The 132,756-nt window shown below is 46.5% G+C and overlaps 2 protein-coding genes across 2 annotated transcripts in view; both read right to left on the bottom strand.

Moving 5' to 3' along the window:
• LOC110506445 (immunoglobulin superfamily DCC subclass member 3) overlaps positions 1–20,455 on the bottom strand; it is a 121,171-nt gene extending 100,716 nt beyond the window's left edge. Inside the window, exons 1-2 of the mRNA XM_021586057.3 lie at positions 20,077–20,455; positions 9,075–9,380 (exon numbers count right to left, since the gene is read on the bottom strand). Of these exons, the coding sequence (XP_021441732.3) occupies positions 9,075–9,380; positions 20,077–20,140 (370 nt within the window). The 5' untranslated portion in view covers positions 20,141–20,455. The remainder of the gene's footprint in view (positions 1–9,074; positions 9,381–20,076) is intronic.
• A 9,914-nt stretch (positions 20,456–30,369) lies between these two features.
• On the bottom strand, positions 30,370–120,350 carry LOC110506447 (immunoglobulin superfamily DCC subclass member 4). Its single transcript, XM_036963662.2, has 20 exons — positions 119,733–120,350; positions 97,942–98,262; positions 91,693–91,834; positions 87,847–87,980; positions 84,873–85,010; positions 83,916–84,068; positions 66,772–67,182; positions 66,388–66,552; positions 65,814–65,951; positions 65,325–65,498; positions 63,445–63,681; positions 63,155–63,256; positions 62,850–63,033; positions 40,510–40,637; positions 39,327–39,497; positions 39,072–39,206; positions 37,980–38,082; positions 33,550–33,787; positions 33,314–33,442; positions 30,370–32,662 (listed from the first exon to the last, which is right to left on the bottom strand). Exons 1-20 carry the CDS (start codon positions 119,806–119,808, stop codon positions 31,976–31,978), a joined length of 3,966 nt encoding a protein of 1,321 aa, XP_036819557.2. The 5' UTR covers positions 119,809–120,350; the 3' UTR covers positions 30,370–31,975.
• Between the last annotated feature and the right edge of the window lie 12,406 nt (positions 120,351–132,756).

A 132,756-nucleotide genomic window follows, 5' to 3' on the forward strand; every position in this document is an offset into this window, starting at 1 on the left:
CCTTCCTTATAGCTACTTCACTTTCACACTTCCTGTAACACAATCCTCTGCACCAAGTATTTAGACAACCCCCCAAAAGCGCAATACAGGAACAGTTGAGAGCGGTAGAGGCATCTAACAGAAATGGAAACATTCAGAGGCTGATAACATAACATCATCGTAGCATTTTTTCACTTCCCATCAACACTTCTTCCCTGCTCTCTACTGGCTGGATATATGTGGACAGACAGAGAGGCCATGATGGTGTACACTGAGATTATCAATGTGTAGTTCAAACTCTGAAAGGGAGGAAGGTGTGAGAGACAACTCCCCTCCTTCACCTCTCCCTCCTCCCTGGGAGGAAATAAGAGCACAGCTGTTTCACTTTTGCCACATCTCTTCTTATGTCTCCTCCAGTGAGTGAGCCAGGGTTGATGCCTACTGCGCTTCATCCAATAATTTATATATACACTAGATGACTGAAGATACCGCGCATCCATCTTGGCACTGCCCCACCGTTGTAAATAATATTTTGGAAGCTATCGAAATTCATTCATTAATGTCTACATTTGTTTTTGCCAAGTTTATTCTATTACGAACATCTTAATGCATACTTTTAAATTATATTATGTGAGCTAAACACAAACATTTTCCTTAAGTAAGTATAATTTTGAGAGATGTAATGTTACTGTCCTTACTACAACAACATAAATACTTAAATACATGTAATTTTGTCCTTGAAACATTAATTGAAATACTGTAGAATTGAATTCATTCCTGTTGAGGACCGCTCTACTGGGGAGTACCAATATGGCCGACCGGTGGCGTCAAGGCCCCTCAATGGCCAATACATAGCATCAGCAATCCAGGGATTATATACATCATTGGCTCCATCTAGCAGGGAATCCCTCCAGTCCATCACAGTCTTTTACTAAAGAATAAAATACAAACAAACAAAGGCTCCTACTGGATGATATATAAAAATAAAAAAAAGAACTAGACCCACTGCTTTTGAAGAAGGAAATTGATTTTTTTTTGCTTCATGTGATAACAATACCCAGTGTGGATTGTTCAAGCCCCTCATGATGTGTAATGATTCATAGATCAAACTCCATATCTAGCAGGGCATCTGTACGTGCTGCTATCAAAGGGACATTGATTCTGGTTTGTAAGCCCAGAAGCATTTCATGTCTGTGACAGTGCACCCAGGAGCACACAGAGACCTTTACTGACACGAGGCAAAAGACATGAGAGGATCATGCTTTAACCACCATTTCCCCAAACAACAATAGACATGACCACGCTTTGATGGGCAACATGGGACGTTGGGGCTGTGAATTCCTGCGGAGCCAATTTGTCCGTTCTCTAGCTGGGCATTTCCATTGAAAAGGACCCATTAGCACCAACATATGAAGCTTTTAGGAGCATATCAAATTGGGTGTCAAATGACAGCTAAGAGTCTATATTTGTGGGGAATAAAGGCATAGATACATTTTCCAACAATTTTCCATCTTAAAAAGTTTGGCATAAGTCATGCATTTTATTTGTGGATAAACAGAGGGAAAAGGGGTCTTAGAAAACACCCACCAGAAAAAGTCTTAAAAGGTATCAGAAATACATCAAAACCCAATAATGATGATGTAAAGACCCCTGCAAACTAATATCAACACTTATATTTAGTTTTGGAGAAATTATTTTCCTTCTGTAAGTTTAAGAAATATTGCCTTGTGCCTTGTAATTCCTTTACCAAAAACCCACATATCTTCACGCTTTAAGATATTTTCAAATGTCTCTACCTAATGAGAGAGGATAATGAAATCTTACAGAAGTAACAAGTAAAGGTAGACCTATCAATTAGTTAGTGTTTTTACTGATATCAATTTTGTTAATGAATTATTGAGTGATTAAAACTCGTTATTCCATTATCAAATCAGTTATGGAATTACTGCAAATGAATTGGCTACAATGGGAAATCCTAATAGTCACAAACCACAGTTGGGTCACATGCTACTGTCCTCCCTTCCACTGGCATACTGTTATGTTCAGCTCATAACTGTTTTCTTTGTGTTTCTGTTGTCTGGTGGTCAAACCAAGAGTGTTAAAACAGTCTGAGTCTGGACAACTCCTACCTCTCTCTCTCTCTCTTTCTGCCTCTCTCTCTCTCACTCTCCAGTTAATGTCACCTCTGCAAGCTCTTACTGACACCTACCCGTGAGCCCCTCTCTTTCCATTTCCTGTAACCAGCATCCTCCCCCACTGAGCACTGACCAACACTGGACGTCCATGGATGTTGAAACGTAGTTGAAACGTAGTTGAAACGCGGTCAGTTCACCCATGGCCTTGATGTTAACGTCCACAGATGGACGGCACTGGACCAAATCTTAACCTATCATAGACGTATATTTCACAAGTTTGGATAGTACAGTACAGTGAGTAGAGCACAGTAGAGTACAGTCCAATACAATACAGTAGTACAGTACAATACAGTACAGTGAAGAAAAGTATAGTACGGTAGAGTAGAGTATATTGTACTGTACTCTACTGTACAGAACTATACTATACTTTACTGAACTCTACTACACTCTACTTTACTCTACTGAACTATACTATACTTTACTGTACTGAACTACTATACTGATCTCTACTGTACTCAACTGAACTCCACTCTATCCTACTCTACTCTGCTATTGTACTGTACTTTACTCTACTGTGCTCCAAACTTGTGAAAACATGAAGAGAATGACATTGATATCCATAATAATGCATTTCTGTGTAGTACAGATCAGGGATCCATGATGTAATTCCGTTACCATAATTCCGTTACTATAATTCCGTTACTATAATTCCGTTACTATAATTCCGTTACTATAATTCCGTTACCATAATTCCGTTACTATAATTCCGTTACTATAATTCCGTTACTATAATTCCGTTACTATAATTCCGTTACCATAATTCCGGTACCGGGTGTAAATCCACTTTACTTACTGTAGTTCAATAACCAAAATATATATTTTTAACTCAATGTGTCCTGTCATAGCTGACTTCTCATTCTTTCTGCAGACATCTTTTAATCTTCATTCAGAGCAGATATTTAACAGAGTTTTAAGAAAACGTGGTCGCATAAAAACCTGAGGGAGATTTTACAGTAATTATGTTACCAAAGCTTGCATCTACACTGTTCTTCCACTAAATTAGTTTTTGTGTACATTTTTCCAGTGGAAATTGTTAAAAAATAGTCCTTGTGCATAGAGTTGTATGGTTTGTTAAACTTTGTCAAAGCGTTACCATGGAATTCCGTTACCGTGGAATTGCCCAGCTGTTCTTTTTCACTATGATTGCTTCCTCCTGTCCTGAAGCCTGGTGTCCTGCAGGCTCAGGTAACCAAGTAAATATTCATTAAGGAGAAGGCCCTGCCCTTAGCTTCTCTTTGTCACTCAACAAAGACATCAATTCCCTGAGTCCAGCATCGGCACGCACACACACACGGTTACTATCATATGGTAGGCATGTCAGGACTCCACGGTTCAACATTCCCAGCAGATAAATATCACATGCTTCATTAGAATGGGGCCCTTTCTCAACACCCCCTCCTTAGGGGTCAAAGGCCATAATGTCAGAATGTGACCTCCAGACAATCAGTAATCCTTAAACTGATCAATATGAGTCACAGGGCAGGGGTCAACCATTTAAGTGACCCTGAAGAACAAAAGAGAAGGAAGCCCAGAAGAGAAGAGAACACACTATTATCTTTCAGGAGCAGCCAGTGGTGGAAAAAGCCTTACCACCCGAAGCAATGAGCTTCAACTTGAAGTTGTCTGCACATAACATTACATCCTAGTACATCCTGTAATCAGAGATCTGTGCTGGCCAGGTGTCTACATGAGTAGATTCATTGTGTGACACATGCATTGTATCACTGTATATGAAATGTTGTTCGTAATACCAGCTCTACAGCTGAGCTCTACAGCTGACAAGACAAGACCTAATATTAGCCATCCCCCTCAGCAGTGAATATTCTAATTGGCCCAGGTTTGACCAGGGGTAGGCTGTCATTGTAAATAAGAATTAGTTCTTAACTGACTTGCCCGGTTAAATAAAGGTCAAATAAAAAATAATACTCCTCGGGTGCTGAGCTGTCAGTCAAATCGGGGGACCGATTTTCATTTCACCCCCCCGGTTGTACATCCACTCCACCCTCAGACCACTAAATCATAAATAAGAAGTCATGGAATAGTCAATTCCAGGATTTTCCCTCATGTAAAAGCAGGGAGGTGCTGAAACGGTAACTATGGGCTGACTTTTGAGAGAAAGCCTCCCTAAGGAGGTTTTAAAAGGTTTCTTGTGTCTGGCGGCGCCACAGCGCAGGGATGACTTTTTCCCGTGGCCTGCGAGATGCAGGCCCTCCCCGTCACCACTTAGCCACCTCGGTCCCATTGAGCGGCGAGGCTGCATGGACACAACAGCACAGCAGTGAGCTGTCTCCTTCCTGGCCTGTGTTACACACAGGGCAGGAATCTAAGCCCTCTGCCAGCCTTTGTCTGTCAGTGTGTAACTCGACGCAGCACAGAAGAGCTTTCAGAAACGCTTAACTGTACAGTATCACAAAGGTGCTGCTTTGATTGCTCCCCACGACCTCTGCAAGGAGAGGATGCCTGTGCATTTGAGTTACTATATTGTAGGCAAGTGTGTGTGTGTGTGTGTGTGTGTGTGTGTGTGTGTGTAAGCACAAAGGGTTTTTAAAAGAATACTGCACATTCAACTGACCCATTGTTCTCCAATGTAAGGCAGCGACATATGCCGTTTTTTTTCTTCCACAGAAACACATGGGTTTGTCTATTGTTCTCCAGCACTGCACAGCAATGGAGTGCTGGAGCACACCACATCATCATTAACAAACATATGAAGGTACAGAGTTCAACACAAAGGGTCCTCCATTAGCCGTTAAAGGACAAAGGCTGCTGCACAAGCTTGGAGACCACATCAATTACTGTGGCTGCCTTGCTTAAGACACCACCGACCCTCTGCTCTATGGTCACTTCACTGTTCAGTTAAAACGACCCAAAGCCTCATGAAGCAAGGAGGCAAGACCTTCTGAAAATAACAAGCGCCACATAACATAACACATTCACTTTGAGACTAACTCCAGTGGAGGCTGCTGAGGGGAGGACGGCTCATAATAATGGCTGGAATAGAGTCAGCGGAATGGTATCAAATACATCAAAAACATGGTTTCCATGTGGTTGAGACTAGAGGTCGACCGACTAATCGGAATAGCCGACTAATTAGGTTCCGATTTCAAGTTTTCATAACAATTGGTAATCTGCATTTTTGGACACCGATCATGGCCGATTACATTGCACTCCACGAGGAGACCGGGCAGGCTGACTACCTGTTATGCGAGTGCAGCAAGGAGCCAAGGTAAGGTGCTAGCTAGCATTAAACATATCTTATAAAAAACAATCAATCTTAACATAATCACAGGTTAACTACACATGGTTGATGATATTACTAGTTTATCTAGCTTGTCCTGTGTTGCATATAATCGATGCGGTGCCTGTTAATTTATCATTGAATCACAGCCTACTTCATCAAACGGGTGATTTAACAAGCGCGAAAAAGCACTGTCGTTGCACCAATGTGTACCTAACCATAAACATTAACGCCTTTCTTAAAATCAATACACAAGTATATATTTTTAAACCTGCGAATTTAGTTAATATTGCCTGCTAACATGAATTTCTTTTAACTAGGGAAATTGTGTCACTTCTCTTGCGTTCTGTGCAACAGAGTCAGGGTATATGCAGCAGTTTGGGCCGTCTGGCTCGTTGCAAACTGTGTGAAGACCAACTTCGCCAAACGGGGGATGACTTAACAAAAGCGCATTTGCGAAAAAAGCACAATCGTTGCACGAATGTACCTAACCATAAACATCAACCCCTTTCTTAAAATCAATACACAGAGGTATACTTTTTTAAACCTGCATATTTAGTTAAAAGAAATCCAGGTTAGCAGGCAATATTAAACTAGGGAAATTGTGTCACTTCTCTTGCGTTCATTGCACGCAGAGTCAGGGTATATGCAACAGTTTGGGCAGCCTGGCTCGTTGCGAACTAATTTGCCAGAATTTTACGTAATTATGACATAACATTGAAGGTTGTGCAATGTAACAGGAATATTTAGATTTATGGATGCCACCTGTTAGATAAAATACGGAATGGTTCCGTATTTCACTGAAAGAATAAATGTTTTGTTTTCGAAATTATAGTTTCTGGATTTTACCATATTAACGACCCAAGGCTCGTATTTCTGTGTGTTATTATGTTATAATTAAGTCTAGGATTTGATATTCGATAGAGCAGTCTGACTGAGCGGTGGTGGGCAGCAGCAGGCTCGTAAGCATTCATTCAAACAGCACTTTCGTGCGTTTGCCAGCAGCTCTTCCCTGTGCTTCAAGCATTGAGCTATTTATGATTTCAAGCCTATCAACTCCGAGATTAGGCTGGTGTAACCGATGTGAAATGGCTAGCTGGTTAGCGGGGTGTGCGCTAATAGTGTTTCAATCGGTGACGTAACTCGCTCTGAGACCTTGAAGTAGTTGTTTCCCTTGCTCTGCAAGGGACACGGCTTTGGTGGAGCGATGGGTAACGATGCTTCGAGGGTGGCTGTTGTTGATGTGTTCCTGGTTCGAGCCCAGATAGGGGCGAGGAGAGGGACAGAAGCTATACTGTTACACTGGCAATACTAAAGTGCCTATAAGAACATCCAATAGTCAAAGGTATATGAAATACAAACAGTATAGAGAGAAATATTCCTATAATAACTACAACCTAAAACTTCTTACCTGAGAATATTGAAGACTCATGTTAAAAGGTACCACCAGCTTTCATATGTTCTCATGTTCTGAGCAAGGAACTTAAACGTTAGCTTTTTTACATGGCACATATTGCACTTTTACTTTCTTCTCCAACACTTTTTTTTGTATTATTTAAACCAAATTTAACATGTTTCATTATATATTTGAGGCTAAATTGATTTTATTGATGTATTATATTAAGTTAAAATAAAAGTGTTCATTCAGTAATTGTTGTAATTGTCAATATTACAAATAAATAAATAGGAAATTGGAAAAAAATCGGCTGATTAATCGGTATCGGCTTTTTTGGTCCTCCCATAATCGGTATCGGCGTTGAAAAATCATAATCGGTCGACCTCTAGTTGAGACCACTCCATTGACTCCATACCAGCCATTATTATGAGCCAGTCCTCCCCTCAGCAGCCTCTACTGGAATAAATACAAGCAGTTTGCTTGTAAGCAGGAATTAGGATAGAATTATGGTCAGATTTGCCAAATGGAGGGCGAGGGAGAGCATTGTATGCATCTCTGTGTGTGGGGTAAGGTGGTCTAGAGTTTTTTTTTCTCTGGTTGCACATTTAACATGCTGATTTGAGTTTCCGTGCATTAAAGTGCCCGGCCTCTAGGAGCGCCGCCTCTGGATGAGCGTTTTCCTCTTTGCTTATGGCCATGGTTGCAATGCTTAGCATTTGACGTGAAACTCAAGTCAATCCAAAAAAATACCTTTGTTGCTAGAGCGGAGCCTAGAAAATTAATCTTGGTACCAGCAACCAGCAACAGGGCGATCAGAAACACTTTGAGATTACAGCAGGCACAAGAACGCAGTGTGAACGTCACGTATAAAGGCTTGCTAATAGTAAATTACAGAGAAGAGTACAGATTATGACATTTTACTAGGGACAACACTAAGGGAGGGCAAAATCCAAAATGCTAATGTATCTGTGTAAATAAGGCAAACCATCAAATCCATCTCCCTGGCTCCCTAAGTCGCTCATATTAGGCTCATCCAAACATAATGTGGCTCCAATATTAAAGCTTGGTAAATACAGTAGCCTGTTGGTTACTCTGACTGTATAGCCACGTATCCAGCAGCGGTCGGCTACATGAGAGACATTCTGTAGACATGGGTTGACGAACCCAATGTCAGATTTCACCACCTTCCAACAATAGTGATGCCAAAAAGTTCTGCAGATTTAAACTTAAACCTACATATTATTTAGTTATTGTATTCATATTCATTGTATTAATTGAGTCAAACTTCCTAGCAATCAACAAATACCTCTCCTATTACCAATGTTGGAAATGGCTAATTATGCTTTTCAATAACAGTGTAATAACATGGTACTACCATGGCAGTAATAACCCCGTAGCAAGGTTATTAAAGGAACACCTAGTAAAACTGACTATCCTACCGATCCTCGACTTCGGCGATGTCATCTACAAAATAGCTTCCAATACTCTACTCAGCAAACTGGATGCAGTTTATCACATTGCCATCCGTACTGTTAGTGAAGCACCTTATACCACCCACCACTGCGACCTGTATGCTCTAGTCGGCTGGCCCTCGCTACATATTAGTCGCCAGACCTACTGGCTCCAGGTCATCTACAAGGCCATGCTAGGTAAAGCTCCGCCTTATCTCAGTTCACTGGTCACGATGGCAACACCCACAGGTAGCACGCGCTCCAGCAGGTTTATCTCACTGATCATCCCTAAAGCCAACACCTCATTTGGCCACCTCTTTACAGTTCTCTGTTGCCTGTGACTGGAACAAATGGCAAAAATCACTGAAGTTGGAGACTTTTATCTCCCTCACCAACTTTAAACATCTGCTATCTGAGCAGCTAACCAATCGCTGCAGCTGTACATAGTCCATCGGTAAATAGCCCACCCAATTTACCTACCTCATCCCCATACTGTTTTTATTTATTTACTTTTCTGCTCTTTTGCCCACCAGTATCTCTACCTGCACATGACCATCTGATCATTTATCACTCGTGTTAATCTGCTAAATTGTAATTATTCGCCTACCTTCTCATGCCTTTTGCACACAATGTATATAGACTCTTTATTTTTTTTCTACTGTGTTATTGACTTACTGTTTATTGTTTACTCCATGTGTAACTCTGTTGTTGTCTGTTCACACTGCTATGCTTTATCTTGGTCAGGTCACAGTTGTAAATGAGAACTTGTTCTCAGCTAGCCTACCTGGTTAAATAAAGGTGAAATAAAAACTTACTGGCGGCCTGCACCCTGGCCCTGCGGCTCACCACCAGACCAAAGGAGTTCTGGCCCACGCACTCATAATCCCCTTCATCAGTTGAGCCGTCAGACTTGGTCCTCTGGAAGCGTCCAATCAGCAGAGTGCCGTTGTGGAACATGGTGTAGTATTGGTCAACCACCAGGAAGACTCCGTTCCGCCTCCACTGCGTGGTGATTGGTGGGATGCCGTCCACCTGACAGTGCAGCATGAGGGGCTGTTCCTGCACCGCGATGATGTCACTGGGCTCCAGCGTGAAGGAGAGCTCTGCTCCCGATGTCACACCTACACAAATAGCAGAGAAATACATACGTTACACCTACACAGCTACACAGAAAATACACACAGCGCTCATGAGCAAACAGCCTTAGCAAGCTAGGTTAGAGTTTGGTCTCGAGAGAATTCCTTCATTCACACTCACTAGCAAGAACATGTTTTTCAGCACAGTGACAATGAACGATCCACACCTACAAGCACAAGAGAATAGACAGGTGAATAGACAGGTGAATGTAGAAACAACAGACTGGTCCATCCTTTCTAAACACAGAGCAACCATGGAGTTGTGGTTGCAGATAGTGATGTGTGCTATAGAATAAAAAAGCACAATAACTGTACACAGTGATTACTGTGCATGCCACTGTCTGCCAGCTTCCAGTCCCATAATAAACCACCTTGATGTGCTGTTGACAATCCGCCTACCTATTGCCTTTGAGACATGATGCACTCAATACTGTCTCGTTCTGCTCTCGCAACAAACAGAACACACCGCTGGCTAGTGATGGAGGAAAAACATCGATACAGAAAAACTACTCAACTGTCATACTTGTGTAAAAGTAAAGATACTTTAAAAGAAAATGACTTAAGTAGAAGTGAAATACTACTCAAGTAAAAAGGCAAAAAGTACTTTGGTTTATACTTAAGTATCAAAAGTAAAATGATAACTCGTAAAACGGCACAATTTTATTTTTTAAATGTATTTACGGATAGTCAGGGGAACACTCCAACACTCAGACATCATTTACAAACAAAGCATTTGTGTTTAGTGAGTCTGCCAGATCAGAGGTAGTAGGGATGACCAGGGATATTCTCTTGAAAAGTGTGTGAATTTTCCTGTCCTGCTAAGCATTCAAAATGTAACAAGTACTTTTGGGTGTCAGAGAAAATGTATGGAATAAAAAGTACATTATTTTCTTTAGGAATGTTGTGTGAAGGTTTTCCAAAAAATAAATAGTAAAGTACAGATAGCCCCCAAGAAACCACTTAAGTAGTACTTTCAAGTATTTTGACTTAAGTACTTTACACCACTGCATATCAGGATATATTGTTGATATATCGTATCGTTTGACAATATCGCAATATTATTATTCCGCTAAATGGCTTCACCTGCACAAAAACTACAGTATTTTTCCTTCATAGCTTGTTCTCCATCATCTTTTTAAATAGGGAGGCAATTTTGTTTTCAGCACTTTTATTTCCATGACTGATCCAAACGTGTTTTCTCATGGCTCTCTCTTGTCCCCCTGCAGCAGACATATGGTGAGCAATATGTTTGGAACATCGAATCGCAATAAAATCACAATAGATATCATGAGAATCGTGAGAATTGCAATACATATTGTATCGGAATATAAGTATTGTGACAACATCATATTGTGAGGTCCCTGGTAATTCCCAGCCCTATTGCTGGGCCACATTGATGTTTCCTTACTCTGTTATCACCTGCAGGGCCAATCATCAACACCAAGAGCAAAGTGTCAGTGATGATGTGATTGTTACTTTGAAATCTGCTTCTTCTGCCATGGATAAAATGGAATTCAGAAGGTGTTTGTAGGCTGTTAAGGCCCTGAAGGCCGCTGGCACAGAGTGGCAGTAATACACATTCATTTAGGTCAGCAACTCAAACGACTGCATTTTGAATGGCTTGAATACAGGTTTGCTCAGATCAATAGTGGAATGCAACAGAGAGAGGGTTTCGAAATGTCTGCTTTTCAGAGACACGAGCAATGCCTTTTGAGGGCAGATAGAAAAAGAGGCTAAAGATTATGGCCAAGGTCACTGGTGTTGTGTTTTCATCATTTTATCTGCTGCACTCATTTCATCTTTGTCTTACAGTAACATAACTGGATTCTTTCCTCTTCCCCTGACCTGGTGACATATGAGAGAGAGAGAGCTGATTGAGGACTCTCCATCTAGTGTCCATCTACACTGAACAAAAATATAAATGCAACGTGAAAAGTGTTGGTCCCATGACATGGTTCCTGAGCTGAAATAAAATACATTTTCCATATGTACAAAATGCTTATTTCTCTCAAATGTTGTGCACAAATGTGTTTACATCCCTGTTAGTTAGCATTTCTCAGTTTCTCTGATTAAACAGCATGATCAGCATGATCATTACACAGGGGCATCTTGTGCTGGGGACAATAAAAGGCCACTCTAAAATGTGCAGTTTTGTCACACAACACAATGCCACAGTTTTGATGGGGTGTGCAGTTGGCATGCAGAAATGTCCACCAGTGCTGGTGCCACCAGTGCTGTTGGAGAATTTAATGTTAATTTCTCTACCATAAGCCGCATCCAACGTTGTTTTAGAGAATTTGGCAGTATGTCCAACCGCAGACCACGTGTATGGCGTTGTGTGGGTGTGCGGTTTGCTGATAACAACGTTGTGAACAGTGTGCCCTATCGATGGCAATTTGAATGCACAAAAATACTGTGACGAGATCCTGAGGCCCATTAAAAGTGCCATGAAAGTCAAGCTTAGCGGAGTCTTCTGCACCTCCGTGCTCTCAGTATCAGGTTTCAGCTGCTGAAGGACTAAGCACTAACAGTCCCTGCCTCGGACCCAGGAATCTGGGCGGGAGGGGCTGTACAGGGGTCAGCAGAGAGGACCTCCGACGTCATCCCTCAAATCCCATCCCAGGGATACTCCCCTTTAAGTGCAGACAAGGAATGCATTGACATGCTCTCCTTTCTAACCCGTTTCCCTCCCTCCCTCTCTCTGCGAGGTAAGTAAAGCTGCTACGAGACCAAAGAGACATCAGCGCTACTGCCGCTGAAAAACAAAGGGGTGGTGAAATATTTAACCCCTTGCTGGCCGTGCTGCCCGCACAGAGCGCTCTGCTCCGCTGCCCCAACAAAGCCTAAGCGTTCCACACACACAGGAAGCCAGCGCAGTCAGCACAGCTACCAGTACATGAACAGCAAACGAAGAGGACGCGGGTACAGAGGCAATCAGTCACGCTTCCTGTTATGGGCAAAACAATGTTGGAAGCTAAAACACCCATTAGACACTAAAACGCTTCTGGACACAAATAAAGAGGATACAAAAGTGTTACATTATACATATTCTTAGGAGACAGAGGGGCTCTGTTTCTGACCCCTGGATATAGAAGGGATGTTCATGCCAAGCTTTCAAAACTGTCACAGGGCATTAATAGATGTTATCCAGCATCAGAAACCCAGATAAAGTCTCAATGCAAGTAGTATTTCGTCGCCCGTAGTAACATCAACAAACTGAATCTGTGTTATTATCATGTCAGGGATTTCAAGAGCAGCAGAACATGGCTTTATTAAGGTATTTCACAGAGATGAGCCATTCATGACTGCATTGCAGTGTGTCCTTTTAAGCTGAACAGGAAGCTGATGAATTCAATGAATGAGTTGATTTTTAAATGAATAAAGCATGGAGAGAGAGCAGAGTCCTGCAGGTTTTCAAATGATAGCTTTGACTGATTGGCTCATCAATGTCATCAGATAGACTCTGAGGTCTGTGGACTCTCACAAAGCACTGATGACTGCCTCCAAGACATTAAAGATTAATGTCCACATGGAACATTCATGACTGCTTCCAACACGGTCTTTGTAATCAACATGTATGAAAAAAAAGGAGAAGAGGAGAGGTGTAATAACAGACGGGTAAGAAGAGAGAGAGAGGGGAGAGAGAGAAACAGAGAGAGGTGGACAGCATTGCCAGCACATGAGCACAACAGAAGCACTGAGCAGCGAGCTAAGATATAGAGGGGTCAGGGTTATGGATGAGGAGGGGAGGGATGGCTGGCTGGCTGGCCATGCGTGTGTTGTGTGCCGTGCTGCTGGGTGCTGTGCTATGCTGTGTGGAATAGGAGAAGAGTGGCCAGCACAGCTGTAGATGCCAGAGGTCAGAGCAGAGCCACACTGTCAAAGAGAGAGAGAAAGAGGCACACACAGTCAGGCAGACCCCTCCTCTTAATGCTCCCTTTAACAAGGGAAAGGGGACCCTGGGGTTTGGGATTACCACCGTGGGAGACCAGAAGCCTGCCAGGCTGAGAGAGACAACTGCTGGCTAAGTGTGGCTCGCGCTCGGGCTTACTACTGGCATTCAATAAAACCCACCGTGCTACTGTACGAAGAACTGGAGGGAGGGAGGCATCCACAGCCTCACAAACAAACTGCTGCAATTGGCTAAATAATAACCAAGCTCTTATCAACATGGTTAGTGATCAAGCGGTCAAAGCTGCATCACAGCACATTCTGTTGCGGAGCAAAAACACAAAAACACACAAAAACACATAAAAAGCATAAAATGTAGGGAGTAAAAAGTACATGATTTTCTTTAGGAATGTAGTGAAATAAAAGTACAAGTTGTCAAAAATCTAAATAGTAAAGTAAAGTACAGATACCCCCCAAAAATACTTCAGTAGTACTTTAAAGTATTTTTACATAAGGATTTTACACCACCGGTTGGCAGAATAGGCACATGTACAGGTAACTGCCAAAATAATGGAAACACTTGAGTAAATGAGGGATACAAGGTATATTAGAAGAAAGAAAGCTGGTGTTTCCACACAGGTGTGGTTCCTGAGTTAATTAAGATATTAACATCCCAACATGCTTAGGGCCATGAAGAATAGTGTCACATCCCTCCAATAGAGTTCCAAACACTAGTAAAATCTATACCAAGGTGAATTGAATCTGTTCTGGCTCGTGGTGGCCAAACAGCCTATTAAGACACTTTATGTTGGTGTTTCCTTTATTTTGGCAGTTACCTGTATATAGCTTCATTTACATATTTTAATACAATATTTCAGAAAATGTGTAATAAAAATAATCTCATATTTCTGTCTATATATAACTCGTAATGGACATTTTGATATACGTATATATAGATTAAAAAAATATTGTATTCGGTGTAGTGCCTGCCTGGCATTAATTAGACTATGGAGTATACTATCAAGGCTACCTGTAATTATGTAGTTCTGAGGTAGAATGGCTTCTGTTGACAAAAAATGTGTCATGCTAGATGTCGATCAAGAAATTAGACTCATTTTAGTTTCATTCTCTGTAACATCCATAATGGTGTTTTTTCCTCTCTAAAGTAATAACAGAAATTACAATAACATTATGGTTTTTGTGTTCAGCCAAGTCTTTCCTTCGAAATGGCTATCTCTGACAGCAGCCAATCAGACTCTGTAACATCCACAACAGTCATTTTCCTGTCTAAAGTTTTAAAAAACTATCTCTGACAGCAGCCAATCAGACTCTGTAACATCCACAACAGTCATTTTCCTGTCTAAAGTTTTAAAAAACTATCTCTGACAGCAGCCAATCAGACTCTGTAACATCCACAACAGTCATTTTCCTGTCTAAAGTTTTAAAAAACTATCTCTGACAGCAGCCAATCAGACTCTGTAACATCCACAACAGTCATTTTCCTGTCTAAAGTTTTAAAAAACTATCTCTGACAGCAGCCAATCAGACTCTGTAACATCCACAACAGTCATTTTCCTGTCTAAAGTTTTAAAAAACTATCTCTGACAGCAGCCAATCAGACTCTGTAACATCCACAACAGTCATTTTCCTGTCTAAAGTTTTAAAAAACTATCTCTGACAGCAGCCAATCAGACTCTGTAACATCCACAACAGTCATTTTCCTGTCTAAAGTTTTAAAAAACTATCTCTGACAGCAGCCAATCAGACTCTGTAACATCCACAACAGTCATTTTCCTGTCTAAAGTTTTAAAAAACTATCTCTGACAGCAGCCAATCAGACTCTGTAACATCCACAACAGTCATTTTCCTGTCTAAAGTTTAAAAAACTATCGCTGACACCAGCAAATCGTGGAGGTAAAAGTCACACACCTCCACACCTCTGCTATTTTTACAGCACTTTGCCGTGGGAGATCAAAACGTTATCTTTAATTCTTGGGTAGACCCTGTAAGTAAAGACTATATAATTGTACACCTATCCACAAGCATCTACCCATGTCAATTATGAATCATTATGAACCTTCCTTTTGGTCCTCATACTATAAACACACAGACACACACACACACACAGCTGCAACAGGGTGCCCTTCACCTTTCAAAGATCAAAGCAATACGCTGACCCACAGACTTAATCACAACACCAGGAAGATGATATTGAAAAGGAATATCTACTAACAATGGTCCCAATATAAGCTCGAAGAAAATGTACATTTTATACAAATGACAACTGTGTTTGCATTGTGATGATGACTCACCCTGGCCAATGCATTAACTCCCACCTGCTTCAATCAACAATATTCCTATGTCAAGTTCCCTCTAGTCCGGCGGTGATATGTGTCCATAACATTGTCAACACATGGTCATTCCCTATGGGATAGGTGCACCTGAGGTCTCTGTATAGACTACTCATCAGTATCTTTCACCACACGAACACAGAAGAATAACAGTTGTGTGTGCAGGCTATAATTATATTACAGGGTCTCACAAGAATAACACAAGTAAACAACAATAGCATCCTTATAGTGAATGTGACTAACAAAATCATTTGTTTCACGATGCAAATCCAAAAAAACAATAAACGATTTATGCTAATTGGGAGACATTGCTGTTGCTCAGCCAATATGATTTTTTTGTTGCTGTTGTTGCTATTTGTCTTTATTTTGAACAAACATCTAACAGTGCACACCCCTCTGGTCATACCTTGCAGAATGAAAAGAAAATACAGACTGTTCTATTCAAGCTTCACTACAGCTTCTAACCATACACCTTCTTACCTAAGTGGTTTAATGTGGTCTTCCTCATATTGACTGAAACTTTAAACGGCACAAAAAGTGATTCAATCTTTGCAGGATTAGTGAAACAAATCAATTGAAGCTATTTGATTTCTCTCAGATGTGTCGGCTAGAATACATTACAACAACTCCCCTATAACACTCAATAGCCACACACAAAGAACTCAAAGGCCCCAAATTAAAAATGTGTTTACTCCTTCACTCCTCCTTCACTCCTCCTTCCTCACTCCTCCTTCTTTATTCCTTCCTTACTCCTTCACTCCTCCTTCTTTACTCCTTCACTCCTCCTTCTTTACTCCTTCACTCCTCCTTCCTTACTCCTTACTCCTTCCTTACTCCTTCACTCCTCCTTCTTTACTCCTTCACTCCTCCTTCCTTACTCCTTACTCCTTCCTTACTCCTTCACTCCTCCTTCTTTACTCCTTCACTCCTCCTTCCTTACTCCTTCACTCCTCCTTCCTTACTCCTTCACTCCCCCTTCTTTACTCCTTCACTCCTCCTTCCTTACTCCTTCACTCCTCCTTCTTTACTCCTTCACTCCTCCTTCTTTACTCCTTCACTCCTCCTTCTTTACTCCTTCACTCCTCCTTCCTTACTCCTTCACTCCTCCTTCTTTACTCCTTCACTCCTCCTTCCTTACTCCTTCACTCCTCCTTCCTTACTCCTTCACTCCCCCTTCTTTACTCCTTCACTCCTCCTTCCTTACTCCTTCACTCCTCCTTCTTTACTCCTTCACTCCTCCTTTTTTACTCCTTCACTCCTCCTTCCTTACTCCTTCACTCCTCCTTCTTTACTCCTTCACTCCTCCTTCTTTACTCCTTCACTCCTCCTTCTTTACTCTTCACTCCTCCTTCTTTACTCCTTCACTCCTCCTTTACTCCTTCCTTACTCCTTCACTCCTCCTTCCGTACTCCATCCCTCCTCCTTCTTTACTCCTTCACTCCTCCTTCCTTACTCCTTCACTCCTCCTTCTTTACTCCTTCACTCCTCCTTACTTACTCCTTCACTCCTCCTTCACTCCTCCTTCTTTACTCCTTCACTCCTCCTTTTTTACTCCTTCACTCCTCCTTCCTTACTCCTTCACTCCTCCTTCCTTACTCCTTCACTCCTCCTTCTTTACTCCTTCACTCCTCCTTCACCCCTCCTTCCTTACTCCTTCACTCCTCCTTCTTTACCCCTTCACTCCTCCTTCCTTACCCCTTCATTCATCCCTCACTCCTCCTTCATTTACTCCTTCCTTACTCCTTCACTCCTCCTTCCTCACTCCTTCACTCCTCCTTCCTTACTCCTTCACTCCTCCTTCTTTACTCCTTCACTCCTCCTTCTTTATTCCTTCACTCCTCCTTCCTTACTTCTTCACTCCTCCTTCACTCCTCCTTCTTTATTCCTTCACTCCTCCTTCCTTACTCCTTCACTCCTCCTTCCTTACTCCTTCACTCCTCCTTCACTCCTCCTTCTTTACTCCTTCACTCCTCCTTCCTTACTCCTTCACTCCTCCTTCTTTACACCTTCACTCCTCCTTCCTTACTTCTTCACTCCCCCTTACTTACTCCTTCACTACTCCTTCACTCCTCCTTCCTTACTTCCTCACTCCTCCTTCCTTACTTCCTCACACCTCCTTCTTTACTCCTTCACTCCTCCTTCTTTACTCCTTCACTCCTCCTTCCTTACTCCTTCACTCCTCCTTCCTTACTCCTTCACTCCTTCTTTACTCCTTCACTCCTCCTTCCTTACTCCTTCACTCCTCCTTCCTTACTCCTTCACTCCTCCTTCTTTACTCCTTCACTCCTCCTTCCTTACCCCTTCATTCATCCCTCACTCCTCCTTCATTTACTCCTTCACTCCTCCTTCCTCACTCCTTCACTCCTCCTTCCTTACTCCTTCACTCCTCCTTCTTTATTCCTTCACTCCTCCTTCACTCCTCCTTCTTTATTCCTTCACTCCTCCTTCCTTACTCCTTCACTCCTCCTTCCTTACTCCTTCACTCCTCCTTCACTCCTCCTTCTTTACTCCTTCACTCCTCCGCCTTACTCCTTCACTCCTCCTTCTTTACTCCTTCACTCCTCCTTCTTTACTCCTTCACTCCTCCTTCCTTCACTCCTCCTTCTTTACTCATTCACTCCTCCTTCCTTACTCCTTCCTTACTCCTTCCCTCCTCCTTCCTTACTTCTTCCTTTCTCCTTCAGTCCTCCTTCCTTACTCCTTCACTCCTCCTTCCTTACTCCTTCACCCCTCCTTCCTTACTCCTTCACTCCTCCTTCACTCCTCCTTCCTTACTCCTTCACTCCTCTTTTCTCACCCTCCATACTACTGCTCCAGCCTTTACTGGAAATGTGATTACATGGGTGGTGTGTTCCTGTGGGTCTCTATGGCATGATGCTCATCATAAAAGCATCCCTCTATCCGGGTTACATGCTGGGAAATGGGGCCTCGCATTGAGGGACTAAAAACTGTCAATCATACTGAACAAAGGAGCCAAGAACATTTTAAAAAGAAGTTCATCTGTACAAATATTCTCCTCAGCAGGCAATAACTGCTGTCTTTTTTATTCATTCTCACAGCAATAAATTGACTACACAAAGACTCACTCAATTAAAGATATCTCCCCCTATGACAGATGATAAGCGCAGCAGTGTTCAGTGCTCGGATAAAAAAAAAAAAAGGCTAATATGCTCTATGCAGACAAGTGCAAGTATGAACTGTCCAAACAGCACTGCTATTATGTCAAATGTTTAATATTGGGTTGTAGATTAATTACATTTTAGATTAATAACACAAATACCTACCTACACAATATTTAAATGTACTTTTCATAAGCGGCGGGGAAAAGGAGGCAGAGGGATGGCAGAACATATTGGGAATGGCAATAAAATGGAATTTAAAAAGTTATAACATTCCATCAATGCATGAAAGGCTGGTTTGTGTGTATCAATGGTAAGGATTTATAGTGACCACAGCCAAGAAAGAAAGGAAGGAGATATTAGTTTTTCAAGCACTCTTTGGCACAGAGAGTGTATTTGGCACAAACCAACACAACAGGACACACACGCACGCACATGCACACGCACACACCTAAGAACCACATGGACCATAATGGGTATAAACAATTATCATTCTTATTTTTAACACATTAGATTAATAGGATAGCCTACTTAAACATCATAGAATCCCAATCATATAATAACCTATTGTTGTTGTTATTATTATTGTTAGGCCTATTATTAGGCTATTATTATTATTATCAATATCATCATAATTATGATAATAATTAGCCTACCACTTTTTCTTGGTTCAAGTCGTAGGCTACAATGGTAGGAGCCTATCATCATCATCATAATCTGCCTATTTCATTTTCCGGCTCTGAGGTTTTTACACAATTATGCATCAGACCCTATGTGGGTTAACCTATGTGTTTTCTAGGACGTAGGCTGCTGCACGTGGCAACAGTACAATAAAACCATAGGGCGCATGGATTCAAGATTCATTTTTTAAGCAACAACCATGTTGTTATATAGGCTAATGTGAGAATATTTTCAAAGAGTGTCAAACAAGTTCGTGCCAGCTACACATCACCACCGGCTCAAGAGTGAGATCATTGATACAGAAATATCGGGTTCTAAATTCCATTAGCACACATTCACAAAACACACTCACATAATACACATGCTGCATGGAACTCAATTCCCCAAATGAAGATGAACGTTCAAGGAATAAACGCAAGAGAAGAATACGGTCAAGTTCACGTCCTGCCGAGATGCTCCTATAGTTTCGTCCAACCATGTCTGCAGCGGAGACGGTATAGAAATATAGGGCTAGATATTATGCACTATCTTTGGTCTGCAGCACCAGCTTCTGATAGGGGCAAAAGGCGGTTCCGTTCCAAAAAGGTGTTATCCTGCAGAGGTAGTAGTAGCCTAGAAAGGATATCAATAAACACTTACCGGCTAAAGCGTTGAGGAGCAATCCAAAAATGCATGGAACAAGGCAGAGCCTTCTGGTAGCCATTTAATCACTTTGAAATATATTACGATACTAAAAACAACGTGAGGCGATCGGAAGAAAACAGACATACAGCTAGCTCTTCATGTTCATGAACTACAACAATTGGTGGCTCGCAGGGGTAGAACTTGCTTGCGCCATTTTGCACATCTATCAGGAATCTGTCAGCATCTCGTGCTCTCTCCTCTATATCCCAGTGTCGCTGCCTCACACACATATCCACGTTGTAGCTTTTCCCACGAACTACACTTCTCTTCCATCTGTCTCCCCTCCTCCCTCTACTGCATTCGCTAAATCATTTTTTTAGGAGTCTCTACTCTGGGAACAAAAGCGACCAGAACGCTGCACTCTCAAGGCATATATACTATTAAGCTATGTTCAGTTTGCAAGTGGATTTATATTGAAAAAAAAGATACCATAATTTTTACCATTAGACTACTCACTACTGTATCCAAATAATTGATTCCCATCGTTATAGGCTAAGCCAAATGTATAAACATTTGCGAGTTGTAGCCTAACATTAATTTCATGTTTTCTAATCTGTTGTTTTGGCATATAATGCTACTATAATACAAATAATAATACTTAATGTAATGAATAATATTCGAACAATGCTGTTATCTGTTGAGTTATATTACTAGTATTATGAAATATAATAATACATCATGTTAGTCAAGGACAAATAACTGAAACATAAAAGGTGTTAAAATGTGAATTGAAAACAATAATGTCAAAGTGCGCTCACAAATCACCCCTTATGCTGCTCGACATTTCCAGTGATTTATTGTGCATCAATTATTGTGGACCACTTTTGTACCACATTGGGGGAAAAAAGCTGTTACACGGTCGACCAAGAGGAGAGGAGTGACATCTAACGGTGAGGAACAGTGTTGCAATTTATCAGCACAGCATCATTACGTGGAATTCCCCAATAGAAGCGCTGTTACAGCGTTGTTGCCTCCTCTGTTCTGCTGTTATAGGCTACATATTCCCCTCCTTGCTACTCCTGTCATTTGCCAAAGTACAGTGTGTGTGTATTGACTAATTCTAAATCCATTCAGAAAGTTTCCTTAAGATAGGGACAAATAATAGGTAACTGAAATGAGCATAACAAAATTGTAAAAATGTAAGCAAGTCATGATGATCTGCATGTGCGAGGAATGAAGACTGGTGAGTTGTGTTTCTTTCCTCTTATTAACGGGATGCAATTGAAGCAAATATTTTTTCCAAATATCATTATTTCTTTCTCATTACTAAGGCCTCTCTAGCCATTTAAAAAACAACATTTTTTGTTGTTGAATTTTACCCCTTTTTTCTCCCCAATTTCGTGGTGTCCAATTGTGTTTAGTAGCTACTATCTTGTCTCATCGCCACAACTCCCGTACGGGCTCGGGAGAGACGAAGGTTGAAAGTCATCCGACCTCCGATACACAACCCAACCAAGCCGCACTGCTTCTTAACACAGCGCGCATCCATCAATCTCTAGCCATTTTAGACAACATGATCTTGCATTAACACTGCCTCCACACATTGTGTTGTTGTTCTTAAAATTATATATTGTTCCAAGTTTGCACGCACCCCATGTTCCATTACGTTGTCATGGAATATATTAATGCTGCTTCCAACCATATAATTAAGAATTCGAAGAATTGAATAGGATCTCTATGTTTCCAACTACCAATCAGCAACTGCATCGTATATCTGGCTGCATATTAAACGATGAGTTTCCTGAAAGGCAAATGGCAAATGACAGGAGTGGAATGTTAGCTAAAAATACTGATATCTAGACTACAATTACTGTAATTGTAGGCAATCTTAGAAGGTGACATTTCAGAATATGTTGCAAGTAGGCCTAGATTATATGCCTATAGGTAAAGTAGCTTGTAAAGTAACTGTGGTGTACTGCTATATTGCATGAACACCTTTATAGCATACGGTAGGCCTAGCCAATGGTCCAGGAAGGCTCAATCACAATTTGGCATTAAAAATATAAATATGCCTATTCATGGACTGTTTACTCTTTAGGGTAGCTCTGTCCACTTTCATTCATTTCATGATAATATTGTATCCCCATATACCCTAAACACAACAAAAGGCTTTTATGTAGGCATACCAAAGTTGTTATACTACTCCATTATGTCACTATGCATAAGGCAATCCTATTACGCAAACTAAATTGTCATTAGTTATCCTTAGTAATGGACAGGTTTGATTTTCTTAATAGGCCCACCTCTTATGGTGTGATTGCAATCTTGGAGGTTGTAATTTACATCTTATTCCCCCCGCCTCTTGTTCTACGTGCCTGGTGCCTCGGCTTAAGGTAGCCTAATAGAACCAAGTTATACACCTACTGTAAGTCTGCAATATTACCTGACTGTCATCTGGAGGAGAGGATACATGTGACACATGTTCAAAAATAAAGCTTCTGTTTTTTCTCCAAGGTGAACTATAGTAATCACAAAACCACACATACCTCCTAGTAAGTGCTTCAAAGATGAGCTGGGCTACTTTTTATTCTTTAATTGATATATAATTACAGTGTGTGCATAATGTCTCTGCTATTTTAGTGTATGGCCTGTGTTCCACCTAGGTGTAACGAATTGAGAGTTGTGGGAATGTTCATTTTTGGTTTCCCATTGGTTCTGGGAATGAAGCCATACGTTTCCTGACCAGTAAAACCACTTGCTTTATTAATGTTCTGAGAACATAAATGAAAGGTTATTTGAAGGTAATGAAATAATGTTCTGGGAACGTTCTCTAAATGTGGGCATTTAAGGTTATTTTGAGGTTTATGAATAACTTCCTGTTTCAATAAGACTTTTTTATATCACTACTAGCTTAGGTTAACTGTTTTCAACTCCAAGCACAGGTAGGACACATGGAAATTAATTTGTTTAATCATGCAAACACATTTCTTCTTTATTGTGGCACAGCATCAGTGAGATTCTAACCCATGATCTTCTGTTTTCTATCCATGGAATGAATCTACTGCACCACCAGGATGGAGTTAGCATGCCATGTTTTTTATTAACTCATACAAAGCTGTTCGATTTAGTCTATTCAAACAGACCCCATTTCAAAGGAAACATGCACTCCTTAACGTTCTGAGAAACATATGTTTTTTAGAGCGTGGTGAGAGAGTGGTTGTCCTATGGTTATTTTGCATACAACCTTCCCACAACATTTTGTGAAAGGTGCAGGATAGTTGATTGGTTTTGGAACATTCTCAGCACATTTGAGGAACTTGACAAAAAAGTTGTTTTCTTGGTATTTCATTACTTTAACAGAACGTTTCCCTAAAAGTTCAAACGTGGTTACATTTATTTTTGATGATGTTCTATGAACGTTTTCCAACTGGTTTGACATTGTGAATGTTCTCAAATAGTTAAACAATTTTCTTCTGTGGGAATTTCAGTACATCAACATAACATTTCCTACAGGTTTCCTCATGGTTCTATTTAAAGTAAATGTCCTCAGAATGTTCAGAGAACCTTAAAGAAACAACATTCTTCTGTGGGAATTTCAGTACAAAGTTTTCTGCAAGTTTCCTCATGGCTGTATTTAAAGTCATGTTCTCAGAACATTGAGAACTTTCCATAAAAACCAAAAGAAAACAGTGAAGTTGAAAGTTTCTTCTGATGTTTTTTAAAAACCTTTACATTCCGTTCTCACGTCAACAAAACTGTCTCTATCCTCCATCTTGTTAAGTGTGTTCAGGTGTGTTGGCCGCGCCACACCTGATCTTATGTGCTAGCTGGGCACTGACACCGGTTACACAGAGAACAGAGAACCAAGAACAGGCACTGCTCTCCATGTCCATAAGTATCCATACATGGTTGTTCATGGGTGACTGTAATATTAGTGAAACATCAAGAATAAAGATTATCAGGAGGTCAAAGAAGGGTTACAAACAGTCAGACATCTTTGTTCAGTTATCCTCATCTCTTTATTAAGATGTTTTATTTACACAACAGTAGTTTGCTCAGACATCTTGAGTTGCTGTGAGTTTGACAAGTTCACTGATGGTAGCACAGTGTGGATAAACTTCTAAAAAAACAAGATTACTTCTCATCCATGTCCACAACTTTGGCCAGCCATATGTACACAGAGTATACAAAACTTTTGGAACATGAGTTAGACTGACCAGGTGAATCCAGGTGAAAGCTATTATCCCTTATTGATGTCACTTGTTAAATCCACTTCAATCAGTGTTGCTGAAGGGGAGGAGACAGGTTAAAGAATGAATTTTAAGCCTTGAGACAATTGAGACATGGATTGTGTATGTGTGCCATTCAGAGGGTGAATGGGCAAGACAAAAATACTTAAGTGCCTTTGAAAGGGCTATGGTAGTAAGTGTGAGGCGCACTGGTTTGAGTGTGTCAAAAACTGCAATGCTGCTGGGTTTTTCCACACTCAACAGTTTCCTCTGTGTATCAAGAATGGTCCACCAGCCAAAGGGCATCCAGCCGAAAGGGGTGCAACTCAATATTAGGAAGTTGATCCTAATGTTTTGTACACTCAGAGTATACGTTACAGCCATCTCTTAAACTAAAAGGTTTCATCAGGGATTTATCGCTAACACTTGAGTCGACCTTGGCTCCAAACATCCTCCAATTTTTTAAGACCAAGTTAAATTGCACTTCTTGACACTGACCGTCTGAAGTTGCCATGGCCCCAACTCCCATAAGAATGAATTAATAAAACAATGCTGGAATGCATAAAAAGGGGACGACATATTACTGTGCAAAGCCGATGCCAACAGGGAAGGGGCCATGTGTAGTGATGGACAGGTGTGTTAATCAGCGAGGATGGCTGTGAGGGAGAGGTCAGCATCAGAGCACTGCCTGGATGTATGTAATGTAGCACCGGCTCACTCATAGACACCCTCTACAATGCAAGCGCTTTTTCAAGACACATACACATCTGAAGATAATAGAAGTGCTCATTCACAAGAAGTGCTCCAACAACCAGAGTTGATATCGCGAGTGAGTTTGAAGTGAAAGAGGTTGCATACATACGACACAATGAAAACAATGTACTGTAATAAAAGACTGAGTTCTGCTGGTGGAACGAGACCAGGGTCTCTATGATTGGACATTCTGGATAAAGCACAGTTCAGCTGGTTAAGAAGTAGAAGAAGAATGCCCAAATGTGACATCACTGGACAAGGTAGCTCACCACAAAGCACCAGAGGACACAGAGCCAGAATACATTGATTCATTTTTTTTAATACAAAAACTAAAAGCTAAATAAAATATGCCATTTAGCAGAAACTTCTATCCGAATCTGTGTATCAGCATTTGTTTAGTGTTTTTCAGGATTACAAGTGGTGAAGCTTTGTTTGACAACTAATGACATGCTTAAGAGTCGGGTATACTGTACATGCTGGCAAGTCCTCTACAGTTTTATGCAAAGACAGGCCACCTGAGTAGAGAACAGTAAAGACCAGTATTCTACAGAAATGTCTGCACTGAGAGGTAAGACCTGCAGGTAGACGTTCCTCTTCCAACAGTCAATCACCGCTCCACAACTCCACTCTTCTTGGCACTGATATCACACGGGTTTCCCTTCACTACTTTCCCTAACTTCACCCTCCTCCCCTTAGCTCCCTGCCTTCATGCCTCTCCTCACACCCCCCAACCCCTGCCCTGCATCCACTCACCACTCAAGGGCTTATTCTTGGAGTGGAAAATAAATCCACTGCAACAAGTGCTATTTCCAGCTGAGATAAGACAAGACAAGCAGTATTACGTCATCTTCTGCCAGCTTGGCTCCCACAAAAGGATTCTTATAAACATAATTTCCATTATTCATAATGATCTTCATTAAATTAAAAAGTAACCAACAAAAATGAGGTATTCTTGTGATAAAATTTCGATAAAAGAGAGGATCCCGTTATTGAACTAATGTGCATATTTGATCAGATTAGAGCAAGATATTACTACGTTGAGCATCGCATCTGCTTACTCTGGGCAATTACGCTTACAGTAAGGAACACTATGTACTGCAAGATATGTGGTTAGAAGGAAACAGTAAAAACAACCAACTGGACCTCTTCAGTGAGAGCACACATTCTTCATGCCGGAGGCGGTTTTATGTCTTCAACGTTGGCTCTGTTTTCAACAGACCACACAAAGCCGCTGCAATAGGTGCCCCTCGAGTAAGAGTTTGAAACAGAGCTGACATTGACACTACAATGTAACAATGTATGTTAAAAACAGACGCTTCAGTATAAATGTGAGTAAAGAACATGTAACAACTTCTGTAATGTTACAAAGATACAATACATACTGTACGCCTGTGAGATTCAAATGAACTGTAAACGGTCACCTTCTCACAGCTTCACTCAGTCTAAAATAGATATTGGTAGTTATACTGTATACAGTCCTATTAAATCATGCATTGGGTGGACACCTTTCATTCAAATCTGACTAAATAAACCTGAGTGAGTTAGTCAGAGCACAACGATCCATATCCGAAAGGACTTTTGTATCGATAATGACTGGACTAATTGTATAGATTATAGACGGACTGAGAACGTTTTCCTGATGATCATGCTGTAGAGGAGCAAAGTGCTGATCTCTTAGACCAGAAGGATTTGTCTTGAGAGAAAAAAAAGGCAGAACAGGAACATGTAGCATGTGAGACTGAGAATGTATGGGTTGTAAGACGACAACACAAAATGGGCATTATTTTGCTTCGATAAAGTTTGAGCATGCCTGATCCTGAGTGAGGTCTGTTCAAAGTTTAAAACTGGAATGCTTTAGTTATGAGACTCTTCTATATGCCTCTGAGTTCTAGCACCTATCTGGACTAACTGAGTCCTCATTCATCTGACAGACCATAAGACTCAATGTCTTAGGCCACGTTTACAACAGGCCCATTATACCTGTATAGTCTTTGATATGGGCATACTCTAATTTAGACAAAAAGCCTCACATAAAGTATGACGAGATATTCTTGTCCTTGTGTGGAGACAATTTTGAATAAATATTTTGTTAGGGTACACAAAGTATGTATAAGAAATGTAAGCATGCATTATGCTAAATAAAATAAAGATGCTTGTTTAAAAATGCTATAAAGAAAGAAATTAAAACATGAGGGTAACACAACATTTACACCGCCAATGTAAAGTCTACACCACCTCTTACTTTTTTTCATATTTTGTTGCGTTACAAAGTGGGATTGAAGTCAATTTAATTGTATATTTTTTGTCACTGATCTACACAAAATACTCCATAAGGTGAAAGTTTAAAGAACATTCTACACGTTTACAAATTAATAAAAACTGAAATGACTGAAATATAGCTCTTGCACAAGTATTCACCCCTTTGTTTAGGCAAGCCTAAAGTAGTTCAGAAGTACCATTTGGCTGAAGAAATCACATAAGTTACATGGACTCTGTGTGAAATAATAGCGGTTGAACTGATTTTTGAACGACTAACCCTTCCTCTGTCCACCATACATACAACATCTGTAAGGTCCCTCAGTCAACTATTGAATTTTAAGCACAGATTCAACTACAAGACCAGGTATGCTTTTGGAAAGCCTCAAAGAAGGGCAGTGATTGGTAGATGGGTAACAATAACAAACCAGAGATTGAATATCTCTTTAAGCATCGTCAAGTTAATAATAACGCTGTGGGTGATGTATTAAACCACCCAGAGACATCAAAAATGCAGTCGTCCTTCTGAACTGAGCTGCAGGACAGGATGGAAACTGCTTCGGGATGTCATCATGGTGATTTTAAAACAGTTACAGAATTCAATGGCTGTAATGGGAGAAAACAGAGGATGCATCAACAAGATTGTAGTGACTCGACAATAATGACCTAAATGACAGTTAAAAGAGAATACAGATACAGATTACAAATATTCCAAAACATGCATACAGTGCCTTGCGAAAGTATTCGGCCCCCTTGAACTTTGCGACCTTTTGCCACATTTCAGGCTTCAAACATAAAGATATAAAACTATTTTTTTGTGAAGAATCAACAACAAGTGGGACACAATCATGAAGTGGAACGACATTTATTGGATATTTCAAACTTTTTTAACAAATCAAAAACTGAAAAATTGGGCGTGCAAAATTATTCAGCCCCCTTAAGTTGATACTTTGTAGCGCCACCTTTTGCTGCGATTACAGCTGTAAGTCGCTTCGGGTATGTCTCTATCAGTTTTGCACATCGAGAGACTGACATTTTTTCCCATTCCTCCTTGCAAAACAGCTCAAGCTCAGTGAGGTTGGATGGAGAGCATTTGTGAACAGCAGTTTTCAGTTCTTTCCACAGATTCTCGATTGGATTCAGGTCTGGACTTTGACTTGGCCATTCTAACACCTGGATATGTTTATTTTTGAACCATTCCATTGTAGATTTTGCTTTATGTTTTGGATCATTGTCTTGTTGGAAGACAAATCTCCGTCCCAGTCTCAGGTCTTTTGCAGACTCCATCAGGTTTTCTTCCAGAATGGTCCTGTATTTGGCTCCATCCATCTTCCCATCAATTTTAACCATCTTCCCTGTCCCTGCTGAAGAAAAGCAGGCCCAAACCATGATGCTGCCACCACCATGTTTGACAGTGGGGATGGTGTGTTCAGGGTGATGAGCTGTGTTGCTTTTACGCCAAACATAACGTTTTGCATTGTTGCCAAAAAGTTCAATTTTGGTTTCATCTGACCAGAGCACCTTCTTCCACATGTTTGGTGTGTCTCCCAGGTGGCTTGTGGCAAACTTTAAACAACACTTTTTATGGATATCTTTAAGAAATGGCTTTCTTCTTGCCAATCTTCCATAAAGGCCAGATTTGTGCAATATACGACTGATTGTTGTCCTATGGACAGAGTCTCCCACCTCAGCTGTAGATCTCTGCAGTTCATCCAGAGTGATCATGGGCTTCTTGGCTGCATCTCTGATCAGTCTTCTCCTTGTATGAGCTGAAAGTTTAGAGGGACGGCCAGGTCTTGGTAGATTTGCAGTGGTCTGATACTCCTTCCATTTCAATATTATCGCTTGCACAGTGCTCCTTGGGATGTTTAAAGCTTGGGAAATCTTTTTTGTATCCAAATCCGGCTTTAAACTTCTTGACAACAGTATCTCGGACCTGCCTGGTGTGTTCCTTGTTCTTCATGATGCTCTCTGCGCTTTTGACGGACCTCTGAGACTATCACAGTGCAGGTGCATTTATACGGAGACTTGATTACACACAGGTGGATTGTATTTATCATCATTAGTCATTTAGGTCAACATTGGATCATTCAGAGATCCTCACTGAACTTCTGGAGAGAGTTTGCTGCACTGAAAGTAAAAGGGCTGAATAATTTTGCACGCCCAATTTTTCAGTTTTTGATTTGTTAAAAAAGTTTGAAATATCCAATAAATGTCGTTCCACTTCATGATTGTGTCCCACTTGTTGTTGATTCTTCACAAAAAAAGACAGTTTTATATCTTTATGTTTGAAGCCTGAAATGTGGCAAAAGGTCGCAAAGTTCAAGGGGGCCGAATACTTTCGCAAGGCAGGTATGTATGCAGGCAGGTATGTATGCAACAAGGCACTAAAGTAATATTGCAACAACAAAAAAAAAACAGCAAATGAATGCACATTTTGGCCTAAATGCAAAGCATTATGTTTTGGGCAAATCCAACACAACACATCACTGAGTTACTGCCTTCTTATTTTCCAGCATGGTGGTGGCTGCATCATGGTATGGGTATGTTTGACATCGGCAAAGACGGGGGAGTTTTCAGGATGAAAAGAAAAGACGGGGCTAAGCACTGGAAAAATCTTAGAGGAAACCCTGCTTCAGTCTGCTTTACACCAGACACCTGGAGAGGAATTCACCTTTCAGCAGGACAATAACCTAAAACACAAAGCCAAATCTACACTGGTGTTGCTTACCAAGAAGACAGTGCATGTTCCTGAGAACCAAGTTACAGTTTTGACTTAAATCTGTGTGAATTTGTTGGGCAAGACTTGAACATTGCTGTCTCGCCATTATCCCCAACACCTTGACAGAGCTTGAAGAACTGTTTAAAGACTAATGGGAAAATATTGTGCAATCCATATGTGCAAAGCTTTTATGAGACTTACCCAAGAAGACTGAGGTGATTCTAACATGTATTGACTCAGGAGGGTGAATACTTACCTAACAAGTTATATTAAAGTTTGTTTTTTTCATGAATCTTTAAAAAAAAATAGAATTTTTCTTCCACTTTAAAATGACAGAGTATATAAAAATGTCAATTAAATCCATTTTAATTCCACTTTGTAACACAAAAAAATGTGAAAAAAGTTCAAAGGGGTGTAGACTTTACATGTGATATTGTGAAAGACCTCAGGCTGGCGAGAGTCAAAAGTACAAAGAAAGACGGGAAATATGGCTGAAAATAGAAGTGGTTTCTAGGTCTATTTCTCTATGATATTTCCATCCCCCTCACCTGCAGAGGGAGGAGCTTAGACACAGCTGAGAAAGGATGAGTGAGATGGCATCACAAAGGATGAGGCCTCCTGACGGAGCCTTGTTCATATGTAGTAGGTCTAGTAACAAGCTACCATATATTAGGCCTGGTAACTAAAATGCTGCATTATTTACCTAAGTTGAAAAGTGATTTGCGGTAATTGGTAAATTAAAAATGTTGATCTTTTCCGGTCCAAAGTAGATGTGACGACAGTTGGAAACCCAAATCTAATGGAACGACTGATAAAGGGGGAAAAGGGCAATAAACAGATCTGAGACAGGCCGTTATGTACCATACGTGTCATTTCCTGTAGGGAATACGCATCGATGTATACAGAAAGAAGGGGACAGGAAATGATTTCTGAAAGTGGTGAAGGCTATGAATTAAACAGTTAAAAAACAGATTCTAAAAGATGCACCTATCTGCATGACACAATTAAAATCACCAACAAACCGTCCTGTAAAGAAATGAGGTAGTGCTGTTGACTGGGAGCAAAACCAGGAGACCGCTGCTATAAGATGTGTTATTTTGTCATACACCTGCACATCTCATCTAGTCCTCCCCCCCAAAATAATGCTACCTATATCAACTACATGTACTATATGTGGTTCCTTCAAAATGATCTTCAATTGTCTAATTTATTTTCCCTTTTCAACATATTTGTCCTATTTTTATTGAATATAATCATCTATATAAATAAACAGAGGTTAAAAATGCTCCTAAAATATTAGGCACCTGAGACCCCCAAGCTCCATTCAGGGAATGTGTGTGTGGATCCTGAGACAGCAGGAGGTTGGAGAGAGAGAGAGAGACAGGTCTGTGTCTAAATATAAGGCTTCTTTCCTGGTGCTGGGGCAGGCAGCATCCATACAGTGGAACAGCCAATAGGAACAGCTCAGTCATTTGAAAGGAGCCAGAGTGAGAGTGAAAGGGCCACATGGTCACGGTTCTGCTCTATCTTCATCCATGGTGCTGAATCAAGAGCCTCTCCACCACCATCAGCTGACCAAAGGTAGGTCTTGAAGTACCACACGCCCACGCTCATTCTAAGAGTCCAACAGGTCAAGGCTTATGAAAAAAGGAATATCCTGCTTTCTACACTATGATTCCGTCATCGTACGTCTGTAATAGGAGCCTGTAGCAAAGTACAGATTAAGGCCAGACTAACATACTGCTGCTATGCAACAAAATGAATACCCATACATACTAGCACTAAAAAATATATACTGTATATATACACATATAAAACAATTGATTCAAAGTACTGAGCCAGGAAGAAGAAAATCAGATACTGAGGTGCTTTAAAAAACAAAACATTTGATTCATCGTGGATGAGAAAAAGAAAGAAGTCCAGTTGGTCTTTGTGTGGGGGTTTGTTCCTCTTGCTAAGGGCACAGGTAGCTGTGCACTGCTGAGTTAGAGTGGACAAGGCCGGCGCTGACGAAAGGAGAGGGGGCCGGGGGAGGGGGGCAGTGTCTGGAGTCCCCATTCCCCAGGGTCTCCTGCCCTGGCCGCAGGGGCTTGGTGGAGTGGAAGCCGTTGGTGAGCCCCATTTCCGGGTGCCGCCCCACATCTACAGTCAGCTGCGCTGCCACGCCCACCATGCCCCCAACAATGCCCTCTGGCTGCCCATTATGATTGGACACTGGCTCCAGGACAGGGCCGGATGGGACCTTGGGTAGGGGTTGTGTCTGTAGGGACTCCTCCCCTGGTGATAGAAGTTGTGGTGCCTGGGCAGCCTGACTGACTGGCTTCCCTGGGTGTTGTGGCGCCTGGGCAGGCTGTCTGACTGGCTCCTCTAGAAGATGTGGTGCCTGGGCAGGCTGTCTCACTGGCTCCCCTGGATGTTGTGTCCCCTTTGGGTGTAAAGGGGCCTGGGCAGGCTGTCTGACTGGGGAGTAAGCTGCCTCGGACAGTGAAGGCCCCCTGGTGGCCTGAGAGTGCTCTTCCGTGTCACTCTGCGCCTCCTGCTGCTCCTTCTCCAGGTCGTTCAGCTCAGAGTGAACTATGACCTCTGCCTCCACCTGGTTACTACTGCACAGGGAGGAGTCCAGTTGGTCCTCGGGGTTGCCCTGAAACACACCACACACAGTTAGCAGATATTTAATGATTTAATTTCATACAGTCAGCCCATGTAACAGTGGAGTCCTACAAGGCAGTGTGTTTGTACTCCTGTTGTTCTGTATTAACATAGAACTGTAAATGAACTTACACCAGTGGTGTCAATCATAACTGAAAGGCAGCCATAATACAATTATAAACACAGTCATTATTTCTTGCTATGCTATCCAGCTTTCTGAACTGCTTACCATTCTCTAAATGAAATTACTGAGAATGCGACTGAAATGTCACCAGTAAAATAGAGCAGTGGTGGTATGAGGTGTGACTGCAAAATAAACGAGGGATTCATTATAGATTAATTACAGCTTTCCCCTCCTACACTTTTGAAGGGTATGAGAGTGCCTTAACAGTGGCAGAGTAATTCATTTATCAGATGCACGATCAAGCGGCTCATTCAGCTTTCAGCCAGTGTCACATTCTAATTAGCTATACGTCATCCTGACACCTCGTTCACTGTTTCATTACTTCCTGTTCAGCTCTCACACACACCACTCTACCTCTAAACCAGCTCTTACTGCTCTTCTAGACGCATGCTTGCACACACAAACCACTTTCTACCCCATCTACCTCTTATTCTTGTACACACACACGCACACACACACCTTGCCATTCTCTGTGGTGTCCATGTCCAAAGTTCCATTGTTGAGCGTTGGAGAGTCCTCTGTGATGGTATCCCTGTATTTGGAGATCCGGTTGGCCCAGTTACGACTAACTGACCCATTCCAAGCAGCCTGGAGAATGACAAGGTCAGAAGAAAAACACGACTCAACAAGTAATCTTGAAAAGTACTATATTTGTAGTTGTTTCTAGTGTGGTATCTAGTGTCCTGACTACTCACCATGAGCTCAGCTCCTAGGGCATCGTCCCCTATTCCTACATTACCCATGAGGCTGTGCTCCTCAGTGGGCTCTGTGAGGGGCTGGGCGCAGTCATGTTCATGGTCCAGGCTGCCCAGGGGCATCAGGGTCTCTAGCTCATGGCAATCACTGCATTCTGGCACCATGGTGGGCACAGACCGACACCCATGATGGTACTGTGGGGGCAGAGCAGTGGAGTCCAGCCCTTCAGACACCTCTCTGGTTACACAGCACAGAGGAGTGACACAGGTTAAGGATTAGAGTTATGTCACTGCACATGGTTTAACCTCAGAGCACAGTATAAAAACAAGGATGATCATTAACAATTGTGTTTTTTATAGGAAAACGTCTGGATTTTTCCAATTAAGCCCTTTATTGACTTCCCCAGAGTCAGATGAACTCGTGGATACCATTTGTATGTCTCTGCGTCCAGTACAAAGGAAGTTGGAGGTAGTTTCGCGAGCCAATGCTAACTAGCATTAGTGCAATGCCTGGAAGTCTATAGGTATTAGAGGTCGACTGATTAATCGGAATGGCCGATTAATTAGGGACGATTTCAAGTTTTCATAACAATTGGAAATCTGTATTTTCGGATGCAGATTTTGCCGATTTTTTTTACACCTTTATTTAACTAGGCAAGTCAGTTAATAACCTCTTGGGGCTAGGGGGCAGAATTTTCACTGTTGGATAAATAGCGTGCCTAATTTAAACTTCCTGCTACTCATGCCAAGAATATAAGATATGCATATTACTCATATATGTGGATAGAAAACACTGAGGTTTCTAAAACTGTTTGAATCATGTCTGAGTATAACAGAACTTACGTAGCAGGCAAAACCCAGAGGACTAACTGTTCAGAATAAAAAATGTTTCCCCTCTCTGTTCCCTGGGTTGTCATTGCCAAGGGATACTTCATAGGAACCTGTTTTCAGTTCCTACCGCTTCCACTGGATGTCACCAGTCTTTGAAATTTGGTTGAGGTTATTCCTTTGTGCAATGAAGAAGTAGGCCAACTCGGAACTGGGTAACACTTTTGTGAGTTGCGCAAGACTTGAAAAGCAGCGCTGGTTTGTTTTCATTCCTGTATTGAACACAGATTGCTCCGTCTACAATTTGATTGATTATTAAAGTTTAAAAATACCTAAAGTTGTATTACAAAAGTAGTTTGAAATATTTTGGCAAAGTTTATAGGCAACTTTTGAAAAATTTTGTAGTGACGTTGCGTTTTTTGTAAGCTGTTTTTTTCTGGATCAAATGCGCTTTATAAAATGGACATTTTTAATGTATATGGATGGAATTAATCGAACAAAATGACCAATTGTGATGTTTATGGGACATATTGGAGTGCCAACAAAAGAAGCTCGTCAAAGGTAAAGGATGTTTTATATTTTATTTCAGCGTTTTGTGTAGCGCCTGCAGGGTTGAAATATGCTAACTCCTTTGCTTACTGCTGGTGCAGATGGTGCAGATAATAGCTTCTTATGCTTTCGCCGAAAAGCATTTTAAAAATCTGACATGTTGGCTGGATTCACAACGAGTGTAGCTTTAATTGAGTATCTTACATGTGTGATTTAATGAAAGTTAGAATTTTATAGTACTTTATTTGAATCTGGCGCTCTGCATTTTCCCTGGCAATTGGCCAGTTGAGACATTTGCGTCCCGCCTATCCCTAACTAGTTTTAAGAACACATTCTTATTTTCAATGACGGCCTGTGATGGTCTGTGTTTATCTGGTCTCCACGTTGATTGACAGGAATGGGATAGCAAACAAAGCAATGCAATCAAACAGCGAAAGCGGACGTGGGGGACCTGTCCGCCTGCAGCGGGATCAAATAAGAGACATGAACTGCACTAGAGCAGAGCTGCATTGCAATATTGATGCTTTACTGGGGAAACAGTGGACAAAGAGAATACATTTTTTTTATTTTACCTTTATTTAACTAGGCAAGTCAGTTAAGAACAAATTCTTATTTTCAATTATGGCCTAGGAACGGTGGGTTAACTGCCTTGTTCAGGGGCAGAACGACAGATTTTTACTTTGTCAGCTCTGGGATTCAATCTTGCAACCTTACGGTTACTAGTCTAACACTCTAACCACCTGCCTCTCATTGCACTCCACGAGGAGCCTGCCTGTTATGCAAATGCAGTAGAAGCCAAGGTAAGTTGCTAGCTAGCATTAAACTTATCTTATTAAAAACAATCAATCATAATCACTAGTTAACTACAGATGGTTGATGATATTACTAGTTTATCTAGCCTGTCCTGCGTTGCATATAATCGATGCAACGCTGGGGGATGATTTAACAAAAGTGCATTTTGCGAAAAAAGCACAATCGTTGGACGACTGTACCTAACCATAAACACCAATGCCTTTCTTAAAATCAATACACAGAAGTATATATTTTTAAACCTGCATATTTAGCTAAAAAAAATCCAGGTTAGCTGGCAATATTAACCAGGTTAAATTGTGTCACTTCTCTTCTGTTCATTGCACCAGAGTAGTTGTTATGCAACAGTTTGGGCCGCCTGGCTCATTGCGAACTAATTTGCCAGAATATTACGTAAATATGACATAACATTGAAGGTTGTACAATGTAACAAGAATATTTAGACTTAGGGATGCCACCCGTTAGATAAAATACCGAATGGTTCCGTATTTCACTGAAAGACTAAACGTCTTGTTTACGAGATGATAGTTTCCGGATTCGACCATATTTCTGTGTGTTATTATGTTATAATTAAGTCTATGATTTGATAGAGCAGTCTGAGTGAGTGGTGGTAAGCAGCAGCAGGCTCGTAAGCATTCATTCAAACAGCACTTTCGTGTGTTTTGCCAGCAGCTCTTCGCAAGCACAGCGCTTCAAGCCTATTAACTTCCGAGATTAGGCTGGTGTAACCGATGTGAAATGGCTAGCTAGTTAGCGGGGTGCGCGCTAATAGTGTTTCAAACGTCACTCATTTGGGCCGCGGATTTTGTGGAGCAATGCGTAACGCTGCTTCGAGTGTGGCTGTTGTCGATGTGTTCCTGGTTCGAGCCCAGGTAGGGGCGAGGAGAGGGACGGAAGCTATACTATTACACTGGCAATACTAAAGCGCCTATAAGAACATCCAATAGTCAAAGGTATATGAAATACAAATGGTATAGAGAGAAATAGTCCTATAAATACTATAATAACTACAACCTAAAACCTCTTACCTTGGAATATTGAAGTCTCATGTTAAAAGGAACCACCAACTTTCATATGTTCTCATGTTCTGAGCAAGGAACTCAAACGTTAGCTTTTTTACATGGCACATATTGCACTTTTACTTCTCCAACACTTTGTTTTTGCATTATTTAAACCAAATTGAACATGTTTCATTATTTATTTGAGGCTAAATTGATTTTTATTGATGTATTATATTAAGTTAAAATAAGTGTTCATTCAGTATTGTTGTAATTGTCATTATTTCAAATAAACACTTATTTTTATTATTATTATTTATTTTTTTTAATCGGCCGATTAAATCGGCATTGGCTTTTTTTGGTCCTCCAATAATTGGTATCGGCGTTGTATATACTAACATGCTAGCAGATACCATAGACTTCTAGTCATTGTGCTAAAGTGAAATGACCTCTAACTTCCTTCATACTGGACAAAGAGACATGGACATGGTATCCATGAGTTCATCTGCCTCTGGGGAAGTAGATAAAGGAAGGCCTCATTGGGATGTTGGCAAAGTATCCTTTTAAAAACAAATATGAGGAATGCATTGTCATAGACAGTCATTACAACTATAACAGTAGGATGAACAAAATATTGTCACTCCACCTCAAATTGTGATGGCTAGCTGGATTCACTATATATAGTACACACTGGAATTCAAACGAGCTAAATACCAAAACAGACAGTAATAATAGTTGTTCCATATTAATGCAAAATTATTCAAAATTATTCACATCTGAAATGTCAAATGTGCAGCATGAAGACATGGACCCCCCCTGGGTCTCACACAAAAGTCATCCTAATTCTGTAGCTATATAAAACATCTCCAAAACCTCCACTTCTATTTAAATCAGTTTACTGCTCTCCCTGCCAAACCCAATGCAGGCAAACATGACTTTTGTTTCATATTCTTTCCTGCTCATTAACCGCACAGCTTCATAATAGACCAAGAGCAGCAGCCATCTGTGGTGCTCTGTCTTTCAGGACACACTCCCCAACATCTGCCTGTCTGTCTCTCTGCTGCTGCAGCTTCACACACACACACACACACACACACACACACACACACACACACACACACACACACACACCCTTAAATCTTACAATGCCAGTGAAAGCTTAATGATCCTCAAATCCTAGACGTACATACTAAAGTAGACATACTAAAATAGACAGTCATTTGCTTTCAGGTGGCCTCTTCTTACCTGGCCTTGCCGTTGCGGAAGCTGACACACATACAAAGGAGCATGCTGAGCAGCCCCAGACACACACCAACTATGATGCCTGTCACTGCATGGATGTCCAGCTCTATAGAGAACAGAGAACAGCCCAGGAAAGGCATGCAGGAAACGGGGAGAGAAAACAGACGAGATACTGGATGAGTATCTGAACCTGTCAGCACAGGACGCAGTTAGAGAACAGAAGTTAGGTGGGAGGATGAATGATAATATAGTGTATATGCAGTATGATGACAGCCGGATTCCACCGCTCAATCAATTTCAGCGGGCCATGAAGGAACCAATTCACACTTCCAGGGAGGGAGATATTAATTGAGCTTGGGCAATTGCTGTCTATCTGGCAGCAGAGTGGAGAGAGGACAGATGGTGCTCGCTCCGCTCTCGCCCGCCCACAATCACATTGCATTTACTACTCAGCAGGACCAGAATAAACCTGCTACTCGGTCATCTTAGATGGTCTCCCAGAGGAGGATGGACTCCCCTAGCGCCAATGTTGTGACCTTTTTCTTCTGCTCTCGCCTGGCTTGCTTCTAGATGCTCGAGTTTAGCTGTTGTGCTCATTATTCTCTGATGGACAAAGTGTAATTGGGCTACAAATAGATAATGACTGATGGAGGTCTCCTTGAGAAGCCCAATGAAACTGCAGTAGTATTCAACAGTGTGCACATATCCTTCTTTCTTTTTCCCTGCCAAGCCGCCATAGAATGAGCCGCTCTGTCACAGGCCCCTTCACCGTGGTTATAGACAAGGTGTCACCCACAGCTCTTCTGCTTCTCAAAGTCAGATATGAATTTGAGTCACAGAGCTCTCTGGGTGCAGCGTGTGCTGAGGCCACCCCTTTAATATTCACCTCAGAAGGCCAGAGAGTGAGGAGAGATATGACACAGGCTCCCCAAAGTGACAGCCTCCTGCAGGCTTCTCTGCCCCACTGGCAGGGATGGATTAACCACTTTAAAGGACTCTGTGTGAGTGTGTGTGTGTGTGTGTGTGTGTGTTAGGAAATACTTATGTAAGTAATGACACACACACACCATCACAGTAGACAGTAGACCCACTCACCATATTTCCTGGGAGGAGTGTGCACATCCTTCACTGGGGAGTAAGGCCCCACCCCCACCTCAGTGGATGCCCTCATCTTAAAGAAGTATTGTGTCCCACTAGACAGCCCTGCTACCTCAGCACTCATGATAGTCCCTAAGAGGGAGGGAGAGAGAGGGAGAGGGAGGTAAGTGTGTGAGTCATTAACAGTCTCATTTGCATCCACTTATAGAACCCACACAGTTCCTCGCAACAGCCGCAGCTTCAACCACCCACCATCTTGGGAGAGGTTGTTCCACAGGTGCTCAGGCTGGCTGAGGTTGATGGTGTATAGGATCCTGTAGCTGATGATGATGCCATTGGGCTCCACAGGCGGGCGCCAGTTCACCAACACAGAGGAGGAGTCCAAGGCACTGAGCTGCAGCTCCGCTGGGGGGGTGGAGGGTACTGGGGACACAGGGGGTGGGGGGGGAGTCAGTAATCACACCACAGAAATAAAGCACCACAGCGGGCTGGCCACACAGGCTTTGTGTGGCTGGCTGGGACAGGTGTGACACCCCTTGGGACAAGGTGCCCTTGCCACCTGGTCATAAAGTGGGGGCTGAGGGCAGGGACTGGGTCTCAGGTGACAGAGGGTGGTAGTATGGGATCCGGCAGGCAGCTACCCCGGCTGTGTCAAACCAAAGACCCCTACTTCGTTGCCCTGGTAATGAATCCCCTGCTGACTGGCCCCTCCTGGCCATTATTCACAAAGCGTCTCAATGCTGATCTAGGATCAGTTTGACATTTTAGATCATAATGAATAAGACAGAGAGGACTTGAACCTAGAACAGCACTCGTCCCTGGCTCCTCCCTGACACCACTTGGCTGAACTGATTGACGGGCCCTGCCAATTATCTCCCTACGCCCCTAAAGATGAATCCCTTCTCTGTTAACCTGCCTCAATCACACTTGCTCAGTCTCACACATAGACAGTTTTGTATTGCTATCCTTGTGGGGACCAAATAATTGATTCCCATCCAAAATCCCATTTTCTCTAACCCTAAATCTAACCCTAGCCTTAACCCTTGACCTAACCGTAACCCTAACCATAACCCCAAACCTCTAACCCTAAAACTAACCTAACCTTAACTCCTAACCCCTAACCTAATTGTAACCCTAAACCGAACCCCTAAGCCTAAAATAGCATTTTTCGCTGTGGGGGCCGTCAAAATCAACCCACCTGGTCCGTATTTTCCTTGTTTTACTATACTTGTGAGGACTTCTGGTGCCCACAAGGATAGTAAAACAAAAAAACACACATACACCAACAAACTACACACCTCTGTCAGAAACAAAAACACCCACACAGAGGAAGTGAAAGTGAGCGACAGAGCATACTGAACGCAAGCATCCATCTTTATGTTACACTGGATGCACAGATTTGTCCACTACACTGATGAGAACAGGCGAGACTTACTGTCAGTGAGAGTGGACTCCTCCACGGTGGCGCTGAAGGGACCAACCACGTCTCCTCCATTGGACTGCACAGCCAGCTCATAGCGGGTGTAGGGTTTTAGCGCCCCCAAGAGGATCTCCTGAGCAGAGCTGCAAAACACAGTTTGGGAGAGAAAAAAATAATGAAAGAATGAATCACAAATGGGAAAACTTGCACGTCCTTCCTTCCATTCATAACCTGAATATCGATTTAGCCATTCTGGAAGAAATATTACATTTCAACAAAAAGGGCTTCTTTAATGTGATCGAACTTCAGATAATGGAATTTGGAACTTCCATTTTCCTCTAAAATGAGCTGAATCCCTGGTGTAGTAGGAGACCAGGAGATGTGTTGTGTTTGGGGTGGTGGTCCCTGACTGACCTGGTGTAGTAAGAGACCAGGAGATGTGTTGTGTTTGGGGTGGTGGTGGTCCCTGACTGACCTGGTGTAGTAGGAGACCAGGAGATGTGTTGTGTTTGGGGTGGTGGTCCCTGACTGACCTGGTGTAGTAAGAGACCAGGAGATGTGTTGTGTTTGGGGTGGTGGTGGTCCCTGACTGACCTGGTGTAGTAAGAGACCAGGAGATGTGTTGTGTTTGGAATGGTCCCTGACTGACCTGGTGTAGTAGGAGACCAGGAGATGTGTTGTGTTTGGGGTGGTGGTCCCTGACTGACCTGGTGTAGTAAGAGACCAGGAGATGTGTTGTGTTGGGGGTGGTGGTGGTCCCTGACTGACCTGGTGTAGTAGGAGACCAGGAGATGTGTTGTGTTTGGGGTGGTGGTGGTCCCTGACTGACCTGGTGTAGTAAGAGACCAGGAGATGTGTTGTGTTGGGGGTGGTGGTGGTCCCTGACTGACCTGGTGTAGTAGGAGACCAGGAGATGTGTTGTGTTTGGGGTGGTGGTGGTCCCTGACTGACCTGGTGTAGTAAGAGACCAGGAGATGTGTTGTGTTTGGGATGGTCCCTGACTGACCTGGTGTAGTAAGAGACCAGGAGATGTGTTGTGTTTGGAATGGTCCCTGACTGACCTGGTGTAGTAAGAGACCAGGAGATGTGTTGTGTTGGGGTGGTGGTGGTCCCTGACTGACCTGGTGTAGTAAGAGACCAGGAGATGTGTTGTGTTTGGGGTGGTCCCTGACTGACCTGGTGTAGTAAGAGACCAGGAGATGTGTTGTGTTGGGGTGGTGGTGGTCCCTGACTGACCTGGTGTAGTAAGAGACCAGGAGATGTGTTGTGTTGGGGTGGTGGTGGTCCCTGACTGACCTGGTGTAGTAGGAGACCAGGAGATGTGTTGTGTTTGGGATGGTCCCTGACTGACCTGGTGTAGTAGGAGACCAGGAGATGTGTTGTGTTTGGGGTGGTCCCTGACTGACCTGGTGTAGTAAGAGACCAGGAGATGTGTTGTGTTTGGGGTGGTCCCTGACTGACCTGGTGTAGTAAGAGACCAGGAGATGTGTTGTGTTTGGGGTGGTGGTCCCTGACTGACCTGGTGTAGTAGGAGACCAGGAGATGTGTTGTGTTTGGGGTGGTGGTCCCTGACTGACCTGGTGTAGTAGGAGACCAGGAGATGTGTTTTGTTTGGGGTGGTGGTCCCTGACTGACCTGGTGTAGTAGGAGACCAGGAGATGTGTTGTGTTGGGGGTGGTCCCTGACTGACCTGGTGTAGTAGGAGACCAGGAGATGTGTTGTGTTTGGGGTGGTCCCTGACTGACCTGGTGTAGTAGGAGACCAGGAGATGTGTTGTGTTTGGGGTGGTGGTGGTCCCTGACTGAGCTGGTGTAGTAAGAGACCAGGAGATGTGGTGTGTTTGGAATGGTCCCTGACTGACCTGGTGTAGTAGGAGACCAGGAGATGTGTTGTGTTTGGGGTGGTGGTGGTCCCTGACTGAGCTGGTGTAGTAAGAGACCAGGAGATGTGGTGTGTTGGGGTGGTGGTGGTCCCTGACTGACCTGGTGTAGTAAGAGACCAGGAGATGTGTTGTGTTGGGGGTGGTGGTGGTCCCTGACTGACCTGGTGTAGTAAGAGACCAGGAGATGTGGTGTGTTTGGGGTGGTGGTGGTCCCTGACTGACCTGGTGTAGTAAGAGACCAGGAGATGTGTTGTGTTTGGGGTGGTGGTCCCTGACTGACCTGGTGTAGTAAGAGACCAGGAGATGTGTTGTGTTGGGGGTGGTGGTGGTCCCTGACTGACCTGGTGTAGTAAGAGACCAGGAGATATGTTGTGTTGGGGGTGGTGGTGGTCCCTGACTGACCTGGTATAGTAGGAGACCAGGAGATGTGTTGTGTTTGGGGTGGTCCCTGACTGACCTGGTATAGTAAGAGACCAGGAGATGTGGTGTGTTGGGGTGGTGGTGGTCCCTGACTGACCTGGTGTAGTAAGAGACCAGGAGATGTGTTGTGTTTGGGGTGGTGGTGGTCCCTGACTGACCTGGTATAGTAAGAGACCAGGAGATGTGGTGTGTTGGGGTGGTGGTGGTCCCTGACTGACCTGGTATAGTAACAGACCAGGAGATGTGGTGTGTTGGGGTGGTGGTGGTCCCTGACTGACCTGGTGTAGTAGGAGACCAGGAGATGTGTTGTGTTTGGGGTGGTGGTGGTCCCTGACTGACCTGGTGTAGTAAGAGACCAGGAGATGTGTTGTGTTTGGGGTGGTGGTGGTCCCTGACTGAGCTGGTGTAGTAAGAGACCAGGAGATGTGGTGTGTTTGGAATGGTCCCTGACTGACCTGGTGTAGTAGGAGACCAGGAAATGTGTTGTGTTTGGGGTGGTGGTGGTCCCTGACTGAGCTGGTGTAGTAAGAGACCAGGAGATGTGGTGTGTTGGGGTGGTGGTGGTCCCTGACTGACCTGGTGTAGTAAGAGACCAGGAGATGTGTTGTGTTGGGGGTGGTGGTGGTCCCTGACTGACCTGGTGTAGTAAGAGACCAGGAGATGTGTTGTGTTGGGGGTGGTGGTGGTCCCTGACTGACCTGGTATAGTAGGAGACCAGGAGATGTGTTGTGTTTGGGGTGGTCCCTGACTGACCTGGTATAGTAAGAGACCAGGAGATGTGGTGTGTTGGGGTGGTGGTGGTCCCTGACTGACCTGGTGTAGAAAGAGACCAGGAGATGTGTTGTGTTTGGGGTGGTGGTGGTCCCTGACTGACCTGGTATAGTAAGAGACCAGGAGATGTGGTGTGTTGGGGTGGTGGTGGTCCCTGACTGACCTGGTATAGTAAGAGACCAGGAGATGTGGTGTGTTGGGGTGGTGGTGGTCCCTGACTGACCTGGTGTAGTAGGAGACCAGGATATGTGTTGTGTTTGGGGTGGTGGTGGTCCCTGACTGACCTGGTGTAGTAAGAGACAAGGAGATGTGTTGTGTTTGGAATGGTCCCTGACTGACCTGGTGTAGTAGGAGACCAGGAGATGTGTTGTGTTTGGAATGGTCCCTGACTGACCTGGTGTAGTAGGAGACCAGCAGATGTGTTGTGTTTGGGGTGGTCCCGGACTGACCTGGTGTAGTAGGAGACCAGGAGATGTGTTGTGTTGGGGTGGTGGTGGTCCCTGACTGACCTGGTGTAGTAAGAGACCAGGAGATGAGTTGTGTTTGGGGTGGTGGTGGTCCCTGACTGACCTGGTGTAGTAGGCGACCAGGAGATGTGTTGTGTTTGGAATGGTCCCTGACTGACCTGGTGTAGTAGGAGACCAGGAGATGTGTTGTGTTTGGAATGGTCCCTGACTGACCTGGTGTATTAGGAGACCAGGAGATGTGTTGTGTTTGGAATGGTCCCTGACTGACCTGGTGTAGTAAGACACCAGGAGATGTGTTGTGTTTGGGGTGGTGGTGGTCCCTGACTGACCTGGTGTAGTAAGAGACCAGGAGATGTGTTGTGTTTTGGGTGGTGGTCCCTGACTGACCTGGTGTAGTAAGAGACCAGGAGATGTGTTGTGTTGGGGGTGGTGGTGGTCCCTGACTGACCTGGTGTAGTAAGAGACCAGGAGATGTGTTGTGTTTTGGGTGGTGGTCCCTGACTGACCTGGTGTAGTAGGAGACCAGGAGATGTGTTGTGTTTGGGGTGGTGGTCCCTGACTGACCTGGTGTAGTAGGAGACCAGGAGATGTGTTTTGTTTGGGGTGGTGGTCCCTGACTGACCTGGTGTAGTAGGAGACCAGGAGATGTGTTGTGTTGGGGGTGGTCCCTGACTGACCTGGTGTAGTAGGAGACCAGGAGATGTGTTGTGTTTGGAATGGTCCCTGACTGACCTGGTGTAGTAAGACACCAGGAGATGTGTTGTGTTTGGGGTGGTGGTGGTCCCTGACTGACCTGGTGTAGTAAGAGACCAGGAGATGTGTTGTGTTTTGGGTGGTGGTCCCTGACTGACCTGGTGTAGTAGGAGACCAGGAGATGTGTTGTGTTTGGGGTGGTGGTCCCTGACTGACCTGGTGTAGTAGGAGACCAGGAGATGTGTTTTGTTTGGGGTGGTGGTCCCTGACTGACCTGGTGTAGTAGGAGACCAGGAGATGTGTTGTGTTGGGGGTGGTCCCTGACTGACCTGGTGTAGTAGGAGACCAGGAGATGTGTTGTGTTTGGGGTGGTCCCTGACTGACCTGGTGTAGTAGGAGACCAGGAGATGTGTTGTGTTTGGGGTGGTGGTGGTCCCTGACTGAGCTGGTGTAGTAAGAGACCAGGAGATGTGGTGTGTTGGGGTGGTGGTGGTCCCTGACTGACCTGGTGTAGTAAGATACCAGGAGATGTGTTGTGTTGGGGGTGGTGGTGGTCCCTGACTGACCTGGTGTAGTAAGAGACCAGGAGATGTGGTGTGTTTGGGGTGGTGGTGGTCCCTGACTGACCTGGTGTAGTAAGAGACCAGGAGATGTGTTGTGTTTGGGGTGGTGGTCCCTGACTGACCTGGTGTAGTAAGAGACCAGGAGATGTGTTGTGTTGGGGGTGGTGGTGGTCCCTGACTGACCTGGTGTAGTAAGAGACCAGGAGATGTGTTGTGTTGGGGGTGGTGGTGGTCCCTGACTGACCTGGTATAGTAGGAGACCAGGAGATGTGTTGTGTTTGGGGTGGTCCCTGACTGACCTGGTATAGTAAGAGACCAGGAGATGTGGTGTGTTGGGGTGGTGGTGGTCCCTGACTGACCTGGTGTAGTAAGAGACCAGGAGATGTGTTGTGTTTGGGGTGGTGGTGGTCCCTGACTGACCTGGTATAGTAAGAGACCAGGAGATGTGGTGTGTTGGGGTGGTGGTGGTCCCTGACTGACCTGGTATAGTAAGAGACCAGGAGATGTGGTGTGTTGGGGTGGTGGTGGTCCCTGACTGACCTGGTGTAGTAGGAGACCAGGAGATGTGTTGTGTTTGGGGTGGTGGTGGTCCCTGACTGACCTGGTGTAGTAAGAGACCAGGAGATGTGTTGTGTTTGGGGTGGTGGTGGTCCCTGACTGAGCTGGTGTAGTAAGAGACCAGGAGATGTGGTGTGTTTGGAATGGTCCCTGACTGACCTGGTGTAGTAGGAGACCAGGAGATGTGTTGTGTTTGGGGTGGTGGTGGTCCCTGACTGAGCTGGTGTAGTAAGAGACCAGGAGATGTGGTGTGTTGGGGTGGTGGTGGTCCCTGACTGACCTGGTGTAGTAAGAGACCAGGAGATGTGTTGTGTTGGGGGTGGTGGTGGTCCCTGACTGACCTGGTGTAGTAAGAGACCAGGAGATGTGTTGTGTTGGGGGTGGTGGTGGTCCCTGACTGACCTGGTATAGTAGGAGACCAGGAGATGTGTTGTGTTTGGGGTGGTCCCTGACTGACCTGGTATAGTAAGAGACCAGGAGATGTGGTGTGTTGGGGTGGTGGTGGTCCCTGACTGACCTGGTGTAGTAAGAGACCAGGAGATGTGTTGTGTTTGGGGTGGTGGTGGTCCCTGACTGACCTGGTATAGTAAGAGACCAAGAGATGTGGTGTGTTGGGGTGGTGGTGGTCCCTGACTGACCTGGTATAGTAAGAGACCAGGAGATGTGGTGTGTTGGGGTGGTGGTGGTCCCTGACTGACCTGGTGTAGTAGGAGACCAGGATATGTGTTGTGTTTGGGGTGGTGGTGGTCCCTGACTGACCTGGTGTAGTAAGAGACAAGGAGATGTGTTGTGTTTGGAATGGTCCCTGACTGACCTGGTGTAGTAGGAGACCAGGAGATGTGTTGTGTTTGGAATGGTCCCTGACTGACCTGGTGTAGTAGGAGACCAGCAGATGTGTTGTGTTTGGGGTGGTCCCGGACTGACCTGGTGTAGTAGGAGACCAGGAGATGTGTTGTGTTGGTGGTGGTCCCTGACTGACCTGGTGTAGTAAGAGACCAGGAGATGAGTTGTGTTTGGGGTGGTGGTGGTCCCTGACTGACCTGGTGAAGTAGGCGACCAGGAGATGTGTTGTGTTTGGAATGGTCCCTGACTGACCTGGTGTAGTAGGAGACCAGGAGATGTGTTGTGTTTGGAATGGTCCCTGACTGACCTGGTGTATTAGGAGACCAGGAGATGTGTTGTGTTTGGAATGGTCCCTGACTGACCTGGTGTAGTAAGACACCAGGAGATGTGTTGTGTTTGGGGTGGTGGTGGTCCCTGACTGACCTGGTGTAGTAAGAGACCAGGAGATGTGTTGTGTTTTGGGTGGTGGTCCCTGACTGACCTGGTGTAGTAAGAGACCAGGAGATGTGTTGTGTTGGGGGTGGTGGTGGTCCCTGACTGACCTGGTGTAGTAGGAGACGAGGAGATGTGTTGTGTTGGGGGTGGTGGTGGTCCCTGACTGACCTGGTGTAGTAAGAGACCAGGAGATGTGTTGTGTTGGGGTGGTGGTGGTCCCTGACTGACCTGGTGTAGTAAGAGACCAGGAGATGTGTTGTGTTTGGAATGGTCCCTGACTGACCTGGTGTAGTAGGAGACCAGGAGATGTGTTGTGTTGGGGGTGGTGGTGGTCCCTGACTGACCTGGTGTAGTAAGAGACCAGGAGATGTGTTGTGTTTGGAATGGTCCCTGACTGACCTGGTGTAGTAGGAGACCAGGAGATGTGTTGTGTTTGGAATGGTCCCTGACTGACCTGGTGTAGTAAGAGACCAGGATATGTGTTTTGTTTGGGGTGGTGGTCCCTGACTGACCTGGTGTAGTAAGAGACCAGGAGATGTGTTGTGTTTGGGGTGGTGGTCCCTGACTGACCTGGTGTAGTAAGAGACCAGGAGATGTGTTGTGTTTGGGGTGGTGGTGGTCCCTGACTGACCTGGTGTAGTAAGAGACCAGGAGATGTGTTGTGTTTGGGGTGGTGGTCCCTGACTGACCTGGTGTAGTAAGAGACCAGGAGATGTGTTGTGTTGGGGGTGGTGTGGTCCCTGACTGACCTGGTGTAGTAGGAGACCAGGAGATGTGTTGTGTTGGGGGTGATGGTGGTCCCTGACTGACCTGGTGTAGTAAGAGACCAGGAGATGTGTTGTGTTTGGGGTGGTCCCTGACTGACCTGGTATAGTAGGAGACCAGGAGATGTGTTGTGTTTGGGGTGGTGGTTGTCCCTGACTGACCTGGTGTAGTAAGAGACCAGGAGATGTGTTGTGTTGGGGTGGTGGTGGTCCCTGACTGAGCTGGTGTAGTAAGAGACCAGGAGATGTGTTGTGTTGGGGGTGATGGTGGTCCCTGACTGACCTGGTGTAGTAAGAGACCAGGAGATGTGTTGTGTTTGGGGTGGTCCCTGACTGACCTGGTATAGTAGGAGACCAGGAGATGTGTTGTGTTTGGGGTGGTGGTGGTCCCTGACTGACCTGGTGTAGTAAGAGACCAGGAGATGTGTTGTGTTGGGGGTGGTGGTGGTCCCTGACTGACCTGGTGTAGTAAGAGACCAGGAGATGTGTTGTGTTTGGGGTGGTGGTGGTCCCTGACTGACCTGGTGTAGTAAGAGACCAGGAGATGTGTTGTGTTTGGGGTGGTGGTGGTCCCTGACTGACCTGGTGTAGTAAGAGACCAGGAGATGTGTTGTGTTGGGGGTGGTGGTGGTCCCTGACTGACCTGGTGTAGTAAGAGACCAGGAGATGTGGTGTGTTTGGGGTGGTGGTGGTCCCTGACTGACCTGGTGTAGTAAGAGACCAGGAGATGTGTTGTGTTTGGGGTGGTGGTCCCTGACTGACCTGGTGTAGTAAGAGACCAGGAGATGTGTTGTGTTGGGGGTGGTGGTGGTCCCTGACTGACCTGGTGTAGTAAGAGACCAGGAGATGTGTTGTGTTGGGGGTGGTGGTGGTCCCTGACTGACCTGGTATAGTAGGAGACCAGGAGATGTGTTGTGTTTGGGGTGGTCCCTGACTGACCTGGTATAGTAAGAGACCAGGAGATGTGGTGTGTTGGGGTGGTGGTGGTCCCTGACTGACCTGGTGTAGTAAGAGACCAGGAGATGTGTTGTGTTTGGGGTGGTGGTGGTCCCTGACTGACCTGGTATAGTAAGAGACCAGGAGATGTGGTGTGTTGGGGTGGTGGTGGTCCCTGACTGACCTGGTATAGTAACAGACCAGGAGATGTGGTGTGTTGGGGTGGTGGTGGTCCCTGACTGACCTGGTGTAGTAGGAGACCAGGAGATGTGTTGTGTTTGGGGTGGTGGTGGTCCCTGACTGACCTGGTGTAGTAAGAGACCAGGAGATGTGTTGTGTTTGGGGTGGTGGTGGTCCCTGACTGAGCTGGTGTAGTAAGAGACCAGGAGATGTGGTGTGTTTGGAATGGTCCCTGACTGACCTGGTGTAGTAGGAGACCAGGAGATGTGTTGTGTTTGGGGTGGTGGTGGTCCCTGACTGAGCTGGTGTAGTAAGAGACCAGGAGATGTGGTGTGTTGGGGTGGTGGTGGTCCCTGACTGACCTGGTGTAGTAAGAGACCAGGAGATGTGTTGTGTTGGGGGTGGTGGTGGTCCCTGACTGACCTGGTGTAGTAAGAGACCAGGAGATGTGTTGTGTTGGGGGTGGTGGTGGTCCCTGACTGACCTGGTATAGTAGGAGACCAGGAGATGTGTTGTGTTTGGGGTGGTCCCTGACTGACCTGGTATAGTAAGAGACCAGGAGATGTGGTGTGTTGGGGTGGTGGTGGTCCCTGACTGACCTGGTGTAGTAAGAGACCAGGAGATGTGTTGTGTTTGGGGTGGTGGTGGTCCCTGACTGACCTGGTATAGTAAGAGACCAGGAGATGTGGTGTGTTGGGGTGGTGGTGGTCCCTGACTGACCTGGTATAGTAAGAGACCAGGAGATGTGGTGTGTTGGGGTGGTGGTGGTCCCTGACTGACCTGGTGTAGTAGGAGACCAGGATATGTGTTGTGTTTGGGGTGGTGGTGGTCCCTGACTGACCTGGTGTAGTAAGAGACAAGGAGATGTGTTGTGTTTGGAATGGTCCCTGACTGACCTGGTGTAGTAGGAGACCAGGAGATGTGTTGTGTTTGGAATGGTCCCTGACTGACCTGGTGTAGTAGGAGACCAGCAGATGTGTTGTGTTTGGGGTGGTCCCGGACTGACCTGGTGTAGTAGGAGACCAGGAGATGTGTTGTGTTGGGGTGGTGGTGGTCCCTGACTGACCTGGTGTAGTAAGAGACCAGGAGATGAGTTGTGTTTGGGGTGGTGGTGGTCCCTGACTGACCTGGTGTAGTAGGCGACCAGGAGATGTGTTGTGTTTGGAATGGTCCCTGACTGACCTGGTGTAGTAGGAGACCAGGAGATGTGGTGTGTTGGGGTGGTGGTGGTCCCTGACTGAGCTGGTGTAGTAAGAGACCAGGAGATGTGTTGTGTTTGGGGTGGTGGTGGTCCCTGACTGACCTGGTATAGTAAGAGACCAGGAGATGTGGTGTGTTGGGGTGGTGGTGGTCCCTGACTGACCTGGTATAGTAACAGACCAGGAGATGTGGTGTGTTGGGGTGGTGGTGGTCCCTGACTGACCTGGTGTAGTAGGAGACCAGGAGATGTGTTGTGTTTGGGGTGGTGGTGGTCCCTGACTGACCTGGTGTAGTAAGAGACCAGGAGATGTGTTGTGTTTGGGGTGGTGGTGGTCCCTGACTGAGCTGGTGTAGTAAGAGACCAGGAGATGTGGTGTGTTTGGAATGGTCCCTGACTGACCTGGTGTAGTAGGAGACCAGGAGATGTGTTGTGTTTGGGGTGGTGGTGGTCCCTGACTGAGCTGGTGTAGTAAGAGACCAGGAGATGTGGTGTGTTGGGGTGGTGGTGGTCCCTGACTGACCTGGTGTAGTAAGAGACCAGGAGATGTGTTGTGTTGGGGGTGGTGGTGGTCCCTGACTGACCTGGTGTAGTAAGAGACCAGGAGATGTGTTGTGTTGGGGGTGGTGGTGGTCCCTGACTGACCTGGTATAGTAGGAGACCAGGAGATGTGTTGTGTTTGGGGTGGTCCCTGACTGACCTGGTATAGTAAGAGACCAGGAGATGTGGTGTGTTGGGGTGGTGGTGGTCCCTGACTGACCTGGTGTAGTAAGAGACCAGGAGATGTGTTGTGTTTGGGGTGGTGGTGGTCCCTGACTGACCTGGTATAGTAAGAGACCAGGAGATGTGGTGTGTTGGGGTGGTGGTGGTCCCTGACTGACCTGGTATAGTAAGAGACCAGGAGATGTGGTGTGTTGGGGTGGTGGTGGTCCCTGACTGACCTGGTGTAGTAGGAGACCAGGATATGTGTTGTGTTTGGGGTGGTGGTGGTCCCTGACTGACCTGGTGTAGTAAGAGACAAGGAGATGTGTTGTGTTTGGAATGGTCCCTGACTGACCTGGTGTAGTAGGAGACCAGGAGATGTGTTGTGTTTGGAATGGTCCCTGACTGACCTGGTGTAGTAGGAGACCAGCAGATGTGTTGTGTTTGGGGTGGTCCCGGACTGACCTGGTGTAGTAGGAGACCAGGAGATGTGTTGTGTTGGGGTGGTGGTGGTCCCTGACTGACCTGGTGTAGTAAGAGACCAGGAGATGAGTTGTGTTTGGGGTGGTGGTGGTCCCTGACTGACCTGGTGTAGTAGGCGACCAGGAGATGTGTTGTGTTTGGAATGGTCCCTGACTGACCTGGTGTAGTAGGAGACCAGGAGATGTGTTGTGTTTGGAATGGTCCCTGACTGACCTGGTGTATTAGGAGACCAGGAGATGTGTTGTGTTTGGAATGGTCCCTGACTGACCTGGTGTAGTAAGACACCAGGAGATGTGTTGTGTTTGGGGTGGTGGTGGTCCCTGACTGACCTGGTGTAGTAAGAGACCAGGAGATGTGTTGTGTTTTGGGTGGTGGTCCCTGACTGACCTGGTGTAGTAAGAGACCAGGAGATGTGTTGTGTTGGGGGTGGTGGTGGTCCCTGACTGACCTGGTGTAGTAAGAGACCAGGAGATGTGTTGTGTTGGGGGTGGTGGTGGTCCCTGACTGACCTGGTATAGTAGGAGACCAGGAGATGTGTTGTGTTTGGGGTGGTCCCTGACTGACCTGGTATAGTAAGAGACCAGGAGATGTGGTGTGTTGGGGTGGTGGTGGTCCCTGACTGACCTGGTGTAGTAAGAGACCAGGAGATGTGTTGTGTTTGGGGTGGTGGTGGTCCCTGACTGACCTGGTATAGTAAGAGACCAGGAGATGTGGTGTGTTGGGGTGGTGGTGGTCCCTGACTGACCTGGTATAGTAAGAGACCAGGAGATGTGGTGTGTTGGGGTGGTGGTGGTCCCTGACTGACCTGGTGTAGTAGGAGACCAGGATATGTGTTGTGTTTGGGGTGGTGGTGGTCCCTGACTGACCTGGTGTAGTAAGAGACAAGGAGATGTGTTGTGTTTGGAATGGTCCCTGACTGACCTGGTGTAGTAGGAGACCAGGAGATGTGTTGTGTTTGGAATGGTCCCTGACTGACCTGGTGTAGTAGGAGACCAGCAGATGTGTTGTGTTTGGGGTGGTCCCGGACTGACCTGGTGTAGTAGGAGACCAGGAGATGTGTTGTGTTGGGGTGGTGGTGGTCCCTGACTGACCTGGTGTAGTAAGAGACCAGGAGATGAGTTGTGTTTGGGGTGGTGGTGGTCCCTGACTGACCTGGTGTAGTAGGCGACCAGGAGATGTGTTGTGTTTGGAATGGTCCCTGACTGACCTGGTGTAGTAGGAGACCAGGAGATGTGTTGTGTTTGGAATGGTCCCTGACTGACCTGGTGTATTAGGAGACCAGGAGATGTGTTGTGTTTGGAATGGTCCCTGACTGACCTGGTGTAGTAAGACACCAGGAGATGTGTTGTGTTTGGGGTGGTGGTGGTCCCTGACTGACCTGGTGTAGTAAGAGACCAGGAGATGTGTTGTGTTTTGGGTGGTGGTCCCTGACTGACCTGGTGTAGTAAGAGACCAGGAGATGTGTTGTGTTGGGGGTGGTGGTGGTCCCTGACTGACCTGGTGTAGTAGGAGACGAGATGTGTTGTGTTGGGGGTGGTGGTGGTCCCTGACTGACCTGGTGTAGTAAGAGACCAGGAGATGTGTTGTGTTGGGGTGGTGGTGGTCCCTGACTGACCTGGTGTAGTAAGAGACCAGGAGATGTGTTGTGTTTGGAATGGTCCCTGACTGACCTGGTGTAGTAGGAGACCAGGAGATGTGTTGTGTTGGGGGTGGTGGTGGTCCCTGACTGACCTGGTGTAGTAAGAGACCAGGAGATGTGTTGTGTTTGGAATGGTCCCTGACTGACCTGGTGTAGTAGGAGACCAGGAGATGTGTTGTGTTTGGAATGGTCCCTGACTGACCTGGTGTATTAGGAGACCAGGAGATGTGTTGTGTTTGGAATGGTCCCTGACTGACCTGGTGTAGTAAGACACCAGGAGATGTGTTGTGTTTGGGGTGGTGGTGGTCCCTGACTGACCTGGTGTAGTAAGAGACCAGGAGATGTGTTGTGTTTTGGGTGGTGGTCCCTGACTGACCTGGTGTAGTAAGAGACCAGGAGATGTGTTGTGTTGGGGGTGGTGGTGGTCCCTGACTGACCTGGTGTAGTAAGAGACCAGGAGATGTGTTGTGTTGGGGGTGGTGGTGGTCCCTGACTGACCTGGTATAGTAGGAGACCAGGAGATGTGTTGTGTTTGGGGTGGTCCCTGACTGACCTGGTATAGTAAGAGACCAGGAGATGTGGTGTGTTGGGGTGGTGGTGGTCCCTGACTGACCTGGTGTAGTAAGAGACCAGGAGATGTGTTGTGTTTGGGGTGGTGGTGGTCCCTGACTGACCTGGTATAGTAAGAGACCAGGAGATGTGGTATGTTGGGGTGGTGGTGGTCCCTGACTGACCTGGTGTAGTAGGAGACCAGGATATGTGTTGTGTTTGGGGTGGTGGTGGTCCCTGACTGACCTGGTGTAGTAAGAGACAAGGAGATGTGTTGTGTTTGGAATGGTCCCTGACTGACCTGGTGTAGTAGGAGACCAGGAGATGTGTTGTGTTTGGAATGGTCCCTGACTGACCTGGTGTAGTAGGAGACCAGCAGATGTGTTGTGTTTGGGGTGGTCCCGGACTGACCTGGTGTAGTAGGAGACCAGGAGATGTGTTGTGTTGGGGTGGTGGTGGTCCCTGACTGACCTGGTGTAGTAAGAGACCAGGAGATGAGTTGTGTTTGGGGTGGTGGTGGTCCCTGACTGACCTGGTGTAGTAGGCGACCAGGAGATGTGTTGTGTTTGGAATGGTCCCTGACTGACCTGGTGTAGTAGGAGACCAGGAGATGTGTTGTGTTTGGAATGGTCCCTGACTGACCTGGTGTATTAGGAGACCAGGAGATGTGTTGTGTTTGGAATGGTCCCTGACTGACCTGGTGTAGTAAGACACCAGGAGATGTGTTGTGTTTGGGGTGGTGGTGGTCCCTGACTGACCTGGTGTAGTAAGAGACCAGGAGATGTGTTGTGTTTTGGGTGGTCCCTGACTGACCTGGTATAGTAAGAGACCAGGAGATGTGGTGTGTTGGGGTGGTGGTGGTCCCTGACTGACCTGGTGTAGTAAGAGACCAGGAGATGTGTTGTGTTTGGGGTGGTGGTGGTCCCTGACTGACCTGGTATAGTAAGAGACCAGGAGATGTGGTGTGTTGGGGTGGTGGTGGTCCCTGACTGACCTGGTGTAGTAGGAGACCAGGATATGTGTTGTGTTTGGGGTGGTGGTGGTCCCTGACTGACCTGGTGTAGTAAGAGACAAGGAGATGTGTTGTGTTTGGAATGGTCCCTGACTGACCTGGTGTAGTAGGAGACCAGGAGATGTGTTGTGTTTGGAATGGTCCCTGACTGACCTGGTGTAGTAGGAGACCAGCAGATGTGTTGTGTTTGGGGTGGTCCCGGACTGACCTGGTGTAGTAGGAGACCAGGAGATGTGTTGTGTTGGGGTGGTGGTGGTCCCTGACTGACCTGGTGTAGTAAGAGACCAGGAGATGAGTTGTGTTTGGGGTGGTGGTGGTCCCTGACTGACCTGGTGTAGTAGGCGACCAGGAGATGTGTTGTGTTTGGAATGGTCCCTGACTGACCTGGTGTAGTAGGAGACCAGGAGATGTGTTGTGTTTGGAATGGTCCCTGACTGACCTGGTGTATTAGGAGACCAGGAGATGTGTTGTGTTTGGAATGGTCCCTGACTGACCTGGTGTAGTAAGACACCAGGAGATGTGTTGTGTTTGGGGTGGTGGTGGTCCCTGACTGACCTGGTGTAGTAAGAGACCAGGAGATGTGTTGTGTTTTGGGTGGTGGTCCCTGACTGACCTGGTGTAGTAAGAGACCAGGAGATGTGTTGTGTTGGGGGTGGTGGTGGTCCCTGACTGACCTGGTGTAGTAGGAGACGAGGAGATGTGTTGTGTTGGGGGTGGTGGTGGTCCCTGACTGACCTGGTGTAGTAAGAGACCAGGAGATGTGTTGTGTTGGGGTGGTGGTGGTCCCTGACTGACCTGGTGTAGTAAGAGACCAGGAGATGTGTTGTGTTTGGAATGGTCCCTGACTGACCTGGTGTAGTAGGAGACGAGGAGATGTGTTGTGTTGGGGGTGGTGGTGGTCCCTGACTGACCTGGTGTAGTAAGAGACAAGGAGATGTGTTGTGTTTGGAATGGTCCCTGACTGACCTGGTGTAGTAGGAGACCAGGAGATGTGTTGTGTTTGGAATGGTCCCTGACTGACCTGGTGTAGTAGGAGACCAGCAGATGTGTTGTGTTTGGGGTGGTCCCGGACTGACCTGGTGTAGTAGGAGACCAGGAGATGTGTTGTGTTGGGGTGGTGGTGGTCCCTGACTGACCTGGTGTAGTAAGAGACCAGGAGATGAGTTGTGTTTGGGGTGGTGGTGGTCCCTGACTGACCTGGTGTAGTAGGCGACCAGGAGATGTGTTGTGTTTGGAATGGTCCCTGACTGACCTGGTGTAGTAGGAGACCAGGAGATGTGTTGTGTTTGGAATGGTCCCTGACTGACCTGGTGTATTAGGAGACCAGGAGATGTGTTGTGTTTGGAATGGTCCCTGACTGACCTGGTGTAGTAAGACACCAGGAGATGTGTTGTGTTTGGGGTGGTGGTGGTCCCTGACTGACCTGGTGTAGTAAGAGACCAGGAGATGTGTTGTGTTTTGGGTGGTGGTCCCTGACTGACCTGGTGTAGTAAGAGACCAGGAGATGTGTTGTGTTGGGGGTGGTGGTGGTCCCTGACTGACCTGGTGTAGTAGGAGACGAGGAGATGTGTTGTGTTGGGGGTGGTGGTGGTCCCTGACTGACCTGGTGTAGTAAGAGACCAGGAGATGTGTTGTGTTGGGGTGGTGGTGGTCCCTGACTGACCTGGTGTAGTAAGAGACCAGGAGATGTGTTGTGTTTGGAATGGTCCCTGACTGACCTGGTGTAGTAGGAGACCAGGAGATGTGTTGTGTTGGGGGTGGTGGTGGTCCCTGACTGACCTGGTGTAGTAAGAGACCAGGAGATGTGTTGTGTTTGGAATGGTCCCTGACTGACCTGGTGTAGTAGGAGACCAGGAGATGTGTTGTGTTTGGAATGGTCCCTGACTGACCTGGTGTAGTAAGAGACCAGGATATGTGTTTTGTTTGGGGTGGTGGTCCCTGACTGACCTGGTGTAGTAGGAGACCAGGAGATGTGTTGTGTTGGGGGTGGTGGTGGTCCCTGACTGACCTGGTGTAGTAAGAGACCAGGAGATGTGTTGTGTTGGGGTGGTGGTGGTCCCTGACTGACCTGGTGTAGTAAGAGACCAGGAGATGTGTTGTGTTTGGAATGGTCCCTGACTGACCTGGTGTAGTAGGAGACCAGGAGATGTGTTGTGTTGGGGGTGGTGGTGGTCCCTGACTGACCTGGTGTAGTAAGAGACCAGGAGATGTGTTGTGTTTGGAATGGTCCCTGACTGACCTGGTGTAGTAGGAGACCAGGAGATGTGTTGTGTTTGGAATGGTCCCTGACTGACCTGGTGTAGTAAGAGACCAGGATATGTGTTTTGTTTGGGGTGGTGGTCCCTGACTGACCTGGTGTAGTAAGAGACCAGGAGATGTGTTGTGTTTGGGGTGGTGGTCCCTGACTGACCTGGTGTAGTAAGAGACCAGGAGATGTGTTGTGTTTGGGGTGGTGGTGGTCCCTGACTGACCTGGTGTAGTAAGAGACCAGGAGATGTGTTGTGTTGGGGGTGGTGGTGGTCCCTGACTGACCTGGTGTAGTAAGAGACCAGGAGATGTGTTGTGTTTGTGGTGGTGGTGGTCCCTGACTGACCTGGTGTAGTAAGAGACCAGGAGATGTGTTGTGTTTGGAATGGTCCCTGACTGACCTGGTGTAGTAAGAGACCAGGAGATGTGTTGTGTTTGGGGTGGTGGTCCCTGACTGACCTGGTGTAGTAAGAGACCAGGAGATGTGTTGTGTTGGGGGTGGTGGTGGTCCCTGACTGACCTGGTGTAGTAGGAGACCAGGAGATGTGTTGTGTTGGGGGTGATGGTGGTCCCTGACTGACCTGGTGTAGTAAGAGACCAGGAGATGTGTTGTGTTTGGGGTGGTCCCTGACTGACCTGGTATAGTAGGAGACCAGGAGATGTGTTGTGTTTGGGGTGGTGGTTGTCCCTGACTGACCTGGTGTAGTAAGAGACCAGGAGATGTGTTGTGTTGGGGTGGTGGTGGTCCCTGACTGAGCTGGTGTAGTAAGAGACCAGGAGATGTGTTGTGTTTGGGGGGGGTGGTGGTCCCTGACTGACCTGGTGTAGTAAGAGACCAGGAGATGTGTTGTGTTGGGGGTGGTGGTGGTCCCTGACTGACCTGGTGTAGTAAGAGACCAGGAGATGTGTTGTGTTTGGGGTGGTGGTGGTCCCTGACTGACCTGGTGTAGTAAGAGACCAGGAGATGTGTTGTGTTTGGGGTGGTGGTGGTCCCTGACTGACCTGGTGTAGTAAGAGACCAGGAGATGTGTTGTGTTTGGAATGGTCCCTGACTGACCTGGTGTAGTAGGAGACCAGGAGATGTGTTGTGTTGGGGGTGGTGGTGGTCCCTGACTGACCTGGTGTAGTAAGAGACCAGGAGATGTGTTGTGTTTGGAATGGTCCCTGACTGACCTGGTGTAGTAGGAGACCAGGAGATGTGTTGTGTTTGGAATGGTCTCTGACTGACCTGGTGTAGTAAGAGACCAGGAGATGTGTTTTGTTTGGGGTGGTGGTCCCTGACTGACCTGGTGTAGTAAGAGACCAGGAGATGTGTTGTGTTGGGGGTGGTGGTGGTCCCTGACTGACCTGGTGTAGTAAGAGACCAGGAGATGTGTTGTGTTGGGGGTGGTGGTGGTCCCTGACTGACCTGGTATAGTAGGAGACCAGGAGATGTGTTGTGTTTGGGGTGGTCCCTGACTGACCTGGTATAGTAAGAGACCAGGAGATGTGGTGTGTTGGGGTGGTGGTGGTCCCTGACTGACCTGGTGTAGTAAGAGACCAGGAGATGTGTTGTGTGTGGGGTGGTGGTGGTCCCTGACTGACCTGGTATAGTAAGAGACCAGGAGATGTGGTGTGTTGGGGTGGTGGTGGTCCCTGACTGACCTGGCATAGTAAGAGACCAGGAGATGTGGTGTGTTGGGGTGGTGGTGGTCCCTGACTGACCTGGTGTAGTAGGAGACCAGGAGATGTGTTGTGTTTGGGGTGGTGGTGGTCCCTGACTGAGCTGGTGTAGTAAGAGACCAGGAGATGTGGTGTGTTTGGAATGGTCCCTTACTGACCTGGTGTAGTAGGAGACCAGGAGATGTGTTGTGTTTGGGGTGGTGGTGGTCCCTGACTGAGCTGGTGTAGTAAGAGACCAGGAGATGTGGTGTGTTGGGGTGGTGGTGGTCCCTGACTGACCTGGTGTAGTAAGAGACCAGGAGATGTGTTGTGTTGGGGGTGGTGGTGGTCCCTGACTGACCTGGTGTAGTAAGAGACCAGGAGATGTGTTGTGTTGGGGGTGGTGGTGGTCCCTGACTGACCTGGTATAGTAGGAGACCAGGAGATGTGTTGTGTTTGGGGTGGTCCCTGACTGACCTGGTATAGTAAGAGACCAGGAGATGTGTTGTGTTTGGAATGGTCCCTGACTGACCTGGTGTAGTAGGAGACCAGGAGATGTGTTGTGTTTGGAATGGTCCCTGACTGACCTGGTGTAGTAGGAGACCAGCAGATGTGTTGTGTTTGGGGTGGTCCCTGACTGACCTGGTGTAGTAGGAGACCAGGAGATGTGTTGTGTTGGGGTGGTGGTGGTCCCTGACTGACCTGGTGTAGTAAGAGACCAGGAGATGTGTTGTGTTTGGGGTGGTGGTGGTCCCTGACTGACCTGGTGTAGTAGGCGACCAGGAGATGTGTTGTGTTTGGAATGGTCCCTGACTGACCTGGTGTAGTAGGAGACCAGGAGATGTGTTGTGTTTGGAATGGTCCCTGACTGACCTGGTGTGTTAGGAGACCAGGAGATGTGTTGTGTTTGGAATGGTCCCTGACTGACCTGGTGTAGTAAGAGACCAGGAGATGTGTTGTGTTTGGGGTGGTGGTGGTCCCTGACTGACCTGGTGTAGTAAGAGACCAGGAGATGTGTTGTGTTTGGGGTGGTGGTCCCTGACTGACCTGGTGTAGTAAGAGACCAGGAGATGTGTTGTGTTGGGGGTGGTGGTGGTCCCTGACTGACCTGGTGTACTAGGAGACGAGGAGATGTGTTGTGTTGGGGGTGGTGGTGGTCCCTGACTGACCTGGTGTAGTAAGAGACCAGGAGATGTGTTGTGTTGGGGTGGTGGTGGTCCCTGACTGACCTGGTGTAGTAAGAGACCAGGAGATGTGTTGTGTTGGGGGTGGTGGTGGTCCCTGACTGACCTGGTGTAGTAAGAGACCAGGAGATGTGTTGTGTTTGGAATGGTCCCTGACTGACCTGGTGTAGTAGGAGACCAGGAGATGTGTTGTGTTTGGAATGGTCCCTGACTGACCTGGTGTAGTAGGAGACCAGGAGATGTGTTGTGTTGGGGGTGGTGGTGGTCCCTGACTGACCTGGTGTAGTAAGAGACCAGGAGATGTGTTGTGTTTGGAATGGTCCCTGACTGACCTGGTGTAGTAGGAGACCAGGAGATGTGTTGTGTTTGGAATGGTCCCTGACTGACCTGGTGTAGTAAGAGACCAGGATATGTGTTTTGTTTGGGGTGGTGGTCCCTGACTGACCTGGTGTAGTAAGAGACCAGGAGATGTGTTGTGTTTGGGGTGGTGGTCCCTGACTGACCTGGTGTAGTAAGAGACCAGGAGATGTGTTGTGTTTGGGGTGGTGGTGGTCCCTGACTGACCTGGTGTAGTAAGAGACCAGGAGATGTGTTGTGTTGGGGGTGGTGGTGGTCCCTGACTGACCTGGTGTAGTAAGAGACCAGGAGATGTGTTGTGTTTGGAATGGTCCCTGACTGACCTGGTGTAGTAAGAGACCAGGAGATGTGTTGTGTTTGGGGTGGTGGTGGTCCCTGACTGACCTGGTGTAGTAAGAGACCAGGAGATGTGTTGTGTTTGGAATGGTCCCTGACTGACCTGGTGTAGTAAGAGACCAGGAGATGTGTTGTGTTTGGGGTGGTGGTGGTCCCTGACTGACCTGGTGTAGTAAGAGACCAGGAGATGTGTTGTGTTTGGGGTGGTGGTCCCTGACTGACCTGGTGTAGTAAGAGACCAGGAGATGTGTTGTGTTGGGGGTGGTGGTGGTCCCTGACTGACCTGGTGTAGTAGGAGACCAGGAGATGTGTTGTGTTGGGGGTGGTGGTGGTCCCTGACTGACCTGGTGTAGTAAGAGACCAGGAGATGTGTTGTGTTTGGGGTGGTCCCTGACTGACCTGGTATAGTAGGAGACCAGGAGATGTGTTGTGTTTGGGGTGGTGGTTGTCCCTGACTGACCTGGTGTAGTAAGAGACCAGGAGATGTGTTGTGTTGGGGTGGTGGTGGTCCCTGACTGAGCTGGTGTAGTAAGAGACCAGGAGATGTGTTGTGTTTGGGGTGGTGGTGGTCCCTGACTGACCTGGTGTAGTAAGAGACCAGGAGATGTGTTGTGTTTGGAATGGTCCCCGACTGACCTGGTGTAGTAGGAGACCAGGAGATGTGTTGTGTTGGGGGTGGTGGTGGTCCCTGACTGACCTGGTGTAGTAAGAGACCAGGAGATGTGTTGTGTTTGGGGTGGTGGTGGTCCCTGACTGACCTGGTGTAGTAAGAGACCAGGAGATGTGTTGTGTTTGGGGTGGTGGTGGTCCCTGACTGACCTGGTGTAGTAGGAGACCAGGAGATGTGTTGTGTTGGGGGTGGTGGTGGTCCCTGACTGACCTGGTGTAGTAGGAGACCAGGAGATGTGTTGTGTTTGGAATGGTCCCTGACTGACCTGGTGTAGTAAGAGACCAGGAGATGTGTTGTGTTTGGGGTGGTGGTCCCTGACTGACCTGGTGTAGTAAGAGACCAGGAGATGTGTTGTGTTTGGGGTGGTGGTGGTCCCTGACTGACCTGGTATAGTAGGAGACCAGGAGATGTGTTGTGTTTGGGGTGGTCCCTGACTGACCTGGTGTAGTAGGAGACCAGGAGATGTGTTGTGTTTGGGGTGGTGGTGGTCCCTGACTGACCTGGTGTAGTAAGAGACCAGGAGATGTGTTGTGTTTGGGGTGGTGGTGGTCCCTGACTGACCTGGTGTAGTAGGAGACCAGGAGATGTGTTGTGTTTGGAATGGTCCCTGACTGACCTGGTGTAGTAGGAGACCAGGAGATGTGTTGTGTTTGGAATGGTCCCTGACTGACCTGGTGTAGTAGGAGACCAGGAGATGTGTTGTGTTTGGGGTGGTCCCTGACTGAGCTGGTGTAGTAAGAGACCAGGAGATGTGTTGTGTTGGGGATGGTGGTGGTCCCTGACTGACCTGGTGTAGTAAGAGACCAGGAGATGTGTTGTGTTTGGAATGGTCCCTGACTGACCTGGTGTAGTAGGAGACCAGGAGATGTGTTGTGTTTGGGGTGGTGGTGGTCCCTGACTGACCTGGTGTAGTAGGAGACCAGGAGATGTGTTGTGTTTGGGGTGGTGGTGGTCCCTGACTGACCTGGTGTAGTAGGAGACCAGGAGATGTGTTGTGTTTGGGGTGGTGGTGGTCCCTGACTGACCTGGTATAGTAAGAGACCAGGAGATGTGTTGTGTTTGGGGTGGTGGTGGTCCCTGACTGACCTGGTGTAGTAAGAGACCAGGAGATGTGTTGTGTTTGGGGTGGTGGTGGTCCCTGACTGACCTGGTGTAGTAAGAGACCAGGAGATGTGTTGTGTTTGGAATGGTCCCTGACTGACCTGGTGTAGTAGGAGACCAGGAGATGTGTTGTGTTTGGGGTGGTGGTGGTCCCTGACTGACCTGGTGTAGTAAGAGACCAGGAGATGTGTTGTGTTTGGAATGGTCCCTGACTGACCTGGTGTAGTAGGAGACCAGGAGATGTGTTGTGTTTGGAATGGTCCCTGACTGACCTGGTGTAGTAAGAGACCAGGAGATGTGTTGTGTTTGGGGTGGTGGTGGTCCCTGACTGACCTGGTGTAGTAAGAGACCAGGAGATGTGTTGTGTTTGGAATGGTCCCTGACTGACCTGGTGTAGTAGGAGACCAGGAGATGTGTTGTGTTTGGGGTGGTGGTGGTCCCTGACTGACCTGGTGTAGTAAGAGACCAGGAGATGTGTTGTGTTTGGAATGGTCCCTGACTGACCTGGTGTAGTAGGAGACCAGGAGATGTGTTGTGTTTGGAATGGTCCCTGACTGACCTGGTGTAGTAAGAGACCAGGAGATGTGTTGTGTTTGTGTTTGGAACCACTGACCTGGTGTAGTAAGAGACCAGGAGATGTGTTGTGTTGGGGTGGTGGTCCCTGACTGACCTGGTGTAGTAGGAGACCAGGAGATGTGTTGTGTTTGTGTTTGGAACCACTGACCTGGTGTAGTAGGACACAAGCGATGCGTTTCTGATGCCCGCCGGGCTGCAGCGTACGGTGTAGTTGATGATGCGGACGTTGCTGAAGCGAGGTTTCTCCCAGCGCAGCCAGATGGATGTGGAGCTGTTGGCTGTAGCCTTGATGCTGCTGGGGGGCAGGGGAGGGGGGTTCCCCTTAGGCGGCGCTGCAAAAACACACTGCCAGTTTATACACAAATATTGGTATTGTACAGACTTTCTTTAACACTGACAGACAGAATAGACTGACACACAAACTCACACACACCGATGAATGAATAGACACACCTTTGCCATGTGCCTTCTCCGTCCTGCCCTTCCATCCTGCAGCATAGCCATCCGTCTGCTTATTGAAGGCCCACACCTTCACTTCATATAGTCTGTCAGGGACTGGCACACACAGAGAAATATATAGAAACGTAAACACACCAAATTTTACATAACCACAAGAAAGCCTGGCATAATGACCACAAGTCCAAACATGTTATTAAGAGTCACATTTTTCCAAACAAATATTATCACCTGGACCAGTAGGAAGGGATTTGAACAACACTGGCATGTGAACATCCCAGACTCACCCAGACTAGAGACCTCATGATGTTTGACCCTCTTGCGGAGCTTGATGGTGTGGGCCTCCATCCTCCTCACCCTCTCCCTCTCAGGATGAGCCTCCCCATTGGTCAGCTCCTCACCAACCACCTCCCTGCAAAAGAGCTTGTAGCCGGAGATCTGCGTGTGATTGGGCGGGGGCTGCCATGTGACATGGAGGGAGTTCATTTTGGCCCTAACCTTCAGCTCTGTGGGAGCAAAGATCACTGGGAAAGACGAAAAGCAAACAAGGAGCCAGCGTGAAACAACGTTACTGGAGCTTATAACATGATTCAACAAAACAAGATCCAGACATTGATTTATTGTACCAACTCAATTTGACAATCTCCTAATGACTATAACATTAAATCATATAATTCTATAGACCTGTATCTAGAACAGGTGCCGCCTTAATTGGGGAGGATGGGATTATAGTAATACCTTATGATAATTAATGGAATGGTATCAACTGGTTTGTGTGTGTTCAAATACCATTCCATTTCTTCTATTCCAGCCATTATTCACATGAACTGACAATTCAGTAAGATGATCTTCTTGTGTGTATTAACAGATTTTCTTCTCATGTGAATGAAAGGCATTCGTGAGAGCTTAGTCACTGTATAGAAAAGGATTGAATAGATGTCTGTTCATTTCTTCGAAATTGATCTTCTGCCTTTACCAAGAACCTCAGACACATACATTGTAAGAGGCACAGTCAGCAATGTTGCCTTGCCCCTGAGAGCAATTGTATGGCTGATGCAAATGTGTAGGTGAAGGTGTATTCAACAACATGACACTGCCCAGCCATGAACAGTCAGCTTGAATGGAAGGCCGCAGTGTTATTTTCAGTGCTAGTATACTTAGTTATTGTCAAACCCTGATCTGTTTCACCCGTCTTTGTGCTCATCTCCACCCCCCTCCAGGTGTCGCCCATTTCCCACATTATTCCAAGTGTATTTAAACCCGTGTTCTGTTTGTCTGTTGCCAGTTTGTTTTGTTCATCAAGCCTACCCGCGTTTTTCCCGTTGCTCATCTTTTTCTAGTTCCTCTTTCCCAGTTTTCCTGGTTCTTGACCATTCTGCCTGCCCTGAGCCTGCCTGCCGTTCTGTACCTTGTCACACCACTCTGGATTACTGACCCCATGACTGCCTGCCGTTCTGTACCTTGTCACACCACTCTGGATTACTGACTTCTGCCTGCCCTGACCCCATGACTGCCTGCCGTTCTGTACCTTGTCACACCACTCTGGATTACTGACCTCTGCCTGCCCTGACCCCATGACTGCCTGCCGTTCTGTACTTTATGGACTCTGATCTGGATTACTGACCTCTGCCTACCCCTTGACCTGTCGTTTTATCTGACCCCTGTTCTAGTAATAAACGTTTGTTACTTCGACACTGTCTGCACCTGAGTCTTCTCCTGAAACGTGATAGTTCTAGCATGAGAATGGGAAGGCTGCTCTTATGTACAAGGATAATAATAATATAGATGTAGTCAAACTGATATCCATATATCATTTGTTTATGGTGTGCTTGTTATTACTGCATGCCTGACAAGCATTTCGCCACACCCACAATAACATCTGCTAAACACGTGTATAAAATGTGATTTTTGGATTTGAATTTTCTGAAACTTTGTTCCCCCTGCTGCTGTCTTGATTGGACCCAGGTCTATCTTGAAAAAGAAATGTTCTCAATGAGATTACCTGGATAAATAAAGGTTAAGGACCATACCGGGTCAGGTCACTTATTGTGGTCGATTTTGATGCTGAAGTTGAAGGGTGTGTGTGTGTGAGAGAGAGTGAGACACACACACACACACACACACACACACACACACACACACAGACAGACAGACAGAGAGGTCTCACCCATGCTGTGGTTAAAGTGGGCTGGGGTGTGGTGCTGGTTCCACTCTGACGGCACACCAAAGCCTGCTCCCGTTCCCGCCGCCACCCGCAGCCGATAGGCCTGGTTAGGCTGCAGCTCCCGCAAGGTAAGCTGAGTCTCATTCCCCCCCACCTCCACAGAAAACACGTTGTTCACTGCAGTAAACACACACACATTAGATGCAACCCATCTTCTTGAAAGGCCACTCATGGCACACTATCACCACAATCCATTATCCTATTATGTAAGACCTGATGACTCATTGTATACCATGGATAGAACAGAACACTTTATGCTTTGGGCTTATACCCTAAGTCACCCTTCAATACTTAATGTTTAAAATCCACAATTGTTCTTCCTGAAACATGAACACATGTACCACCACTTTCTAATACCAGACAGTGTTGCAATAACACAGGACAGCAGTGTAGTACTGTGGCCTCCGTGACAGTAGATGGCGCTGGGCTCACCCTGTTCCAGTGTGGAGTAGTCGATGCGGTAGCGGGTGACAGCTCCTCTGCTGTGCTGGGAGGACAGGGGCAGCCACATCACTCTGATGTCTGTAGGGGAGGTGCTGAGCAGGGACAGCTGTGGAGGGGCACTGGGTACTGTGGGGTGGAGCATGGCAGGACATTATTGGTATTAACGTGTCATTACAGCTAACCCTTGATCTAGTGACTGGTGACTTAAGTAGCTGATCATATTCTCTGGAGGGGCACAGGGGAGTACAGCATGTCAGATCAGGTACAGGACACTCTTAGTATCCATACATCAACCATTCTATTCTGCAGTTTACTAAACTACTTTATTAATTACATTAGCTCTTAGCAACCAAGTAGAATCACATAGTTAGTTGACGGGCAACAATATCTACTTTTGTGCGTCATTGGTGCATAATATAGGTCGTATTACAGTTGACTGTGCCGTGCGGTCTATTTATTCTCAAGTGTACAATGACTCATATTTGTTGTATGGATTAGATCTAACCGTGTCACTGTTATTTTCCTTTGAGAAGTGAGGTCTGTGGTCTTCACGCCTACTCACCGTCCTCCAGCATCTCCACGGTGACGGGCCGTGACGGGCGGCTGGCTCCCATGGGGGAGTAGGCCACCACGTAGAAGGTATAGGCTGTGTGTGGCAGTAGCTCCTTCACATGGTACTCTGTGGTGTCGTTGTTCACAGCAAACTGGTATTCCATGTGATCAGAGCCTGTGGACCACACAAGTTCTGTGTTTTACCAGGAGCACAGGACACACTCAGCCTGACCTGACAGTGTCATTCTCTACCATGCTACCAAGGAACCAGGCACCTATGTATGTTAATGCCTATACACTTGAAACTAGCTAGCGTCCTTGTGGATAGATATCATACGTACAAGCCTGTAGGTTTGTCCATCACACACACACACACACACACACACACACACACCTGAAGTGGGCTGGTAGTGCACAGAGAAGCCTATAATCTGGTCACTGTTGTATTCAGGCCGTTCCCAGGTGAGGAGGGCGGTGGTGCTTGATTGGGGCGTGGCAGAGAGCTGGTGTGGTGGGCTGGGTAGACCCTCTCTCACAATGACAGACAGCTTGGCTGTGGCGCAGGCCGTCCCCAGAGCGTTGTCAGCGATGCACTGGTAGTACCCTGTGTCGTCCAGGCCCAGCTGGTTGATGAGCAGCACCCCAGGGCTCTGGGTCTTCACCCGTCCGTTAGACTTGACCGGCTTGCCATTCTTCAGCCAGTGCAGCGCCGGGGGAGGCTCCCCAGAGCTGTTACACACAAACCTGGCTGTGTTTCCCCGAGAGAGAGACACCGTCTCTGGGGGCTGGAGGATTACTGGTGGGGCTGGGAGAATGCACATAGAGAAACATCCTTCTTAGGAAAAAAAAATGTAATCCTTCACAGCAGCATATATTACAATTTACTGAAAAGGACCAGAGCTGTACGACCGAAGCCAAACATGTAAACCAGAGCTGTACGACCGAAGCCAAACATGTAAACCAGAGCTGTACGACCGAAGCCAAACATGTAAACCAGAGCTGTACGACCGAAGCCAAAGATGTAAACCAGAGCTGTACGACCGAAGCCAAACATGTAAACCAGAGCTGTACGACCGAAGCCAAACATGTAAACCAGAGCTGTACGACCGAAGCCAAACATGTAAACCAGAGCTGTACGACCGAAGCCAAACATGTAAACCAGAGCTGTACGACCGAAGCCAAACATGTAAACCAGAGCTGTACGACCGAAGCCAAACATGCAAACCAGAGCTGTACGACCGAAGCCAAACATGTAAACCAGAGCTGTACGACCGAAGCCAAACATGTAAACCAGAGCTGTACGACCGAAGCCAAACATGTAAACCAGAGCTGTACGACCGAAGCCAAACATGTAAACCAGAGCTGTACGACCGAAGCCAAACATGTAAACCAGAGCTGTACGACCGAAGCCAAACATGCAAACCAGAGCTGTACGACCGAAGCCAAACATGCAAACCAGAGCTGTACGACCGAAGCCAAACATGCAAACCAGAGCTGTACGACCGAAGCCAAACATGCAAACCAGAGCTGTACGACCGAAGCCAAACATGTAAACCAGAGCTGTACGACCGAAGCCAAACATGTAAACCAGAGCTGTACGACCGAAGCCAAACATGCAAACCAGAGCTGTACGACCGAAGCCAAACATGCAAACCAGAGCTGTACGACCGAAGCCAAACATGCAAACCAGAGCTGTACGACCGAAGCCAAACATGTAAACCAGAGCTCTACGACCGAAGCCAAACATGCAAACCAGAGCTGTACGACCGAAGCCAAACATGTAAACCAGAGCTGTACGACCGAAGCCAAACATGTAAACCAGAGCTGTACGACCGAAGCCAAACATGTAAACCAGAGCTGTACGACCGAAGCCAAACATGTAAACCAGAGCTGTACGACCGAAGCCAAACATGTAAACCAGAGCTGTACGACCGAAGCCAAACATGTAAACCAGAGCTGTACGACCGAAGCCAAATATGTAAACCAGAGCTGTACGACCGAAGCCAAACATGTAAACCAGAGCTGTACGACCGAAGCCAAACATGCAAACCAGAGCTGTACGACCGAAGCCAAACATGCAAACCAGAGCTGTACGACCGAAGCCAAACATGTAAACCAGAGCTGTACGACCGAAGCCAAACATGCAAGCCAGAGCTGTACGACCGAAGCCAAACATGTAAACCAGAGCTGTACGACCGAAGCCAAACATGTAAACCAGAGCTGTACGACCGAAGCCAAACATGCAAACCAGAGCTGTACGACCGAAGCCAAACATGCAAACCAGAGCTGTACGACCGAAGCCAAACATGCAAACCAGAGCTGTACGACCGAAGCCAAACATGCAAACCAGAGCTCTACGACCGAAGCCAAACATGCAAACCAGAGCTCAAAGACCGAAGCCAAACATGTAAACCAGAGCGCTAAGACCGAAGCCAAACATGTTTCAGAGCTCTAAGACCAAAGCCTAACATGCAAACCAGAGCTCTAAGACCGAAGCCAAACATGTAAACCAGAGCTGTACGACCGAAGCCAAACATGCAAACCAGAGCTCTACGACCGAAGCCAAACATGCAAACCAGAGCTCAAAGACCGAAGCCAAACATGTAAACCAGAGCGCTAAGACCAAAGCCAAACATGTTTCAGAGCTCTAAGACCAAAGCCAAACATGCAAACCAGAGCTCTAAGACCGAAGCCAAACATGTAAACCAGAGCTCTAAGACCGAAGCCAAACATGCAAACCAGAGCGCTAAGACCGAAGCCAAACATGCAAACCAGAGCGCTAAGACCGAAGCCAAACATGCAAACCAGAGCTCTAAGACCGAAGCCAAACATGCAAACCAGAGCTCTAAGACCGAAGCCAAACATGTAAACCAGAGCGCTAAGACCGAAGCCAAACATGTTTCAGAGCTCTAAGACCAAAGCCAAACATGCAAACCAGAGCTGTACGACCGAAACCAAACATGCAAACCAGAGAGCTAAGACCGAAGCCAAACATGTAAACCAGAGCGCTAAGACCGAAGCCAAACATGTAAACCAGAGCTGTACGACCGAAGCCAAACATGCAAACCAGAGCGCTAAGACCGAAGCCAAACATGTAAACCAGAGCTGTACGACCGAAGCCAAACATGTAAACCAGAGCTGTACGACCGAAGCCAAACATGTAAACCAGAGCTCTAAGACCGAAACCAAACATGCAAACCAGAGCTGTACGACCGAAGCCAAACATGCAAACCAGAGCGCTAAGACCGAAGCCAAACATGCAAACCAGAGCTCTAAGACCGAAGCCAAACATGCAAACCAGAGCTCTAAGACCGAAGCCAAACATGCAAACCAGAGCTCTAAGACCGAAGCCAAACATGCAAACCAGAGCTGTACGACCGAAGCCAAACATGTAAACCAGAGCTGTACGACCGAAGCCAAACATGTAAACCAGAGCTGTACGACCGAAGCCAAACATGTAAACCAGAGCGCTAAGACCGAAGCCAAACATGTAAACCAGAGCTGTACGACCGAAGCCAAACATGTAAACCAGAGCTGTACGACCGAAGCCAAACATGTAAACCAGAGCTCTATGACCGAAACCAAACATGTAAACCAGAGCTCTAAGACCAAAACCAAACATGCAAACCAGAGCTGTACGAACGAAGCCAAACATGCGAACCAGAGCGCTAAGACCGAAGCCAAACATGCAAACCAGAGCTCTAAGACCGAAGCCAAACATGTAAACCAGAGCGCTAAGACCGAAGCCAAACATGCGAACCAGAGCTCTAAGACCGAAGCCAAACATGCAAACCAGAGCTCTAAGACCGCAGCCAAACATGCAAACCAGAGCTCTAAGACCGAAGCCAAACATGTAAACCAGAGCGCTAAGACCGAAGCCAAACATGTTTCAGAGCTCTAAGACCAAAGCCTAACATGCAAACCAGAGCTCTAAGACCGAAGCCAAACATGTAAACCAGAGCTGTACGACCGAAGCCAAACATGCAAACCAGAGCTGTACGACCGAAGCCAAACATGCAAACCAGAGCTGTACGACCGAAGCCAAACATGCAAACCAGAGCTCTACGACCGAAGCCAAACATGCAAACCAGAGCTCAAAGACCGAAGCCAAACATGTAAACCAGAGCGCTAAGACCGAAGCCAAACATGTTTCAGAGCTCTAAGACCAAAGCCTAACATGCAAACCAGAGCTCTAAGACCGAAGCCAAACATGTAAACCAGAGCTGTACGACCGAAGCCAAACATGCAAACCAGAGCTCTACGACCGAAGCCAAACATGCAAACCAGAGCTCAAAGACCGAAGCCAAACATGTAAACCAGAGCGCTAAGACCAAAGCCAAACATGTTTCAGAGCTCTAAGACCAAAGCCAAACATGCAAACCAGAGCTCTAAGACCGAAGCCAAACATGTAAACCAGAGCTCTAAGACCGAAGCCAAACATGCAAACCAGAGCGCTAAGACCGAAGCCAAACATGCAAACCAGAGCGCTAAGACCGAAGCCAAACATGCAAACCAGAGCTCTAAGACCGAAGCCAAACATGCAAACCAGAGCTCTAAGACCGAAGCCAAACATGTAAACCAGAGCGCTAAGACCGAAGCCAAACATGTTTCAGAGCTCTAAGACCAAAGCCAAACATGCAAACCAGAGCTGTACGACCGAAACCAAACATGCAAACCAGAGAGCTAAGACCGAAGCCAAACATGTAAACCAGAGCGCTAAGACCGAAGCCAAACATGTAAACCAGAGCTGTACGACCGAAGCCAAACATGCAAACCAGAGCGCTAAGACCGAAGCCAAACATGTAAACCAGAGCTGTACGACCGAAGCCAAACATGTAAACCAGAGCTGTACGACCGAAGCCAAACATGTAAACCAGAGCTCTAAGACCGAAACCAAACATGCAAACCAGAGCTGTACGACCGAAGCCAAACATGCAAACCAGAGCGCTAAGACCGAAGCCAAACATGCAAACCAGAGCTCTAAGACCGAAGCCAAACATGCAAACCAGAGCTCTAAGACCGAAGCCAAACATGCAAACCAGAGCTCTAAGACCGAAGCCAAACATGCAAACCAGAGCTGTACGACCGAAGCCAAACATGTAAACCAGAGCTGTACGACCGAAGCCAAACATGTAAACCAGAGCTGTACGACCGAAGCCAAACATGTAAACCAGAGCGCTAAGACCGAAGCCAAACATGTAAACCAGAGCTGTACGACCGAAGCCAAACATGTAAACCAGAGCTGTACGACCGAAGCCAAACATGTAAACCAGAGCTCTATGACCGAAACCAAACATGTAAACCAGAGCTCTAAGACCAAAACCAAACATGCAAACCAGAGCTGTACGAACGAAGCCAAACATGCGAACCAGAGCGCTAAGACCGAAGCCAAACATGCAAACCAGAGCTCTAAGACCGAAGCCAAACATGTAAACCAGAGCGCTAAGACCGAAGCCAAACATGCGAACCAGAGCTCTAAGACCGAAGCCAAACATGCAAACCAGAGCTCTAAGACCGCAGCCAAACATGCAAACCAGAGCTCTAAGACCGAAGCCAAACATGCAAACCAGAGCTCTAAGACCGAAGCCAAACATGTAAACCAGAGCTCTAAGACCGAAGCCAAACATGTAAACCAGAGGTCTAAGACCGAAGCCAAACATGCAAACCAGAGCGCTAAGACCGAAGTCAAACATGCAAACCAGAGCGCTAAGACCGAAGTCAAACATGCAAACCAGAGCTCTAAGACCGAAGCCAAACATGTAAACCAGAGCGCTAAGACCGAAGCCAAACATGTTTCAGAGCTCTAAGACCAAAGCCAAACATGCAAACCAGAGCTCTAAGACCGAAGCCAAACATGTAAACCAGAGCGCTAAGACCGAAGCCAAACATGTAAACCAGAGCTCTAAGACCGAAGCCAAACATGCAAACCAGAGCTCTAAGACCGAAGCCAAACATGCAAACCAGAGCTCTAAGACCGAAGCCAAACATGCAAACCAGAGCTCTAAGACCGAAGCCAAACATGTAAACCAGAGCGCTAAGACCGAAGCCAAACATGTTTCAGAGCTCTAAGACCAAAGCCAAACATGCAAACCAGAGCTGTACGACCGAAGCCAAACATGTAAACCAGAGCTCTAAGACCGAAACCAAACATGCAAACCAGAGCGCTAAGACCGAAGCCAAACATGTAAACCAGAGCGCTAAGACCGAAGCCAAACATGTAAACCAGAGCTGTACGACCGAAGCCAAACATGCAAACCAGAGCGCTAAGACCGAAGCCAAACATGTAAACCAGAGCTGCACGACCGAAGCCAAACATGTAAACCAGAGCTGTACGACCGAAGCCAAACATGCAAACCAGAGCTCTACGACCGAAGCCAAACATGCAAACCAGAGCTCAAAGACCGAAGCCAAACATGTAAACCAGAGCGCTAAGACCAAAGCCAAACATGTTTCAGAGCTCTAAGACCAAAGCCAAACATGCAAACCAGAGCTCTAAGACCGAAGCCAAACATGTAAACCAGAGCTCTAAGACCGAAGCCAAACATGCAAACCAGAGCGCTAAGACCGAAGCCAAACATGCAAACCAGAGCGCTAAGACCGAAGCCAAACATGCAAACCAGAGCTCTAAGACCGAAGCCAAACATGCAAACCAGAGCTCTAAGACCGAAGCCAAACATGTAAACCAGAGCGCTAAGACCGAAGCCAAACATGTTTCAGAGCTCTAAGACCAAAGCCAAACATGCAAACCAGAGCTGTACGACCGAAACCAAACATGCAAACCAGAGAGCTAAGACCGAAGCCAAACATGTAAACCAGAGCGCTAAGACCGAAGCCAAACATGTAAACCAGAGCTGTACGACCGAAGCCAAACATGCAAACCAGAGCGCTAAGACCGAAGCCAAACATGTAAACCAGAGCTGTACGACCGAAGCCAAACATGTAAACCAGAGCTGTACGACCGAAGCCAAACATGTAAACCAGAGCTCTAAGACCGAAACCAAACATGCAAACCAGAGCTGTACGACCGAAGCCAAACATGCAAACCAGAGCGCTAAGACCGAAGCCAAACATGCAAACCAGAGCTCTAAGACCGAAGCCAAACATGCAAACCAGAGCTCTAAGACCGAAGCCAAACATGCAAACCAGAGCTCTAAGACCGAAGCCAAACATGCAAACCAGAGCTGTACGACCGAAGCCAAACATGTAAACCAGAGCTGTACGACCGAAGCCAAACATGTAAACCAGAGCTGTACGACCGAAGCCAAACATGTAAACCAGAGCGCTAAGACCGAAGCCAAACATGTAAACCAGAGCTGTACGACCGAAGCCAAACATGTAAACCAGAGCTGTACGACCGAAGCCAAACATGTAAACCAGAGCTCTATGACCGAAACCAAACATGTAAACCAGAGCTCTAAGACCAAAACCAAACATGCAAACCAGAGCTGTACGAACGAAGCCAAACATGCGAACCAGAGCGCTAAGACCGAAGCCAAACATGCAAACCAGAGCTCTAAGACCGAAGCCAAACATGTAAACCAGAGCGCTAAGACCGAAGCCAAACATGCGAACCAGAGCTCTAAGACCGAAGCCAAACATGCAAACCAGAGCTCTAAGACCGCAGCCAAACATGCAAACCAGAGCTCTAAGACCGAAGCCAAACATGTAAACCAGAGCGCTAAGACCGAAGCCAAACATGTTTCAGAGCTCTAAGACCAAAGCCTAACATGCAAACCAGAGCTCTAAGACCGAAGCCAAACATGTAAACCAGAGCTGTACGACCGAAGCCAAACATGCAAACCAGAGCTGTACGACCGAAGCCAAACATGCAAACCAGAGCTGTACGACCGAAGCCAAACATGCAAACCAGAGCTCTACGACCGAAGCCAAACATGCAAACCAGAGCTCAAAGACCGAAGCCAAACATGTAAACCAGAGCGCTAAGACCGAAGCCAAACATGTTTCAGAGCTCTAAGACCAAAGCCTAACATGCAAACCAGAGCTCTAAGACCGAAGCCAAACATGTAAACCAGAGCTGTACGACCGAAGCCAAACATGCAAACCAGAGCTCTACGACCGAAGCCAAACATGCAAACCAGAGCTCAAAGACCGAAGCCAAACATGTAAACCAGAGCGCTAAGACCAAAGCCAAACATGTTTCAGAGCTCTAAGACCAAAGCCAAACATGCAAACCAGAGCTCTAAGACCGAAGCCAAACATGTAAACCAGAGCTCTAAGACCGAAGCCAAACATGCAAACCAGAGCGCTAAGACCGAAGCCAAACATGCAAACCAGAGCGCTAAGACCGAAGCCAAACATGCAAACCAGAGCTCTAAGACCGAAGCCAAACATGCAAACCAGAGCTCTAAGACCGAAGCCAAACATGTAAACCAGAGCGCTAAGACCGAAGCCAAACATGTTTCAGAGCTCTAAGACCAAAGCCAAACATGCAAACCAGAGCTGTACGACCGAAACCAAACATGCAAACCAGAGAGCTAAGACCGAAGCCAAACATGTAAACCAGAGCGCTAAGACCGAAGCCAAACATGTAAACCAGAGCTGTACGACCGAAGCCAAACATGCAAACCAGAGCGCTAAGACCGAAGCCAAACATGTAAACCAGAGCTGTACGACCGAAGCCAAACATGTAAACCAGAGCTGTACGACCGAAGCCAAACATGTAAACCAGAGCTCTAAGACCGAAACCAAACATGCAAACCAGAGCTGTACGACCGAAGCCAAACATGCAAACCAGAGCGCTAAGACCGAAGCCAAACATGCAAACCAGAGCTCTAAGACCGAAGCCAAACATGCAAACCAGAGCTCTAAGACCGAAGCCAAACATGCAAACCAGAGCTCTAAGACCGAAGCCAAACATGCAAACCAGAGCTGTACGACCGAAGCCAAACATGTAAACCAGAGCTGTACGACCGAAGCCAAACATGTAAACCAGAGCTGTACGACCGAAGCCAAACATGTAAACCAGAGCGCTAAGACCGAAGCCAAACATGTAAACCAGAGCTGTACGACCGAAGCCAAACATGTAAACCAGAGCTGTACGACCGAAGCCAAACATGTAAACCAGAGCTCTATGACCGAAACCAAACATGTAAACCAGAGCTCTAAGACCAAAACCAAACATGCAAACCAGAGCTGTACGAACGAAGCCAAACATGCGAACCAGAGCGCTAAGACCGAAGCCAAACATGCAAACCAGAGCTCTAAGACCGAAGCCAAACATGTAAACCAGAGCGCTAAGACCGAAGCCAAACATGCGAACCAGAGCTCTAAGACCGAAGCCAAACATGCAAACCAGAGCTCTAAGACCGCAGCCAAACATGCAAACCAGAGCTCTAAGACCGAAGCCAAACATGCAAACCAGAGCTCTAAGACCGAAGCCAAACATGTAAACCAGAGCTCTAAGACCGAAGCCAAACATGTAAACCAGAGGTCTAAGACCGAAGCCAAACATGCAAACCAGAGCGCTAAGACCGAAGTCAAACATGCAAACCAGAGCGCTAAGACCGAAGTCAAACATGCAAACCAGAGCTCTAAGACCGAAGCCAAACATGTAAACCAGAGCGCTAAGACCGAAGCCAAACATGTTTCAGAGCTCTAAGACCAAAGCCAAACATGCAAACCAGAGCTCTAAGACCGAAGCCAAACATGTAAACCAGAGCGCTAAGACCGAAGCCAAACATGTAAACCAGAGCTCTAAGACCGAAGCCAAACATGCAAACCAGAGCTCTAAGACCGAAGCCAAACATGCAAACCAGAGCTCTAAGACCGAAGCCAAACATGCAAACCAGAGCTCTAAGACCGAAGCCAAACATGTAAACCAGAGCGCTAAGACCGAAGCCAAACATGTTTCAGAGCTCTAAGACCAAAGCCAAACATGCAAACCAGAGCTGTACGACCGAAGCCAAACATGTAAACCAGAGCTCTAAGACCGAAACCAAACATGCAAACCAGAGCGCTAAGACCGAAGCCAAACATGTAAACCAGAGCGCTAAGACCGAAGCCAAACATGTAAACCAGAGCTGTACGACCGAAGCCAAACATGCAAACCAGAGCGCTAAGACCGAAGCCAAACATGTAAACCAGAGCTGCACGACCGAAGCCAAACATGTAAACCAGAGCTGTACGACCGAAGCCAAACATGTAAACCAGAGCTCTAAGACCGAAACCAAACATGCAAACCAGAGCTGTACGACCGAAGCCAAACATGCAAACCAGAGCGCTAAGACCGAAGCCAAACATGCAAACCAGAGCTCTAAGACCGAAGCCAAACATGCAAACCAGAGCTCTAAGACCGAAGCCAAACATGCAAACCAGAGCTCTAAGACCGAAGCCAAACATGCAAACCAGAGCTGTACGACCGAAACCAAACATGCAAACCAGAGCGCTAAGACCGAAGCCAAACATGTAAACCAGAGCGCTAAGACCGAAGCCAAACATGTAAACCAGAGCTGTACGACCGAAGCCAAACATGTAAACCAGAGCTGTACGACCGAAGCCAAACATGTAAACCAGAGCGCTAAGACCGAAGCCAAACATGTAAACCAGAGCTGTACGACCGAAGCCAAACATGTAAACCAGAGCTGTACGACCGAAGCCAAACATGTAAACCAGAGCTCTATGACCGAAACCAAACATGTTTCAGAGCTCTAAGACCAAAGCCTAACATGCAAACCAGAGCTCTAAGACCGAAGCCAAACATGTAAACCAGAGCTGTACGACCGAAGCCAAACATGCAAACCAGAGCTCTACGACCGAAGCCAAACATGCAAACCAGAGCTCAAAGACCGAAGCCAAACATGTAAACCAGAGCGCTAAGACCAAAGCCAAACATGTTTCAGAGCTCTAAGACCAAAGCCAAACATGCAAACCAGAGCTCTAAGACCGAAGCCAAACATGTAAACCAGAGCTCTAAGACCGAAGCCAAACATGCAAACCAGAGCGCTAAGACCGAAGCCAAACATGCAAACCAGAGCGCTAAGACCGAAGCCAAACATGCAAACCAGAGCTCTAAGACCGAAGCCAAACATGCAAACCAGAGCTCTAAGACCGAAGCCAAACATGTAAACCAGAGCGCTAAGACCGAAGCCAAACATGTTTCAGAGCTCTAAGACCAAAGCCAAACATGCAAACCAGAGCTGTACGACCGAAACCAAACATGCAAACCAGAGAGCTAAGACCGAAGCCAAACATGTAAACCAGAGCGCTAAGACCGAAGCCAAACATGTAAACCAGAGCTGTACGACCGAAGCCAAACATGCAAACCAGAGCTGTACGACCGAAGCCAAACATGCAAACCAGAGCTGTACGACCGAAGCCAAACATGCAAACCAGAGCTCTACGACCGAAGCCAAACATGCAAACCAGAGCTCAAAGACCGAAGCCAAACATGTAAACCAGAGCGCTAAGACCGAAGCCAAACATGTTTCAGAGCTCTAAGACCAAAGCCTAACATGCAAACCAGAGCTCTAAGACCGAAGCCAAACATGTAAACCAGAGCTGTACGACCGAAGCCAAACATGCAAACCAGAGCTCTACGACCGAAGCCAAACATGCAAACCAGAGCTCAAAGACCGAAGCCAAACATGTAAACCAGAGCGCTAAGACCAAAGCCAAACATGTTTCAGAGCTCTAAGACCAAAGCCAAACATGCAAACCAGAGCTCTAAGACCGAAGCCAAACATGTAAACCAGAGCTCTAAGACCGAAGCCAAACATGCAAACCAGAGCGCTAAGACCGAAGCCAAACATGCAAACCAGAGCGCTAAGACCGAAGCCAAACATGCAAACCAGAGCTCTAAGACCGAAGCCAAACATGCAAACCAGAGCTCTAAGACCGAAGCCAAACATGTAAACCAGAGCGCTAAGACCGAAGCCAAACATGTTTCAGAGCTCTAAGACCAAAGCCAAACATGCAAACCAGAGCTGTACGACCGAAACCAAACATGCAAACCAGAGAGCTAAGACCGAAGCCAAACATGTAAACCAGAGCGCTAAGACCGAAGCCAAACATGTAAACCAGAGCTGTACGACCGAAGCCAAACATGCAAACCAGAGCGCTAAGACCGAAGCCAAACATGTAAACCAGAGCTGTACGACCGAAGCCAAACATGTAAACCAGAGCTGTACGACCGAAGCCAAACATGTAAACCAGAGCTCTAAGACCGAAACCAAACATGCAAACCAGAGCTGTACGACCGAAGCCAAACATGCAAACCAGAGCGCTAAGACCGAAGCCAAACATGCAAACCAGAGCTCTAAGACCGAAGCCAAACATGCAAACCAGAGCTCTAAGACCGAAGCCAAACATGCAAACCAGAGCTCTAAGACCGAAGCCAAACATGCAAACCAGAGCTGTACGACCGAAGCCAAACATGTAAACCAGAGCTGTACGACCGAAGCCAAACATGTAAACCAGAGCTGTACGACCGAAGCCAAACATGTAAACCAGAGCGCTAAGACCGAAGCCAAACATGTAAACCAGAGCTGTACGACCGAAGCCAAACATGTAAACCAGAGCTGTACGACCGAAGCCAAACATGTAAACCAGAGCTCTATGACCGAAACCAAACATGTAAACCAGAGCTCTAAGACCAAAACCAAACATGCAAACCAGAGCTGTACGAACGAAGCCAAACATGCGAACCAGAGCGCTAAGACCGAAGCCAAACATGCAAACCAGAGCTCTAAGACCGAAGCCAAACATGTAAACCAGAGCGCTAAGACCGAAGCCAAACATGCGAACCAGAGCTCTAAGACCGAAGCCAAACATGCAAACCAGAGCTCTAAGACCGCAGCCAAACATGCAAACCAGAGCTCTAAGACCGAAGCCAAACATGCAAACCAGAGCTCTAAGACCGAAGCCAAACATGTAAACCAGAGCTCTAAGACCGAAGCCAAACATGTAAACCAGAGGTCTAAGACCGAAGCCAAACATGCAAACCAGAGCGCTAAGACCGAAGTCAAACATGCAAACCAGAGCGCTAAGACCGAAGTCAAACATGCAAACCAGAGCTCTAAGACCGAAGCCAAACATGTAAACCAGAGCGCTAAGACCGAAGCCAAACATGTTTCAGAGCTCTAAGACCAAAGCCAAACATGCAAACCAGAGCTCTAAGACCGAAGCCAAACATGTAAACCAGAGCGCTAAGACCGAAGCCAAACATGTAAACCAGAGCTCTAAGACCGAAGCCAAACATGCAAACCAGAGCTCTAAGACCGAAGCCAAACATGCAAACCAGAGCTCTAAGACCGAAGCCAAACATGCAAACCAGAGCTCTAAGACCGAAGCCAAACATGTAAACCAGAGCGCTAAGACCGAAGCCAAACATGTTTCAGAGCTCTAAGACCAAAGCCAAACATGCAAACCAGAGCTGTACGACCGAAGCCAAACATGTAAACCAGAGCTCTAAGACCGAAACCAAACATGCAAACCAGAGCGCTAAGACCGAAGCCAAACATGTAAACCAGAGCGCTAAGACCGAAGCCAAACATGTAAACCAGAGCTGTACGACCGAAGCCAAACATGCAAACCAGAGCGCTAAGACCGAAGCCAAACATGTAAACCAGAGCTGCACGACCGAAGCCAAACATGTAAACCAGAGCTGTACGACCGAAGCCAAACATGTAAACCAGAGCTCTAAGACCGAAACCAAACATGCAAACCAGAGCTGTACGACCGAAGCCAAACATGCAAACCAGAGCGCTAAGACCGAAGCCAAACATGCAAACCAGAGCTCTAAGACCGAAGCCAAACATGCAAACCAGAGCTCTAAGACCGAAGCCAAACATGCAAACCAGAGCTCTAAGACCGAAGCCAAACATGCAAACCAGAGCTGTACGACCGAAACCAAACATGCAAACCAGAGCGCTAAGACCGAAGCCAAACATGTAAACCAGAGCGCTAAGACCGAAGCCAAACATGTAAACCAGAGCTGTACGACCGAAGCCAAACATGTAAACCAGAGCTGTACGACCGAAGCCAAACATGTAAACCAGAGCGCTAAGACCGAAGCCAAACATGTAAACCAGAGCTGTACGACCGAAGCCAAACATGTAAACCAGAGCTGTACGACCGAAGCCAAACATGTAAACCAGAGCTCTATGACCGAAACCAAACATGTTTCAGAGCTCTAAGACCAAAGCCTAACATGCAAACCAGAGCTCTAAGACCGAAGCCAAACATGTAAACCAGAGCTGTACGACCGAAGCCAAACATGCAAACCAGAGCTCTACGACCGAAGCCAAACATGCAAACCAGAGCTCAAAGACCGAAGCCAAACATGTAAACCAGAGCGCTAAGACCAAAGCCAAACATGTTTCAGAGCTCTAAGACCAAAGCCAAACATGCAAACCAGAGCTCTAAGACCGAAGCCAAACATGTAAACCAGAGCTCTAAGACCGAAGCCAAACATGCAAACCAGAGCGCTAAGACCGAAGCCAAACATGCAAACCAGAGCGCTAAGACCGAAGCCAAACATGCAAACCAGAGCTCTAAGACCGAAGCCAAACATGCAAACCAGAGCTCTAAGACCGAAGCCAAACATGTAAACCAGAGCGCTAAGACCGAAGCCAAACATGTTTCAGAGCTCTAAGACCAAAGCCAAACATGCAAACCAGAGCTGTACGACCGAAACCAAACATGCAAACCAGAGAGCTAAGACCGAAGCCAAACATGTAAACCAGAGCGCTAAGACCGAAGCCAAACATGTAAACCAGAGCTGTACGACCGAAGCCAAACATGCAAACCAGAGCGCTAAGACCGAAGCCAAACATGTAAACCAGAGCTGTACGACCGAAGCCAAACATGTAAACCAGAGCTGTACGACCGAAGCCAAACATGTAAACCAGAGCTCTAAGACCGAAACCAAACATGCAAACCAGAGCTGTACGACCGAAGCCAAACATGCAAACCAGAGCGCTAAGACCGAAGCCAAACATGCAAACCAGAGCTCTAAGACCGAAGCCAAACATGCAAACCAGAGCTCTAAGACCGAAGCCAAACATGCAAACCAGAGCTCTAAGACCGAAGCCAAACATGCAAACCAGAGCTGTACGACCGAAGCCAAACATGTAAACCAGAGCTGTACGACCGAAGCCAAACATGTAAACCAGAGCTGTACGACCGAAGCCAAACATGTAAACCAGAGCGCTAAGACCGAAGCCAAACATGTAAACCAGAGCTGTACGACCGAAGCCAAACATGTAAACCAGAGCTGTACGACCGAAGCCAAACATGTAAACCAGAGCTCTATGACCGAAACCAAACATGTAAACCAGAGCTCTAAGACCAAAACCAAACATGCAAACCAGAGCTGTACGAACGAAGCCAAACATGCGAACCAGAGCGCTAAGACCGAAGCCAAACATGCAAACCAGAGCTCTAAGACCGAAGCCAAACATGTAAACCAGAGCGCTAAGACCGAAGCCAAACATGCGAACCAGAGCTCTAAGACCGAAGCCAAACATGCAAACCAGAGCTCTAAGACCGCAGCCAAACATGCAAACCAGAGCTCTAAGACCGAAGCCAAACATGCAAACCAGAGCTCTAAGACCGAAGCCAAACATGTAAACCAGAGCTCTAAGACCGAAGCCAAACATGTAAACCAGAGGTCTAAGACCGAAGCCAAACATGCAAACCAGAGCGCTAAGACCGAAGTCAAACATGCAAACCAGAGCGCTAAGACCGAAGTCAAACATGCAAACCAGAGCTCTAAGACCGAAGCCAAACATGTAAACCAGAGCGCTAAGACCGAAGCCAAACATGTTTCAGAGCTCTAAGACCAAAGCCAAACATGCAAACCAGAGCTCTAAGACCGAAGCCAAACATGTAAACCAGAGCGCTAAGACCGAAGCAAAACATGTAAACCAGAGCTCTAAGACCGAAGCCAAACATGCAAACCAGAGCTCTAAGACCGAAGCCAAACATGCAAACCAGAGCTCTAAGACCGAAGCCAAACATGTAAACCAGAGCGCTAAGACCGAAGCCAAACATGTTTCAGAGCTCTAAGACCAAAGCCAAACATGCAAACCAGAGCTGTACGACCGAAGCCAAACATGTAAACCAGAGCTCTAAGACCGAAACCAAACATGCAAACCAGAGCGCTAAGACCGAAGCCAAACATGTAAACCAGAGCGCTAAGACCGAAGCCAAACATGTAAACCAGAGCTGTACGACCGAAGCCAAACATGCAAACCAGAGCGCTAAGACCGAAGCCAAACATGTAAACCAGAGCTGCACGACCGAAGCCAAACATGTAAACCAGAGCTGTACGACCGAAGCCAAACATGTAAACCAGAGCTCTAAGACCGAAACCAAACATGCAAACCAGAGCTGTACGACCGAAGCCAAACATGCAAACCAGAGCGCTAAGACCGAAGCCAAACATGCAAACCAGAGCTCTAAGACCGAAGCCAAACATGCAAACCAGAGCTCTAAGACCGAAGCCAAACATGCAAACCAGAGCTCTAAGACCGAAGCCAAACATGCAAACCAGAGCTGTACGACCGAAACCAAACATGCAAACCAGAGCGCTAAGACCGAAGCCAAACATGTAAACCAGAGCGCTAAGACCGAAGCCAAACATGTAAACCAGAGCTGTACGACCGAAGCCAAACATGTAAACCAGAGCTGTACGACCGAAGCCAAACATGTAAACCAGAGCGCTAAGACCGAAGCCAAACATGTAAACCAGAGCTGTACGACCGAAGCCAAACATGTAAACCAGAGCTGTACGACCGAAGCCAAACATGTAAACCAGAGCTCTATGACCGAAACCAAACATGTAAACCAGAGCTCTAAGACCAAAACCAAACATGCAAACCAGAGCTGTACGAACGAAGCCAAACATGCGAACCAGAGCGCTAAGACCGAAGCCAAACATGCAAACCAGAGCTCTAAGACCGAAGCCAAACATGTAAACCAGAGCGCTAAGACCGAAGCCAAACATGCGAACCAGAGCTCTAAGACCGAAGCCAAACATGCAAACCAGAGCTCTAAGACCGAAGCCAAACATGCAAACCAGAGCTCTAAGACCGAAGCCAAACATGTAAACCAGAGCTCTAAGACCGAAGCCAAACATGTAAACCAGAGCTCTAAGACCGAAGCCAAACATGCAAACCAGAGCGCTAAGACCGAAGTCAAACATGCAAACCAGAGCGCTAAGACCGAAGTCAAACATGCAAACCAGAGCGCTAAGACCAAAGTCAAACATGTAAACCAGATCTCTAAGACCGAAACCAAACATGCAAACCAGATCTCTAAGACCGAAGCCAAACATGCAAACCAGATCTTTAAGACCGAAGCCAAACATGCAAACCAGATCTCTAAGACCGAAGCCAAACATGCAAACCAGATCTCTAAGACCGAAGCCAAACATGCAAACCAGATCTCTAAGACCGAAGCCAAACATGCAAACCAGATCTCTAAGACCGAAGCCAAACATGCAAACCAGATCTCTAAGACCGAAGCCAAACATGCAATCTATACCACATTCTCACACTCACATATTATTTTTCTTACCTGGCACGTGCAGTTCAGCTGCAGCTATGACAAACTCGCGGGTCTTGGGTTTGTTGGCACGGCAGACGTAGACCCCCGCATGGTAACGCCGTGTGTTGGGGATCACCAGGTTAGTTTCCAGGACAACCACGTCGGTGGCGATGGGCTTCCCGTCTGTGTCCAGGAGAAAGAGCAGAAAGGAACAGAGAAGAGACAAGCGATTTCAGAGAAAAAAATATCAGAAAAGACCAAACTAACGCAATTAAAAACTGTAGCTGCACACACACACAACACTTGGCATTTCATGCCAGCTCAGTTTAGCGGTTGAATACCGATCACAGAAAAGTATAATGAGCATATCCAGCCACTAGGTGGCATTGTGAGACCTCTGTGATGACTAGAGTTGTTTTGTCAGCAAAGGTAGAAATATGAAACACAATGAAGATATTACAGGAATAACACGGTGCCTAGTACCAAAGTATGGACCAGCCTCTCGTTGTGACATTGGTGGTGAGCCTATTTTTATTGTATTTCTTATTTTACTAGGCAAGTCAATTAAGAACAAATTATTATTTAAAATGGTGGCCTACCCCGGCCAAACCCAGACGACACTGGGCCAATTGTGCGCTGCCCTATGGGATCCCAATCACGGCCGGTTGTGATACAGCCTGGAATCGAACTAGGGTCTGTAGTGACGCCTCTAGCACTGATATTTTAAATGTTTTCATTTAACAAGTTAAGTCAGTTAAGAACAAATTCTAATTTACAATGACGGCCTACCCCAGCCAAACCTGGACGATGCTGGGCCAATTGTGCACCGCCCTATGGGACTCCCAATCAAGGCCGGATGTGATACAACCTGGAATCGAACCAGGTACTGTAGTGATGCCTCCTACACTGAGATGCAGTGCCTTAGACCGCTGCGTCACTCGGGAGCCCCTGTAGATGGACCGATGGGAGGGATTGAGAGAGTCTTACCCTGTCTGCTCCAGGACACCAGGGGTTTGGGCTGCCCCCCCTGGGCCATGCACTCCATCACCGCTGGACGCCCCTGCACCACCGTGGCATTCTGAGGAGGTGCCACGATCACCACCTCATTTTGGGCAGGGCCAGGACCTGTGCACGTAGACACAATACAGACACACACACGAATCAACACACACAACCAACTCTAACCATCAATGTCTCATATATGCCAAACGTCATCTAGCGACTTATAGCAACAAATCAAGGAGCCAATAGAGATTCTCACTGAACAATCGTTGGCCACACTGTTTAGGACAGCTAGCAGCACTGTCAGGAAGAGGAGTGGAGGAGACAGAGCCAGCTACTAGCCTGGTTAAAACAGAATGAATGCAGCACAACCAGGCTAGCTAGCTGCCCCAATGGGCTTAAGAGAGGAGCAGAAGGCTCTATATTATGTATGCTAAACCTCTTTGGAGTCACTTATTGTAGAGACGGACTGATAGAGAGTAAACGAGGGGAAGATGGAGGGAGGAAGAGCGAGAAAGAGAAAGAGAAAGAGAGAGAGAGAGAGAGAGAGATCGAGGGCATCTGAGGGAGAGGGGTGAGTCAGATAATGGAGAAGAGGCAGTGAGGGCCTTTACTTAGAGCCTGGTGGTGTAATTCTGCCAAATTATATGACTAAATAAATAACTATCGTTTTCTTGGAGGAATAGAAGTGTGCATTAGCAGAGCAGATGAGGCCCTTATTTTTAGTGGCTCTGTGTGAGTGGCTCTAGGGGTAATTATGGTAGGAAGGGAGGCCCATCACACTGCCTGTGCCGGGGCCTGCTCTGCCTGTCTCTCTGCTCAGAGCCTACATTATGATAATGAGCTCCAGCAGGGTTCCTGGGATACTGTAAGCACATTATTAATTAATCATTGAGCATTCATACAGCACTACTTGCTTATGCACGAGGGCTTTAAAAATGGGCCAGTCGAGTTCTCCCAGGATGTGCCTCGATATGGTTTTGTGTAAGTTCTCTGCTCAGAGTGTGTGTGCGCGCGTGTGTATGCGTGCATGAGAGAGAGAAAGTGCACTGGACAAAAATATAAATGCAACATGTAAAGTGTTTGTGCCATGTTTCATGATCTGAAAATCCCTGACATTTTCCATACGCACAAATAGCTTATTTCTCTCAAATTTTGTGCATACATTTGTTTACATTCCTGTTAGTGAACATTTCTCCTTCGCCAAGATAAACAGCATGATCATTACAGAGGTGCACCTTGTGCTGTAGACAATAAAAGGCTGCTTTAAAATGTGCAGTTTTGTCACACAACTCAATGCCAGACTTTTTCAAGATTTGAGGGAGTGTGCAATTGCTGACTACAAGAATGTCCACCAGAGCTGTTGCCAGATAATTTAATGTTCATTCTCTACCATAAGCCGCCTCCAACGTAATTTTAGAGAATTTGCCAGTGTGTCCAAGCAGCCTCACAACCACAGACTTCGTGCTGAGGAGTATTTATGTCTGTAATAAAGACATTTTGTGGGGACAAACTCATTCTGCTGGCTGGGCCTGGCTTCCCAGTGGGTGGCTGCACCCCTGCCCAGTAATTTTAAAATCTATAGATTAGAGCCAAATTAATATCTTTCAATTGACTGTTTTCCTTATTTAAACTGTAACTCAGTAAAATCTTTGAAATTGTTGCATGTTGCGTTGATATTTTTGTTCGGTATGTAAAAGGTATAGACAATGTACAATTGAATAAGTGGAGGCAACGTGCTCAGCATCATTCTGTCAGGGAGAATGCATTTGTGTTCAGGCATTCTAAATCATAAACCTCTCCACAGTGAAGGCTAGCGATGTGATGGCATTAGATTTGCGTTTTATGTAACGCCTTTCTTCCATGACCTCCAGGTTTCTAAGGCAGCAGGGCTTTGTGTCAGACCAAATACCTGCTACTGTAAGTTAGCATTAGTTCACACAGTCTGTTGGATATTGAGAAGTGGGAAAAAGCTGTAAAATGCTGTAATCTCGTCACCTGCTCAGGCTGTCTGTGAGAGTGGTGTGTGTGTGTGTGTGCGCGTGCATTACTGTGTGCGTGTGTGTGAAATATGTGACTGTGTGTGTGCGCGTTGTGGTGTTTGTGTACACATCCGTGTGTGTGTGTGTGGGAGAGAGAGAAGGTATATGCGTGTCAAGTAGCATCAAGGCATCAACATAATGCACAGTTGAATGAGTGAAGCTAGTGTCCTCACCATCAGTCTGCCATTCGCTTCTGTGCATTGTCTGTGAATCTCAAGAGTTTTGGGCGTGTCTGCCTGTGTATGTGTGTCTCTACGTGAGAGTGTCTATTTGTGAGTGTGCGTGCTTGCCTCTGTGTGTGTGTGTGTGTGTGTGTGTGTGTGTGTGTGTGTGTGTGTGTGTGTGTGTGTGTACATGCTGCAGAGAGGTGATTCATCTCTGTTTCCTTAGCTGTTCCACAGGGTGCAGGCATTACTACACAGTTCAGTCTTGTGTACAGGCAACAAGCTCAATAGGGCCAATAGTTATTAAAACTCAAACATGTTTCTGATGCTAGACGGTCTGTGTGTCTTTGCCTCTCTCTCTGTGTGTGTGTGTGTGTGTGCTAACGCTCACATAGAAGCAGATCTAGACGTAGACCTTCCACAGACACCGAAGTCTGACGGAGCCAATTAAAGGCCAGGATTTATCTCCATCAGTAGTGCACCTTTTGTCAGACGGGAAGAGACGTGGGTGTGGAGATGCTGCTTACAGCCTGCTGATATCAGACACGAGACCATAGGTCTGGAGCCGCCTCTGTCTCTTTACCTCTCTCATTCCAGCAGAGTTCCAGCAAATACATATAGGCAGGAAGCCAACCACTAAATAGTCCATGTAAAGAACACACCCAGACAGAGGGGGTCAAGCACATCCAAAGGGATCACTTGCCTACAGACGTCATCAGAGAGAGAGAGAGAGAGACAGAGAGCATAATATACCCGTAGTGACAGTGAGGATGGCATCTTGGCTGAAGCGTTTCCGGGCCGAATTGGAGGCCACACAGCGGTACGCACCCCCATCCTCCTTAACCGCCCCCAAGATCTGGAGCACACCGTTAGGGAGAGAGATGAACCTGGAGACAGAGGGATGGAGAGCGAGAGAGAGAGAGAGAGAGAGAGAGAGAGGATGGAAAGGAAGAGAGGAAGGGTCAGAAGGAGAGAGAAAGAGTGTGTGGGTGGGGGAGAGAAAAGAGCGAGAGAGAACGTGTGCTTAGTGAGATATAATAACTCCTCACTGGTAATCTCCAACTGTGCACACGCTCATTACCACCATACAGGACTAGGTCTTCAGTGACAGCCATTAGCCGACACTCTCCTTATATCTAACAGCTATTTAGAATAACACCGTCCAAAAATGTAGAATCTAAATGAAAAGTAGACAAAAGAAAGGAAGAAGAGAGAAATGACACTACTGCCTACCTAATGACAGAGAAGACGGAAACGGGAGGAAAAAGAAGAGACTGGATAGAAATATTCTGAAATATTTACTGATAGATATAAGAGAACAAAGAGCTCTCAATCTAGGTCAGAGAGATTGCAAAACAGCATTTACAAGCAGCCATGGCTGCTGGTTGTGCCGACTCTTGTCAATATTTATCTCTCTTTCACCCACCAGCTCCTCTTCCTCTCTCCCTCCCTCCCTCCTTCCCCCTCTGCTGCCATGGAAGACAGGTCAGGTTCCACACACACCCACCCACTCCCGTCTGGATGGTTCCTCCAAGCCTGAGGCCTGGACTTCCCACTATTCAACTCCTATTCCACAGCCTTTTAACTCTATGATGATGGACTAGTAATGCCCTGACAGACAGACAGAGAGCTCATCTGTGCAACAGAGAGACTGCACACAACACTGGTCTCTGGTCTGGGTCTCATCTCTACTGCTGCCCATTTGTACCACAACATCACAGCACTGTACAGCTTGGTTCAGCATTTGATTCAGCATTGGCCTATGGGTCACACAGGGATAGACCGTTTTTGAGCCAGATGCCTCTAATAATGTCAGGCAGGCACAAATGTATAGCCAACAGCAGAGCTGAGGCAGAAACGTCAATAGCGTTAAGTGCTTGGGTAAATGAGCATGAGAGTGGGACCGTTTCTGGTGACTAGTGAGAGGGCGTGCGCGCTGCTCAGCTGTGAGAGTGGGACCTTTCTGGTGACTAGTGAGAGGGCGTGCGCGCTGCTCAGCTGTGAGAGTGGGACCGTTTCTGATGACTAGTGAGAGGGTGTGCGCGCTGCTCAGCTGTGAGAGTGGGACAGTTTCTGATGACTAGTGAGAGGGTGTGCGCGCTGCTCAGCTGTGAGAGTGGGACCGTTTCTGATGACTAGTGAGAGGGCGTGCGTGCTGCTCAGCTGTGAGAGTGAGACCGTTTCTGGTGACTAGTGAGAGGGCGTGCGTGCTGCTCAGCTGTGAGAGTGTGACCGTTTCTGGTGACTAGTGAGAGGGCGTGCGTGCTGCTCAGCTGTGAGAGTGGGACCTTTTCTGGTGACTAGTGAGAGGGCGTGCGTGCTGCTCAGCTGTGAGAGTGGGACCGTTTCTGGTGACTAGTGAGAGGGCGTGCGTGCTGCTCAGCTGTGAGAGTGTGCATTTGAGTTTTCAGGCAGACAGGGAGGCTTTAAATCGGGGGTTTCTATTAGTAACGCTACATGATTCTCCGCTGTTCAGCCCCGGATGTCAATGCACAGGGTGTTGTTAGCACACTGGTCCTGCCCCCCCCCCCCCCCTCCCCCCTCCTCCTCTGATGCCCTCCTCCACTCTGTGTGGTGTTAGCACACTGGTCCTGCCCCCCCCTCTGATGCCCTTCTCCACTCTGTGTGTTGTTAGCACACTGGTCCTGCCCCCCCCCCACCCCCTCTCCTCTGATGCCCTTCTCCACTCTGTGAATTGTTACCACTGGTCCTGCCCCCCCTCTCCGCTCCTCTGATGCCCTTCTCCACTCTGTGTGTTGTTAGCACTGGTCCTGCCCGCCCCCTCTCCGCTCCTGTGATGCCCTTCTCCACTCTGTGTGTTGTTAGCACACTGGTCCTGCACCCCCCCTCCTCTGATGCCCTTCTCCACTCTGTGTGGTCAAGAGTGGTCAGCAGCAAGGGTCCTCGGACGTTATAATAACATTAGTCAGTTTAACCAATGAAGAAAAGCTGCACTTTCCTGGCCATTCAACATGAGACACACATCTAAATAAGTAGTAATGTGACCAGCCATATGTGGGCCATGGCCTTTGAAGGGCAAACATATACAGGCCGTCAACTCAGCGCATGATCACTCCGAGGCAAGCCATGAACAGTAATTCACTGTATACTGTATAAGTGTGTGTGTGCGATATGCATCTAAATCAATAACAAACAGCTGCCGGCCTTTCTATGATTGATAAGGACAGAGCAGGTGGGAAAAAAAGTGCAACTTCAATTTTAAAAAAGGGCCAAATCTCTCAAATGAGGGAGGAAAGGCCAGGGAGGAGGAGGGAGGAAAGGCCAGGGAGGAGGAGAGAGGAAAGGCCAGGGAGGAGGAGAGAGGAAAGGCCAGGGAGGAGGAGGGAGGAAAGGCCAGGGAGGAGGAGGGAGGAAAGGCCAGGGAGGAGGAGGGAGGAAAGGCCAGGGAGGAGGAGGGAGGAAAGGCCAGGGAGGAGGAGGGAGGAAAGGCCAGGGAGGAGGAGGGAGGAAAGGCCAGGGAGGAGGAGGGAGGAAAGGCCAGGGAGGAGGAGGGAGGAAAGGCCAGGGAGGAGGAGGGAGGAAAGGCCAGGGAGGAGGAGCGAGGAAAGGCCAGGGAGGAGGAGCGAGGAAAGGCCAGGGAGGAGGAGAGAGGAAAGGCAAGGGAGGAGGAGAGAGGAAAGGCAAGGGAGGAGGAGCGAGGAAAGGCCAGGGAGGAGGAGCGAGGAAAGGCCAGGGAGGAGGAGCGAGGAAAGGCCAGGGAGGAGGAGGGAGGAAAGGCCAGGGAGGAGGAGAGAGGAAAGGCCAGGGAGGAGGAGGGAGGAAAGGCCAGGGAGGAGGAGAGAGGAAAGGCCAGGGAGGAGGAGGAAGGAAAGGCCAGGGAGGAGGAGGGAGGAAAGGCCAGGGAGGAGGAGAGAGGAAAGGCCAGGGAGGAGGAGGGAGGAAAGACCAGGGAGGAGGAGGGAGGAAAGGCCAGGGAGGAGGAGCGAGGAAATGCTAGGGAGAAGGAAGGAGGAAAGGCCAGGGAGGAGGAAGGAGGAAAGGCCAGGGAGGAGGAAGGAGGAAAGGCCAGGGAGGAGAAGGGAGGAGAAGCCAGGGACGAAGAGGGAAGGAACGGAGTCATGTGCAGTAGATTATGGTCATCTTTCCACCCAATTTGATTCAAAGCACATCAGTTCCCAGGCCCTGGACTGGCATCAGCCTGTAGCCATGTGAAAGGGAGATGCAGGAGGGTATTTGGGAGTAGAACAAACAGAAGAGAGAAAGTGACCAGGCTGCACTTTGTGGCCCTGACCTTCAGCCTCTGGCTGACAGAGAGGAAACCAACAGATCTGTGTCCATCCCTTATCTCTGAACTCTGCACTACTGAAAAAGACCAAAATGTACTCATTTTATTTAACTTCCTACCAAATTCTCAGGATATTCCCTGACTGCCATTATGCAATGAAGTAGAATGGTGGAGAAGGGAGCACAGCCCTCACATGATCAGTGGCAGCATGGACCTTAGAACCGATCCAGTCTCCACTGTCTGGCTGGAGCTCTCTCAGGGGACAGCATTGGGACCAAGTAGAACAGACAATCACTTACTGCCAGGCTCTACTGGAGTGCATCACCGTGTGTGTGTGTGTATGTGTGTCTCACCTAAGCTGGCTGGGGATGGGTTCCTGGTCCTTCTCCCAGGTTATCCTTGGCGTGGGCACTCCGTCTATCTGGCACTCAAAGCGGGAAGCACCCCCCACGGGCACCACCTGGGCCTCTGGGTCCTGATGGAAACGAGACAGCGCTGGGAGTGAGGGAGAAAGGTGAGGGAGATAGAGAGACAGACAGCAAGAGACAGGGAGAAAGAGAGAGAGAATGAGACAGGGAGAGAGATGCAGTCAGCTAGTCCGTAGCCCACACGTAATAACTGTAGTTAACAGCAGGGGGAGGCAGTGAGTCCTGGAGCTGAGTCTTAAATGGCTGAGAGGGCCCCTGACCTCAGGCCAGACTGAGTTGGGGCATTATGGGGGAACACAAGAGCTCGGACTACCTCACCAATCAGCTTCAGGGTTGCAAGCTGTTCTGTCCAGCCTGCAGTCCTAAAGAACTGAACATACATACCCAAGATGACCTTCAAATGGTATTCTCACCAAACCGCTGTGACAGACTAGACATAAAGCCATACATAAAGCACTTGAGGAAAAAGTCACATCCTTACATCCTGAAGTTGTTCCTAATTTCTCCATTGGACTGTAAAAGGCCCAGACATGCACTTAATAATAAACATTTAACTGATTTAAAAATGTGACGCATTAGCCATGCTTCATAACACATGTAAGGGCTAATCCTACCTAGCGACCAAACATAAATCTAGCACAACTACTTCTGAGAAGATTCTCACATGGCAAAGTTCTTCAGAAAGCCACATATTATTAGCTGACTAACAGCACAAATAAACTCAGCACCTGTCATGCCCCCCCACACACACACACACCACACACACACACACACACAAAGCCCAAATGGAGCAAAGTTTCTCAATGAGCACACAGAGCAGAGCTCCACGGAGCAGCTAGATAGATAACAGGTCATCCAATACTGTAAAGTAAGCTAGCACTTGTAACTGTTGTGGCCAACTGAGCTAATGATTAACTTACTGAGTGAATGGACCAGATGAAATAGATTACTGTATCTACTAAATCTGTTAGCATGTCTTGTGCTCTATATGAGTTCAATCCATAGCACGTTTATCTTTAGTCTCTCCCTTCTCTGTCTGTTCCTGTTCTCTCTATGCCCCCCCTGTCTTTCTCTCTCCTGTCCTCCTCTCTCTCCCTCTTTCTGTCTCTGCCCCCTCAGTGATCAGATTGCAACTTTCTTCCCCTCCCCTTGTACTCTCCGACCACAACACATGGCTTCCCGTCTGTCGGCATGTCCACCAACTCCTCTCCTCCCCTCCTCCTCCACTACCGCGATTTACCTCTTTCTCCCCCCTCCCTCTCTTTAACTGACTCGCTCGCTTTTTGGACAAAGTCACATGAAGGGAGCATTCAGAACAGCCATGCACATAAAACATGTTTAGAGTATTAAAGACAAAGGACTGTCACTCATTTCTCTCATGTGATCTTGTTCTGCCTCCTAATTGGTGGTGGTAAAGTCATGAGACAGAAAGACAGACAGACATGGGCCTCTCTCTGCTCAATGTCAGTGTGCTCGTTGAGGCCCATTGCATGCAGGCCCCTGGCCTTGCCTGTCTCCAGCAGCCCATCCATCTCACAGCAGTAGCAGTCTACAGCACATGACATTTACCAGCTCCCTCCACAGACACCTTCTGAAGGACACACTTATTAGTCTCTCTCAGAACAGCCTCTGACTTCACCATCTCAAACTCCTCAGTCACCTCCCACCCAAATCTCCCACCTTCCCTTCAACCCCAACGTATCCTCCCCTACTACTTCCTTCTCTTTTCACCAATCCTAACTCCTCAGCCACCTCCCTCCCGCCATCCATCTTAAAGTCCTCAGTCACCTTCTTCCCTCCATCCCTCTCGTTCTTCACCTCCCTCCCTCATTGTCCCCTTGTTCCCCCCCCAAACAAGGCATCCTCATAAATAGGCATGTGACAGCTGACAAAAGGAGAGGATACAGTCCCATTCTACACAAAGCTAATGACTGAATAAAGACTGCCACTTTTACAGAGGATAATGAAAGCAGCTCTACGGGAGAGTGAGTGGAGAGGGTGGGGGGATAAGCCGGATCTCTTGCTACCTTCTCTCTTTTTTTCCTTCCCTCCCTCTCTGACCCACTTCATCCCTCTCTTGCTCTCCCCATTTCCCCCTCTCTGTCCTCAGCCCAATGTGGAGCCTGCCTGTTCCCAGGACACCACCGGCGTGGAGCCTGCCTGTTCCCAGGACACCACCAGTGTGGAGCCTACCTGTTCCCAGGACACCACCGGTGTGGACCCTACCTGTTCCCAGGACACCACCAGCGTGGAGCCTGCCTGTTCCCAGGACACCACCAGCGTGGAGCCTGCCTGTTCCCAGGACACCACCAGCGTGGAGCCTGCCTGTTCCCAGGACACCACCGGCGTGGACCCTGCCTGTTCCCAGGACACCACCGGTGTGGAGCCTACCTGTTCCCAGGACACCACCGGTGTGGAGCCTACCTGTTCCCAGGACACCACCGGTGTGGAGCCTGCCTGTTCCCAGGACACCACCGGTGTGGAGCCTACCTGTCCCCAGGACACCGGTGTGGAGCCTACCTGTTCCCAGGACACCACCAGTGTGGAGCCTACCTGTTCCCAGGACACCACCAGTGTGGAGCCTACCTGTTCCCAGGACACCACCAGTGTGGAGCCTACCTGTTCCCAGGACACCACCAGTGTGGAGCCTACCTGTTCCCAAGATACCACCGGTGTGGAGCCTGCCTGTTCCCAGGACACCACCGGTGTGGAGCCTACTTGTTCCCAGGACACCACCAGTGTGGAGCCTACTTGTTCCCAGGACACCACCGGTGTGGAGCCTACTTGTTCCCAGGACACCACCAGTGTGGAGCCTACCTGTTCCCAAGATACCACCGGTGTGGAGCCTGCCTGTTCCCAGGACACCACCAGTGTGGAGCCTACTTGTTCCCAGGACACCACCGGTGTGGAGCCTGCCTGTTCCCAGGACACCACCGGTGTGGAGCATACCTGTTCCCAGGACACCACCAGCGTGGAGCCTGCCTGTTCCCAGGACACCACCAGTGTGGAGCCTACCTGTTCCCAGGACACCGGTGTGGAGCCTACCTGTTCCCAGGACACCACCGGTGTGGAGCCTACTTGTTCCCAGGACACCACCGGTGTGGAGCCTGCCTGTTCCCAGGACACCACCGGTGTGGAGCCTGCCTGTTCCCAGGACACCACCGGTGTGGAGCCTGCCTGTTCCCAGGACACCACCGGTGTGGAGCATACCTGTTCCCAAGATACCACCGGTGTGGAGCCTGCCTGTTCCCAGGACACCACCAGTGTGGAGCATACCTGTTCCCAAGATACCACCGGTGTGGAGCCTGCCTGTTCCCAGGACACCACCAGTGTGGAGCATACCTGTTCCCAAGATACCACCGGTGTGGAGCATACCTGTTCCCAAGATACCACCGGTGTGGACAGGTAGAATGGCGTCGACAGAGATGGTCACCTCACTTCAGGTCCTTAGGAAACTATGCAGTAATTTGTTTTTTTAATGTATTATTACTTACATTGTTAGCCAAGAAAATCTCAAGTGTTATTAGATACAGCCGGGAGGAACTATTGGATATAAAAGAGACATCAATTTATCAACATTACGACCAGGAATATGACTTTCCCGAAGCGGATCCTTTGTTCAGACCTCCACCCTGGACATGGGATCTTATCCCAGAGGCCGACCCAAAACAACACGGTCGCCGCAGGAGAGGCAGACGGAGCGGCCTACTGGTAATTGAGCTAAATGACTATCGCCCCTTGGGCACTCACTTCTGTCATCATGAAGTGCTTTGAGAGACTAGTCAAGGATCATATCACCTCCACCATAACTGATACCTTAGACCCACTCCAATTTGCTTACCGCCCCAATAGGTCCACAGACAACACAATCGCCATCACACTGCCCTATCCCATCTGGACAAGAGGAATACCTACGTAAGAATGCTGTTCATTGACTACAGCTCAGCATTTAACACCATAGCACCCTCCAAACTTGTCAATAAACTCGAGACCCTGGGTCTCAATCACATCCTGGACTTTGACGGGCCGCCCCCAGGTGGTGAGGGTAGGAAACAACATCTCGACACTTCTGATCCTCAACACAGGGGGCCCCACAAGGGTGCATTCTCAGCCCTCTCCTGTACTCCCTGTTCACCCATGACTGCGTGGCCATGCACTCTTCCAACTCAATCATCAAGTTTGCAGACAACACCACAGTGGTAGGCTTGATTACCAACAACGACGAGATGGTCTACAAGGAGGAGGTGAGGGCCCTTAAAGTGTGGTGTCAGGAAAATAACCTCTCACTCAACGGAACTGAACAAAGGAGATGATCGTGGACTTAGGAAACAGCAGAGGGAGCATCCCCCCATCCACATTGACAGGACAGTAGTGGAGTGTCTAAATCTGCCTTCTCTACGGCCTTCTCGCTGCTCTCTGCATGATGAATCATCAATGCTCAGGGACAGACAGTCAATCTCAGTATGGAGCACACTTCACAATGCATGTAGACCTATCATCTCATCACGGTCACTTTTTTTCTTGTGACAGGTAGGCCTACATTTACTGCAGCATAGCCCACGCTAGAGTAATATACTGAACCAAAATAGAATTTTTAAGACTTACAGTTCATGTAAAAAAAATATGAAATCAGTCAATTGAAAAAAATGATCTATGGATTTCACATGACTGGGCAGGGGTGAGGGCACTCGGAGCGTGGTTTCAGTAAAACAACCTCAAAGGAGATGATCGTCGACTTCAGGAAACAGCAGAAGGAGCACCCTCATATCCACTTCGACGGGACAGCAGTGGAGAAGTTGGAACGTTTAAAGTTCCTCGCTGTACACATCACAGACAAACTGAAATGGTGCACACACACACAGACAGTGTGGTGAAGAAGGCGCAACAGCACCTTTTCAACCTCAGGAGGCTGAAGAAATTTGACTTGTCACCTAAAACACTCACAAACTTTTACAGATGCACAATTGAGAGCATCCTGTCAAGCTGCATCACCGCCTGGTACGGCAACTGCATCGCCTACAACCGCAGGGATCTCCAGAGGGTAGTGAGGTCTGCACAACGCATGACCCCCGGGGGCAAACTACCTGCCCTCCAGGACACCTACAGCACCCGATGTCACAGGAAGGCCAAAAAGATCCTCAAGGACACCAGAGCCACTGCCTGTTCACAACTGTTACCATCCAGAAGGCGAGGTCAGTACAGCTGCATCAAAGCTCGGCCCGAGAGACTGAAAAACAGCTTCTATCTCAAGGTCATCAGACTGTATAATAGCCAGCACTAACAGAGAGTCTGCTGCCTACATGCAGACTTGAAATCATTGGCCACTTAAATAAATGGATCACTACTCACTTTAATAATGATTACGCACAGTGGGGCAAAAAGGTATTTAGTTAGCCACCAATTGTGCAAGTTCTCATAACAAAGTATTGAGAATATGTGACCAATCACATCTGCTAACCACGTGTATGTGACCAATCACATCTGCTAACCACGTGTATGTGACCAATCACATCTGCTAACCAAGTGTATGTGACCAATCACATCTGCTAACCACGTGTATGTGGCCAATCACATCTGCTAACCACGTGTATGTGACCAATCACATCTGCTAACCACATGTATGTGACCAATCACATCTGCTAACCACGTGTATGTGACCAATCACATCTGCTAACCACGTGTATGTGACCAATCACATCTGCTAACCACGTGTATGTGACCAATCACATCTGCTAACCACGTGTATGTGACCAATCACATCTGCTAACCACGTGTATGTGACCAATCACATCTGCTAACCACGTGTATGTGACCAATCACATCTGCTAACCATGTGTATGTGACCAATCACATCTGCTAACCATGTGTATGTGACCAATCACATCTGCTAACCATGTGTATGTGACCAATCACATCTGCTAACCATGTGTATGTGACCAATAAAATGTCCTTTGATTTGATACCTGTTCCCAGGACACCACCGGTGTGGCTAACCAGCCACACAATCAAACCCTTGTCTGAGACAGAGGAGAACCAAGCACGGAAATCCCCCTGAGGAATGTGGCTGTGCTCCTATGTTGGGACACCAGACCATCATGCCATTCCATGCGAGTCTGACCCTGGTGGAGTTGAGCGGGCACAGCCTCGCCCTGTCTGAGAAATAGTAGTACTCACTGGCCAGGTGAACGGTGATGGTGCGGCTGGTCAGAGCTCCAAAAGGGCCGGCGCTCACACAGCTGTAGCCCCCCTCCACCCCTTGAGGCGTCCGGCCATCCACAGAGGTGGGCAGCACCAGCAGTGAGCCATTGGCCAGGGTCCTGAGGGAGTCACCCTCCCCCTCCAATACAGGGAGCCCATTCTGCAGCCAGGTGACGTTGAGGGGCGTGTCCAGGGGCGTGGCCCCCAGGTGACAGTCCAGCAGCAGAGGTTGTCCCGGTTCCAGCACCACGAGGACAGGCCCCGCCCCACAGCTCAGCTCCACCGTCACAGGCTTCTCTAGAGCGGGAGAGAAGGGGGAAGAGAGAGAGTTAGACTCCAAATCCTGACATAAGTGGTCTGAGATTAGTGTGCATGGGGAGACAGGTCCGCGTGAGAGATGGAGGAGGGAGATAAGGAGTGCTACAAAACACGCAACACAACTGCTTCTCTTTAGAACGCTCTAAGGTTCTTCCCTGTACTTTGTACATTCCAGTGTTCATCTTTGGCTGTATGCATATCCCCGTTTACAGCGGCATAGGTGAACTTCACCTCCTGTTCATCAACCTGTGTACTGTCAGGTTTACGGAGTTGTAATATGTCCAGAAAAGTGTTGGGCAAACAACAACCAACAATCATACATTTTGAAGTCAGACTATTCCCAGATCGAAAACACAGCATATTGCAAGCAACAGATGAGGATTTGTACAGTGCATTCGAAAAGTATTCAGACCCCTTCCCTTTTCCCACATTTTGTTACATTACAACCTTGTTTTAAAATGTATTACATTTTTTTTAAATGAATCTACACACAATACCCCATAATGACAAAGCGAAAACAGTTCTTTAGAAATGTTTGCCAATTTATAAAAAATAAAAAAACAGAAATACTTCATTTAAATAACCATTTGCTACGAGACTTAAAATTGAGCTCCGGTGCATCCTGTTTCCATTGATCATCCTTGAGATGTTTCTACAACATGATTGGAGTCACTCTGACAGAGCTCCAGAGATCCTCTGTGGAGATGGGAGAACCTTCCAGAAAGACAACCATCTCTGCAGCACTCCACCAATCAGGCCTTTATGGTATAGTGGCCAGACGGAAGCCACTCATCAGTAAAAAAAAAGGCACATAATGGCCCGCTTGGAGTTTGCCAAAAGGTACTTAAAGGACTATCAGACCATGAGAAACAAGATTCTCTGGTCTGATGAAACCAACGACCTTAAGCACACAGCCAAGACAACACAGGAGTAGCTTCAGGACAAATCTCAATGTCCTTGAGTGGCCCAGCCAGAGCCTGGACTTGAACCTGATCGAATATCTCTGCACCACTCCCCATCCAACCTGACAGAGCTTGAGAGGGTCTGCAGAGAAGAATGGAAAAAACTCCCCGAAAACAGGTGTGCCAAGCTTGTAGCGTCATTCCTAAGAAGACTCGAGGCTGTAATCACTGCCAAATGCGTTTCAACAAAGTACAGAGTAAAAAGTCTGAATACTTATGTAAAATGTGATATTTCGGGGGGGATAGGAGGGACGCCATGTGCGACTGACGTGTTTTCCGTTTGCTTCCGTGGTATTCTTAAAGTTTGTGAATTTTGCAGCAGAACCGTATTTATTTTCAAATATTAATTTGGTGATCCCTTTCCGTAAAAACCAAGACTACTTTGCTTCCGAATGTCAGCATGTCGACCAAATATAAGGCCAAAAGCATGACTGAGAAAACCCGGCCTACAAGACCCGCTCTCATCACCGCCCTCTCCTGAGTCAGAGGGCCCGGGGACGCACACTTTACCCGGGGGTGCGGCTTGGCCTGGCGGCGCTGAAATGAACATTCGAGGCCATCAAACTACTACGCTCTGAGATAGTTGAAATGAAAACACAGGTGGTTGCTACGATTGAGGCCAGAATACAGGAGGTTTCTGATACTTTAAAAGCAGATTTAACCATCCTGCGGAACGAGACTGTGCCAGCAATCACATCACTCAAGACAACAACTGCGTCACACACTACAACGATTGCAGCACTGGAGACCTCCGCTACTAATGTCTCCGACTTAACTGCATCCCTGGAGGCTGAAGTTAAACGCCTAGCTGCGGATTTGAAAAAGGTGAAGGAGAGCTGTGTGAGTTTAGAGGGATTCTCTCGCGGCAATAATCTGAGACTTGTATAGGTCCCAGAGTCAGCGGAAATGCATCGCGCCACGGATTTCGTTTCAGGGCTGCTGAAGGATGTTCTTGCCTTAGATGAAAAGCCCCTGATTGATCGAGCCCACCGGTCGCTGCGCCCAAAGCCCCGGGATGGGGAGAGGCCCCGTGACATAATTCATCGAGTGCACTTTTTTCATGAGAAGATGGAGATCCTCTGACGAGCCCGCAATACCACTCTGAGCTTTCAAGGACAGAGCTTCTCCATCTACCAGGACTACTCCCCCACTGTTTCCAGGCAGTGCCCAGCTTTCGGACAGGCCAAACGAGTACTTCGGGACCATCCAAGTGTGAAGTATGGACTGCGATTCCCGGCCCATTTATGGCTATCTCATGAGGGTAAAGACTACACATTTGAATCTCCGGATGAGGCTATGGCTCACATTCAACGTCACATCAAGTCGTCTTGAACATGTTCACAGTTCAGCAACTGTTGCTTGCGAACTTTGGATAGTAAGTAACCCACCTGTGGTACAATTATGTTTAGATATAACAGGCTAGTCTTCTATAGTGGACAAAACCATTCAGGCTTATTTGATATGATCCAATGTTTTGACCATCTAGTGTGCTTGCCTTACAAGCATTGTCATTTTAATTTAATTGTATTAAGGTTTTACTTAACTCCTGTGTTTCTAGGCTGTCTCGCTCACCTATTCAGTTTGTTTACGCAGTGTCTCAAAATATTTTTGGTTACTTGTTTACTGCATCTGTTTGCATTGACCCAGTAAACAGTAAATGTCTCCCGAGGCTACATGGTTTTTGGGGTCTCACTTCAATTTTAAAAGTTTTGAGCGTCATTTATGCCCAGCAAACGTTCAACGTTGCGCACACATCGTTTTTTGGTATTGGTTGTAAGCTGTCTCAGCGTCAACTAGACTACTATTATAATTACTATTATTTTTGATTGTCTTACTACGATTTCCTTACTTCAAATTCGATTTTTGGCTGAGAGCCTTTATACATTTTATTTATTTTCTCTCTCTTATTTTCTCTCTCAATGCCTGTTATAAGACTGGGAATATACATCTACAAGTGGTGCTTTTGTCATTCCGTTTGCACAAGGGATTCGCCTTTTTGGGGGGGGGGGGGGAATACATAAAAATCTTTCTTTTTGCTGCTTATCCACTACCAAAACGCGACTTTAAAGAGCGGGACTGTGGGTTTAGGTTTAAGACCGCACTCTCACAGACATACTGTGCGAAGAGAACATGTTCTATTTAGGCTTGTACCTCGTTTGGGAGGTATTGTCTGGGATGGGGGGGCAGGTTGAATTGTTCAGTTCTAATGTTGTCATTCTGTCTTTTTAGTTTCTTTTCTGTACTTTTTCCAAACATCTACCACCGTACATTATTACTCTGAGACAAGTGATTTTGGGGGTTTTGGGCACTCATTGCTTTTCCATTCTATGCTCTAATGACAGGGTTGAATAACGGGAATGCCCAGAGGGGACGAAATAATGCGATCAAGTACATTTCAAGGAACACCAGTGAAGTAACCCGGTGAAGCGTAAGAGGGTGTTGACACACTTAAAGGGTTTGAATGCAAATATTGTATTTCTACAAGAGACTCACTTGAGGACTGGTGAGCATTTTAGGATGCGTAAGGACTGGGTTGGTCAAGTGTTCCACTCGAACTTTCATAGTAAATCAAGAAGTGCTGCTATTCTGGTTGATAAAGCTACTCCCTTTGTAGCTTCTGAGGTTATTGCTGATCCTAAGGGACGATACGTCATAGTAAACGGTGAACTGTTTTCTACCCCTCTTGTTTTGGCTAGTGTTTATGCTCCCAATTTGGATGACACACGTTTCATTTCTTCCTTTATGTCTGCTATTCCCAATTTAGATTCTCATTTGTTGATTTTAGGGGGGGAATTCAACTGTAAAATGTCCCCAGTTCTTGACAATTACTCGCAAACAAATACAGGCCCATCTAAATGTGCCCTACTTATTCAATCCTTTCTTCAGAAATATGCTATGTTTGAGGCCTGGCGTTTCCTACATCCTACAGATAGACAGTATATTCCTTTTATTCTCATGTTCATCAAACATATACCCGGATTGATTTACTTCTTTTTGGACAAAAAACGTATGCCTATCGTTCGAGCGGGGTACTTACGAGAGTATTGTTGTCTCTGACCATTCACCATTAGTGCTTGAACTAGAGTTTCCACAGCGACCTCCTATGTGTTATCAATGGCGTCTCAACCCCATTTTACTCTCAGATAAGGAGTTTGTCAATTTAATTTCTTCTGAAATCACCTTATTCCTAGAAACTAATTCAACACCAGGTGTGTCCTGCTGTACCATATATGGGAGTCTCTCAAAGCATACCTACGTGGCCAAATAATTTATTATACAGCCAACCAAAACAGAGTTCGCTCTCAGCGACTTCGGGACCTGAGCGAGTCCATAGCCACATTGGATGAGAAGTATGCTATGGATCCTTCCTCTGATCTGCATAAAGAGCGCCAACTACTCCAATCTGAATTTGATGAGCTTTCTACCAGGCAAGCTGAACAGTTACTCTTGCGAGCTCGATACAAAGTCTATGAACAAGGCGACAAGGCCAGTAAACTCCTTGCGCATCAGATCCGTAAATCTGAGGCCTCACGTTTAATCCCACAAATAAGGACCCCGTCTGGTGCCACCACAGTTATACATAAAGAGATCAATAATCAATTCAAACTATTTTACTCTGCGCTATACACCTCTGAATCCCCTCAAGACCCTTTGCTGATTGACTCCTTCTTTACACTTCAAAGCTACCGCCTAGTCTTTATCAGGCTTCAATTTCATTACTATTAAAGAAAAACAAAGACCCCCTGGAATGTGGATCCTATCGCCCAATCTCCCTTTTAAACTGTGATTACAAAATCCTAGCTTTGCTTTTAGCCATCCGTATGGAAGGCTTGCTGCACCAAGTAATTCACTCTGACCAGACTGGCTTTGTGAGAAAGGCATTTATTTTTCAATATTAGGCGCCTTATGAATATACTGTACTCCCCAGCGTCGGAGGACCCGGAGGTGGGGGTCTCACTTGATGCCGAAAAAGCGTTTGACCGCATTGAGTGGGATTACCTAACAGCTGCCCTTTCGGGATTTGGCTTTGGCCCCAAATTCATTGCGTGGATAAAGATTCTTTATTTTTCCCCCATGGCTTCGGTACGGACTAATAACTTGTCCTCTGACTATTTTCCCTTGCACCGCGGATCCAGACAGGGTTGTCCACTCTCCCCCTTGTTGTTTGCTTTGGCAATCGAGCCTCTCGCCATTGCACTACGCTCTAATGATGCCATTCAAGGTATAATCAGGGCGGGCTGGGAGCAGAAAGTCTCGCTATATGCTGACGACCTCCTTTTGTTTATCTCCAACCCTGATACCTCATTGCGACGTGCCCTATCTGTTCTTAAAAAGTTTGGATCAATCTCAGGGTGCAAGCTGAATCTAGGCAAGAGTGAGCTTTTTCCGGTAAACAAGGCTGCTTTAAAGTGCTCTTTTACAAGTTCTCAGTTTAGGATTGTCCGGGATCAATTCACCTACTTGGGAGTAAAAATGACAAGGAAATATTCAAATTTGTTTCAGGAAACCTTTGTTGTTCTAGCAGATAGTTTGAAACAATCGTTTACTTTTTGGAATTCGCTACCCCTTTCTCTTATCGGAAGGATTAATGTCATTAAAATGAATGTGTTGCCCAAATTTTTATATTTATTTCAATGTTTACCCATTTTTATTCCAACATTTTTTTTTTTTTCACTGGATCAAACATTCATGCATTTTATTTGGGACGGCAAGGTACCATGGATTGGTAGAAAACATTTACAGAAGCCTAGGTCATTGGGGGGTTTAGCTCTACCGAAATTTTCAGACATACTACTGGGCTGCAAATTTCAGAGCCCTTCTGTACTGGCTGCAGACTGATCCTACTGGCCCTAGACCACTCTGGGTCCAGATGGAGTCTGAATCGTGTAAACCTGCAGCACTTTCCTCTGTGTTGTGCTCGTCTCTCCCAGTGTCCCTAGGCAAAAGGTGTGTCAACCCAATTGTAAAGCAGGCTCTTAAAATTTGGAATCAGTTCCGTTTAGCCTTTAGCCTCCGAGGCTTTTCTCTATCAGGCCCAATCAATCAGAACATTTTTTTCCTCCATCTTTGAATGATGGGGCTTTTGGCACTCACTAGGCTTCTCCTCGCTAGCCCAATTATTCTTTGATGATACATTTGCCTCTTTTTCTCAGCTGCAGGAAAAGTTCAATCTCCCCCAATACCACTTTTTCCGCTATCTCCAGACTAGAAACTTTGTCAGAGCTAACACACCTGGATTTCCCCATAGGCCTGCGAATACAGCTATAGAGAGCATCTTGGAGTTGAACAAGCTTCCTAGGGGCGCAATTTCAGATGTATATGCAATCATTCATGACTTACAGAACCCTTCTTTGGTGCCTTTAAAGACTTGATGGGAAAAGGATTTGGGGGAGGAACTTGGGGAAGACGCCTGGGAATCTGTGCTGCACAGGGTGCACTCGTCCTCTATTAGCACTAGACACAGCCTCATTCAATTCAAGGTGATTCACCGTATCTACTGGTCGGGGGCCAAACTTGGAAGAATATTCTCTGATTTTGATCCTACCTGTGTCAGATGTAAAGTGGAACCAGCCACACTGTTGCATATGTTTTGGGGCTGTCATAAACTGTCAGGTTTCTGTCAGGAATTAATATTTAAATGTTTCTCTGATATATATATGACACTGTTATAGATCCGTCTCCCCTTACAGCCCTTTTTGGAGTACTGCCCATGGGTACCCCCCTATCAAGAATCCAGTCGGACACTGTTGCTTATACAACTCTTTTAGCTAGACGGCTAATACTACAGAACTGGAAGATGGCAGCTCCCCCATCTTGTAAATATTGGGTGAGAGATGTGTTGTGCTTTCTGAAACTAGAAAAAATTCAATTCAATTCACGTGGGAACCCCAAACTGTTTGATGAGGCTTGGGCTCCATTCCGGTCTTACTTTAAACAGTCCATCCTCTGATGGCATTCCAACTAAAACTAAAATAAGTCTGTATTTGACCCCCCTGTGACTTAAGGGTTGGAGGAGCTTCTCTCTGTGTTTTTGCTGGGGGGGCATTAAGGTCCATGTGCTTATTGATTGTGACCCGCGGATGCCTTGTTCATCTTGCCCGGGCAGAGACTGAAGTGTGAGCTTGTTTTTCCCAGTTATTTTTACATTTTGTTCACGCCTACATCAATAATCGTTCTATTTTTTTTTAATTTTAAAGCATTGTAAACTTTATTTTTGGTCCAGTGGATGGTCGGTCTGTGGCCATGACTGTCTGTGAGTGGTTGCATTTCTCCACCCTTATCCCTTGACTGTTTACAGGAACAATGGTGAGGTGTTTGCTCTGTCCCTGCACTATAGATTGCCCTTTAACCTCTGTAGCCTTCTGCCTGGTGTGTTTAACTTGTCTAAAGTATGGTATCTTTAAAGCTATTTTTTTAGTTGTATTTTTATTTGTATTTTTTTGTCTAGTTGAGTACATTATTTATATTGTTTAGTGTTGTCAAATCAAATTGTATTTGTCACATACACATGGTTAGCAGATGTTAATGCGAGTGTAGCGAAATGCTTGTGCTTCTAGTTCCGACAATGCAGTAATAACCAACAAGTAATCTAACTAACAATTCCAAAACTACTACCTTATAGACACAAGTGTAAGGGGATAAAGAATATGTACATAGAGATATATGAATGAGTGATGGTACAGAGCGGCATAGGCAAGATACAGTAGATGGTATTGAGTACAGTATATACATATGAGATGAGTATGTAAACAAAGTGGCATAGTTTAAAGTGGCTAGGGATACATGTATTACATAGATGCAGTAGATGATATAGAGTACAGTATATACGTATACGTATACGTATTCAGAACGCACCCTTGTGGGGCCCCAGTGTTGAGGATCAGCGGGGTGGAGATGTTGTTGCCTACCCTCACCACCTGGGGGCGGCCCGTCAGGAAGTCCAGTATCCAGTTGCACAGGGCGGGGTCGAGACCCAGGGGCTCGAGCTTGATGACGAGCTTGGAGGGCACTATGGTGTTAAATGCCGAGCTGTAGTCGAACAGCATTCTCACCTAGGTATTCCTCTTGTCCAGATGGGTTAGGGCAGTGTGCAGTGTGGTTGAGATTGCATCGTCTGTGGACCTATTTGGGCGGTAAGCAAATTGGAGTGGGTCTAGGGTGTCAGGTAGGGTGGAGGTGATATGGTCCTTGACTAGTCTCTCAAAGCACTTCATGATGACAGAAGTGAGTGCTACGGGGCGGTAGTCGTTTAGCTCAGTTACCTTAGCTTTCTTGGGAACAGGAACAATTGTGGCCCTCTTGAAGCATGTGGGAACAACAGACTGGGATAAGGGTTGATTGTATATGTCCGTAAACACACCAGCCAGCTGGTCTGCGTGTGTGTGTGTGTGTAAAACTTAATAAACAGAGTTTAAAAAAAACAAAAAACAACAAACAAGTGAATGAACAGGTTAATGACAAAAAAAGAAGAAGTGATATTTCAGGTTTTGTATCTATTGTTTTGTATCGTTGACGCCAGTGGATCTCCTGTTGTCCAGCTGAAAAGCCACGATCAATGTACCGTATAGAACTGTCTCGTAGCATTGTACACCCCCCACACACACACACACACCCAGTAGTGTTCCGGGTGGGTTTCCCTCTGGTTCTGTTTTGAGCGAGGCCTTGGATTAATTAACTTAATGGGAGATGGAATTGTTTCCTTGATTAAATGGGGGCTGACACTCCACCCCGGTCTCAGAGCAGTGTAATGCTCTCAAAGCCTCCACTACTGGCGATTGGCATACATCTGCCACACAAACACAACACACACAAAGCTCCATTGTCCCTATTTGTGGGATATGTTTTTTGTTGTGTGTGTGTGTGTGAGAGAGAGAAAGAGATAGCACCTGAAAGCAGCAGTGTGCTGTTATCCAGAGGTGATCCTGGGATGAATAAACACAGAGGAGTTGGCCTACTTTTCATCAGCTAATAAAAGAGGGCTGCCTGCTGTATGTCTGGCTGCTGTAGCCAAGGCACTCAGTCACCCCAACTCACCTCCACTGCTCCGCTCTCTTCTCCTCCATTTACACTAATTATGTCTTATTAAGTCATTAAACCATTTGCTGCCATTTCCCTGCTCACTGCCAGAGGTTTTACTGGATCATTCTGTGTGGAAGCCATTACCTCACATACACACAATGACCCACACTACCACCTCTGGCTACATTAATCACACCAACCACCCTGTGAAGAGAGACAAACCACAACCGCAACATATTACTGCACTGAGACACACACACACACAGTTATCATCACTCAGAGATGTTTTGCCTGTCCAGTACGGATGGTGAGTAGGGGGGCTATGAGGTATCCATCTGAGCATGTGCAGTAGAGTCGGGGCCAAGGGGCCTTGGGTCCACTCCAGAAGACCCCTGCTGGGCATTCATACTGAGCCATGGTGAATGGACAACATGGCATGGAGCTCCTTCACAAACTATACAACTCTATGCACAAATACTCATTTAAAAAAAGTCCACAAATATTTACCCCCCAAAATGTTTTTTTTTTTGCTTTGGGAGGGTTGTGACTTTTTTTTATTGGGCACAGGGTAGGAGGGTAGTGTGTTTCTTTCCCTGGTTAACATTGGTCTTTTGCAGGTTTTACTATATACTGCATATCAATTCCATCCTAGCCACATTCTCTCATCTGCTTGCTCCTCCCCTATATCAAGGTGCATTGGTACTTCACTTATGCACTATGCTTATCCACATGCTATTTTGTACGATACCAAAGGTCAGTATAGTCTACCAGTCTGTCTATCCTGCCCTCTATCCATCATTCATAGTGACAATAGTGGTAGGTGGATCGTTTGTCCAGATCTGCAATAGGCTAACTAGCAATCATACCAGGCATTCAAAGCTGCATACATTTTCAATGTGAATAAACAAGCAGAAATAGGAATAGTTGATAGGCAGCGGAGAGGCCAGGTGCATCAATGAGCATGAAAGAACAGCAGACATGAGACACGCAGCTCAAAAAGCTGCGTTCTTGTTTTGGGACAACACAATTATCCTAGACTAGCCTACAACACCACAATGTATTGAATAATTGCACTATTGTTTTCAAGCGAGTACAAAATTCAAATCTAGGCTTCAGTAAAAAATGTAATTTGAATAATGGCGCAAAAGCCCTGTGATTTGAATGTTTCATTCCATTTGGATTAGTTGTGGGTCTACTCGGCACTTTATAAGGTCTAGAAAGGCACAGTAGCAGGTCCGTCTTGCTGTGTTTTTACTTCTGATACTGAGAGGCTGTGTTTGTTGCGCATCATCATTCACCCAAATCGTCATACAGTTGTGTGACCACATGCTCCCGACAAGTTTAACATGCACTCTTCCTCCTCTCCAATCCGGGCGGCTATTCCTCAAACACCTATAATTTAACACCTTAATATAGCCTACATATTTGTAATTTAACTTTTAAAATGTATAACCTTTTATATGTGTCAAACACAACCAGTCTGTCACGCCCTGACCATAGAGATCTTTTTATTCTCTGTTTGGTTGGTCAGGGTGTGACTCGGGTGGGAAACTCTATGTTCTTTATTTCTATGTTTTGGCCAGGTATGGTTCTCAATCAGGGACAACTGTCTATCGTTGTCTCTGATTGGGAATAATACTTAGGCAGCCTTTTTTCCTTTGGTATTTGTGGGTAGTTTTCTTTGTTAGTGGCACTATAGACAAAGTAAGCTTCACGGTCGTGTCCTTGTTTTGTAGGCGACATTTAAGTGGGCCCTGCTTTTCACCCGGTTTAACAAGTCCAAACACTCATGCAGGTCCAGCCGAAAGTCGGGACGAAAACTTCAAAAAGTTATATTACAGGTCGAAGAATCTTGTCAAACTAAGTATAGAATCAATCTTTAGGATGTTGTTATCATGAATCCTATGTCTGTAGAGAAGCCATGGAACGCAGGTCGCTATCATGTGAAATGCGGGTGACCAGGACCTGGCTCTCTGCCAGACCACTGACTCAAAGAGCTCCCATCCAGCTCCAAAACACAGTAGAAGCCTCATTCAAGTTTCTAAAGACAGTTCACATCTAGTGGAAGCCCTACTGTGTATTCAATAGGGGCAGGGTTGAAAATCGACCAACCTCAGATTTTCCACTTCCTGTTTGGATTTCTTCTCAGGTTTTTGCCTGCCATATGAGTTCTGTTATACTCACAGGCATCATTCAAACAGTTTTTGAAACTTCAGAGTGTTTTCTATCCAATACTACTAATGATATGCATATATTAGCAACTGGGACTGAGGAGCAGGCCGTTTATTCTGGGCACCTTTCATCCAAGCTACTCAATACTGCCCCTGCAGCCATAAGAAGTTTTAAATAAAGGTGTAAAAAAATGTTTTTATAATAATAATAATAATAATAATATATATTTTTTAAATTGGCCAAGTCAGTGTCCAAAAATACCGATTTCCGATTGTTATGAAAACTTTAAATTGGCCCTAATTAAATCGGCCATTCCGATGAATCAGTCGACCTCTAGTGTGAACATGTGTATGTACCCACAGGAGCAGGGAACATTATGTGCACTGCGCCAGCCCCACAGAATGGGTGGACAGAGACAGATGGGCTGATTGATAGCACTGTGCAAATAGTCTGACGATCAGCAGGACGTTGGAACATGCGTTTGCCCCTGTGTGTGTGTGTGTGTGTGTGTCAGCATAAAATGTAATTAAAATTAAAATACTTTATGTGCATGAAGACAAAGGGTTTACGCCTGCCTACCCACCCACTCACAGGAATATCAAATCATGTTTTTTAAAACAATTTGTGGTCCAAGTGGCGTAACTACAGTAGTTGAAAACATCTATATCAACTGTGTGGCTTTGGAAAAGGTACCTGCTAATATTCAAATCTCATAATTATTACACAAATTCCCAATATTGTATATAAATGAATAACTGTACAATAAAGACATTTATCATAACAGGTATGCATAGGATTAATGGTCATTAAAATCAGTTTTCAAACATTGCAGCAACAAGGAGGAAAGTCCCAGGCAGCCATAAACCAAGGTGGACAGGGAGGGACTCTCCAGTTTCACCACGCACTAGGGAGCTCCACGTACAATAACATTGACATGCCGACAATTTTATACAACCAAACATATCTCACAATTGTCTACACATTTAACCTGATAGCTTTATCTGCGACACCGACAGCCTGCTGAAGTGGGGTATAATGTTATCAGATCCTTCCCGGAGAAAAACGGAATCACTGTCGCCACTCTCTAGAGTAGGGCGAAGAGGTAAAGCACACACATTAATATCTCTCTCTGGCTCTTGTTTAAGTCCCCCTTTTTCCTCTAGGCTCGCATTATTAACCAAATAATGATCATTCTACGCATCTAGACAAGCCCACTGGACTGAAGATGGACCAGCCAGTCTGGCATTTGCCAAAACTGCCCTGTGGCAAGTCCATTTCTGGGATACGACATGGAATATACTGCATATTGCCTTAAATTTCACTCAGTGGGGGTCATATTCGTTCTGCTCCGTCTATGTACCTTGTCTTGGTCTAGACCAAACGACAACAATGGAGAAGTTGGGAAACACTAAACAGTACATTGCCTTGGTGGTGATTTTCAGTTGGACTCTCAAGAGTAATATCCACATGCTGTAATTCCATCCAGGACAGGCTACGTAGAGTTTGAGTCACACACTGAGTGGGGAAAGGCACGCCACCCCAGCAGCAGCTGCAGTGTCAGGTGCTGGCCGTTCCAGCGGTTCAACTACAGCACGATTCTCACAGTCACCCACATGACTTTTCACACCGCTCTCAAGTTGGCACAAACTGGATTTATACTCTTTATCACATTTATACTGTTTATCATATAGGCCAGGCGTACAGTAAAGTGACCAATCATAATGCGGTTCTGGAGAGATAGCAGAGGCCCAGGGAGCTAGACTCTTTCCCTCTCATGTTTACATTTATACTCAAAAGGACAGTCTGCAACATTAACAATAGGAGGCAGACAGATAGACAGAGACAGAAACAGAGACAGAGACAGACAGAGAGAAACAACAGAGAAGAGAAACATGGCCTGAGCTAGCATTTGTTCCCCTCCGGTGCTTCAGGACTGCTGGTGTGCTCACTCTATGTACAGTACTCATCCATGCACATCCTGGGCTGCTTCAATCACAGCCCTGTGCTCCTATAGGCTTTACAAAGGGCCTCAGAGCAGCATGGGGCTAGGGGCCTCGGTGCGGCCACGGCTACATCAATGGGTCAACAACGCCAGCAACAAAACTAACATGGGACGGACGGGAGGCTGCAGGAGGGGAAAGCCCTTCCAGGGCAACCACAAGGTCATATATTGTAGCTGCAGGGTTGGAGAGAGAGGGACACAGACTATTAAAAAACCAGAACTCCCCCTTTGACGTTTTATTATTGTGTCTGAGATTTGATTTGATCAATTCAACCAAGTGGTTTCGGAGGGAGACACTTGATAGTATCACGAGGCAGTGATCAACAGCACTGATAGAAACCGAGTGGTGGTGTGTTATGAATTAAGATGATATATTGGTCATATACTTGTAAGAATGTTCTGTTTTCTCGGGTTAAATTGCTATTTCTACCCTGCAACTTACCACAGGTGAGATAAACTACACAATGAACAACTCACTTGCCTCCAACCAAATTATTTTGAATCTTTGACCAACTTAGTCCAGGTCATTTTTTGACTTTTAAGTGAAATATATAATTTTGGGGGGATTCTGTGCAGTTGTAAATCAAACAAATACTTGTAAACACCAAAAGTTCTCAATTTCAATTAATTATAGAATAAATAGTGAATGGTGCAAGGTGGACAATATATTTGACCACAATTATACATAGACATAGTACCAGTCAAAATATTGAACACACCTACGCATTCAAGGGTGTTTCTTAATTTTTTACTATTTTCTACATTGTAGAATAATAGTGAAGACATCAAAACTATGGAAAAAAAAGTGTTAAACATATCAAAATATATTTTATATTTGACATTCTTCAAAGTAGCCTCCCTTTGCATTGATGACAGCTTTGCACACTCGTGGCATTCTCTCAACCAGCTTCACCTGGAATGCTTTTCCAACAGTCTTGAAGGAGCTCCCACATATGCTGAGCACTTGTTGGCTGCTTTTCCTTCACTCTGGCGGCCAGGTACTCTGGTTGGATTTGTGTCACATGCTACAGAGTTTTGTGTGTGTGTGTACTCTGTACAACCTCTTACGCCGAGCCCAATATAAACCCCTAGCTCCTGCTCCTACTGAACCCTTCCAGTCTCTTAAATTGGATGCAGCATAGAACGACTGCCCCCTCTTATTGAAGCCACGGAAGTTCAAGGCCAAACACGGTACTGCAGGCATTGTTAGCAGAAAACAGGATCCCTCATTACAGTGAATGGAAAAATGGCTATCTTCATGTAAATAAAATAAAAATACTCAACAATTACGTTACCAATAATTGCTTCTAATACACCAAATCACACCAAATCGCACCCAAAAGAAGCTATAAGAACAATTTAGTTGCTAACGGCAGCATACCGTACCCCGGTCGGCCTTCAACTTGAGTTACTCAATAAGAAGGGGCAGCACTGAGCTAGCCTGCAACGTCTCTTCCTGGAGCAGCTAAAACTGTGCATATTATGTCTCCATGAGACCACATCTTAAGCGACTTCATTGGGCTTCAATGCGCTATTATTGAGTCTTCACATATGAATGGTGTCACATGATCAAGGGCTTTGTCCATTCATATATACAGTCATTGATTGGATTAAGCAATATGGTGAAAAACCCACCTAGCATAAAAGAGGGTTAATTAAGCAATAATGCACCTCTGGGGTTTGTGGAATATGGACAATTTACCACGGCTAAGGGCTGTTCTTAAGCACGACGCAACGCGGAGTGCCTGGATACAGCCCTTAGCCATGGTATATTGACCATATACCACAAACCCCAGAGGTGCATTATTGCTATTATAAACTGGATACCAACGTAATTAGAGCAGTCATAAGTAGATCTATAACATATTGTTTATACCCTTCTTATCTTTTCAGATATGCAAAAAGTATTTAGAGGTAGGGGCAAGGGATTTATTTGGGACTGGGACCTACTCTGCACCATGCCTACTCAATCAGGGTTCTCTCCCCTCCTCAGTCCCCCTCCCCACTACAAGCCCCATGCTACTCCTCCTTGGTCATGTGACTGAGTGGACAGCAGTGCGGAATGGATGGAATGTGATCGCATGACTGTTTACCCAACCAGCGCCGTGAGGAAGAGACCCTGCTCTCACACACACAAATCACCATCACTGCCTAAAGCACACACACAACAGAACAAAAACATATAGCCTGTAGCTTGTGACTCGTTTGCCACACAGACACGTCTTTTAACGGCTAAATTATTATCCCTTAGATTTCACAGCTCACAAACCATAATGAGCCAGACATAATAAATAAGAACAATCTAAAATAAATATATTGATGAAGCTAACGTGTGGCATTATACAATACAAAAATGAATCCATCAAATCAACTACTTTTCTTCAAGATAGCAGTATCGTCCTGTTAAAACTAGCCGACAGTAGGCAGTGGCCACACAGCAGCAGCACCTGAGTGTTTTAACATTCAGCGCCCTAGCTGTAGTGGAATACTCTGGGGATCACCTGACTGGACCCATCCCTGAGCCTGTGACAAACACATCACACAGCATATTGATCCAGCACTATTGATCCTGGGCTGTTTATAGCCGGGGGGTGGGGGGGGGGCGGGCATCAATACTCACAACGCTCTCTCTGAAGTCCCTTTGGCACTGATATGTATTTCTAGAGAACATCAAAACTCCCCACAGCCAGTGGGAACTCCCCACAGCCAGTACTGGGAAATGGACTTGAGGGTCATGCAGTGTAGCAGTCGTCCGTGACTATGTAAAAGGAGTAGGCCTGTGTGTTGTGATGTTGGGATGATTGTGTTCACTAAATAATCATCCCAAAACCGATTGCAGAGATAAGTCAAATAAGTAGCATCACTTAAAAACCAATAAGCCTTTTTTTAGTGCGGAGTTGGCTGAAGTGTAAAGGTTGTTTTGAGAAACTTAGAGGAATCCTAGACGTCAGCCTACAGAGATTTAGGTGCCGTCTAATTGAGCAGAATGAGCTCTGCTCTTATCCCAGCTGGCAGCCATCAGAGCAGGGAAAGAGGCTTTAGAGACCAGACATCTCCAACAGTGCAGGAGGATGGACGTCTTACATTCACAGGTGGACGGATCTCAACATCATGACGTACGTTACACGTACACGTAAAGCGTTTCGGTGCAGATCAAAAGTCTACCACAGAAAAGTTGAATTGGTGCACTGGTAATAACAACAAAAACATTCCGCTCCATTGTGTTACTACACACACACACACACACACAATAGCATGAAGTGTAACCAGTCAAATATTTCCAGATACTGAAATGTATTGAGTGAAATAAATCACTAAACTTTAACGTAAAATTGGGTGAATAACATTTTGACTGGCATTGTAATCCACAACAAAGACGGGTTCTACTAACATGACGACCTCTGCTTCCTGACTACTCGTCTGAGGTTTGACAGTATTCTGGTTAAAGGGAAGCTCTCTGAATCACATACAGGCAACCACAGAAACCCTGAACCTCAAGGCCACCACAATAAAGAGCCCAGTAGACACCAGGGGCCAGACATACAGTAAAAGTGAAAGTCTCCCTGTCTCATTCAAGCTACTTCCCTCTGAACCGTCCTTTATTTATTTATTTTTACCTTTATTTAACTAGGCAAGTCAGTTAAGAACAAATTCTTATTTTCAATGACGGCCTAGGAACAGTGGGTTAACTGCCTGTTCAGGGGCAGAACGACAGATTTGTACCTCGTCAGCTCGGGGATTTGAACTTGCAACCTTCCGGTTACTAGTCCAATGCTCTAACTACTAGGCTACCCTGCCGCCCCTGGGACTAGGATTGGTCCTCCTCTGACACTACCAAACATGAACAGACACACCCGGCCAGCCATACAAACCAACATCTTCACCGGACAAAGATATGCAGCTCAAATTCAGCCTGGGGCCTCTTTAAATAATATGCATCCTAATTTAGCTGTGTATCTCCAGGGGGATCAAGATGCACTCACATACAAATAGAGTAGGCACTAGGCTTGGGCGATATACTGCTTATACCATATACCGGGGTATTTCGAAATACCAACGGTATGATTTTCACTGCCATTGCGGGGGCGTCCTATGCCACTGCTTATAACAAGACATCTAAGTTGTGTCAAATAAATCAGATCTGGCTCAGGGCTCCAGCTGTGCATTTGGCTTGCTGACCTGCTAGCTAAGTGTCTAGATGTCAAGATCAAACTTCTTGGTTACAGCAGAGACATTCAATTCTCTTCTGGATCAAGATCGCTGTTACGTAAATGGTTTTGTGCGGTAAAAAAATGTACGGTTTGACAGGACTGAAATTCTGGATAACTCTCAGCCCTAGTAGGCACAGTCAGACACACACTACACTCATCATGCTTATAAACATGCCATTTCCACCCCATTGGGCTGTCAGAAACACAGCAATCACACCTCAAGGACCAAGGGATTGAGATATGGGCACAATAAATAAAATAAGACGGCTTTTATTACAAGCGGATTTTTGACAGACAAAGTTCAAATAACTTTAGCCAAGCGCACAGAGACTGAGGTAGGGTGCTGAGGTAGCTGCAGACAGGGGCTGAGGTAGGGTGCTGAGGTAGCTGCAGACAGGGGCTGAGGTACGGTGCTGAGGTAGCTGCAGACAGGGGCTGAGGTACGGTGCTGTAGACAAGGGTTGAGGTAGGGTGCTGAGGTGGCTGCAGACAGGGGCTGAGGTAGGGTGCTGTAGGCAAGGGTTGAGGTAGGGTGCTGAGGTAGCTGCAGACAGGGGCTGAGGTACGGTGCTGAGGTAGCTGCAGACAGGGGCTGAGGTACGGTGCTGTAGACAAGGGTTGAGGTAGGGTGCTGAGGTGGCTGCAGACAGGGGCTGAGGTAGGGTGCTGTAGGCAAGGGTTGAGGTAGGGTGCTGAGGTAGCTGCAGACAGGGGCTGAGGTACGGTGCTGTAGACAGGGGCTGAGGTAGGGTGCTGAGGTGGCTGCAGACAGGGGCTGAGGTAGGGTGCTGTAGGCAAGGGTTGAGGTAGGGTGCTGAGGTAGCTGCAGACAGGGGCTGAGGTAGGGTGCTGAGGTAGCTGCAGACAGGGGCTGAGGTAGGGTGCTGAGGTAGCTGCAGACAGGGGCTGAGGTAGGGTGCTGAGGTAGCTGCAGACAGGGGCTGAGGTAGGGTGCTGAGGTAGCTGCAGACAGGGGCTGAGGTAGGGTGCTGAGGTAGCTGCAGACAGGGGCTGAGGTACGGTGCTGCAGACAGAGACTGAGGTAGGGTGCTGAGGTAGCTGCACACAGAGACTGAGGTAGAGTGCTGAGGTAGCTGCAGACAGGGGCTGAGGTAGGGTGTTGAGGTAGCTGCAGACAGAGGCTGAGGTAGGGTGCTGTAGGCAAGGGTTGTGGTAGGGTGCTCAGGTAGCTGCAGACAGGGGCTGAGGTACGGTGCTGCAGACAGAGACTGAGGTAGGGTGCTGAGGTAGCTGCAGACAGAGACTGAGGTAGAGTGCTGAGGTAGCTGCAGACAGGGGCTGAGGTAGGGTGCTGAGGTAGCTGCAGACAGAGACTGAGGTAGAGTGCTGAGGTAGCTGCAGACAGGGGCTGAGGTAGGGTGCTGAGGTAGCTGCAGACAGAGGCTGAGGTAGGGTGCTGTAGGCAAGGGTTTAGGTAGGGTGCGGAGGTAGCTGCAGACAGAGACTGAGGTAGGGTGCTGAGGTAGCTGCAGATAGGGGCTGAGGTGGGGTGCTGCAGACAGGGGCTGAGGCAGGGGGCTGAGGTAGCTGCAGACAGGGGCTGAGGTAGGGTGCTGTAGGCAAGGGTTGGGGTAGGGTGCTGAGGTGGCTGCAGACAGGGGCTGAGGTAGGGTGCTGAGGTGGCTGCAGACAGGGGCTGAGGTAGGGTGCTGAGGTAGCTGCAGACAGGGGCTGAGGTAGGGTGCTGAGGTAGCTGCAGACAGGGGCTGAGGTGGGGTGCTGCAGACTAGTGGCATGTAATAGAGATGGATTAGGTGTATATAGGCCCTGTGGGTAACTAAGGTTACCTACCAACCTACTTCTTTCACCAATCACAACCAGTTAATATATGTGATTACATAAAGAAGGGGGAATGAAGGGGAGGGAGGCATTGAACAGAGTCAATGACGAAGGACTCGGAGGGGCAGAGGTCAGTTGAGTTTCAGACAGAGGCAGGAAGAGTGAGGAGGAGTCAAATTGAAGCAGGGGTCAGTGGGCTGATTAACACTGAGCATTAAATCATTGACCATGGGTGAGATAGGATGACTAGAGCGAGTCAGGATTAGAGAATAAAAGGAGAATGGGAGACAATGCTGGGAACCATAGAGAGGAGGCCTCTTTTGAGTGAAGTAGTGATGAGGGTTCAGTAAAACCCCAATAATTTGGTCGGTGTGCATGTGACACTCCTAGCAGGAGTACTGGGTGAGAGTGAGAGTGAGAGTGAGAGTGAAAGAGAGCGAGAGAGAGAGCTTGTCTACACACACACTCACCCACAGCATTCATTTGTTCCTGATGAGTTCAGCAGAGTTGACATATTTTCATTTGATCTTTCGAATGGAAAAAAACAAGCTCTTTGTTTGTGGATCTGATGTAGCGAAGTCCCATGCACCCGTCAATTCATCCCTGCCCCACTATCACCCCCTACTTCCACCCAGTAACCTCCATTCGCCAGCTCCAGTTCCCACAATACCCTCCCAACCAACCCACCACCCATAACATTCCTCTTTCTCTCTCCAAACATGCCACACTCACACGAAAGCTCCCACCAGTCCAGCGAAGGCTCTACAGTGCTCCACTGTGGGAACACACACCAGGGTGTATGAGGGCTGAGGGAGATGCTCAAACACACTACTGTGGGCCTTGTGATGAGCACATGCCACTGTTGCCTGCTCCAAACACACACACAAGCAACCCCTCAAGATAATGTACTGTAGTTTGTATCTCCATCTTAAACCACATTGAGACAACATGATGGATAGAATGGGTAGAAAATGCATTATCAAGGTACACAGTTTGTGCTCTCAAGCATTGAAAATGCATTAGTCCAAATGACATGATCAACAACTAATTTTCCGATCCTATAGGTTTGCAAGCCATACTTGAAGTCTCACTTGTACATATTCAGGTAGAACAGGGATGCTCCTCCATGCATCTTGATTAACAGGAAAGCATTGTCAGCCCTGATACCACTATTCCTCCAGGTTTTTCAAAGCAATGATCCAATATGTTTGCCTTTCCTCTAAAGTGAGCTACGTCAAATAGGCTAATGCAGAACAAAATCCCATCGGCCTATTTCATGTTTCTCCTCCCGTGCTCCTGCACTTTTCTTTGTCATGTTAATGCTGTGGCTGGTCTCTCTCGCTCAGCGCCTGCCTCGCTCCCTCGCCGCCTATCGGTGGCTCCCTGGCTCTCAAATCACAGCTTCCCTTCTCTATCTGAAGGCCACCGCAATGCCTGAAAGGCAGCGACCAAGTGCATCCTCTCCCAAGCCCCCAAAAACACAAAGCACATGTTTGATATGACGATTCAAACACCACCCAAACATAATAAGCCTGCATTTGTTTTGAGGCAAGAGCACAACATAAATACAATTGTGACAATAGATTTTAAAAAAAATAAAAAATAAAAACGTTATTGTTTTAGGCATTTTTAAAAATCCAGATCGTGTGTCAGGTATGGGCAGCTCATAAATACTTGTAATAACAGTGTTATTTTGGCATACACCTTACTAGAGGCAAACAACTGTCGTAATATGGGGTATTGCGTTCGATTTATAAAATAGTGACATCTGAAAAACGATTTTGTCCCACCGGCAACGCTATTTTAATTGTGAAAAATTATATTTGTGCAGAAAACCCACGGGGCACATGTTTAACGCTCATTGAAACGCAACCCACATTCCTCAAACTCAACTCCACAACACATGTCTTCAAAGAACGAACGCATGACTCCGCAGTAACATTAAATACGTTATGGGCAGATAATGGTTACATAGTTGCAGATGTGCAACTAACTTTGTAACCGGCAGTCCAGCATTGAGCAAAGAGAAACCAGACAGCGTGTGCTGGAAGACGAATAGGCTATTGAACAAAAATAAGCACGTTACAGCCTTTGATAGTCCTGATACCTAGACTCAACAGTTAGATACAAACACTGCAACGAGCAAGGTGCAAAATGTGTTCACTAACCAATCTCTTGTTATCGCACCTGCAAATGTTCTGAAAGATAACTATAATTGAATACATTACTAACTTGAAAGGCGTGCGCAAGTCAATAACATTTCTATTAAGCTAAGCGACTTACCTTGAGCGGATGGTCCACAGAAGCCCAACGAAAGTAGATAGAAAACCCAGATAGTCTCCACCGCCATGTAAAGCATTGATTTCCAGCAGAGGGGTGAAGCAGCGTGTGGGTCTCTACAGCCAGCTATACCGCTAGCAATATATATATATATATATATCTAATACAATCCGCAATAATCCCCTCTCTGAAGTAGGCTATTAGTTGGCTATTAGTTCATGTATATCCCTTTGACATAGTCCCCTGCTTTCACTCAGAACAGGGTCGCATTTAGTTGGGAGAGAGCCGTCGTGTCTCTCGGCGCTTCATCGCCATGTTGTGAGCGAATGCAAGTGTGTGTGGCACACACGCGCGCACGCACGGACGTATGCGCATATACACACACTCTCCCTCAAACACACGGGCAAGTCACGCTTTAGGTGTCTATTGGAGCCACCTGAAACGCTGCCAATAATTTCACACACCCCCTTTCGTCGTTTTTGAGCTCTACGCTCGTGAATAGACTGATGTGCGCCGCAGCCGTGCCAATATAGCCAGAAAAGACCTACAATCAAACTCGCTGTATTGGGCTCCCGAGTAGCGCAGCGGTCGAATGCACAGCATCTCAGTGCAAGAGGCGTCACTACAGCGGTTCGAATCCAGGCTGTATCACATCCGGTCGTGATTGGGAGACCCATAGGTCGGAGCACAATTGGCCCAGCGTAAATCACGTTTGGTCAGGGTAGGCCTTCACTGTAAATAATACATTGTTCTTCACTGACTTTCCTAGTTAAATAAAGGTAAAAAAAATAATAAAAATAGAATTCTGCAGTTTCATAAGGAGACGCAGCTTGGTCAACTGATGTTTAAAACAGAAGTGGTGATTTTAGCATGTACATCTTGGTGGGGGAAACAAAAAATGTATAATTGGGAATGCATGCCAGCAAAGCCACTACACAACACAGCACTAAACAATACATTAATTGCACTATAACAGTGACAAACGGTGCCCACAAACTGTTAGGGTCCTACATAAAGCTGTCCCAACAGCAGAGCCAACACCTTTACCACTGCTACACCTGGATATCAGCTGAGTCTTGTCTGGCAGTGAAACAGTTCATTCAGCCTCATTTACTGACTTTAAAAAACATAGCTGATTTGGCTGACTTGCTTAAACAAATGTGGTTTCCACTGACAATTGAGATGTACAAACTATGGCATAAGGGTATGACATGCGGATAAGAAGCAATCCGTAATTTCGGTTAAGACATTAATGGGATTGACATAGTCAATATATCTATTTGTTCAGAACTTTTGAAATGTACAGCGAAATAATTCAGAACATGGGCCGTTCTTACAGTGTTCTCCCAGTACACCAAGTCAGAACAGTAGGATAAATAAAGGCTGCATATAAGCAGACAATGAAAGCTCTTACAATATTCAATGATTACATTTCTCTAAAACAGGTTATAGGCTACATGTGTAACCGATGTGAAATGGCTAGCTAGTTAGCGGTGGTGCACGCTAATAGCGTTTCAATCGGTGACGTCACTCACTCTGAGACCTGAAGTAGTTGTTCCCCTTGCAATGCAAGGGCCGCATCTTTTGTGGAGCGATGGGTAACGATGCTTCGTGGGTGACTGTAGTTGATGTGTGCAGAGGGTCCATGGTTCGAGCCCGGGTTGGGGCGAGGGACGGATAAAAGCTATACAGTTACACATGTGCACCACCAAGTCAGAACAGTAGGCGAAATTAAGAGGGGAAAATAGACCAAATTATTAGGGTGAGGCACATGGGCTAGTAACAGCTTGCTACACAACATACACTTAGTATTACCTAGCTAAGGGATGCATACTTACTTAGCTAAGGGATACATATCTCCCTGGCATATTACATCACTTATGCAGCAGCATACAATACATTTTTGGACTCACTGTGTTGTGCTGTGTTCATTTGAACAGAAAGGTGGCGCTGCGGGCCTTTGTGGGAAAATTTTGTCTGACACTCTCTGGATTTATAGTGCTTTCAAGACAACTGGGCACTGAAAAAAAAACAAGGTTCAAAACTTATTTTCCCAGTCGGAGCTCGTTTGTTTCTGAGTTCCCAGTTGATTGACCTCACTGAAGTCAGAGTTAACAGTTGTTTTGAGCGCTCCAGAAATCATACTGGATTGACAGCATGGCCAATGTTGAATGTTTATCATTTTAATGTGAAAAGAGACCCTTAAACCCAGAATTGGGACCACACACCCACTCCACTGAATAGCAGGCTAATGATAGATTGCAATGCTTGCAGTTAGCCACTGATTCCTTCCAAACCACTCATTGTTGAATTTGCAATAGCCAACTTGTTGTGTTATATTTATGTCTAATGGCCGATGAGCACTTATACGTTTTATCTATAATGTATATTCATTTGACAAAGATTTAAAGGGTTTGCCAGTAGATTGTCGACTTGATTCATGACTGCTAGCTAAGATTTTAAAAGGATGATGTTGACATGATCAGTCCTATCAAAGCTACTGTAGATGTAACGTGATTTGACATTATATTTATCTGTGAGCCTTCTTGGATGGACACTTCTAATGTAACTCTATGGCAGCACCCAAGGAGCTTGAATTTTCAAGCTCTACCCTTAGATTTAGCAGTGACCTAGTGTCCCTATGAGTGACAGAACACTGAGCCAATCACGGCACAACTAGAGAACATTACCAACCCCTATGCTCCGTATTTTCCGCTGGCTGCCCCACCACCACAGAAAGCACTGAGCTAGGCTGCCCCACCTGCCCTGAATGACGGGTCGCCACTTGTGGTGTCCAAGGTTGGGTGCACCTGCCATGTGTTCAAGATGCACATGTGGCACTCATACAGCCTACAGAAACACAAGCTTTCTCCCAGATAACTATTCATATCACACATCATAACGATAGCCAACATAATACATGCTCCCTAGTTGCTATATGGTTTAACCAGTACCCTTAAATCAGTTGAATTGGCAGGTAATTTTTATCTCAACTCTCAGGGTAGGCAGCCTCACCCTCTCCCCTATCTAGAGGGCTGAGAGAGAGAGAGAGGGAGAGAAGAGAGAGGGAGGTAGAGAAAGGGTAAAGATGAGGACCAGGGATTGAACATGTGCTCACTAGTGAAGGGCTCTGATTGCATCCCAATTACCCATGTAGTCGCCGCCTGGCCTGGCCTGGCCTGGCCTGCCCTGCCCTGCCCTGCCCTGCCCTGCTCTGCCCTGCCCTGCCCTGCCCTGCCCTGCCCTGCCCTGCCCTGCCCTGCCCTGCACCATGTGTTAAGGGACCCACCGTTGGTTTTCACATGCAAACACACAGCTGGACCCCAGCCCTCTGAGAGAGAGAGGAGACAATAACATGCTGTGGCATACCCAGCAGCCCCATGTGCCGTTTCCGCTCTGCAGCCAGGGGAATAGTATGCCTACAGGAGGAGATGGGTTGGAGAAATGTGGCTGAGGGATTAGTGCCTGCACAGACACTTTGCATTGCAGCCCCTCGTTTCCAGGGATCTGACGGGTCGATCTGAGTCCATCCTGTTATTGTGGTGAATAGGTAAGAAGAACTCCCATCTCTTGTTCAATGCCTCGCCAATGTACAATGCACTCTGTCTATGCCTGGTGTTGAAATGCGTCCCGTGTGATTGGATTATGGCCACATTCAGAAAGGTTGGTGTTTTTGGCCAGGTGGGATGAATTTCAATACCATGTGCGGACACAGATCCTGTGATTGTGTTGTTATTTGGATAATTTTCTCTTGGATTAGAAAAGTTCCTTTTGAGTGTAGTACCAGATGTGGTTGGGACTTGAGTGTTTGTGGTCTGACAACGCTTTCTCTCCTTTCACCAGCCGTCATAAAATACTGAGTGCATTGGTTACTTCAATACAGGAACAGCTGTCCGTAAGAGGTAGTGCAGTATATGACCCCTGCAATTAAAACTCTCCACCAACATGCAAAGTGTAGTAGGTTGCATTCTGAAAGTGATTACTTACCCAAGAGAAATATGTTCCTACTTCAACCAAAACATGAATGAATTAAGCCTTTATAAACCCTTTATAAGCTATGTGGTGCTTATGAAGACTTTAGAAATGCTTTTAAAGTTGCTTGTTAAAGGTGTGATCTCAAACGGTACTGAGAAAGAGAAAGAGGAGGACAACTTCTATGTGTGTGACATGTGACATGTGACATGTGACATGCAACATGACAGGAGCAGAGGCTGCAATGTTGCAGTTTTAAAGCAAGTTTGCTGCAATTCTACACAGTCTGCCATGTGGCGAAGAGATGATTTTGCAATTTTATGACATGTTTCATTCTATTCGCCGTTTTACAGCTAATCCCTGCCATTCTACACAGTTTGCCATATGGTGAAGAGAAATGTTTGCAGTTTTTAATATGATATTTGAGTGAGAGTGACTAACAAGATCAATGGGGGCCCCAGGTCGGTAAATCAACCACGATTACTACAAGCTTAGATAGCTGGCTAGAATAATTCAACAATCTAAAAAATGTTAGCTGACATGGGTGACTGTCAGTGACTGACATAAAAAGTGACAAACTGCTGATGCACAATTTTTTTGTGGAAATTGCTCGCTCCTTATGCATTTGACTATTCCAGTAAGTTAAGACCACGAGCAAGTTCATACATTATTTTTCTAAATTATTATTTGTAAATTATTGTTGATCCGCAGGGCCTACAAAAGGGGGGGGGGGGGGGGGGGGGCAGGCCGCCAGTTGCCCATCCCTACACTACATGAATGTTAGCTTGCCCATGATAGAAACAAAGTCGCAGCGCTCCAGACGTGCATATTTAAAATCAAATCAAATCAAATTTGATTTGTCACATACACATGGTTAGCAGATGTTAATGCGAGTGTAGCGAAATGCTTGTGCTTCTAGTTCCGACAATGCAGTAATAACCAACGAGTAATCTAACTAACAATTCCAAAACTACTACCTTATACACACAAGTGTAAAGGGATAAAGAATATGTACATAAAGATATATGAATGAGTGATGGTACAGAACGGCATTGGCAAGATGCAGTAGATGGTATCGAGTACAGTATATACATATGAGATGAGTATGTAAACAAAGTGGCATAGTTAAAGTGGCTAGTGATACATGTATTACATAAAGATGCAGTAGATGATATAGAGTACAGTATATACGTAGACATATGAGATGAATAATGTAGGGTATGTTAACATTATATTAGGTAGCATTGTTTAAAGTGGCTAGTGATACATGTATTACATAAAGATGCAGTAGATGATATAGAGTACAGTATATACGTAGACATATGAGATGAATAATGTAGGGTATGTAAACATTATATTAAGTAGCATTGTTTAAAGTGGCTAGTGATATATTTTTTTTACAAAGTGATGAGACGTGATTTGTCCTACTAGTGCCACAGAGCTAGTTAACAGCAGGAGAGACGTGGTCCTGAGCAACTCTGCTCTGATCTTAATTCACTCTATTCCCCCCAAACCACAAACCGACAGAACCTGCCAGAACAACAACAAGAGTACCCCATCTGTGATTTGCTAACACTACAGAAACAAGCCTCGTAATAAACCATGTTCAGATGGAACACATTTTGAGATCTGTGGCGCTGTGATTCTACACTGGTCTCTCTCATTACCACATCAAAGGTTATTTTTGTCACAGGGCAACACAATACAGATGTAGGATCTTAATTTGAGCCAGGTGGCTACAGCAAGAAAATAATCCTGCCACAACAGGATATGTGAATTATTATGTAGATTATAATCAATGGACATTTTGTAGGAGTTGATACATTTTTTGTAAGGGAAAATCCAGTCTGAAATTTCAAAGTGGAAAATACAAACTTCAGACGCCTTTTTAAAACTAAAATACACAACCTGTTTTAAATTGCTGGAAAGTCCTCTTTCAACAGGGTGATCAAATTAAGATTCTACATCTGCCCCAGGAACTATGGGTTGCTATTTTAACTCCTTTCTCTTCACATTGAAAACAAGTCAGTGAGAGCGAGCCAAGAGAGATAAAGATAGGGCAAGCTTATTGCAGACAAATTATTTGCACACGTTGAGGTTCCACTTAATGAGGCCAATTAGGATAGTAAAGTTGTCAGGCTTCAGTGAACAGGGAAAGTAGTTTTTCTTTAGGCAATGAACCCAACGTTTGTGTTTTTCCTGTGTGTGAACAAATCAGATTTTTCCTTCTTCTCCTAGGGCCTTTTAAAACTTAATTGGTTGTGTGTGGGTCTTTACATCTTGGACAATGAATGGCAGTAGTAGACAGGATTACTATGCTCAGAGGAGAGGCTGAGGCAGAGCGATTGTAAAACCAAATAGACGCAAACCCTGTCCTGTCTCGCTGTACACTTTTAATGGTTGTCAAAAAGGCCTTGCAAAGTAGTTGAGATAAGCATCCATTTTCTTCTCTTGCCTCCCCTCCCAGCCACCTGTACGGTCCCATATCTCTCCTGGCCTCTGTCTCTGGCTGTGGTTCCTGCCCTGGCCTTTGTGCTCTGTAGAGGTCACAGTGTTCTTGAAGTGCCGAGGTGTTTGCATTTTGGTCGTGCTGACTGCAGTAGCCTCCACAGTGGCTGAGTTTCGTCCCCCCCAAGGTCAGGTCTATCTGTCTGATAGGCAGCAGCAGGGCTGCTCTACACCAAGGAGAGAAGAGGACACAGACAGAACACTGCCCCCTGGTGGAAAAGATGAGGGGATGTTACATCAGACAAACATACCATGAGTTACGTCAACAAAGAACATGCTACAGGGGACGAGAAAAGACAAAAGACCAAAATAAGTATCTTATGTACTTCTTTTTTCATTTACATGTCAGATGATGCAATTTGTGCGCAATTTAAACAACAAAAGTGGTTTGGGTGAAATTGCTTTTTACTATGTCTTTTTCTTCTCAGAACAGCCATTCAACTAACACGAGTAGAATCATTTGGGGAGCAAACTGTGCACTATGGTGAAGTTCATGGTCCATGTTTGCATATGTAAATTAGGTTAGTGTGTGTGATTGGCCCGGCTTGGTGTTATCCCACCCCCTTCCGCTGGAGGGGTGCCGAGTGCATGCTTGGCGAGAGGTAAGGGGTCTCCATAGAAACCAAGACTTAGGGTGACTGGGCAAATGGTTTACTTTAGTAGTACAATACCACCAGGGTGCACTGGCAGCATGCCCAACCCTGGAGCACTGAGGGGGGAACAGGGTGGGAGGAGGACATTCATATTCAGAGTTTAACAAGGCAAACATGTACTTACCTCACACACAGAGACACTCACACATGCGCACACACACACACACACACACACACACACACACACACACACACACACACACACACACACACACACACACACACAACTATTCAATGAGGGACCAGTGTGTGTGTGTGTTCATGATGTAATGCCTCCCTCTTTTCATTATTCTGAGCACATCCTGGGTTATGATCTCATGGGCAAAGGCACAAAAGCCCAGCCTTCTGCCCACTCCTACCAATCTGCCTACAGAGGGAGAGGTGAGGGGTGAAGAGAGGGAGGGAGGAGAGAAGGGAGGAGAGAAAACATGAACTCTGTCCTCTATCTTCTTTTCTGGGCTGTTGAACATACAGTTTCAAAAAAACGTAATTAGCTTAAAAGTAGACTTTAAATCTCAGTAAAAGGCTGTGTGGCTCGGTCTGGCTCTGGGAAGGAAAGCTCAGTCCTGCTCTACTAACATGTCGTCATCTCAAGTGCCCAATCAATGGGGGCCTTGTTAGCTGTGGGAGAGAGAACCCCCACCACCAGCCAACTCTTATCTGTGTTTTGGCTTTCTATTGAAGGTGCATGTGATTAGAGATGGTTTAAATAAGCACTGTTGAGACTGGGCCTGCCGCTGGTGAATATTCATGGAGTATAGAGAGAGGGTCATATAGGAAGGAGTAAGGATGGGGGAGATGGGGAGAGGGCGGTGGAGGGAAGGAGGGGGAGAGAAAAGTGTAAGAGTTGCAGGAGTCTTAAGAAGAATCAGGGAGCTCCTGAAAGCCTGTTCAGAATGTTTCAAAGACATTCACATTTCCATCTGTGAGTCTCTGATGGAGATTTTGTGTAGCATGAACATATTTCATGCTACACAGACATAAAGAGAATGGAGCTTATGTCTGTACATTCTCTGGTGTCAGGGAGGCAAGAAGGATCTCTCCCAGAGATGTGCTGACCTCTAGTTGGCCCCTGTTACATCTAAAAAGCTTCAGAGCCATTCCAACATAAATATCTTATAAACTGGAAACAGACATTTCCTCTGGCTGGGAAGAATTGGGGTAATGATTCAAACGACATCACCCATTTGGAACTATACACTCTTAGAAAAAAGGGCTCCAAAAGGGTTGTTCGGCTGTCCTCATAGGAGAACCCTTTTGGTTCCAGGTAGAACCCTTTTTGGTTCCAGGTAGAACCCTTTTTGATTTCATGTAGAACCCTCTGTGGAATGGGTTCCCCTATGGGGACAGCTGAAGAACCTTTTAGGTTTAGATAGCACCTTCGTTTCTAGGAGTGTAGTAGCTAATCTTAATTATGGTGACATTTCCAAATACCATGTGGCTTTTCTAAAAACGGCCTGTTTATCCTCAACGCTCCAAAGCGTATTCATCCACTGCGTTAGTTGGTGTTGGACAGATAATGTCAGTGTGAAAAGAATGCTTCAGGAAAATATGATAATTGTCGAGGGAAAGACCCTGTTTCATGAAGGCAGACTATTCCAGAGAGGAGAGAAATATATTGTTCATTTAGTAGTCTACTGCAGATCAATAAGAGGCAGTGATGAGCAGTGATGAGCTGAGGGGCCAGGGTGTTCAGGGGGAGGTTTGTAATGCCCAGCGGTGCCTCTTTCTCTCGCAGGCCACTATCTCCCGTCTCACCCCTGTTTCTAGTGACTACAAGTGGACAGATGCCTACCTTTTGAGAAGAGGAGACTAGACAATAACTGCATTGTGTCTCCTTGGGCAAGCAGATGACAGCTGTGCTATTTTTAAGGATTTCACCACTGAGAGTTATTGCCATTACTTCTCAATGTGAGACGTCAGGCAGATTAAATAATTATTGTAGTTTTATAATATGAGTTTTATCAGCTTTTTTTGTTGTTGTGTCAATTGCCCTCAAAATACTTATCTTATTGGAGAGGAGGTGGGCTGCCAAATGGCCTTCTGGTAGAGAAAACTATGCAGGCCAAGCCTTCCTCTCCCTGAAGCGGTGTGTGTGTGTGTGTGTGTGTGTGTGTGTGTGTGAGAGAGAGAGAGAGAGAGAGGAGGTGGGCTGCCAAATGGCCTTCTGGTAGAGAAAACTATGCAGGCCAAGCCTTCCTCTCCCTGAAGCTCTGTGTGTGTGTGTGAGAGAGAGAGAGAGAGAGAGAGAGAGAGAGAGAGGAGGTGGGCTGCCAAATGGCCTTCTGGTAGAGAAAACTATGCAGGCCAAGCCTTCCTCTCCCTGAAGCTGTGTGTGTGTGTGTGTGAGAGAGAGAGAGGAGGTGGGCTGCCAAATGGCCTTCTGGTAGAGAAACTATGCAGGCCAAGCCTTCCTCTCCCTGAAGCTGTGTGTGTGTGTGTGTGTGTGTGTGTGTGTGTGTGTGTGTGAGAGAGAGAGAGAGGTCAGGATCAGATGAGCCCCTGCATTTTTCAGCATTTTCTTTAAAAAAGATAGAATAGGAGTTAGATAAACTTGGATTTTTTTGTCAGGAACACATACTGGATTCTACCCTCTACAACATAACCCCTACTTCAAATCAAAACTTAAAACCTACAACCTGATTTTGGACGGATTTACGGAATCACCTGGAACGTTCACAACTACCAAGGATTTATTACCCTGTACAGCAAATTGCTGCTGCTGCCTCTGTTTACCACGCCGTTTGGTCCTTGGTTGGTGGGTGATTCTGTAAGGGTTTTCCTGTGGTGAAGCAGAGGTGGACCAAAATGCAGCGTGGTGGTTATTCATGTTCTTTAATTAAGGAACTATACATGAAATAACTAACAAAACAATAAATGTGCGAAAACCTAAACAGTCCTATCTGGTGCAAACACAGAGACAGGAACAATCACCCACAAAAACCCAACACAAAACAGGCTACCTAAATATGGTTCCCAATCAGAGACAATGACTAACACCTGCCTCTGATTGAGAACCACATCAGGCCAAACATAGAAATAGACAAACCAGACACACAACATAGAATGCCCACCCAGCTCACGTCCTGACCAACACTAAAACAAGGAAAACACACATGAACGATGGTCAGAACGTGACAACAACATTACTTTATAAGGACTGAATTCTAACATAATTCTGCCAAGCTTGATACAGCTTCAACTAGCACTGACGTGTCAAGTGAGAGGTGTCAAAGCCCATTAGCCCAACAATGGCAGGAGAGTCACACAGTCTACCCCAACCAAATGGAGAGGCCTTAGAAGCTCCCTCCCGCTGTTCAGAGGTAATTAAAATACAGTACCCTGTGCATGTAAAGAATGATAAGGCAAGAAAAGATTACAAAATGAAGCTCCTTATGGAAAATCAAGAAACACTTTTTGCTGACTATTACAAAAATGGGAACATCAGCAACCTTATCTTCCACACAAACCATCCCCTGGCATGGCACAGTGCTATATAAGCACACTACCCCTTTGTTAAGAGAGGGGGGGTTAACGAGGGGTGGAAACTCAGAATACTTGATAACGAGGACTCTCAGTCAGGTAATATAAATATCTATAAGTCCGGAACAGTAATGGTACAGGGTAACCCCAAACAGTTTCAGCTGGACTTTCACCTAATCAAAGAATTAGCCCAGCAGGAGAAGCTCTCCCTTGATAAAGATACCCCCACCCCGAGCGGGTCAGACCAGACCTCTTCATTATGTAACCCCACAGACGAGCAACCCCCAGCGGAGAGTCAACCTCCCAGCACAGATTACCACTCCTTCATTGAAATGAAGGACCAATTCACCCAGCTGGAGGTAAGACAGGTGGAGCTGGAACAGCAGGTGATTACACTTCAGTCAGCACAGACCCAGACAACAGTCCAGCACAACAACACCCCCTTAACCAGACCCGGAGAGCTGGAGGTGGACAGAGACATATCTGCACTCTGGACTGTGGTGAGACAACTTCAACAGGAGAAAGAGCAGAATCAGGAGAAGAACAGAGCACTAGAGGAGAGGATCAGACTGCTGGTGGAGGAGAGGTTGAGGGGGATGGAGGAGAGGGTGAGGGGGACGGAGGAGAGGTTGAGGGGGACGGCGTGTGACAGAGAACAACCCACTAGAGAGGTGGCCACCCACACAGAGAAGCCAGCAGAACAGCCCACCTCAGCACCTGACAAAAGTCTTGACACCACAGCAGAACAGTCCACACCAGACCCTGACCATAGAGTCGACATCACAGCAGAACAGACAAATGAAGAACCACAAGCCCAGAGGCTCTCACCCCCTCTGAGCAACCCCCCTGTCAGCCACCCTGATAGCCCTTCTGACAACCCCCTCACAGCCACTGAGGACAAACACAAGACACAGATTGTACTACTTATGGACTCAAATGGGAAATATATAGAAGAAAAAACACTTTTTCCCAAACACAGTGTGTCCAAACTCTGGTGTCCAAACACCCAGCGTGCCCTCGACCTTCTATCTGAGGACCAACTAGGTTCACCCAGCCACATAATAATACACACAGGCACAAACGACCTGAGAGCACAGCAGGAAAGGGTGGCCACAGCACTGAAGGGAGTGATTGAAAAGGCTTCTTCTACTTTCCCCAACGCACAAGTGGTTATCTCCACCCTGCTACCACGAAAAGACTTCCACCCTGTCACAATACAGCGGGTAAAAGCAAGTATTTCCCGTGACTGTGCCTCAAAACCAAATGTTTTCCTGGCCCACCACTCCACCCTGGACTTGAACAGCCTCTATGACCAGGTCCACCTCTACAAGGCAGCAGTGCCCACCTTTGCCCGGACTCTAAAGGACATCGCTCTCAAACGTATCCCCAACACTCCACACAGGAGCAACAGATCAATAGACACCCCACCCAGACCAGCGAGACACCCTCCCAGACCTGCAGGACCCCCCCCCCCTGGACCTACACATAGAGGACCCACGCCAAGAGGAATTACATCCAGACCACAGTACACCCAGACACATCCACACCCCCACCCCAACCAATCAACACCCCCCCACGTCAACCATGCCCACACCCCATTTAGGCCCCCTCAGATCAGACCTATGCCACTCCTGCCCACCCCATGCACCCCACCCCCGCAAAGAGGGCCTCAACATGGAAGCCACACATACGCCCAGGTAGTGAGCGGGCAAACAGTCCCAACCTCCACTCTCACACTCGCCCAAGCCAATGGCATGTACCAGATGCTCAGCAGGCTCTGCTCACACTTACTGGCCTGAGGCCAAACCACGACCAACAACATTGGACACTCTATGGAATAAAAAGCCTTCACTATATCATCCTGGAATATCCAAGGCCTGAGGGCATCTGCCTTTGGCCTAAAGAGCAAAAACCCGGACTTCACCAAAGAAATCGGTAATACAGACATTGTCATCCTGCAAGAAACCTGGTATAGAGGTGATGGACCCACTGGTTGCCCTCTAGGTTACAGAGAGCTGGTAGTCCCATCCACCAAACTACCAGGTGTGAAACAGGGAAGGGACTCAGGGGGTATGCTAATTTGGTATAGAGCAGACCTAACTCACTCCATTAAATTAATCAAAACAGGAACATTCAACATTTGGCTAGAAATTCAAAAGGAAATTATCCTAACAGAGAAAAATGTCCTCCTGTGTGCTACCTACTGTATATCCCCCCACTAGAATCCCCATATTTTAATGAAGACAGCTTCTCCATCCTGGAGGGGGAAACCAATCATTCATGTCCCAGGCCCAGGGAATGTACTAGTCTGTGGCGACCTAAATGCCAGAACCGGACAAGAACCTGACACCCTCAGCACACAGGGGGACAAACACCTGCCTGGAGGTGACAGCATTCCCTCCCACATATGC

Source organism: Oncorhynchus mykiss, chromosome 26 (assembly GCF_057628025.1).
Source record: "Oncorhynchus mykiss isolate SJ-2025 chromosome 26, ASM5762802v1, whole genome shotgun sequence".
NCBI lineage: Eukaryota > Metazoa > Chordata > Actinopteri > Salmoniformes > Salmonidae > Oncorhynchus > Oncorhynchus mykiss.

Excerpts from the sequence above, each read along its gene's own strand:
- LOC110506447 (XM_036963662.2), bottom strand. The coding sequence starts at position 119,808 with ATGCTTTACATGGCGGTGGAGACTATCTGGGTTTTCTATCTACTTTCG. Across the intron at positions 63,257-63,444 it reads TCATGAGGTCTCTAGTCTGG|TCCCTGACAGACTATATGAA; the intron begins GTGAGTCTGGGA and ends TGTGTGTGCCAG. Across the intron at positions 33,443-33,549 it reads CCCTAGGAGCTGAGCTCATG|GCTGCTTGGAATGGGTCAGT; the intron begins GTGAGTAGTCAG and ends GTCATTCTCCAG.